This window comes from Mugil cephalus, chromosome 19, assembly GCF_022458985.1.
Source record: "Mugil cephalus isolate CIBA_MC_2020 chromosome 19, CIBA_Mcephalus_1.1, whole genome shotgun sequence".
In the NCBI taxonomy this organism is placed as follows: domain Eukaryota; kingdom Metazoa; phylum Chordata; class Actinopteri; order Mugiliformes; family Mugilidae; genus Mugil; species Mugil cephalus.
Window position 1 is genome coordinate 18,177,387 of NC_061788.1, and position 119,792 is coordinate 18,297,178.

The following is a 119,792-nucleotide window of genomic DNA, read 5'->3' on the forward strand; positions in this document are numbered from 1 at the left end:
GGGCCGTGTTATTATATTATTTCAGGTATTTCAACTGTGCACCTAGAAGGTGACTCTACAAATACACAAGTCCTGGGTTTCGTGTGCATCCGGTGCTTTGTTTTTGTTCTCTCTGTCTCTCTGCCACTCTCATTAGACTCACCTGGGCAGGAAACTGGCACTGAACCTGACCCAGCTGCAACCAATCTCAATCAACTCACTTTAAAAGGCTGGCCGTGGCTTGCCTCCGGTGCCAGATAATTCTCCATGTTTCCGTCTGTACCAGCACTTGAGTGTCGCCTTGCGTGTCTGTGATTTTTCCCGTTCAAGCAACACACTAATCTGGCCCCACCTCTTGTCAGTATTGATATGTCATTATTCAATTTATTCAGGTTTCTTCCTCCTCTGTTAAACTTAAATATATAATATATAATAAACTGTCACTGCTTTTACTGTCACTGTCATTAAGAATATTATTAAACCCCTCCTGTGTTATTTCCATCCACTCTATATACTGTTATTTTCTGGTCACTTATTGGAGATCCATTAGAAATCACTAGGAGCTCACTGATCACTAGGACTGCGTATAAAAAGTAAAGTTAAATACTGTATACTGACTGTGAGAGGTACATTTCACTTTGAGCTGCTCATTCTTCATTTTCTGTCAGGTTTGAGAACGGCAAACGTGTCTCACATCCTCTGTACCTGAAAGGGGGGGGGGCAGGGGATAAAAAAAAATCCCATGCATAGACAGAAAGAGCCAAGTCAGCACCTCCTGAAGTGGGTGACAGCAAGATAAGCCTGGGGCTTTGCCTTCAATGCCATTAGCAAAAACATGTACACTCATTCATGGACTAATGATATGCTTTGGGATGCATCTCTGCGTGTGCTTCTTCCAGACAGATGTGATAAAAAAAAAATATGAAATGCATTTAACATTTTTATCGAAATGAATAGTTTGTTGTCAACATAGGTGTCATGACTATCAGTAAAAGCCTGCATCTCGGATCACATGTGCTAACGCTGTCATCAGTCCTTTCACGGGTAGAGAAAGGGACTCTGGAGGGCAATTCAAAGACATCAATCTATTTACAACAGACTGGGGCGGGGTTGGAGCTGAGCTCTGAATCCCCCTGAGGGAAGCGTACAATAATCTTGTAGAGTGATTTCACTGCATCCCCCACCAACTGCACAACTGGTCGTATGCAAATGAAACAAGGATGACATAAATGTTTCCGAATTCGAAAGTGTTCCTCTTAGAAAAACAATTTTACAGTTTCCCAACAACACACTGTCCGATAGCTTGCAATTATAAGCTGCCGGAGAATGCGGGAGCTGTTTTAGCCTGGTCCTGTCCGAGCCCATGCATTTAATTTTAATGCATCTATCTGTGCATTAAAAGGGCATAATGATGCAAGGAAAGGACGGATAAAATAAAATGGGAACTTTCACAGACTTTGTGATTAAATGTTTATGCAGATTTGTTACTGGAAATATCAAAAGTTAAAGTGGGTGCACAGCAGCAATACAATAAAGGGGGTTTAAATATCAAATGCACTATATAGCCTGGGGTTGGAAAGGAAAAAAGGGAACAAAACAAAAACAACATATTTTCTCCTATACTCTAAAAGCAGGAATTAGGAGTCCTTGCTTTTCTATTCTTTTTGATCTAGACTGCAGTCACTGTAGTTTGTCAAGCCCAGCACTGTTTATAGATACAAAAACAAGTGGCTTTTCACCACTGAAAAATTGATGAAGCACATGTCAGCCACGCAGGTGTTTAAAGGAAGCAAGCAATTGGTTATGATAGAAAAGTTGCATTAATACGGCCAAATAAACAGAACTGCTGGCAACACTAGGCGTATGGTCACTGCATGTTAATGTGAACAATCCAGCAATCCAATGCCTTTGCGCTTTTGCGTGTTTTTGTAAAAATAAATTAAAGTGTATGAACGGGGGCGAACTTTGAAGAACGAGGCACATTATGGTGCGTTACTGTTATTTTGATCAAACGCTCCCAAACAAACCGTCTGTGTACCCACAGCCTGTGATTTGCTGTCATTGGAGTCTATTATTACAAACTCTAAGCAATTCTAAATAAGGAGACGCTTCACTGTGTCAAGTTACTTGATGGCCCATTAGCAGCGAACTACATTCTTTGAAAGTCATTAGTCTAAATGTTTTTCTTTCTTTTTCTCAGCTTTTATACTCCACCAAGTTTCCAATCTGTTTCTGGCCTCAAACCTGTAATGATCTTTTCTTTAATATGGGTTAGGGTTAGGAATCATGTTGTGATGGCCACTTTACTGCATATGTATATGTTAAGTTTTGCTGGGTGACTTCTTTTATAATGATAAATTGAAAATGATTACCTATATTATGTAGGTAGATCTATCTACCTGCACTAGTGTTGCCAAATATACAGTAATTATCATACTTACACAATAGTTTCAGGGCCTATGGGGTATAAAAGGGCAAATACACAATAATTATTACTTAGTCATGTGAGTTTCAGTTGGGCACCACTCACAGCTTAAATTAGAACCTAATATCCACACTACTTATTTAGAAGGGAAGAGGCCACTTAGATGTATCATTATTGGTACACTGGTATTGGGGCTGATCGAGGTATTTATTTAGATATTTACGTATTTTAGGTATTTAGATATGCCATAAACCAATACTCAGTGTCAAAACTATCTCCTTCTTTTTAGTGGCGGTTGGCTAGGGTCAAAGCTGCCAAAAATCAAATAAGAAGAAAAAGAGGAATTCACCACCTACAAAACAGTCACAAAACAGAATCCATGGACAACACAGAGGCAAAGCCTGCACCAAAACAAAAACAACAACAAAGAGTGAATTTAAAAGGAAGAGAAATGTTTTCTTGATACAGCGTCAATGCGAGTAGGGATCTCCAAGGGAAGGGAATTTATTATATTCAGTATTAAAAGGTCGGCATCAGATAAGGTCAAATAATCTTGGTCGGGACATCTCTGCTCGGATCAGTGGTGATCTTCAGTGAAACTCAAACTAGTCTTGTTGCCGTTGTTGCTTTAGCTAGGTTGGATATGGATAAAATGTGCACAGCTGAGTCGCTTCCGCAGAATCAACAGGTGGCAAACACTGAGCTCCCGCTGACGCCAATAATCTGTGGGCTTCCTCATAACTTGATTCTACAGAGAAATTGTAGCACAGTCCACAGTAAATGAAGCGCGGGCACACAGTTCGGCACACGGGTAGCTGACACACACACACTATGGCACTACAATCTGCAAACTGACTGCATCTATGCTTACATCTTTTATCAGATTTATTTTCTATCAAATGTGATGCTATTTGCCATTATGCTGTTCCACTGCCGCTGAATTATGAAAAAGAAGTTTTATTTTCTTAAAGGCAAAAAGTCTGACACAGCAGTGTAACATAGGACTCAAAAAGATGAAATGTCTCATTCAGATTTTGCAAACACGTTTGTTGTACCATGGGGGGTGAGGTATATAAAATATATAATTTATTCAGAAAGAAGAGAAAACAGAAACAAAATCCATCATACATACTGTATTTTGACAAAAGAGTCCCGACTGCCCGGGACTGCTATCCGTTCATAGCCTTCTTCACTCGATGGTTCAGATGGGAACCTTCCCTCTTCTTTTCGACGCTGATGTTAAGAAACTCCTAGCAGCAGCTATAGTTCAAGCCTTGTCTATTTTGCTGTGAGCAAATCTGACACCCTGATAATATAATACACACAAATATAAATGTTATACCTGCTGTTCTCCTTGATCCCCCTAACATTGGGTCAAGTTCCTGAAGTGAACGTGCATGTACAAGAACACACACTAAAAATGTTTTTTCGTTATACATTAATGAGTTTAGTCTTGGAGCAGAATCACTTGCAGACTCACAAGGAGAGCTGCACAACTGGTGTGAACAACACGGCCAACGTGGTGCTTATGCCTCCTGTCTGAACACGCCATTGCACTCTATCTTCCCCTGATGAGCAACCAGTGCTCAGTCACCTGACACAGAATGGATGCAGGTAGGGCGTTAACACGGGAGGTAAGAGACAAGACCTATACACAAGAAACAAGAAACCTGCAGAAGGATCAGCATGTAACAAGGGGCATACCTAAAAAATTAATGACCATCAGTGGCTGTTTGTTTAGATTGAATGAGCTGGAATGTATGAAATGTTGGATTACAAAAACTAAATATTGATCACAGTAAACATTAGGGTTGTGTAATAGTGTTACTTTATTTATGATAATATAATGAGAAAGATTAAAAATGTATCACAAAGTCAAGATTTTTACTCCTTCTCACAACCACAGACTATTGAGTTCTTCGTAGAGACAGTGATGCTTCATTTTTAGACATTGTGGAAACAGTCTATATCTACGCTTACAATCCTTACATCTTTTTCCCGATTTAATTTCTATGAAATGTCTATATGAGATAAAATATGGACACAGCAGGAGATACAATAGATCTGCAAACAACAGCTGATCTTTTCATGAATACACTTGATGGAAAATAAACCCGCTGCCTACTTCACACAATACTACTGTATCAGTAGATACAGAATTATAGATTTTTTTTTTTTTTTTTTTGGTCAGGCAGTGTATAACCACTTGTAGAGGAGTCTACTTATCATGGCCAGGTCAGATCACCAGTCCATCACAGGAAATAAAAATAAAAAATCCACGGATGCACACAGCTGCAAACACACAGAAAGACTGAACCTAGAACATCCTAGCTGTTTTTCAAGTTTAAAGGAGAAATGAAACGCACATGTATTGGTCCTTGAACTGTGAACTATATCTGAAATAACACCTTTGCTATAGGCTACCATTAAAAAGTTGCTAAAATCAACGATTTAAGAAGTTTATTTTTCATCATGTGGCCTGCCTGCTAGGCTACGTCATGGGGTTGGTAGGGTCCTTCAGCTGCTGAAGAGAGGAAATCCATGTGCATAAATAATATTCATTGTACCGCAGCTGTAGTTTATTTAGAATTCCGATTTGCTGTTTTTTATAGACATGTTGTTCATGAATAATACCACTGAATCGACGTAGTTTGGACCAGTCCAAATGTTTACTGTGATCTGATTGTCATTCAATTAGTCATTCAGAAGAATTTCCTGGGTGGACATAGTGCGCTCTGCAGTAGTGAAATATTCTGCATGCTTCTCAAACAGAAGAGACAAGATGACTTGAACACGGTAATGTATGTAATGTTTGGAGACGTCGCACCACTTTGGAAAACGTTTAGTCACGGTAAGAAACGTGTTCGGCGGTTACCTCTGCTCTGACTCGGTAATGGACTGATGCGAGTTTTATGTGAATACTGACTCAAATGATTTCTCAGCAGTGTGGTCGCCCTCTGTAAAATGCTCACCCTGGCATCGGTGCTATCTTTCTCTTCAGTGCCGCCATACTCTCAGTTTCTGGGGCAGTTTATCAATCGGACTACTTTGCCCTCAGCTTTAATCTCGTAAAATTAATTTTTACATCCAGGAGCAACGCTGTAATGACCCTCCTTTGTCTCCTGAAGTCCAGTTGCTCCTTTGGATCCATCGTTCACAGTCTTATACTATGTCCATGTTTCACTATATTTAACATTAAATAACCTTCATATTTCACTGTGTGGTTTTCACTGAACGTATCTGTCACTATCTGACTGAAACCGTCTTTCTTCCGCCATCTTTTTTTCGCTATCTGTCTTTCTCTAGCTCTACCTCTTCTTTCTTTCACCATCAACCTCTATGGGAATCACCAAGCTAATCAACGCTGTGACGTCACAGGGTATAGTATGGCAAGATGGCGGCGCCCATGCTATTTGAACCCTCTTAGAAAACAAGAAAAAAACATTTTTAGCATTGGTATTTTTATTGATACTGTAACACAAATGACTTGGGCCATTATACTATTAGGGTGACGATATCAAAAAAAATAAATAAAAAAATGTTAAGTAGAATTCTTTTATTGAGACACACACTTATGATCAGAGGAGGCAGAGCCCTTACAAACAAATTCAGGTCAAAGTGTCTGGCGTAAGGGCACTCTAACAAGGACAGGTTGATGGTTGCGAGAATAAAACCTGTGACTTGCCAGGAAACAGCTCTCGCAGCCAATTGTTGTGGCTGCGCAGTAAATTAATTCTTAAGATAATGCTCTTCTTCCTGCTTGTTTCCAGCATAATTAACATTATTGACCCCTACAGTGGAGCTTATTTACATTCATCTTGCACTCACCCGTTTTGATGAACACGTTCCCAAAGCAGCGTGCGCTGTGGATGATGTAACCGCGCGATTGAGCAAAGAGATGTGATAAGTAAGAAAATTATAGCTGCCAGAACATGCTGAACGTCACTTGTCAGGAGTCAGATGGTACATCAAATTTCACTTCTCTGAGCCATCCTGACCAACCACTCTGCCTGTTGATATATATATACGCACAAGCACTATCAAATCGATGTGCCTTATGCAATAGTCACCAGGGAATCATGAAGTTCCCCAGCCTTGAGAGCAAAAAAATTCACTTATTCACTTACCACGAAAGGGTACAAAATATAATTTACTCTTGCTGTTGTGAGCTTCCTTCCATATTCAAGGTCTATTATTGGCGTCAAGAACAGCAGCAGATTATTGTTGTGTAACAGTGAGCGCACGATGTCTGCATATTTGTACTAGAACTGCTCAGTATGGAGAATTTAGAGTTAACATGTCAAGTGGAGTGCAATAATGCATTTAAATAACGTTCTCATAAAATAGGTTAAAAAAAATATTAATTTCATTGTTTCACCGCTAAGTTGTATCTATAGGTTCTTATTCTATGAAGCAGCAACATAAAAAAAAAAAAAAAGAAAAAAAAAACATTTTTGTTCTTCTGATTTTATAGGGCTCCCCCTAAAAGCATTTTCCAACTAAGACAAACCGGGATGTTTTATGGGTAATGCGAAGACTAATACACCTACTGTTATCTTCCGCTGAAAGCTTTGCTCGCTAAGATTTCCTTGGACTGCAATGTGCTTGGTCTGCATTTTTCTTGATTTAGGCCCAGCTTATCTTAGGCTTATAGAGATGTCAGCAAAACCCCCTTTTAATAGCACAAGGCTCTTAATTCATTACCAAATGTAAACTTTGCTGCAGAGAAGAGCAGGATGGGCTGGGGGTAAATTACAGGGTGTATTCTACTCAACTAATTACTCTGTAAATTCAAGCCCCCCTTGGGGGAAGGGGGACTTGAAGTTTTTTTTTTTGTCTGCATTTATTAAATCTATCCGCCTTCTACCTGAAGGGTGTCTTGCTGGGTGTGTTTTTCCTTCTCAAAAGAGAGACACATGCTTTAGTTTTCGCTTGCATCACAGTCTGTGTGCTTGACAAGAGTCAGAAAAGAAAAGGAGTTAGGATAATTACCAGCTTGCATCACCCTCCGCGTCTGCATTAAGATGTCCTGTCATAATCCAACCGCATAACACAGAACCGGAGTTGAGCATGAACGGCGTATCATACCAGTACTGTGTGTATGCGTCCAGACGAACTTCAGGTGTCAAAGGATGTTTTGTGATGACAGCTCTATGGCTTAATGATGCTGCCATGGTCGCTAAGGGGAAATGGCCAGTCTCCGATGATAATGATGATGATGATGTTGTGATTAAACCCTTCGATACAGAGCTGTCACCCTCTCAGACTGTAGACCAGAGCGAGGACGGAAATGCCGGTCATCTAACAGCAGACATTATAGAGCAGAGAAAAAGCCAGACTGAGCGCTGCTCCCGTCTGCAGCTCCCCATCTACATTTGTAGCTTGTCTGAAGGGATGGATTTCAAGGTCAACCAGTGACCCCCCCAAGTGCGTAATCTATCATGCTGCTACTAACACACACACACAATGTTGTGCTGTTGAGGGAAATACTGAAAGTTACAGTGTGACAGGTTAAAAGGAACTCCAAAGAAATTTTGCCTAATCAGACCAATATAGAAAAATGGGTCAAATGAGTGTACTTAAGTAACATCTTCAACCTACAATAGCACAAGAATGTATGAAATTAAGATTTCATATACACCCTGAAAATATTGACGCAATTGTGAGATCGAATGTGGCCTCCAAAGACTGCTGCTGTGGTAGAAAACATACTTGATTTCTGCTCATTGAGCTAAGGCGTCAGGACAAAGCAGTGACAGCCTTGACAATTATTAGCTACAGCTAGCTGAATATTGTGGCATGCCATAGCCAGAGTCTGGTAACCAGCAGTGAGCTTTTTTTATGCGGTGTGTTTTCACCTCTACTGAAAAAATATCACTGCACACAAGCAATCAGAGACGTTTCATTGTAAAAACAATTCAACTCCTCGTCTCAGTTGACATAAAAAAAATGACTGTGTTGCTGTTACTCATCTGGCCATCGCCACATAAAGTGGTAACTGTTTTGATTTCTCTAGTAGGTCTTTCCTGCAGCACAATCAGTTACTGAAGGAGCCCCTTCAGACCAGCTTTCTGAAATCACACATATAAAAATGTTAAACTGAGACAGCGAATGTGGAAAACATGACCATTAATTCAGAGTGACACTCTGAGTATAACATCTCATAGATATCCTCCTACACTAAAATCTTACCTTTAACACCAACCCTGGGCCAATTATCTGGACTTTTTGTACAAAAGATTAAATGCAATACAATAAGTTTAAGATGTACAAAATTACATTTAATTATTACTTTTGTCCTTGTAGGAACAAGTTTCCAAAAAAATGAAAAAAAATGATGGCGATGAATATTTGAGCCTCTTTAAAAGTGAAACCATGTTATCACTTTGCGCTTCTCGTTTGAAGATTAGGATGGAACAAGAACCCAACTGGAGCCTATTTTTAGTCTGCTTGTCATGGGTGGGATAGGGTTTCTGCTCTTTATTTCACCCTTAAAATCTAATCTATGTTAGAATGATAGACCTTACATGTAGGAATATAAAATAGGAGAATGTTGCGCAGGACATACACTCACCAGCCACTTTATTAGGTACACCTTGCTAGTAAAAGGTTGGACACCCTTTTGCCTTTAGAACTGCCTCAATCCTTCGTTGCATACTTTCAACAAGGTGTTGGAAACATTCCTGAGATTTTGGTCCATATTGACATGATATCATCCTGCAGTAGCTGCAGATTTGTCGGCTCCACATCTGTGATGCGAATCTCCCGTTCCACCACATCCCAAAGGTGCTCTATTGGATTGAGATCTGGTGACTGTGGAGGCCAGTGGAGTACAGTGAACTCATTGTCATGAACCCAGTTTGAGATGATATGAGCTTTGTGACATGGTGCATTATCCTGCTGGAAGTAGCCGTCAGAAGATGGTGCACTGTGGTCATAAAGGGATTGACATGGTCGGCAACAATACTCAGGTAGGCTGTGGCATTTAACCCATGCTCAGTTTGTACTTAGGGGCCCAAAGTGTATCATGAAAATATCCCCCACACCATTACACCACCACCATCAGCCCGAACCGTTGATACAAGGCAGGATGGATCCACGCTTTCATGTTGTTTATGCCAAATTCTGACCCTGCCATCTGAATGTTGCAGCTGAAATCTAGACTCATCAGACCAGACAATATTTTTCCAATCTTCTATTGTCCAATTTTGGTGAGCTTGTGTGAACTGTAGTCTCAGTTTCCTGTTCTTAGCTGACAGGAGTGAAACCCGGTTGTGGTCTTCTGCTGCTGTAGACCATCTTCTTCAAGGTTGGATGTGTTGTGCGTTCAGAGATGGTATTCTGCATTCCTTGCTTGTAACGAGGGGTTATTTGAGTTACTGTTGCCTTTCTATCATCTGGAACCAGTCTGTCCATTCCCCTCTGACCTCTCACATTAACAAAGCATTTTCATCCACACAACTGCTGCTCACTGGATATTTTCTCATTTTCGGACCATTCTCTGTAAACCCTGGAGATGGTTGTGTGTGAAAATCCCAGAAGATCATCTATTTGTGTTAACAAGCAATTGAACAGGTGTACCTAATACAGTGTTTAATGAGTGTATGGTCTGTGTATATGTAGATAAATATGTTATATACAATATTGAAGGTAAGTATAAGAGTATACACCGATCAGGCATAACATTATGAACACCTTCTGTGTACCCATTGTGTAGGTGTCCCTCGTGTATGTGTCCCTTGTGCCTCTAAAACAACTGTGATTCATCAGAGAATGGACATGGGCCTTTTGAGGATGTCTGTAACAGGTAACAGGTATCTGGTAACAGAATGTTGTTAGTGGGGGCCTTTGGGTCTTGTGAGTTGACAGGAGAGGCCTCTGTGGATCATCCCACAGATACTTGATCAGTTTAGGATCTACTGAATTTGGAGGCCAGGTCAACACCTTGTGCTGTTTTCCATGTTTTCTGAGTTGTTCTCCTTCTCCCTACATTAATGTACTGAAAGCAAAATTGTTTGAAATTTCCTGTTATTTAAACAAGCCGTCCATTATTATGGACTGAGGTGACAAACCAAACTCAGCTGAATATAGAGTTCATTCATGTGTGGGTTACTCTTTTCAAAAAGACCAAAAACTCGACAACCTAAATTTAACTATAGTAAAATGTCAATTTAGATTATATTTGAGATGTAATGAGTGGAAAATTGAACCGAAATACTGTTTGTGCTTAACACCCTCTCAGTTTTTCTTTATAAAATAAACTTTGTATAAGAAAGTGAGAACACAACTTCACCCACCACGCACACCACCCACCCTTTCTCTTATGTTTACTGTGAATTTAATGCACATTTACATGGAAGTTTACTAAATTTGACTTCAAATGCCCCAAATTCATTTTTTTATGCAAAATTATTTCTCATTGTGTTAGTTTATTAACCTACAATGGGTTTGACTATAGGTGGAATGCTCTCAATTGCCTTTCTTGTAGCGATATTTCACAATACATGCAATGACTGATAACAAACCAAACGCACATGGCTGACAAAACACAGTTCCATTTGGGGGGAAACGATGCGTGACATGGATCAGCATGATGCTGTTCTATTGCTGCTGAATTATGGGATTATTTAAAGGTAACACCTTTATCAGCAAATATTGATTCAAAGAAAAGCTACACAGTCACCTGACCCAGAATGGATGCAGGTAGGGTGGTAACACGGGAGGTAAGGGACAAGACCTATACACAAGAAACAAGAAACCTGCAGAAGGATCAGCATGTAACAAGGGGCATACCTAAAACATGAATGACCGTCTCATCAGATCTCATCAATAAGCTAGAAAATGTTGGAAATCAAAACCAAAACTTTGATCACAGTAAATATTAAGACTGTGTAATAGCATTCATTTTATTTATTTATGCTAATAATATGAAAAAGAAAAAAAAATTATCACTAAGTCAAGACTTTTACTCCTTTTCACACCCCCAGAGTATTTAGTCATTTTTTTCCCCACAACATTATGACCGTTTATTCTTTTGTTGTCTTCATCTCACAATCGTGTTCTGGTGAAACTCCTGGCATTGCTTCGTAAACATACGAACTGTAAAACATACAGTGTGTTTTACAGTTCAAATATTCTATTTACAAAATGAAAATATTAAGGAAATTCAAGGTTTTGGGAAAAAAGCAGGTGCTGACTGGTTGTCTGATGCACTTGGACAAAGCCTCAAACATCTAAATTGTCAGTAATTAAAAATGCTTTGATGGTCATTAAAACACCAAAATAAAATGAAAGAAATCAAGGAAAGGTGCAAAGGAAAAAAAACTACAACAAAAGTATATGGCCTCCACCTTCAGGTCAATGCGTGGCCTTTTCAAACTTACTGTTATATTTATCTGCTGTATATTAATTAGCTGATTCCAGACAGCTCTGTAATTATAATCTTGGACAATTTTCTATTCATCATCTGATATTCATAGATGAATATCAGAGGGAACTGTTGAACTCCATAAACAGGACAGACCAAGAGCTCTAAATGAACGCCAGTCCTCTAGATCCGTCTCCACTGTCTATCCGTCAACTTTGAGAAAGGAGGGTACAGATTAAGCCCAAGCCTTACTGTCCTCACTCTAATGTTAGTCACCATTTTTTTTGGTTCGTGCCCAGAATTCTCCTTAATCCTTTCTGAAATGAATCAAGGAGAAGGAGAGATGCAGTTAATGTGGGTGTACATACAAATTGACAATGGCCATGTAATATTTGTACGGAGATTTACCTAACCGTTCTACATGACATTAATGTAAACAAATCAGCCATAGTGATATGCAGTCCTTGATGATGGTGCTGACGGCTCCATTCTACTTTGCCAAGTTGTTCAGGCTTTGGGCCTCACAGCTCACCTGAGTTTTGGCAGTCCACACATCATCTGAGGACAACAGAGTTGAATTTGTTGAAAATAAAGTGGTTAAAGGGATTTTCTTTTCTCAGTATTGGTTGGAAATTCACTGGGAGTTCAAATGGCTGTGACCAGACTCACATTCAAATGAGACTTGAGTCTGACTACTTCAGGCTACGAGTACTGTGTTTCTCTGCAAGATTGTGATGCTAGCTCCAGACCAAGCCCCTGGAGTTGAGCCGGATACTTGGCTGAAACAGGTATCCGGTACGGATTGAGCAATTTGCCAAGTACGAGTGTTATACGAATAATACGAGTCAATACCTGTACTCAGATTGAATAAAAATCCTCATTGGTTATCTGACTGTGTCTGCGTTCTGTGATAGGTGCCACGCCCCTCCCCTATATAAATACACATGTGTTGCTGTGTCCCGCTCTGCCCACTCTGAAACACAACAGCTTTCTGTCTCTCAGGTTCGCAGTCTTTTCTGTTAACGTTTATAGTTTCTTCAGCTTCAGGTTTGGTTTTACTCCGGTAAAAATTTTTTCTTTTTCTTTTAACATTGTTGCAAAACTTGTTATGTAAATACTTTGTTTGCTATCGTGATTATATAACATATTGGTTAAAGCCCTGACCATTTCCAAAAAACCTGACCCACTTCCGGGTTAAATTCCACCCACTTCCGGTTTAGACCCCGCCCACTCCGAGTACAGATACAGATCATAAGTATGGTTAACAGATACAAATACAGATAATACTGTACTCACTCATCCCTACAAGCCCCACAACCACAACCACAAAACAGTAAACTTTGGCCCTGCCTCATTCTCTGTGCCATACTGATTAGGATTTGGTTTTATTTGTCATGTTCAGGATTAAGACGTGGTTAACAGCACAGAAACACAGAAACTATAGAATTTACAGAACCAAATTTACAAAGGTGACGAAGAGGAAGTGGCACTTATGTTGTACATTGTATTTTACCAGCAGACAGGGTGTATGTTCAGTGACCACAGAATAGTCTGAAGGAACATCAGACACCTCAGCTCACAACACAACAGTCTTTTGGTCTGTGCAGACAAGGCTCCTGTACTGCCTGCCAGACGATAACATGGAGAACAGTCTGCGCGTGGGGTGGCTGCGGTTTCTGATTATGCTGTGCGCCTTCTGTAGGCACCGAATTTGATAAATGTCCTGAATGGATGGGAGACTGTTTCTAGTAATGTGCTGTGCCATTTATACCACCCTCTGTAGTGCTTTATGGCAGATGCCGTACAAGCGGTGGTCTCCGGGTCTGAGCGATGAAGCCCATGCAGAAGTACGAAAAACTGCAGTCCACCGAGTGTCTGCTTGAAGCTGGTTCCAAAAGGGAGCAAATCCACATAGAAACCATGACAACTAAGGATGTCTCCCCTTTGAGTGCCTGGCCGTAGCCTGAGGAAACAGGTAGTGGAGAGTTGGGGGGCAGGTCTCAAGGTCCAACACAATCCTCCATGTCCCTATTTGGAATATCCAAGTGTGGGCAGAGTACAGTTCATCCAACCTGGAGACCGCGGGCTCCTCCCACTTCTGGCTGGAACTGGAATACTCCATAGTATATACAGGCAATGATCCGTACCTTGCTGTGATACAAATTGTCAGCAGGCTCTCGATGTTGCACCTGTAGAAATCTGTGAGGATGTTAGTGTTCATGCCAAACTTACTCAGTCTTTCCAGGAAATAAAGCCTCTGGTGGGCTGTCCTGACCATAGTGTTGGTGTGAAGTGACCAAGACAAGTCCTCTTGGATGTACACACTGAGGAATTTAAAACTGCTGCTGACGCTCTCAACATCAGCATCACCCATGTGGATACGTGTGTATCCACTTCCCTGTTGTCTCCTAGTCCACAACCATCTCTTTAGTGTTGCCGACATTCAAGAAGAGGTTGATGTCTTGGCTCCAGCTGGTCAGTGATTTTACCTCCTCTCTTCAGGCTGTCTCATGACTGTCTGTGATGAGGCCCAAGATAGTCGTATCATCAGCCGACTTGAAGATGGTGTTAAACTCCTGCACAGTCATGGGTAAACAGAGATAACAGGAGGAGGCTGATCACAAACCACTGTGGTGCTCCTGTGTTGAGGGTCAGCAAATAGCGAGGTGCAGTTTCCGATTTTCACCACCTGGGGCCTGCCAGTCAAATATCCAACCGCAGATGGAGGTTTCAAGGCTCAGATGACGAGCCCCGAGACCAATTAAGAGGAGATGATGGTGGTGAATGCTGAGCTGTAGCCGATATGTTTTTTTCCTCTCCACGTGGGTGAGAGCAGTTTGTGTTGCCAGGGCGATGGCATTGTCCCCGGACCTGTTGGGTAACCATGAAAAAAAAAAAAAAAAAAAAAAAAAAAGCCAAGCTGCAAACATTTTGGTAGTCTGTATTGCAAAATATTTTCAGCTGTAGAAGACAAGAAGACGACGAGACCTGGAGCAGGAGAACTGTGCTTCTTGGTACGACACTCTTAATTATCCGAAACACTGAAAAAAATCAAGATTTCTATTTTTTGCCATATTGCCCAGTATTTGAAAATAGAAGGCAAGCGTTAATATTTAGTTGGAGAAAAACATCAAATATGGGTCAAATAGGGGTTGAAAAGAAAATACTATATTCATTAAAGCAAATCAACCAGTTACATCATTTCAGTGCTCCTTTAATCTAATGCAGGAACCTGTTCTATTGTTCCGAGGACAGCTTTATTTTTACAGGCCATACTGTTCTATCTGCACTGGCGAATGTGGGTTATTTAAAATCAGATTCAGTGTGAAAATAAGGGATTGCTTGAGGTGATTTTTTGTGGGAAAAGGTTCAAATTGACATGGGAAAGACTACGGAGCAGAACGGGAGGAACGTGTGAGTGCGGTAGAGTGAAAATGGAGCTTATTTGTTGAAGCCTGTCAGTGTGGCAGCACGTATTCAAAGTCAGTCTTTGCAACTGTTACACCGGCATGAAACCAAAGTCTCCATCCTCTGTATAGGACGTGTTCTGTCATTGTCTCTTTGGAGTCAGCGTGATCTCAAACTGTAGATTTTTTCCGGTGGTACAGAGGTACAGGATACCTGATGTTGACTTACATTTCCAGTCTGCTTGTGAAATGTAAACAGATGCTTTCATTTGCACCAGTTTTATCATTACTAACACCTTTCATGGTGAGTCATACTGAATGCAGAGCATGTGGAAGGGAGAGGGGCGGGTGTGGGCTGGAGTAGAAGAATAAGGAGTTATCTGGCTGAAAGGAGCAGAGATGCCTTGTCTGGAGTAAATTACCAGCTGCTACGAGGGGAAGTTGCCTGTGCAGACGGCTTGTAATGTGAAATCACTCCAGCGGTTTGGTGCCTGCAGGGAGCCATGTAGGGAGAGGAGCAGGGCAGTGAGCGATGAGTGGCAAACAAACAGTTCACTGAGTGACATGCAGCGTACGCAGCACGGACAACCAGGGTTGGAGGTTAAAACAGCAAGAGCGCTGAACTCTCCAGGGTGGCAAGACAACCACGGCAAAGAGGGGTGTATGTGTGTGTGTGTATGCAGCTATCTTTCTGAGGACCAGCTTAAGTTTTACACCACCAGATTGAGGACATTTGTGCAAAGTGAGGACATTTTGGTCGGTCCTCACTTCTTTACGAGAGTTAAAACTCAGTTTTAGAGTAAAGGTTACAATAACGTTATGGTTAGGGTTAGGGTTACACATTTGAGTTTGTTCAGTTTAAGGTAAGGGGCTAGGGAATGCATTATGCCAATGAGTGTCCTCACAAAGACAGCCATCCAAACACGTGTGTGTGTGTGCATGTATGCATCAGATGCCTGTGCGTTATGAGGCAGTGTGTACTACAGAGCGAAAAGGGAGGAGCAGAGGCAACACAGAAAAGAAAACAGTTGAGGGTTTATTCTCTAATTACATTGACAGACCTTTTGATTAGGTGATACACATAATTTCTACTTTGTTAGACTACTCTGTGTTTACACAGATTCAGAGTAATTATAATTACACATAATTATACATGATCACGCACAAGAAATGTCTTGTCAAATAATGAACTAAAACTGTATTGCGTGTATATTCAATGTTTAATAATATCATTTTTTTCACATTAAAGAAACAGACTTGATTCTTTGAAGTAGTTCACAGTAACAGGCAAGTGAGCTGTTGCTAGGTAATTATTTACCGCTATAGTTGAACATGTTGACATACTGAGCCAGTTCTAGCCTTTTTGGTGCCCCAGGTGAGATTATGGTTTGGCTATTATTTTATTTTAGTTTAAACAGCAACTGCAGCAACACCCCCTGCAGCAAGTGGCGCCCCAGGTGACTGCCGATATGACGTATGCCAAGAGCATGCTAACATTTAGTAAATCTAAAGCTTGACTTATACTCCTGCAACTGATCTGGGCCAAAGCATTTATACCTCTGCAATTACGCACTAAAACAAAGTTTTACGAAGTTGTCTTTGTATTTTATCATATGTCTGATGCTGATGTTCACAACAACCTTGTCCTTTCATTATATGTTTAGAATATACACTGACTTACTCTGACATTAACCTCCTGAGACCCTGCGTCCTCATATGGGGACATTAAGTTTTAGGTTTTATTGCAGCTTATTCTGCTTCATTTAAACCCGATGGAAACTTTAATCTGCCATCCAGTGATAATAGAGGGTCAATAAACTAGTTGTTAAAAATTTGAAATTCTATGGTTAAAACTTATTTATTTATGTGTTTCTTGTTTCGATATGACATGCACATTTAACAAATTTCATCAATTACAACGAGCCACAACTTCGCTAATTAGCAAGTACTTGTTTGTGGACATTGGGATTTAATTGTTCACAATTCTGGTTTAGCTCAGTCATGTACAGGTATTAAAATATGGATATGGATTATATAATATATAAAACTGTTTTATATGTTTTACACATTGGTGAATATATAAATAATGAAATAATCCCAGTGTCCAAATATGAGTACATAGTTTTTTTTTTCCCCAAAAACTACTACTTCCTATGAAAAGATGATGTTTAGTTTTTATAGTTCTTACGTCTACGTGATCACAAATACCTTGGAAAAATTCAAAATTCATACCAGATAAAAGCTCAGGTCTCTGGAGGTTAACTAGCTAAACTGTTAGCCTTGTGGCTTTTTGACAGCAGCAATTGCGTAGCAACTATATTCTGGTGACTTATGGCTTACAGAAAATAACTTCCATGTTCAATTTGAATTCAATTTGAAAGCAGCAAAAGCACAGCTGATGCCACATGAAAACCTAAGGTGGCCCCACAAACAAAGTCACTAATTTTCTTGGCACCCTCAGTGTGTCTACAAAATTTCATACACTATTTGCTGACATCTTTCAGTCCGGACCAAAGCGGTGGACTAACTACCAGCGCTTGTTGTCATGTTGCTGGTTATATATGGTATAATATCCATAATTTTCAAATGTTGGATATCTCAATTTGAAACATAACCTTCTGCTAAAACCTTGAACATTTGTCTGACCCATTAAAACCAATGCTCCCTGGAAAGTGCTGCCTTAAAAAGCTTCTTTGCTTTTTCTGTTTTTCTGTTTTTCTGTTTGAAAGCCTCATTGTGTCAAGCAGATTAACGCTGACAGTAAATGAGCATCATGTGTTTAGATTTTTACAAATGCCTGCTAAACTGCCTGTATGTCTTTTGACATATATAATTCTGTTCTGAAACACTGAAGAGTGAAACCAACTCCACATCTGACAGTTAATTAATTAAGCTAAAAAGCAGAAAGTAGTTCACACACCTTTGTTGCAATTTACAGCTCATATGCCAGGAATGTTTGCTGAAAAAAGACTGTAAAAAATGTAATATTTACAATACAGTTTTCATCGTCGGTGATTGGAGCACCGTTTCTTTTGTTTGCTGCAATCTAATGAAGCTGTGATTTAGTGTTTGCCATTTCATTTCTGCGCAGCTCTTATTCATCATCTTAACTCATAATTTAAACTTGAACAGAAACATTTGTCACTGCAGTGTGTGTGTTAACAAGGTGATTAGACTGTTGAGAAATGATGAATGCATTCATTTGATTCATTCAAATTTACTGTGAGATTTTTTTTTTTTCTTTTCTTGAACAAAAGTTTCTTCTCACTATGAGCGTAGTATAGCTTGTTAAACCCTGGTGTTTTGTTCGGTAGATATACTGACAGGCATTTTTTCAATGAAGTAAAATAAAAAATAGATTTCAAACTCAAATTCATTCGTTTTCTGTAACCTCTTGTCCTCTGGAGGGTCGAGGGGTGTGGGGGGAGTTCTGGAGCCTAACCTAACTGTCATTGGCTGAGAGGCGGGGTACACCCTGGACAGCTCTCCAGTCTGTCACAGGGTTAATATAGAGATCTTTTACACTCACACCTATGGCCAATTTAACATAGCGAACATGAAGGTGGGAGTACCTGGATAGAGCCGAAATGTGGAACCTTCTTGCTATGAGGCAAGTATTAATACATTTTGCTCTGAACATATGTCCTCTTGTTCTTGTTTTATTTCTTTAAAAGATTCAAATATGAGCACAGGCAGACATTTCTGTTCTGGTATCTTTTGTGTGTGGGTGAATATGTGGCTACCTATATTTGGAGATGCTTTGTGAATTGCCCCAATGGAAACTTCACAGGGCCTGTTTCTGTAACCAGATACAGCAGGTTCAACAACCCTCTGTATCTGCTCTGGCTTTGCAGATGCAAAGAAGAATCTTGTGGTTGGTGCTTGGGCTTCATTGTCGCATTTGTCCGCACCTAAGAAGGTGCAGAAAGCTGCAGACATCACCATTCATTTTTAAGTAAAGTTCACTGAGTCTTATTTTTTGCCGTGGGTTCAGTTTATAAGAATGCAGTCATTCATTTTGAGCTGGTTCGATGCACCGTCCAAAGAAAATAGTATTTGAACTTCGTCCACTGTTCAGAGAGACGAGGAACGCTTGTGACATGTAACGGATTATGATTGTTTCTCTAGTGTGATGCAAAATGATGGAGAGAACGCTTTTATTTTTATCTTTATTATACAAATACTGAATTGCTTTACTGAAGGCACCTCAAGGCTCAGTCTTCCTTTCAGCATGGGCTCTAAGCCTTGACACTGAACTTAACTTTTTGGAAACAACATATTAAAGGGCCACTGAATTTCTTCTTTTTGGGACTACAGGATTATTGAAACAACAAAATCTGATATATCTTCATTTTTAGTCCAACAAAGAAATGGTTCAATGTAGCTCAATACAAAATACCACCAAGTTCCTAGGCTGAAGTGTCTCCACACATAATACTCTGGGAGTCATTCAAGGTGATTGGGCCAAGTGGGTCAGGGTTCCTCCTGAAGTCTATGACCATCTTCACTCTCTTGACAGTTTTCAGAAGAGAAGATTTAAAAAAAAAAAAACACAGCTGTGACGTAGAAAGATAAAAAAAAAAAAAGATGTTTTGGTAATTATGTGGACAATGTCACATCTACAGACATGGGTGTTGGACATGGTTATTGTTGCTATAACTGATTGTGCCTTAGTTAATGACCACAACGCTGTATGTGGTATCTCCCAGGGATCTGTTCTTGGGTTACTTGGTCTTGATGCAGAGGAAATAAACTGCCGCACATAAGCCTAATAGGTTTACAGTGGGGGAAATAAGTATTTGATCCCCTGCTGAATTTGTAAGTTTGCCCACTTCCATAGAAATGATCAGACTCTGGTTTTTATGGTTGTTTACTGGTTATGGGTATAGACAGAATATCAGTCGAAAATGCATAAAAAACACACAATCTAAAAGTTATAAATTGTTATGTATTTTATTAAGGGAAATAAGTATTTGATCCCCAAGCACAACACAAGCCAGTACTTTGTAGAGAAACCTTTGTTGGCAAGCACAGCGATGAGACGTTTCTTGTAGTTGGTCACCAGGTTTGCACACAGCGCAGGAGGGATTTTGGCCCATTCATCTTTACAGACAGTCTCTAAATCCTTCAAGTTTCTTGGCTGCCTCTTGGAAACTTGGAGCTTCAGCTCCCTCCACAGGTTTTCGATCGGGTTAAGGTCTGGAGACTGACTAGGCCACTCCATGACCTTAATATGCTTTTTCTTGAGCCACTCCTTTGTTGTCCTGGCAGTATGTTTTGGGTCATTGTCATGTTGGAAAACCCACCCACGAGGCATCTTCAGTGTTCTTGCTGAGGAAAGAAGGTTTTTGTCCAAGATGTTACAGTACATGGCTGCATTCATTGGCCCATAATGCGGTGAAGTTGCCCTGTACCCTTTGCTGAAAAACAGCCCCAAAACATGATGTTTCCACCTCCATGCTTAACCGTGGGTATGGTGTTCTTTGGGTCATACTCACGTTTTTTCATCCTCCAAACACGGCGGGTCGAGTTAATGCCAAACAGCTCAACTTTGGTTTCGTCAGACCACAGCACTTTCTCCCAAGCCTTCTCTGAGTCATTTAGATGTTCACTGGCAAACTTAAGGCGGGCCTGTACATGTGCCTTCTTGAGCAGGGGGACCTTGCGGGCACTGCAAGAGTTCAATCCATAACGGCGCAGTGTGTTGCCAACTGTTTTCTTGGTGACGGAGGTCCCAACTGCTTCCAGATCATTAACAAGCTCCTGCCGTGTTGTTTTAGGCTGCTCCCTCACCTTTCTCATCATCATCCTCACTCCATGAGGCGAGATTTTGCGGGGAGCTCCAGACCGAGGACAGTTGATGGTCCTTTTATGGGTCTTCCACTTGCGAATAATGGCACCAATAGTTGTCACCTTCTCACCAAGCCTTTTGCTGATGGTTTTGTAACCTATACCAGCCTTGTGCAGGTCTACAATCTTGTCCCTGACATCTTTTGACAGCTCTTTGGTCTTGCCCATGGTGCTGTAGAAGTTGGAATGTAAGAAACTGATTCTTAGAGCAGGTGTGCTTTATATACATGACGAGTTAAGATCAGGAGTATTGGTAATTAGTTGACTGAGCACAGCTGTGTGCCACATGCGCACCAGCCAATCTGTAGGAGCCTGAATTCTAAGTGAATTGTTGGGGATCAAATACTTATTTCCCTTAATAAAATACATAACAATTTATAACTTTTAGATTGTGTGTTTTTTATGCATTTTCGACTGATATTCTGTCTATACCCATAACCAGTAAACAACCATAAAAACCAGAGTCTGATCATTTCTATGGAAGTGGGCAAACTTACAAATTCAGCAGGGGATCAAATACTTATTTCCCCCACTGTATACTTGCTCAGTGTTTCCTCGTGTGTTTGTGACTGTCTATAATACGGGGACTGAAGAGCCCGCCATGCTCTGATGCCTCCCTTCATTCACTCCAAATTGAATTGTAGCTTCTCAGATCACATCAGAGAGATAAGGGGTGTTGTACAAATATACAGAAGTAAAACACTCAACAATGCCTTGACATGCATTGCTAGCTGATTTGCTTTTTTTTTTCAAGATTCAATATTCAAGAAACATTTATTGTCATTATATTTTTAAAGTTTTGCACACCTAAAACTATGTTTACAAATGATCATCCATCATTCATGTTGGTTGTTGCTGTTTTATTTCTTTATTTTTATTCTTATGTACCTTAGTTAGCTTATCTTATTTTATTTATCTTGTTAGACACAGCTATTAGTATCATATACTGTCTACTTGTGTCTATTTTAGAGCTGGTCAGTATCTATATATTATAGTTACTATGGGTAACAACCTGGAACCTGAGTGCTTAATTCGTTCCAGCTTATGCTTCTGTATGGTTGTGAATGACAAATAAATATTCTTGAATCCTTGATTATGTGTGTACATAACGGATTTAATTTGGAGATAACTCATTGCAGTGCAAATATAAAAACAGTAAAAAGCAATATGAATAAAATAAGAAATTATTCTGATGTTTCTCTACCTCTTCTGTGTCGGGAGAGGTACAAACTGTCCACGGCAGGGTGGGTGGGATCTGCAGTGATCCTCCTGGCCTGGTCAGCTTAGTCCAAATCTGGAAGAGGACCCCCCACAATCCTCTGTGCAGTTCTTAACACTCAAACTAAGTCCTTCCTATCCTGTGCTGTGCACTTTCCATACCACACTATCGCACCGAGGATGGATTCTATTGTGGTCCTGTAGAGGTTTGTGAGGAACTGACAGCTTTCCGCGGAAGAGGAGCCTCTGTGGCCTTTTTCGTCAGGTATGCAGTATCCACAGACCAGGTCAGGTCACCTGGATTCCCAGGAATTCAATGTGATTGACACGCTTGACTGCCTCCCCTTGTATGAGGAGAGCTCTGTCCTCCTGGACCTCCTGTAGTCCACAGTGACCTCCCTGGTCTTACTGGTGTTGTTTGATCACCACTCTGTTAGCTGCTGGATCTGCTGTCACAAGACAACACATGGTGTAAGCGAACGCATGTAACCATGGAAACAATACAGGATTTTATGCGTACAATACATATATGACTTTGTGCACCATTTAGTCAAAACCAAGCATGAGATTGTATCCAATATCGATGCCTTTAGCTCCAGACTCATTGCTGCAGAATGATATCAGCTTTTTAATGGACAACTAACAGGTTGGTAGTGGTTGAGGTTGCTAGGAGATCTAATAGAATGTTATAGAGTATCTGTGATGTTCTTCTTCTGTTTGCTACTTGCCAGAGATTTTTTTTTTAACTTAATTTCATAACTGCAAAGAAGTTATTTATCATTGCTTTTATTATGACATACAAACTAACTTTAAAAGAAAAGCAAAATACCTGAAGTATACCACTGATCAGGACCAAGCTAAAAAGCCACAATGTATTGGATTTTGAAAAGTCATTATTTGAAAACCAGATAGATTTATATGGACTTTTACTTTATATTGTTGTTTATTCATAGAAACAACAAAACTGAGAAGTACTCGCACCAACACCTTGACCAGTGGCCAATGTATGAGCCAGTGCAGAGCGGTGAGATTGACGTCCATCCTAAAGCTTGTGCTTGTAACATAATGAATGTTCTGACCCCTTCTGAAGGGATGTCTTTGTGTTGTGTGAGATTCCCTGTATCATATCCAGCTACTGTAACAGCTGCAGCAGGCCAGTTATTGCCAGCTCCGTGTTGAAACAGCCCAGTGGTGAAAGAGGTGCAGTTTATTGAAGCTTGCTTTGTTTTATCTTAATCGCAACTGACCACAAAAAGCCATCATTAAACTTTAAGCACCCAAGATGCTCTTGAAATGCTGCTAATAGTGTGTTGCAGCTTGGTGCTTCTGCACTGCCTGGCACAGTGTGGAGGTTATGACAAGCAACATCGACAGTCGTAAGGAGCCAGATATAGTAGTGTAATTTTAGCACCCTCATTACCTTGAACTAGGTTACTGGTCCTCTGCTGAAGGGGTGATATCGGAACCTCTCTCTGCTACCTTGAAAGAACTTTTCTCTTTCTGTGGGCGTCTGGTAAAAATGTGTATTTTTTACTTGGGTGATTCTTTTACAGCTTAAAATAGATTAAGAAATGAGGTATTGCGGCTGTTTTTCCGTGACTTGCTACGCCTACATTTTTCACACGCTCATACCTACAGGTCAGCTGTGAAAATCCCAGCGCAGCACATTGACGTTTAGATTTTCAAGTTGTACACACTCAAGCATCCCATAATTGGTGTCATTGGTGTCACTTTATTAGGGAAATCTTGCCAGCAAAAGGTAATTCTCCGTGACATACTTTTAACATGGTGTTGGAAATATTCCATATTGACATGATAGCATCACACAGTTGCTGCACATTTGATGCGAATCTCCCTTTCCACCACATTACAAAGATGCTTTATTGGATTGAGATCTGGTGACTGTCGAGGCCATTGGAGTAAAGTGAACCCATTGTCATGTTCAAGACACCAGTTTGAGGTGATATGAGTTTTGTGACATGGTGCATTATCCTGCTGGAAGTATCCATCAGAAGCCTGTGTGAACTGTAGTCTCAGTTTCCTTTTCTTAGCTGACAGGAGTGGCACCCAGTGCGGTCTTCTGCTGCTGTAGCCCATCTTCTTCAAGGTTCCATGTGTTGTGCATTCAGAGATGGTATTCTGCATTACTTGGTTGTAATGAATGGTTATTTGAGTTACTTTTGTCTTTCTATAATCTCCAACCAGTCTATCCATTCTCCTCTGACCTCTCACATCTACAAGGCATTTTCGTCCAGACAACTGCTGCTCACTGGATATTTTCTCTTTTTCAGTAGATCAGCAGTTTCTGAAATACTCAGACCTTTCTTCCCCATTCTGATGCTCGGTTTGAACTTCAGCAAGTTGTCTTGATAACCTCTACATGCCTACATGCATCGAATTGCTCCCATACGATTGGCTGATTGTTGTAGATTGCTGTAAAAACTAAAGGATGAACTGAGAGCCAAGGTACGGAACTTTGCATTTTTCAATAGAAGAGAAGTTTAATATAATAAATAATAAGTAAAACGCATTTATGCAATCAGAGACTGAGCTTCCTCTCAATCACATTCCAGTTGTGACTGTGATCGCTCAAGGACATTTTGAAAATAGCCTTGAAGAAGCCACATGCTCAATTTCATTAGTGGTCCCTGGTATAAGCCTGTAGCACTGCGCTGTATGAATTATCTGGCAGTGATGCCAAATGGCTTTTGTCCCTGTTTCAGTCGGCAGAGCACTGCCAGCTACAGTGTAGATAAGGACGGCCACAGAAAACTTTGACTAGTAGACATTTTTACTGACCGTCTCTGACTGTGACTAGTGAGTGGAAACATTCTTATCAAGTATTTTCTCCTTGGACTATTCGCCAGTTCAAAAAAAAGGTTTTGATACTAGATTTGGGATTTGATAGCAGGTGTTACTTTAGCTATAAAGTAATGTGGACACACATTTGGTGTCTTTTTTCTCTCGTTTCAAACAGAAGCTAAAAAGGAGCACTGTAAATGTTCAAAGCAGTGGAGAAACCCGGTCACCTAAGATAGACATGCTGAAACAGTGCAGGTGACGGACAGTCAGAAAAGACAGAATGGACACACTCAGGTGGCTGAAGAGACGAGCAACTGGAAACAGCAGAGGACAACAGTGGGCAAGGACAACACGCAGATGTGAATATTAGAGAAATGTAACACAAAAAGAAAATGATGAGAAAGAGCTGTTTGCGGTTCACAGTGACACCGCTGCCACAGATTAAACTCAACAGACCTCAGCACACCAAAACAACTGTGTTCACTTATTATCTAATTTGTTGTTTGGCCATCGCAGACAGCCCCGCTAACCCAGCTCCAATCAATTTAACTAATGGAATAATCTTTGTGTCTGAAATACTGAGCATTCATTGTGTAAAACTGCATATTGACAGCTGTATTTGGAGGTGAAAACAGACCTTTTACGTTGTTGTCATCGTAGCTCTAACTTCAGGCTGGGAGATATGCATCCAAAAACATTCTCCTAAAAATGCAGGACATTTTCATCCACAGACCAGCAGTTACGAAGTGTGAGGCAAGAAATGAGCTGTGTTTCTGTTCATTCCCGCTGGACATGTTGTTTGTTGTTCACTGGCACCGGTGCACTGCTATTTATCCGTCACATTTGGCAATAATTAGCTTCTCGTCTTAGAAAATGTCTGTCTGTGGAAAGTTCTGAAGTGTGCTGTAGTGCAAAGCAGCTAGCAACCAACAGATTCCATTTAATTGAGCTGCATAAATACCACAAAGTCAATCCAAATGTCAAGGACAATTTCTTCTGGTTTTTGTCTGAGGCGTTCCGAGCCATCTAGAAGACAGATCAACAGGTGTGATACGGAGTCCGTGTGGACATGTGATGTTTTGCAGCTGCTCTGAATGAAATGAACAGCTGCAGGCAGCGCCCATCACATCTGATTGAGGGTAAACTGTCACTGCCAAAAGAGATCATTGTAACACCGTCAGATAGAAACAGACATGATAATCAAAACCTGGGAATAATAATCATCCCATATAGCAATTATCTAAAGTAGAGCGGTATTTTTTTAGCCTTGAGAGACAGAAGTAAGAAAGCATTCCATTGTCCGCACAGATAAAAACATTCATCAGAGTCTGTCTTTTGTCTGTCTCGCTTAACTTGAAGAAAAGTTATATCTTAAGTGCACTTAAAGATTCTACTTCTTTAGCAAAACGTAGAAATGCCGGATCAGTTGATAGCATTGAAATATCTTTGGTAGTGCAAACTATTGTACACAGTTCAGCCATAACATTAAAACCATTGACCTAGACCAGACCATAATTATGCCCATGTCATTTTAGGTGCAGAAGATCAGAACCCATCCGGAAAGTGCAGCAGCATCTGCAGTTCATCTGTAGTAGCAACACGCCGCTGGATGCTGAATATATTAAGAGACATGCTAAGGGTCAACTACAGTCGTTTTGTTGGGCTGTCAGTGTAATCTAACTGATCTGGCTAATCTCACTGGCCACTTTATTAGATACACCTGTTCAACTGCTTGTTAACACAAATAGCTAATCAGCCAATCACATGGATGCAATTCAATTTATGTAGACATGCAGAGGTGATCAAGACAACTTGCTGAAGTTCAAACCAAGCATCAGAATGGGGAAGAAAGTGGATTTGGACTTTGAATGTGGTATGGTTGTTGGTGCCAGACGAGCTGGTATTTCAGAAACTGCTGATCTACTGGGTTTTCACATACAACCATCTCTAGGGTTTACAGAGAGCGGTCCAAAAAAAAAAGAAAATATCCAGTGAGCAGCAGTTGTCTGGACCAAAACGCCTTGTGGATGTGAGAGCTCAGAGGAAAATGGGCAGACAGTAACTAAAATAACCACTCATTACAACCAAGGAATGCAGAATACCATCTCTGAATGCACAACACGTCCAACCTTGAAGAAGATGGGCTACAGCAGCAGAAGACCACACCAGTCAGCTAAGAAAAGGAAACTGGTGCACCTTTGGGATGTGGTGGAACGGGAGATTTGCATCATAGATGTGGAGCCGACAAATCTGCAGCAACTGTGTGATGCTATCATGTGAATACGGTCCAAAATCTCTGAGGACTGTTTCCAACACCTTGTAGAAAGTATGCCATGAAGAATTAAGGCAGTTCAGAAGGCAGAAGGGGGTCCAACCTTTTACTAGTAAGGTGTACCTAATAAAGTAGTCGGTGAGTGTATTTGGTAATGCAAAGTAATATATATGAAATGAATCAGCATTGTATACAGAATTATAGCAGCATAGGGTGTCCAGGGTTTGGGGGTGAATTTGAAACATCTTATAAATTATGCCCATGATAATGTTGGCCTTCAACTGTTATAAAAGTCATGTTTCATGATGATCTCCACCTAGATCAAAAGGAAACAAAGAAAGAATGAGATTTTTTTTCTCTCCTAAGGTCAATTGTAGGTGAATCAAGCCAGATGTCCAAATGCGCGCTGCGTCGCCCCACTTATAATCAGTCCATCAAATGCTCCGATAAAGATTTTCTGATCGTTATGTGGATTATTACCTTCCCTCCAGCAGACTTTTTATATCAGACACTGCAGCCAGTCCCCCTTGTCCTTCTCTTCCTATAATTGAATAGACACATTTGCCAGGTTTACTGCATTAATTGCAGAGGATGTATGAAAATGCACACTCAACCCCACTGTCTACTCCCCACTGAGAGAAGATATTGTTAGAGCAATTCGTTTTCTTTTTTTGTTCCTTCAAAAATAAAAAAAAGGAGGAGAAAATGACATATTACATGTGAAGCATCTGTTTCAGAAACTTGTAATTGACCATTCATGAAATGGAAATTATAGGCTGAGCAACCCCTTTCACGATGCGTGATTCTTGAATTGTTTGATAGACTGTGAGAGCTTTTCTAGGACAACAAAGCAGTTGTTGTGAGGTACAACATTAAGTACAGTTACTCATCAGCGCAGCCTGGAGAGGTTTATTGTGGATCTGTGTACTGAATCAACAGTCAGCAAGAGTGGCAATGTTCCTCCACAAAGCCTTTTTAGGTTTCCAAGTCAAAAAGAGCTTTTCTGTTCCAGTACTGAATTAGACTGAATTAAAATTAAATTGTGCGTGGCTTGTTTGTTGTTTTGTTCAGTAAGGTACATTTAAATATAGCTGTGGAAAATGCTCACTGGAGAATTTGGTGCAGCTCCGTGTCAAATACATCCTGTCGTGATCACAATCCAAGTCAGAGAAAAAAAAGAAGAAGCATAATCGTTTATTTGGAAATTTTTAGTATGAAGAGGATACAGTTTCCTCTCAAGTATTTGTTTTTATAGTTTGGAAATATACTTTGATGTTTAGTTTCTAATAGATCCATTTCCCAGACACTGATTTTAGAAGTATTTCCTTCAATATCAGGAAAAGGGAACACAAATAAGTTTTGTATTCCCTTTTGGATCCCTGTGTAGAATTTGCCTCTGTGTTTTCTCTGTCCATAGCCTGACCGAACACCTGACATCGACTGTTTCCCCAAATTTCTCAAGGGGGGCAATTGTTGCACTGACAGCTAAGGTGACCTGTTCAGAGGGTAGATTAAGAGCAGGTTAACTAGGTATTGCCACATTGCGTGGAACAATCGGCTTCATCGTGTACAGTTCATTTTAGGGAGGGCTATTCAGGATAAAGAGCGAGACACTCTGGGGTGCAATGAATTAAACATTTATAATTCAACCATAATTCACTATTTAATTGACATGACTCACTTTCAAAGCAGTAAAATGTCCAGTTCCCCTCTCACTGATATCAGGCATGTTCCTGACTACTTCCTTCTCCGTGGAAAGCATGGTAAGTGCATTCAGATATTCCCGTCCCATTGCATTTCACAGAGAACCTTTTAAGGTTACATTGCACATTCCATGTTGCCAGGGTGGGGTGGGCAAACACTATGTGTTTGGGATTGCCTTGGCGTTTTTTCAAATAAAATCTTAATGCTAATTTGAAAGAAAACTTTAGTGTATTTCCTTCTCACAGGTGTGTGTGTGTGTGTGTGTGTGCGTGGACTGGTACTCTCCAGTATGCAGTATCACCACTTCTCAGATTTATCCTCTGGCAAGCAGTCTGCAGCCTCTCCTGTTGGTTCTTCATGGCACTTACTCTCACTGGCCACTTTATTAGGTACACCTGTTCAATTGCTTGTTAACACAAATAGCTAATCAGCCAATTGCATTGCTGCAATTCAATGCATTTACACATAGAGAGGTGGAGAGGAGAGGTAGAGGTGATCAAGACAACTTGTTGTAGTTTAAACCGAGCATCAGAATGGGGAAAGAAAGGGGATTTAAGTGACTTTGAACGTGGTATGGTTGTTAGACCAGCCCGTCTGGCACTGAGTGACTCAAATAACCACTCGTTACAACCTTACAACATTTTGGACCATTAGTACCAATGGAGCATGGTTTAAATGCCACAGCCTACCTGACTATTGTTGCTGACCATGTCCATCCCTTTATGACCACAGTGTGCCATCTTCTGACGGTTACTTCCAGCAGGATAATGCACCATGTCACTCATATCATCTCAAACTGGTTTCTTGAACATGACAATGAGTTCACTGTACTCCAATGGCCTCCACAGTCACCAGATCTCAATCCAATAGAGCACCTTTGGGATGTGGTGGAACGGCAGATTCATGTCTTTATTCAAAACGTAATTTACAAATATATCAGACTTAATATTTCAACACATCATGTAAAATAAGAGTAAATTTGAAAAAACTGCTTTAAATGTGTAGTGGTGAGATGTGAGGAGTTGTGGTTGCTGGCTGCTGCGGATTGTTACTGGATTATTGCTGTGCTTTGACTGATTTGACATCGTGCACATCCGTCAGAACAATGTGGTTAGTGTGCAGCAATACTGAAATCACCAGCAGTGGGACACATTCAGATATGTCTACAACAGTGACAAACACAATAATTAACGTGATATAAAAACATAAAAAATAAATCGTTTCTCCCACTGGTCCAACCAAACGGAGAAGCTGCATATGAGTTTAAAGAATCTGAAAAGGAGGATTCTTGGCCCCAAAAAAACAACAAAAAACAAAACAAAACAAAACAAAACAGAATCGCTTTTATTTTTTTTTTATTAAAATATGACAAAAATCAAGTACATATGGTGCATTGTAAGGATTTTAACTATGATTTATATTGGGTGAGTTTTGAGGGGGAAATGTAAGACAAAGAGACAGAGGAAAAAAATCAAATTACATCATGCAGTGAAGCTTATCCCACTGTGCATTAATTCACACAATAGTTAACAATGCTGCATCAACGACGCTGTAGACACTCAGACAATTGGGGAGTGCATGTCAGTAGACAGAATCATTTTACATGACGCACAAATGCATAAAACATAAAAAAGAAAAACACAAATCTGCATATACATCATAAAAATCAAACATTTACATACAAATCTTATAATTGGTCATTTGAATATGAACAACAATAGCTCCAAAAAAGAAACGGGATCAGTCTAAATGTCCTTCATCATATTTTCCATCTCGATAAGCTGTTTTGTGGAATTAGTCACTTTTGTAAACATCATTGCAGCTTTGTGTTTAAGAAGTTTCCCTCCACTAAAAATACCAACAAGAAAGCCAAGCAACTCTTTAACAAAGCAAACGGTACACAAATAGAAGCTCTATTTTAACCGTATAAATCTATATATTTAATTAAGCTTTTAATAATATAAATGCCTTCTTTTCCCTTTTAGTAAAAAAGTTAATCTCCTGTTTCAAACCTCTAAGGTCTTTCCTACAATTATTTAATTTAATGAACAGGAAGCCATTATACAGTACATCAGTCAAATGTAATGGTCGTGAGTCAGAAACCTGAAAAGTGCTTCGTAACGTCAACAGTCTGCCGTGAGAAATTGGGTTCAATTATCTTTTCTTTTTTTTTGGTAGGAGTGTATTCTCAAGGACACAGAAAAACGCCATTGTAATAAGGTCATCAATTCTGGATGAACGCGCTCTGTAATCAATGAGAGAATCAGAAACACTCGCTGCAAGGTTATTGCCCTCGGGATAACAAGAACACAGCTGTTTTTCAAAAAGTACATCTCTTGGGCAAACGCCTAATTAAAGTGGAACGGGGGTTAAGAAAGATTGTGCAGCACTATAAAACCAATACAACAGAATAAAAGTCACTCTCTCGCCTGATGCTATTATTCCGCATTCTGCTGGGAGGCATTCAGTGAGGTAATTAACTTCACTGACATGTTGTGAATTCTTGCTTCTCAGACTGCGCGCTGGATGTGCAGATAGACTGATTGAAAAAGTCCCATTTAGGTTTCTATCTTTAAATTATCCACGTTCGGTCATATTTCTATGGTAATATCCCTGATAATCGCACTAATTTTACACTTGGCAGGAGATAATAGCCGCGGCTTATCCTCAGCAACAAGCACTAATTGCCATCTTCATTATCTTTGTCACGCAAAATAAAATACCTGCTGCATAACGGCCTGCTCCAAAATGGAAAAACACAGAAATAATTATGGATGTCTGCAAGGTTAAATGGTATATGAATGTCGTGCAGCCTCTGGAGTCATATGGATTTCATGTAGTAGTTCCTGTAATGCAGAGAAATGAGTTGCCTTCAGTCTGGCCTGCAGATCATAAATTTAATTACTGTTGAATCTAGATGTGAATAGTTCTCAATAACAAGTTAAGTAATACATTCAACATATAAATAATAATATTACAGTTAAATTGTTGATTTTATCTGGGTGCAAAGCAAATGTACAACAATATCCCATATGATTCCACAACCTCTAATATGTGAGAAGGGGAAATCAAACCAATCAGCTTCGACTATTACACACCTATTATTTCTGCATAAACTGACCGACTTCTGGATAATGTGCGCGCCCAACCCTGTGGTGAACTCATGAAACTTGCATGAGTGTTACATTATGGCTCATTTAACAGATTTTCACCTGCACTTTACCTATGGATCCTACTTTCCTGTATCCAGTCTTCTCCAGCTCCGCCATGCCACCCTGCCCGCTTCAGTTCCCACTCACATTCTCTGCCTGTGGATATTCTCAACCATGGGAAGCACTCCACATCAAGATCTGTTCTTTTAATAAATGCCTGAATATCCTGACCACCAGCTTGTCGTGTCCTGCTTTGGGTTCAGTTCCTAGCCGTAAATAGTTTTTCCCCTGGGAGTGTAAAGAGAGCCTAACTGATCAAGTAAATGCCCTACTCCTAGTAAGATATGCCAAAAAAGAGAAGACATCTACAGCAAAGGTCCAATTTTGTCAGCTGCCTTTGTTGCTTGTAGCTTTTTCTTATTTGGATAAACCATGACCTGGATGACTTCTGGATCTTTACAGTATGAGATGTATCAGTGTTGCATTCAAGACTTGTTTTCTCTGCCCCTGCGTCAAGTTTAACATAATCAAAGTTAAATCCACTGTTTGTATGTGCTGGCATTTGTTGTTTACATTCTGTAATTTTATGTTAACAATGCCTGCTGTTCTCTCTACTCGGTTACTGTCAGTGCCTACTGCTGTCTTCACGTTAAATGCCTATTTGACATTTTTTGAATGCTGGTCAGTTTGAAATATTGTCAAGGAAGACTACTCCTAGGACAGGAAATCAGGTTTAGGTTGCTCACAGGAAAGGCAAATTACAAACTATTAGTAAAGCAGCACAGAATTAAAATGGTTAATGATCTGTACGTACTGTATATGGAAAGCGTGCTTTCACCCCGTTCACGCAAACACTTACACATCCTGTGTTGTAGTGCTGACAAAGTCACTGTCAGCATAATTTTTTGGACCTATAGCATCGAACCCCTCTTGATGTTACCATGGAAACTGCTACGATATGCTGTAATCAGCCAGGATTTTAAAGGCTCTAGTTTCTGAAACTTTGGACTTCATAGTTCATTTCTAGCATAGTTAAATTATGTTGATCTTTTTTCTAGTAGTAGTAGTAGCTGGACAATAAAATGCTTAATTTCTCATTTTATACCCATTTTCTAACCATTGCTAACCATTAAAAGCTTTGATAAGGAACACTGTCTTCTCACAGCTACAAGGTCCTGAGATTTTACCTGACTCTGAAGCACTGTATTTTTCAAAACACATTCTCTCAATTGGCTGTAGTTTTACACGTGAATAGTTATCTGTCTCTTTGTGTTAGCACTGTGACAGACCGTTGTCCTTACCATGGTGTACTTGCCTCTCACATAATGACAGCTGGTATAGGCTCCAGGTGCCCCTTGCAGTTACAGATAGAGCTGGAGACAGAATAGCGTTTATAGAAAGGATTTCCAACCTTGCTATATAGTTCTTTTCATGTAGCTGTTATCGATCTCTCGTTGTCAATACAAGGCTTACAAAGGATGTTATAGGATGAAATGAACTGGTGGGTGGACATATACCGCGAAGTGCACAGACGATTAATTCCAACTACACGTACTGAGCAACAAAACATAAAAATTAATAGGGACTATTTTGCGATGGGATCAGAACAGCAGCGTCAGTTTGTTGACGTTCCGACTCATCAGTATACTCAGCAAATACTCAGCCCACATCCATCTACAACTTCTGCACCCACGATGACCTCAGATACACTCTTGCACTGGTGTGAGGCCATCGCGTCGAGCAAATCTGCCCGCAGACAGAAAGGCATGTCGTTCCACCATTTCCAAGAGAGAAATACATCTGGATGAAATAAATAATCTGCAGTGGGAGAAGCTGTTTGTGAAAAACAGAACTTAATCAAAGTGTAATCATCAAACTGAAATTTGAGGTCACGGATTTGTTCCTCTGAAGCAAACAAAACCCGCATGAGTGCCCAGTCACGCAGGCAGGTGGCACAGCAAAAAGGTGTACAGGCACTGCTGGAGGAGAGGCCAAAGAATTTCACAAAATCATGAGGTTGTGATAATTCTGCAAGCATTAGAAAAGTAGGTATTGACGCATGCCCGAGCTGCACTTGCACGCGCTCATTACTGCTTTCGTTGTTTGCCCGCAGCCACAGACAAGAAATATGTGTTTGTCCCACCCCGTAATCTCTGATGTCAAAGCGATATAAGAGTCTGAATAAATGGAATTGCAGGGGATTAAAAAAGATGACATTACCTTCGATCGTTTTCTTGGGGGTGGGGGGAGGTTATGTGGCGCAGCGCTACTAATACCATTAATATAATTAGAATCTGGTTCATATGTAAGACAAGTGTTTTATTAGTCGGTGAAGTCGGCAGCCCACTCAGTGTGAAAGGGGCAGAATGGGATGGCGTCACAGATTGTTTCAATAGTTTCAAGATCATGTAAATGGAGTCCCTCTATTCCTGAATTTCCGTGACAAGTCATTCCAGGTAAAATGTCTACATTTTACTGTACCTACATGCTCTTGTTTTCTTCTCAGAGGTGTTGAGTTCGTATGGCGAAACTGAATAACATCAATCACAATGTTCCATTGAATGCATTCCTTACTGAAAATTTTCACTCTAAAGATCCTAAAACCCGTTCTCTTTTTATCGTGTGCAACGAAGCGCTACATAAAAACAGTGTACAGTTGTGTTTATATCATATCTGACTGGCAGGTAGGCTGTTTGGTCAAAAATTCCATAGGCCGTTGTGTTTTTACCATTCACATTTCGAATTATTTAAAGCTACTTTTTCAGGGGATTTATCAAACTGATCAATGTTTTAAGTCTTAAAAGCCCTCGGATCTGTTTTATAATCCCTCAGAAGGACGCTGGTTTAATAATCAGGTGCCTACTCTTCAGTTTTTTTCTTTTGTTGCAACACCTAGGAATGCTACATATTACTCAAAGTACAGATAAAATTGAGAAAAAAAATAAATAAATAAAAATACAAAAACTTCTTTATATTTTATATGTCTTCTTGCAGTATAAAGGGCCAGTACACGCCAAACCAGCATCAAAGAGTTGCTTGATCAGGTTCAGAAATACTGATAACACAGCCATAGTTCTGGCTCACAGCCTGATTCATTGCCTGTGGGCAGGAAAATAAGCCTCCACACCAGCAGGTGGCAGTAGTTTTCAAAAAGCAGTGACACACCAACAAAAAATTTTAAGAAAACTACTGGCAACAAAGGCCTACTATGACACATGGACTGTAAAAAGATCGAGGTGCAACAACTCCTCAGAAGTGAAGCCAAAGCAGGTAGAGCTCCCCCTGGTGTCTGGCTGTAGAATAGGTCATAAACTCTACCTCCTCCATGTTAGTGGATGGGTCTTGGGCCAAACTAAAACACTAAAAAAACACGTCAAATATTTATTTTTCAATGATTTCTGTCATTTTATTTAATTAATATAACTTTGATGCATGTTCAAGTTTCAGTTTTTTGGATAAGTTTCATTAATTTCAATTTTTCTGTAATCACATGGCTGTTTCATATTCCAGAGCACCCAGTCAGGAATACTTTTATTGTTGCCACGCTCTCAACAAAAACACTCCACTTGCTCGCTAATTACAGTGAGTTTGTGACTTTACTGGGGCGATGTGAGCACCACATGTTTATTCTTTTCAATTTGTATATGACATTTTCGCTCATAAGACCTCAATTGGTTTTCAAGCTTTGAAAGTCACTACCTGGCATTTGCAAATAATTCATCCACTGCTTAATGGGCGCAATAAAAGAGCGCTCCCTTTGAAGCTAATCCCCCTAAGTACACAAATAACTGAAAACGGTAGCAATATAACAATCAGCTTTATGAGCCTTCGCTGTTTGCCACATCTCTTTGAGAACATGTTTCTTTTCAGGTGTTTTATCCTGTTGCGCTGCCACTAGCAAGCGTCGTGTTTATCATTTTCTGAAGGAACATTTCATGGTCGAATCCTCTCCAGCTTTTCAAATTCAGGCCAGACAAAAATGATTTATATGAGTGTCATGTAAGTTAGATAAGCCCCATATTTGGAAAAGAAATATGTATTAGAAACGCAATATTTAAAGTCAACTTCAAAAACGTTGGGAAAATGCAGTGCTGAGTAGATATCCAGAGAGAAGCATGCGGGGTTTGATCATTTATGGACTTGTGGTACGATATACCGTATGTACACCTAGAAAATGAAAATGTTTTACAGAAGGGAAACATTGATTTCCAGTAAATGTAACCTCTACAGTATGAGTGAATTTCAATTATAGGATGGATACCCCACAATGCTTTGGTACATGGCAGAGTGCTGAGTTAATTATTTGCTTGACTAATGTGAGGGCCCTAAGCTAGGGGAGCAGCAAGCAAAACCAATTTTTCGTTTTCCTTTCCTCCATTGTTCATGGAAAAGAAAGTCATGAGCTTATTTCTCTCAGTGGGTTCGTGCCGATGGTGGAACGACTGTGCCTGGAATATAATCTGCAAGAGGAGGAATGGCTTCATGAAAATTAGGGCTCTTACACGTTACAAGTAACAATATGCTGTATATCACAACATGAGATATGAGTACTGTTGATTACATGACCAAATCAGTGTTTAACGTCATCTTCCGTTGCTATGCCTTAAAAGAAAACTATGTAACTTGAAGTGCTCAGTCACAACTGCAGGTAGAATAACCAACATTCTACTGGCATTCCTTCAAGGGCTTATACTGAGGTGAATATTAAAGGGCCAAATGAACCACTATCCATGCATTGCTTGCCACCGCTCGCTGCCTTGTTATTAAGGTGGCCGGCGAGCTAACGCTAGGGCAGCAAACATCAGCCCCTAATTGACTGTCCTTCTCCAGGTTCCGCCAGCATATTTCTCTCAATATCAGGCGTTTAGTGAGCAGTCTCATTTCTGTCTCCTCTCTGTCACGCTTTAGCTGGTCTGCTCTCTTTCTCTAAGTGGTCCTGAGTGAAGGGGCGCAGCACAGCTTGCAGGACGGCTTCCTACATTTTAGCGTCTGCGATTTTAAACCCCTCTAATGTCAGTCCCGTCAAGAAGGTTTTAACTGTTCAACAGAGCAAATGTGCAAGTTATAAGGCAACCTCTTACAAGTCATTGTCAGTAGAAGAAGTCTTTTTTATTATTATTATTTATTTATTTGCACACTGTTTACTCTAATTTGAGTTGAATGAGTATGGATTGTGGAATTGCAACGGCAAATGGCCGCTGTCTCTCTTTCTCTCTCTCTGGACCTCTATTGATTAAACATTACTCCTTAGCCCAATATGTGAATGCGTGCGTTGTGTAGTAGCTATTCTGCTGGGTTCATATTTAAAAGAGTCAATGTCTCACTACCCATACACCTAACTGCAGGTTGCTGGTTGCAGGTACACTGAGCACAGGCTGATGTCAGATATCCATACTTAGGTGCTTTCCAGCTACCTGAACTCTACATAGTATCAGCCCGACCTGAAATTCATAGCTTTCCATTTTAATTACTGACCAGATGTTGGTTGAACCCTTTTAGATTCTGAATCCCAGTTACAGTAATCCACAACTGATATAAAAACAGCATAAAGCACTGAATGTGTTAATGAATCTGTTGATCATGGCCTGGATATTTGCTTTTTTAAAAAAAAATAAATAAATACAAATATGACTCAAAAAAGCACTCAAAAAAAATTGCAAAGTCAATTTATGCAGCAGGATTTTGTCAGATGGCATCTGCCATAACAACACAATTCGATTCAAGATGTTGAATTGTGACTGAGCTCTTGGGGGATGTGCTGACTTTCCATTCAACGCGGAAGGATTTCAGCTAGTGACATTTATCAGCGCTTCTGTTATCTTCAAAGTGTCAATGTAAATGACTGTGTGAGTGTGAAGCCAGTGTTGCAGGGAGACAAAAAGCAGTCACCACTTCACCGCTCAGCGAGCAGTGATCCTTGGAAAGCTAAGTTTTCTGTATGGCCATAACAATCTCAACAAGTTGACACAACCCACTTCAGTCACTGAACACAATGAAGTCAGAGCTAGGAGACTGCACGAACTGAAAACTAAATAGATGTGTGGGTTCCCATTTTGTAATGGCAGACAAAGCGTATAACTATTTGTGCTAGTAAATTACACTTTTAGGACAAATGGAACATTAAAGTAAACCAGTTCTTTTGCTGCAGAATAATCTTTTATATTCTATCAATCTTTATTCAATCTCAGTCTCTTTATCCTTATTTACTCATCTATCATAGGCATCTTTTTTTTTTTTTTTTTGCTGAACCCAAAGGTGATTGATGGTATGTAAAAGTGTAATCATCCACTGCATTAACCAGTCTCTCGATGATGACTGAAACTGTTTTTGTTCCCTGTGTAGTCACTGACTCATCCTGAGATGAAGAATGCATATCAGACTACACAAGACAACGTGGTGAATCCATCAGCACAGTGAAATGCTTTGATATCGACAGATTGGCAGACTGGTAAAAGAAAAATGCCAAAAAAACATGATAGAGCAAAATTTGCAGCATTGCATTGGAGCGATAGTGATTTTCTGTCTCCATTACTGTTACTCAGACTGTGACGTGTTGAGACCAAACAGAATACCCTCCTCTGGAAAGTGTTCTGTACTTATGCGTCTTTCTTTCTTTCTTTTTTTTTTGAAAAGGGTAAAAAAATCAATCACACAATGGCTCACTTTCTGCCACATGCACGTTACGCTGCGAGTCAATAAGTGAAAGGACACACCAGGTGAGATGAGCCGTAGGCTGGCAGTGTCAGAACAGGACGGTGTCTGGTTCTGGCCCAACGGAGCAGCTGTTTTGATGCCCCAGGAGAGAAGACACTGGAGTGCAATTTTTCAGTGCCTTAGTGGAGCGCTGCATGCTGGGAGCAGGCTTCAGCAGATTCAGTGGTGGAAGCAGGCCTGTGGGTAAAAAGCAGAATGTAAAATTACAGTATGTGTGAATTTCCTCTTCTTTTTTTCCCCCTAGAAGATCATATTCCTTTACATGTCTGCACCCTATACGAGTTAAAATTAGAAAATTACCTTGTTTTCACTATTGTATAGTTCCAGCAATTACATACTGCAATCTACTACATGTCCCACAGTGCAATTATAAACCCTAGACTGTATGAATATGGACATGGAACTGCTCCTCAAAAGTGAAGCCAAAGCAAGAAGAGCTCCCCCTGGTGACAGGCTGCAGTATAGGTCGTAAGATCCACCCCTCCATGTTAGTGGATGGGACTTGGGCCGAACTGAAACACTAAAATATATGTCATATATTGACATATGTATGGCATTTTTTTTTTTCAATGATGATTTCTGTCATTTTAAATAATTAATATAAAGTTAATATAATATTGATGCATGTTCAAGTGCAGATTTTTTGGAAAGGTTTCAGTTTAGTTAGTTGTTCGCCGTTATAGAGGCAGGATGTAACATAATGCTGACTATCGGTTGCCATGCCAACCACTCTGTAATGCGGTTCCGTTGGACTTTGAGAGGTTGTAAAAAATGAATAAATAAAACAAATACAGTGTATAATCCTTGTAACTGGTGGGAGTAGAATAGTGTGCAGTATTAACTGAATGAAAATGCAAGTGAGTCTGGTGAGCGATCACTTGACTCTTAGACCATACTACGCAGACTCTGGCTCCGCTGAACCAAGCCTGAGTTGAAACTCAAGTGAATTCAAAATAAATTTGCATCTATTTCCCATTTTCCACAACTTTTTCTTTGGCACAGGGACGCTTCCAGGAACTTAAACATATTTTGACCTGAGCAACTAACTGCATTTTTCCTCTTAAACCATAATTGCGTGCAACTAAATAAGTCTCTGCTCCAGAGAGTGAACCTTCTGATTTCTCACAAAGTATGAGGACAGAATCTGTCATCATTATCCAGCACAAACCTTGCTCCTCTTATAACAAGTGCGCAGCTTAAATCATACAAGTAAACAAGAGCTGGGGACAACTAATATCTTCACAACATCTAATGATCATTCCTTATTAGACCTCCTGGCGTTAAAACAAAGCAATGCTGTCAGCTTCACAACCTGTCTGAAAACTGAGGCGGATGTAATCTAAAGAGTTAATTAGTGGAACAAAAGCTTGCTATTTCTACCACTGTAATTAGTAGAACAAGGAGCGCCCAGCTGACTGTGTTTACATCCACACTATATTTCCAGTTCCAGATAAATTAAACATATAAACTATACATAGTTTATGAAGAGTAATATTCCACAAACAGTCTCTCTTCCTCTCTTAGTCTAGTATAGTCTAATGCAGGGGTACTCTACACAATGAAAATAAAGTTGAATCTAGTCTAGCCTAGCCAAATTTAATCATGTGTAGTCTAATATTATCTAGTCTAAAACCAGACTAATACCATCATATGCTACATTAACAAAATCTGATAAAATATTTAGTTTTATATAGTATTATTGTACAGTAGTGAAACAGTATCATGCACTTATTCAGGAACATGTCGTCTAGGAACATGACACACTGTACTGTTTAAATGAACTGCAGGCATCATTTGGATGAAGAGTGAAAACTCCAAAACAGCCATTTTTCCTCTAACATTGTCTCTTTTCTCCATATAGGCCAAAACATAAACCACATTATGAATTAAATGTACTCACCATCATGGTCTCCAGGCTGTGAGCACAAATCAGCAGCATCCCACTCATAATTCTCATCTACGGAGGCCTTTCTGCTAGAGAGATCACAAAACATCGCTTACTACCAAACATAAACACAGTTGGGAGGTTTAATGTTCGATTGCTCACTCAGTAATGTCTACAAATGGCCAAGCATACCCAATAAACTATGCATGCGGTGAGGTACATTTTGCTTCTTTTTCTACAGCATGAATTTTGTTCTGCACAGTTTTTACTACTGATCTTGGTAGAGGCCCTTTGGCTAATATTTCTTCTGGCAATCTACCAAGACACTTTACGTGATTAAAGTTCTGTTCATTTAAACGGTGACTAAAAGAATAAAACTGGCTCAGTTTGAGCAAATGTGTTGCTTTATGCAGTGTATCAGTGTGTCTCGAGCAATCGAAATGGATTCATTTCTTTTCATACTGATAGAACGTTGCTCACTCCGTATTACAGAACTACAATTGGACACCCATGAACTTAAATAGAGTTTGCACATTAATATATTATATTGACAGTGCAAGATCTCTTACACTGCAAGTGCCAGCTTCCACATTTTATTCTCTAAAAGATAATTTCCCTCATCCTTCAAGTCTTAATACCTTTGGCTTGGTTTTATTTGGTAGTGGTGCTTGTCCTCTGTACTGTGCTGGGTGTCCTCTACAGTTTCAGGTGAGCTGCCCAGGGTTGGGGAAAGGTGACACAAGGAAAGGCGCCTGCCAGTGGGTTCCATGCTGCCTCGGCCACTGCTGGCATAACTGCTGTAGCTCCCCGACTCTGGCTCCTCCTCGTAGCCTTCTGCCTCCACTTCCACGACCTCTTGATCATTGTTGTTGGGCAGCAGACATGTGGACGCTTCCTCCAAGTAACCTCCTGTCTCTTTCATGACCTCTTGGTAGGCGACAGGCCATTTGGCAGTATCGCGTAAGAGGGATGCCTCTCTTCTTGGCTTGTAGTGGCGAGGCACATCAGGATTTGGTAAGTGCCTCTCTGAGCAGCTCCTTGGAGATACAGTGTCCACAGGAGGAGGTGGACAGGAGACAGCAGAAGATTTAGAACTTTTTCTGGGAAGGGAGTTCTGAGGTTTCCAGAACAGAGAGTCAGGGTGACGGGGTGATGAAACAGAGCAGTCCTCTCGGCTGAGAGAGTCTACCCATGCATCAGGAGTCAGGAACTTAGTCTCTGTCCGTCTCCTCAAGTCTAGACTCTGACTTCGTTGTTTAGGATCTAAGGTTCTGGAGCCTTGGCTTGCTGCTCTCCACAGTCCCGGTACTGAATGTTGTGGAGAATCCAGGACCCTTATGCCATCATCCACAGAAGCAAGGCTACGGCAGTTGAGCCTTGTGGTCCTTCTCATGTCTTCAAGTCGACCTCCCCGTGTCAGCGAGTGCCCTTGTTGCAGATGAGAGGCGATCCTGTGGTGCAGCATGGGTTTAGCAGGCCTCAGTACACACACGTCAAGCTCTGGCTCATCTACACTCATCTCAACACACAGGCCTCCATCAGTGGGCTCGGGGAGCGCTACCTCCACCTTTGATGAGTCTGGCGCTGCATCAAGAGCCGAATTAGATCTTTCACTATATTTATTGCTATGGAACGATGGCACTGAAAGGCTGCCATGACTAAGATTGTTCTGTCTCCGTGCTTCAGAGCATGAATCATTCGTTTGCATTTCTAAGACTGTGGATTGTGGTGAATTATCATAGCCCTCTGGTGCTGCCTCTACTCTTTCATGTCTCTGGTGCTTTGAGGAGAGATGTGGGAGAGTTAATCTGTCTTTGGAAAAACTGCCTGCCTCCTCAGATAGGAAGAAGGTCTGTTTGGTGAACAATGGAGGAGTGCAACGGCTGCCGGACTTAAAACAAGAGGGAGTCGAAGGTGAAGGCACACTGAGAGAGGTCCTGGATGGCATCAGAGAGGGATGAGGATGGGCCTCCCAGTAAACAGAAGATGATGAGAAGGGGCTCGGCGAGAGACCACACCTCTCTTTGCTGCCTGGGGGGTATCTGTGAGGCAGGGTGCTGCTCTTGTATTTCCACACAAGCTCATCACAGCCATCCTCTGTGCTCTCAAAGTCCGGCTGGTCCCTCTGTATTTCTCTCATGGAGTTTCTTTCTAGCGTGTACCTCTGGAGCTCCCTCTCCAGTTCCTCCCGTTCCTGAGCCAGTTTCAGGCAGCGACTCAGGTTCCCTCTTTCCCGCTCGTGTTCCATCTGGAGCACCAGCGTGCTCGCGGTGGTAGACGGCTGACCGAGGCTAGATCGGATATGTGGGAGCACTGGAAATGTGGGAGTCCGTCCTCTGTCGGGATGGGGAATGGTGGCCAAGCTACTGTTTGAGTAAACGCTTCTGATTTCTGGGAAGGCATCGTAGCTTTCCTTGTGACCCACAACGTGCAGGGGCAGGTGCTGGGTCATGCTGCAGGTTTCACTTTTGAAATCAGTCTCAGGTTTGCAAGGTGGGAGATCAACAGAGAGTACAAATGGCAGCTCTTTCCTATATTCTCTCTCAGAGTGCAGTGACACAGACCTCCGGACTCTGGAAGGTTGGTCATACCTTACGTTTGTCTTGCTGCTAACACTCAGCGTTTCATTGTCATAGGAAGGCAGCATGAATCTGCCATCTGGCCCTCTTGATATCATCTCAATTGCGGGGGAAATGAGAGAAGAGGTTGTCTTAGTGAGGCGGCCTCTGCTGTAGTTGGTTGTGAGATGTTTCTGCCGATGGTGGTCCTCTGTGCTAAAGGAGGAATCATGTGTCTGCGAGGAGGAGGAGGTGGTGTTCGACGAGGATGTGGGATAGAAGGAGCTGGCTGGAAGTAGGCTTTTCTTCAGCACACTGTCTGGACTGCCGGTGCCTGAAGTCTTTCTGTGAGAGGGAGAGAGAAAGAGGGAGGGCGATAGAAGAAAATTGTAAGAAAAAATGGAGGTGTAAATAGAGACTGAGAGAATAAGATTGAGAGTGAAAGAGGGGGCGGCAGAGATGTAGACAGAAAAAGACCAAAACAGCAGCAGCAGCAGCAGCAACAGCAGCTGTAGACAAAGATGAGGAAGAAAAATAAGCCAGGAAATAGAAAAGTGCTGATACTTCCAACATATTTAAAGGAAAGCAGAGGGGAAGGTCAATAGGAGGTATTATAATGAAATGATGAAGGGGTACTTACATTGATGGGGAGCATTTATAGATGGCAGTAGAGGGCTCTGAAAGGAAAGGAGAGGGGCAAGATGGTATCTGACTCATTAGGATACAACTACGCTGACCAAGACGTAAAAACATAATCAACCCTAATAAGAGCCCATTAAAGGGCCCAAGGCACCCGGGCTTGTCCAAAAAGTTAATTACACTTACATTTATCAACCACTAATGAGAAATTACCCTAATTAGCGAGTAATGTAAATGACATCAATAACTTTTACAACTGAATGGATGAGCAGGAGACAAGAGGAGCGCCAAATCCATGCAGTGGGGTATGATTTATATAATGGATTGGAAGTGCCTTCAATATTTTATTGAATAAATGATGGTATTCATGATGCAGTTCATCAAAGTGAGTGTCTGCTGAGTCTCTGAAGTGAGGGGCATTTTACCATCCTTCTTCTTTCTGCGGCGCTGGTTCCTCTTGTGGCTGATGGCACAGGCGGTCCCAAGCAGCAAGACCAGTGCCAAGCACATGAAGCCAACCCCACCCAGAATGCCGGCCAGTAATGGCTCTGGGACGAACTCCAGCAGAAGGGACGTGGCTGGGTAGATCTCCATTCCTGTGACATCATTTCAAAAGTGATTTATACCAGTGAATAAAAATAGGGGCATTTACGAGGAAGGAAGGACTAAAATAAGAGGGCAGCACAAATTGGAGAACACTAACAAGAAAAGTACTCTAATGCTGGGCTCAGGATGCAGGAGTTTAAAATTAAAACCCAATTTCAGGCTGCATCACTTAATTAAGGCAAATTTTCACAGGTTTGGTTTTTCTCTAATCTCAAACTTGAAAATACTACGATTTGAAAATAACACTACAGGTTATCTTTTTGATTAACAGGTCACATGGATGAACACTGAATGCATCATCTCACATGTTCTTACATGGAAATAAATGTAAATAAAATGGAGACTGCGGCACAACAACGTGCTTTAAAATCTAGTGATACACACGTCAGTTCAGCAGGTTGTAATAATGTATCAACCGCTTATTCAATAAGAAGAAGAACCAGAAGAAGCAGAATTTTTCAGTCTCAATACCAGGTACACAAGCTCAGGATTCAGACTTGACAAGTTTGACACTGAAGTATAGAATGTGCAGGATGGGAATCATTCATTCGAGGTTGTGGAATTGCAGTGTACTCGAATACGACTGCAAAATGCATCCCAAGACAGTGCAAAGACACATCAAGGCATTTGGGCTATGTTCATCATATGCATCATTTGAATTGTAACAGCACTTAGGCAGTTTAACAAGTCCACAGGAACACAAGTGCAGAATGTGTGTTGATAAACGCCCTTGGAGTAATTTAGCAAAACTTTGCAGTCAGATAAAAAGAAAAGGTGAAGACTTAATGTGGGAGATGAAAAACAGTTTGGAGAAATATGATCTATTCTTCAGCAAGAGACAGAGGTGACATTTTAACTGCCAGTTTTACTATCTGTCAACAGCAGTATGCTAACTAACGTTAGCCTGAAGCACTAAAATGTTTACTGTTGCATGACAACACCACCAGCTGCTCTGTGTCCTCGTAGGCTTGTTTCTCTTATTAACTATCAGGACTGGTATGAGTATCATGTCTGGTGTCAAATGATGTGTCTGATTTACTTGGTGTAAGGCCGGATTCGAAAAGCCTTAAATTAGCAGACAGTGTGGGCTGAGCCTCCGGGACAAGCGAGGTTTGGACTGGAATTCCCTTCTGATTGTCAGGAGGGTTGAGCTTGTGCAGATGTCTTGTAGTCTGAGCCAAGTTTGTGACAACACAGATAATTGTTCGCATTTTGATATGCTTTCATTTTACTTAGTAGCTATAGACCTGACCTAATCTTACAAATGAAAAACTATAGTCTTAAAGCATTTTACTCATTTCTGAAAGTGTATTTCCAGTTAGGTATAAAGTGTATTTCCAGTTAGATATAAATATATAATATAAAACAAACACTTACTGACCAGTTCCTTTGGTTCACTAGTGAATATGAATGAATTTTAATAACGGTCCTGCAGTAAAGTTATGGTGTAAAATGAGAAAGGATATATATATATATATATATATATATATATATTTATGTATATGTTACTGTGAAATATGTGCTTACCTTATTACAATAGTCAAAGCTTGCTCCTATTATTGTCTTCATTTTGCACTTTTTGCTATTTTCACCTTTTTTTTTGGTTTATGTACTACACTCACCAGCCACTTTATTAGGTACACCTTGCTAGTAAAAGGTTTGCCTTCAGAACTGCCTTAATTCTTTGTGGCATACTTTCAACAAGGTGTTTCAAACATTTCTCAGAGATTTTGGTCCATATTAGCACCACCACCACCAGCCTGAATCGTCTTTACAAGGCAGAATGGATCCATGCTTTCATGTTGTTTACGCCAAATTCTGATCCTGCCATCCGAATGTCGCAGCTGAAATCGAGACTCATCAGACCAGGCAAAGTTTTTCCAATCTTCTTGGAAGATTGTCCAATTTTGGTGAGCCTGTGTGAACTGCAGTCTCAGTTTCCTGTTCTTAGCTGACAGGAGGTGCACCCTGGTGGTCTTCTGCTGCTGTAGCCCATCTTTTGAAGGTTCGACGTGTTGTGCATTCATGGATGGTATTCTGCATTTCTTGGTTGTAATGAGTGGTTATTTGAGTTACCAAACCAGTCTGCCCATTCTCTTCTGACCTCTCACATCAACAAAGTATTTTCTCTGTAAACCCTAGAGATGGTTGTGTGTGAAAATCCCAGTAGATCAGCAGTTTCTGAAATACTCAGACTATCCTGTCTGGCACCAACAACCATAACATGTTCAAAGTCACTTCACTTCATCCCCTTTCTTCCCCATTCTGATGCTCGGTTTGAACATCAGCAAGATCCCTGCATTGCATTGCAGCCATGCGATTGGCTGATTAGCTATTTGTGTTAACAAGCAATTGAACAGGTGTACCTAATGAAGTGGCAAGTGCGTGTATATGCAATGACAATAAAGATACCTTATCTAATCAAATCACATATTTGGCTATACTGAATGACCTACTGTACATGCATGTTTCATGCAGCTGCAAAAAAAAGCACCCGCTGCAAATTTTACAACATTGATATGGGGTTTGGTACAGCAGCTCTTGGATGGATCTAACCTCCAGTCTATTCTAAACCTGAATGCTTTGCATAATTTGCTCAATTACATGTTAAACTGAGTTTATCAGCAGAGAAATGTAAACCAATATAAAATACATGGTCAAAATACTGACAGCGCTTGGTTAACACCAGTGGGAGGTTCCTGTCTCTGTGTCTCTGTACTGTATCTAATGTAACATTCATGTCACACACACACATAAGAATAAGAAAAGTACAAAAACAATGGCGAAGTTTGAAGAAGTTATTAGTGGAGCTATTTCTGTCATTCAGGCTTCTAATGGACAGAGTTCCCCAGGGCCCTGCTCTAATTTTGGTCTAACTCTAGGGACAGGAGGATGGGAGAGAAGATGTATAGAAAGAGAAAAACAAGTTCGACAAGGAGCCCGAGAGAGGAAGATGGGTTGAAACAGAGGGTGGGATGTGAACGTGAAGGGAGCAAGGTTGCTCTCGAACACCTACCCATGGTGGAGACATTGACTGATGGACTGGGCTCGCTCAGCAAGTCCCCGCGTCGAGATAGCAGCCGCAGCTCGTACACACAGTCCTGAGGCCGGCATCCGCAGACACATAAACACACACACACAGCAGAGAGGACAGAGGATGAAACCACACTTTGTCAACACAGGACTGTGCTTGCAATGCTAATGAAGTTCATTTGAATTCATGTAGGCCTATACAGCACAGAAAAAGGCGGATGAAACGGACAGAAAGACAAGAAGGCAGCGCACACAGATTGGAAGGTGACGGAAAAGTGATGAGTGCATGTGGTGTGCATAATTGAGAGTCCACAGAAGTAAAACCATGACGGTATCACCCAGATAAGGAAAATCTTCAAGGCATTCAACAAGCAGCATGGACTGATTAATTTCAGAGGGAGCAGTGCGACGGCGTGTTACCTTGTGCAGACCCGGAACCACTATCTCGCTGCTGTTGGCACTGATGTTCACGTCCAGATTAAACCACTCCCCTGGCTCAGTGCGGGACTGGAGAACAAAGCCCGTGACAGGAGGGTGCTGGGAATCAGGAAGGGACCACTGCAGAACAACACCTGCTGCACCCAGATTAGCTAACAGCGACACGGGAGGCTTTGGTTTGTTTCTCTTCGGTGGAGGGTCTGATGCGGAGGGAAAAAGAAACAGCGTGGAGAAATTAAAACGCAGCGGAGGAAACTGCCACCATTACTGACGCTCAACCTAGAGAGAGTTGGCACAGCAAAGGTATGGTTGATGTTGTTTTTCTGCAATCCAAAAAACAAAACAAAACAAAAAACTTAAATATAAAGCTTGCAGTCATTTTTTTGGAATCCATTGATTCAAATAATATTTCAGTTAGTTTGTGTTCACAAGAATACCGATCAGTGTTGGCTCCTAGCACAAACCTTTAAACAAAATCTGTATTTTATTTTTGACTTCTTTATGTATCAAGCAGCAGACTGCACCTTCAAATATATTTTCATGTCCTCTCTCAGATGTCTACTCTGCACTACCGTTTTCTAGCAACAAATATCAACAACTCTGTTTGTGTGTGTTTTAAGGACCAGCAGTGCTTTGATATCAATGCACACACCCTGACCATGCTGACCTGCTGATACTGAGCGCTCATATTTACAGCCTAATGGAGATCAGGTAAAAAGGTACAACGACCTCTGTGACGTAATCATAGTCACAGTTTTCCTGAGGAGCGGTTCTGAAGCTCAGCATGCCGGTTCTGGGTCTTGGCACAGTCTGGCCTGTCCTAACTCAAGGGTGATTAAAAAATTGGGCAAGGAGATGGAGCGTGAGAGGAGCTGAGGGAGGCAGCCAGCCAGCCCCATCCACCTGTCACTCAAAGTGGCCACCCGCTAAATTATTCATAACTTCAAGTCTTGATATAATTTAAACAGGTGAGCTATGTAAAAATGAATCCCCAGCAAAGTTGTCATGAATAATGAAATAAGATGTAAACACCAAAACCTTTTCAAGCTTTAAGTGTAAGCATATTTTTTGGCCTTTGTCCACTCACGTCATTTCAACTTCTGGTCTTTTGGGATGTGAACAATAGATACAAGTACAAACATAAGTCACAAGTGATCCAAGAGAAAAAAAACAGTTGGAATCATGACTCTATATAGACCAGACCATCACAATGATCTAACAACCATTTCATTGTGGCTTTTGGTGGAGTTATTCACAAGAATAGCTGTAATTTGCGACAGCTGTGAGAGACAGCGATCATTTCAGCTGCTTGAAGAGAAGCGCGGCACAGTCTGGGCATGAAAAGCTAGCTGAGGTTTGTGCATCCTTTATTGTCAAAAAAAAAAGAAAAAAAAAAGAGTGCCTTAAATCTGCCTTAAACTGAGGGACGGCACTGACCCGAGGTGCGTGCGGTGGCGAATTCGCTGAAGGGACCTGTCCCCATTTTATTCTGAGACAGGATGCTGAACTGGTAGTCGGTGGCAGCAGACAGGCCTGTCACCTGCAGCCTGGTTCCAGAGGAGGGGGGCACGGGCACAGAGAACCACTCCTGATTCCCATCATTATCACTCGTCGAAATCTTTTTCACCCTGCAGAGGGAGAGAGAACGAGAGAAGTGAGAACAAAGGAGCAGCGGGGAATTCTGGGAGTCTGGTTTTATGAAACATGACAGAAAAGTAGGTTTCATTAATCATTCATACTCATCATCAGCTCCTTATTTTGTGGCAGAGACAGCACTGATGTAACCCTGCTATTGCGTACAGGACTTGCAACAATTATGGTGAATTTTCATGTTTGCACCAGAGCTGAGGTTTTACACATATGCTTTATACAGAGGAAATTACTGGACCCAACAACTAACAAAAAACATACTCAAAACTGGTGATTAAAGTGATTAAAGTCTGAAATCAAATAAGGCATTTTTGAGGATGGCTTGACTGAATGGAAGTGGTATGTTTCTTTATAAGAAAAAAATATTTGAGACAGTGCAGTGTATTGTTGCTGTTAGACTTAGTGCCTTCCTATCCACAAAGCAGGTCACAGTTAAAAAGTGAGCTGCAAGAACAGCAATTACGGGCAAAAGAGAAAAGATCTGTCGACGCGGGTGCCCTTGTTTTCCATAGCAACTGATTTTACAAGTATATGGAGATACTGTCTGCCCACAGAGCTTTCACAGCCGCCATCAACAACTGCGTGATCGTTAAAATTTCATTTGGTGGAATCGCTAGCAAGACATATCTGCTATCATTTTTGGCCTTCACAAGAACAAATGGAGATAGCGTTGGAAATGTCAAACATTCACATAATATCCTGTTAAGGTTCGCACCGTGCAGTAAACGGCAAAAGGAGCAGCAGCTGGGTGCCTATTTTGAACTGACTGGCTGATCTATTCTCATATGTTCACTGTAATTTTTATATATTTCCTTGCTGCAGCGATTACTCAGTTCTCTCTCAGGGATTAAAAAAGCTCATCTCATCTTTGTCTGATGTAATGCCCCCCCAGGTAATATTGCGATTAAGACTGTACGGGGTCAGTTCAGCATTCTCAGGCATCAAAACATAATAATCTAATCAACAAAGGAAGTAAAATGACGAAACCACTGCTGATGCTTCCACATGGGTGCATACATATCAGATCTAAGCAAATGCTTCGCGGGACTTGAGTGGTTCAAATTTTGTTGTTGAAGTAAGAGGCAAGAGGAAATCATGAATCATCAAGGTTTTGTGTTGTGGGCATTATAGCACAGTATTGTGATATTTTGTGTGGGACTCCAGGCAAAACATCCACTCCTACAATTTTTTTTGCCAAGGAAAGTTGGTCTGGAGTAGCTCCGTTGGGAGCTGATTATGCTCTGGCAAACATCTGAGAGTGGATATACGCCAGGCTACCGTGTTGCGTCCATTGTACCAATCGATGCCTGGATGGCAAATATCGATCTCACAAAATGAACTGGAATAATAAAAATGATTGGCTCTTTGACTTCTCTAGTTGGTGGGGTTGGACCATTGAGTTAAGCCAGACGGTCTGCTTGAGAGACGATTCTACAGCAAAGGATTTAAGCAAGATAAACTTCACAGAAAGAAAAGATCCCAATACCATAATATTGCAGAATTTTTAAAACTGCAGTAATGTTGTTGTGACTTAAGTACAGCGATAATATCATGTCTTGGGTCCTCTAGTGATTCCCAGCCATCGCTTTAATAGGAATTGTGACAGAAGTGACCTCTGCCTTTAGATCTACAGGAAACCAGTAAATAAGCTCATAATGTATGGTTAATTTATGGTTCTCAGTGCACATTTGATGACTTTGATACCAGAGCATGACTAAAGCATGTAAGAAAAAACAGTAGTCTTCCTGGAGTGATGATGAATGTCAATGCAGAACAAGTAAGAACAGCCTGTCAACAAAGGCTGTACCGTACATACTTTTACATGTAAATACATGTTAATACAGTCTTATACATATTTCCAGTCTCCCTTCTCCTTTTGCGCTGTTGATTCTGTTGATTTTGTTGGTGTGTTATGTTGATGTTTGTGTATGTTTGTGTACAAGCTGCTGGACACTTGAATTTCCCCCAGGGGATGAATAAAGTATTTTTCTATTCTATTCTAAGGCAAAGACATCGATATGATAGCAGAGTTGCAGAGCATGAATCCTACATTACGATAATGAAAGTACATTTGAGAGTTTAGTGGTGCAGAAATCACAGGCACGTTTCTCTAGAGATACTGAAAACGTAAAGGGTTTTGCTCAGTTGTACTCAAACATATTCTCCACAACTTTACATGCTTGAATGCTTGACCCCTTGACCATATGGCTTGGGTCTAATTGTATCCTTAGGGGGAAGGATTACCGCAAGTTGGTCCAAAGTTGTTGAGTGACTACTTTCATCGTGATGATATCCAGTATTTCTATACCGACGGGAGTGGTGCCTCCCAGGAACACAATGCTCTGAATCTCTGAATGGTTAATGAGTGTGAAAATGTATGTTCTGAATCATATGCCGTGGTTTTTGTAGATCTGAACTCAAGTGAAGTCCTATGGAAAAATTGTTTTAGAATCAATGCCAAAGTGCGTGCTGACCTCCTTCACACACTTAACGTTGCTTTGCTCTTTACTTTGAGTCCTATATTTTAAACAAAAAATGTAGGTTTTAATAAAAAAAGACATCATGTCTTACAGTTGTGGCATTCTTTGTTTTTCACCATTCACTTGCAGGCTTCAACCAAATAAAATACACTCATCTGTGACTTGCAAGCCAATAAAGAAAGTGCTGAATCACAAGAAACAGGTGTGTTCCGCTGTGTTTTGTCAGTAACCTCCTATTGTAGCTAGCATGGCCACTACATTATGAAGTTATGCTCTGCAGCAATGTTTTTTTTATTGTAGCTGCCAAGAAATGATAACAGATAAATGAATTCCTCATGCTGGAGATCAATAGAGTAATACGAGCGCTGTCGATGGCTGCCATGGTTACAGCCCGAGAAGGAAGTGGGAGGCTTTACACCCACCAAACTGAAAATGTCTGTGCTGATCCACCATCAAAGCCTGCCTCCCAGGATACGTTGGCCTGCCTCACCCCTGGAGAGACGGACAGAGAGGTAGCCGCATGGGGACTGGTTCCTGTAATGGAAGGAATGGAGAGGAGTTGATGGAAAACGGCCAGCACTTCAACCACCTGATACAGCAAAAGTTTAGAGGCCATCTCTAGATGTACCGCATATATTCATCGGAGGCGGAGCGGAGGCACAGACATCTGGCCTGCGTTGGGTTTGACAGAGTTTTACACGGGGAAAAGAACAACTATTTGGGAAGAAAAAGAACTAAAAATATGGACAGCTCATGTAATCGTCGTGCTTACCCATGACAAAGACTTGTGTTCTGGCCTTCAGAGAGGCTACCCGGTTAGAAATGCTGCACTCCCACAACCCCTGGTGCTCCTTGGTGAGAGGCTGCAGCAACAGAGAGCCGTTGGGCTCTATGGAGTAAGAAGTGCGGCGATCCACATTGACCTACCGAAAACACCAAGAACTTTTACATTAGGAACAAAACTGTCATCAGAAAAAATATGCAGCTCATACACGCATACAGTACTGACAGAGGAAAACAGCTGATGGTATCCATCTCATAAATGGGCACAAATAAAATATAATTCAGAAAATGCATTTTGTCTCTGTAGTTTGACTAGAAAGGGGCTTTACACTAAATTCGTGTTAATTCAACCTCATGCATAGTCACTTTGTTACTATCATCTAACTCGGAGGCATTCCAAATTGAGGAAGAGGGTGTGTTCACAGTAAAGAGGGAAGTTAGAGTGGCTCTTTCCAGCACTAATTCCCCATGGAGGAAAGACACGGCTGCACTGATCTCAGTGTGTTGAAAGGGGGTTCCGCCTCTGCCCACATTCGCCACGGTGTAGTTACTCCTTAGAGCTAGTGTGAAACGGCAGTTAGCCTGACATTTACTTCCGTAGCGTGACTTATTTCCAAGTAAAATGAAATATGGAAAATGAAATATGGGGATTCGATCAGATCTTTCATACTTGAATGGATAACCAATTAGTAGGTTGGTTTAGCAGCTACAGCGTAACATACTTTAGACCTGTGTAGGATTGTCCTCATCCATCCACAGCTCCTTCACCCACGTCCACACGCGAACAATGAGGTAGAAATGCAGAAATCAGACTTGGAATACACTGATTTGAAAACCTAAACTACATTTTTGTCGACTGTTATCAAAACATACACACCTCCTACATTATATTGCTCTGCCAGCTACTACTACCCACAAGCTGAGGTCAAGAGCGGTTCATCAAGTCAGCCCTGAAACATGTCTGATTGTATAAATGTGTGTATACATCCCTGTTGTACAAGATGAGTCATTATGAGTCAAATGGACGCAGGGACTAAATGTAGAAAATGACTTAACAAAAGCAAACCTGAGTAAAAATATCAAACAAACACTGGTGGCCTTGTGAATAAAACACGAATGATTACTTTTAAATGTTCTTTGTGGGTAATTTACCTTGGTCCAGGTCACTTTAATCGTTTGGTCTGCATTTCCTTGACACGGTATGAGTAGGGTTCTACCAGCCTCCTGCTTGTACTGCTTCTCTGGACTGGTGCTAAATGATGGGGGGTCCTGTGAATTTGCCAAAGCAATATAGCAGAATCAAGGAGGTTGCAGCAATGCCAACAATGGATTTTAAGACTGGATTACTGTCGCTTTAAAACAAGATTATCTTAATAACAAAAGGATTAGCCACCCAATTAACTCCCCAATAGTGCCACCATTGCAGTGAGTCTGAGTTGACTTCTATTAATGTCAGAAGGTTCGCATGTCAGAGTAAAAAGGTCAACAAAATGTCATTTCTGTTACGTTTTTAACTCGCTGTGACAGCTTCGGTAGTGGCTAATTAAAATAAACCCACATTAGCATAGATAGGCAGTTTAGCAGAACTACAGTGACAGATTCAGTGGCAGCCTCTGAGCTTTCAGGGCATGTCTGACCAACAATTTAGGGTGTGTTTAGGTTTAGGGTGCATGAAATGTAATCTGCCTTACGTTAAGGATTACAGAAGCTGTGTGTAATGAACCACATCTCTCTAAAAGAGTGTACACTAACCTGGAGAATTACATTGGTTGACTCAGATGGACCCATGGTGCCATAGCTGTTGTATGGAGTACATGTGTACACGCCTGCTGCGTCGTCATTTACTGTAGCCATGATTAGAGAGCCTTCTGGTTTCAAGGTCCATCCTGGATGCTGAGAAAAATGTACAATTCTCACATTGCTCTGAAAGCTAGAAAGCAAAATGGGCTAACATACAATATTCACAGTGCTAAAAAACTTATAAGTTTTTTAGAATTTTTTACATTTTTGCTTGAAATGGATTCAAACGATCAGCAGATCCTCACACAAGTCTGAAATATTACTAAGTCTTGCTTTCAGTGGTGGGTGACCCATTTGTGCGGCAGTAACTGTAAGTAAACATTTCTGGTAACTGCTCATCTGTCTTCTACAGTGGCTGGGAGGAATCTTAGCGCATTCCTCAGTACAGAACCACTTCTGAGATGTTCCTCACAGGAACTGCTTCATTCGCAACATTCCTTCTGTATTAAGGTCAGAACTTTGAGTTCACTGTTCCAAAATGAATGATTATTAATTCTTAATGTTGATCTTCTTTAACTATTCCTTTGTCCAACGACTTGTGTGCTCATGTTGTCTTGCTGCATGACCCAATTTCTCTTGAGATTCAGTCCACAGACAGATGTCCTGAAATTTTCTTTCAGAATTTGCTGGTATAATTCAGAATTCATTATTCCATCAGTGGTTACAATGACTGTCACTGGGACAATCAGTGACAGTCATTGTAATCACTGATTGATGGACGTCAGCTTGATGTTTAGCAAGCTGCAGGAGTTCAGAAATGTTCCTTTTGGAGAGCAGATGCTTTATCAATGCCACGCTGCCAGGCACACCATGGTTTTTCAGTGCTTTCCTGAATATAGGCTTGCTTAAAAGGCTAAGAGACAGGTAATCTGTAATCATACGAGCGCTGCTGTGTCTGAAGGATTTCCAGAAATTATATTTTGATATCTGCCTGCCACAACTCTGCAGTACTTAAATCCCTACTGGGCAGATTGAACTTCACCGAACTTCTTTAAAAAACTGCATAGTTTGCTATTGTCACATGTTTAGTATGATTGTATCAGTACCTGGAAAAAAAAAATTCCCACTAGGTGCACCCATCTGGGTGACACATCTTAAGCTTTCAAAATCAGTTTTAGAAGCATTTGCATTAAAAGTAATAACATCTTTGAGTCACTGTTTTCCATTTAGCCACAACAGAAGGCTTGTGGTGCACTTTGACAACAGTAAATGTTCACACTCAGTTTAATGAAGTCCAAACTGCTATTATCCTTTCCAGAGTATGAGTATGAGAGCTTGTGACATCCATGCGGTGGAATTGGGATAATTGGCAGAATAACAGCCTGACTCCAGCATCTGTGTCAAGCACTACAGGAATCTATCACATTTCCTGCGGTGCGTATCATCCGCAGACATGTCCATCGCTCAGACCAAAGTGCCGGGAAGGGGGGGGCGGGGGGGGGGGGGTGTCAACCCAGCATGTGAAGGTACCGGAAAAAGTGGGTGGACCTTTTGCACGCTAAACAAAAGGAATTACTGGCCACCCCACACTTTCCTTGAAAGAAGAAGAAACATTTTCCATTCTGAAACAACAGAACAAAGGTTAAAAAATGCTGGGATGTCCCACTCCTTCTCCTTCATCTATAAAGGCTCCTTCACTCATCCATCCAGTGAGGTGATCAGTAGATTGAAGTGAAAGTGGAAAAAAAGAAAAAAATGGAGAGAGCAAGGGGCAGTAAGAAACTCCTCCGGGATTGCTTCCAAAGCTTTTAAGATTGAACACATTACCCCTATCCATTAAAATGTATGTGATTGAATGGCCTTGCACCTGAAAGCAAGGAGGATTTTCCATCACTGAACTGTATATATATATACACACACACACACAGTGTTGGAAAGGATAGGGAGGAAGTGATAGCAAGGACTGTGCTGTTCTGTAAGCAAGCTGACCGTTAAAAAAAAGAAAAAGCTTTCACATGATGGGCTGCTGACGGCTGTCACACATGTCTCTGCTAAAAGAAAATGAATGGGTTGAGCCACTGCTACCCAGTGAGGTGTAGAGCATCAGGAATCAATAAATAGGCCTACACATTTGACTCACACAGTGAAGGTTGGGCTGTATTAAAGGGGATAATTCGCCACCTGGGAATCATCATTATTTTTATTACCAAGGAAAGATCAAGTGGTTCTCCATCTTTTGCCCAATCCACACGGAGAAGCGGAGGCTGAGCTGCTGCCGGGCAGGAGATCACGCCATCCATACCGGTGGGAAGGTATGTTTCCTGGGGCATCTGGAGGGCTTGGGCTGGGTCTGAGCACAGTTGGGGAGCAGACATTGTTTAGCTTATTGATTCTTTACAGTGGGAATCACATACCTACCAGAGCAGATAGTAGGTATGTGATTCATGATTCATGATTCATGATAATGAAAACTTCTGAATCATTTTGAGAACTGACTGCTTGAATGTTTTTTAAATATGTGTATTGTACTTGTATTATAACTTACCAATATATGTTCAGGAACATTAATAAAAGAATAATCTACAATACGTGTATTTCCTTAAAAAGTCATCAAATTCAAAACACACAATTTTCTGTTATAAACACAGATATATCTGTATTTCCTTTAGCCTTATATGCAGGACTACATTGCCTGTACTGTATTCGGTAGACAAGCATATTAATATCTCTAAGAATATAAATAGTGGAAGAAATAAGAAAATGTTTCAAGGAAGCCAATGATTTAGATTTAAACATCACTTGTAGAAACTGCGCAGATTAGTTTCTATTATGTTTCTATTATGTTTCCATGACTACTGCTGAAACCAGTGTATTACTAATATATATTTCTGGGTGCATAAGCTTCCAAAGCTCGTTTCATCTCTAAAGTCTACACTTCTATACAATCTAGTCCTGTCATTGGCATTTGGAGTTAGGTAAAGATTTGGAAGAACCTTATTATGAATTGTCTTCAGTTATTTCATTAAATAAAGATGTTTTGTATTTTCTGTGCACCGTGATTGATTAAAGGCACAGGCGTTTTCCCTGAGCAATGCCCTTAAAGTCACATTTAGCACACTATGTTCCAAACTAATTTCGGTTGTGACACCAATTAAGGTAGCTCAGCTTAAAGAACCTAGCAGCTGGAAGTCATGTTTATTTAACCAACCTCCAGAGGTTTAACCTCGCTACAGTCACAAAGATCCATTCAAGTAACCCTGCTACCACACCCATCTCTGGTCAGACTTTTAGAAAGACCAGTGAAGCACTGATTTTTAGCCTAGTATTAAGTTCTAAGAACACAGCTATATTATCAGTGGTATTATCCACTACAAGTTTTGATAACTTCAATAGTTTAACCCATTGTTTTAGGCCTGAAGACATTCAAAATAAATGTTCATCTTATTTTTTTATTTATTTTTTTTAATATATACTATGATACTATACTATGAAGAGTCGCAACTCAAGACAACACACAGAAACGTACGCAGCACTGTGAGGTTGGCAGAGGCGGTTGGTGGAGTCAGCAGGCCGTTGGTTGGCACACATGTATAATTTCCAGAATCCTCTGGGATGACATGGGAGATGAGCAGAGTCCCATCCACCACGATCTTCACTCGTGACTTCAGAGACCTTGAGCAAAACACATGGGATTTCTTCAATATACCGTACAAAGGACAAATAAGCTATAATAAAACAGTAGCAGTTCTGCTCTGCCATTCCAGTCGAGTCAAACAGAGCATCAACTGTGTAGGTGTTTTTTCTTGTCAGGTATTCACTACAGGGTACAGAATGAGGTTAAAGATATTTCACTTCATTTGAGATGGCGTGGGAAGATGTGTGCCCACTCATTTTATACAATCTTACATTGACAGATAAAACATGAGGACTCTACCAGACTACTCACAAATCCATTATATTATGCATGTAAATCATACATCTGGGTTAATTACCTTGTAGGTCAGATGGCTCATACTTCACTGTAAAGTACCTAGATATATCTTGTCACTACACTTCTCTATTTGAATCAATGTCAGTGTAAATCCTTCTCTTATTATAACCTTCACTTATCAATATGTTTTATATCTACCTTGAATCAAACAACTAATTAGAAAAGGGGCTTACTGCCATGATCACAATACTTTATCACAAACTGTGCAGCTGTACAGAGCTTTTTAGTCTCTTTTACCTCGGTGATGAGCTTTTATTGCATATTTACTGTATCATTCAGCCCTAGCAGCTGCAGACAGCATTAAACATTAAAAGGGCCCGACGTCCATAGGTGACCGCGGTGATGGCCAGAAACTTTAAATAGCAATAATAAAAAAAAAAAACTCTTACACAACATTCAGCCAAGCGAAGAAGACTCTTCAGGAGGCTGACACATCAGTATCGAATCTACTGTAAACTACTTCACAAGAGCAAATACAGAGGGTCGCCACAAGGTGCAAGCTATCCATAAATCCTAAAGAGATGATGTCAGATGCCAACAAGGGCAATTAGACTTATCTTTCTTGAACATGTCAGCAGATTTAGATTTTAAAAGGAACACTGCATCAGGAAATGACAAGGGCAACAATCCTAAAGTCTAGGCCCTAGTTAGGTGGGCATCACCCACAGATGTTTTAATAATAATAATACAAAAAAAAAAACAAGTCCAAATGGCACTGGTTTCAGCTTGGTTTTTGGACAGACTAGTTGAAGATCAGCTTGGACCTCAAGCAAGATTATGAAGATGGCGCAAATCTTAGACAGTACTGAGTCTGGGAACTGTGTATAAAAACGGTTGTATTTCCTACGCCTTTCTTAAAGCTAGCGTGGTCAGAATAAGAGGTCTAGCAGCAAATATGGAAAAGAAACTTTTTATTAAAAGTGTACACTCGTCAGTTCTTCACTTTTGCAATGATTGTTTTGTTTTCATAATAAAGCGTGACACGCTATAAGATCCTCCACATCGGCAAATATTACATGTGGGGTTCCTCAGAGCTCAGGTTTAGGACCACTTCTCTTCAATCTCTCACCCAGAAATTTTTTTCAAAGACAAAACCTCTTCTTCCATTGCTATGCCGATGACACACAGATCTATCTCACCCTCAGCTCTCAAAGTCAGACTGATATCACCCGGATAAAAAAATGTTTTGAAGAAATTAAAGACTGGTTGGCTCAAAACTTCAGATAAATGAGGAGGAGACAGAAGTTTTGGCCCCCCACATCATACTACTGCTACCGCCCAGAACCTCGACCACCTCTCCTCCTATATCACACCATATGCGAAGAACCTCTGTGTTTTATTTGACAACAACTTAAGTTTAAACAGGCAGGCAAATTCTGTTGTGAGGTCCAGTTTCTTTCAACTTAGAACCATCTCAAAAAGGCACTTCCTATCATCCGACCTAGAAACAGCTATTCATGCATTCATATCATCCAGGCTGGACTACTGCAACGCCCTCTGCTCAGGTATTACCCAGAACACCATCTCCCGTCTCCAGCTAGTTGAAAAAACTGCCGCCCGGCTACTAACAAGGTCAAAGAAGCGAGACCTCATCACTCCCATTCTTGCATCATTACACTGGCTCCCCGTTCATTTTAGGATACACTTCAAAATTCTTGTTTATAAATCCCTCCATGGTCTCGCCCCTTCATATATCTCTGAGCTTCTCACCCCTTACATCATCACCAGAGCCCTCAGATGCTCAGACTGTGGTATGTTGGCTGTGCCACGTTCGGGGAAAAAGAAGGTGGGTGACCAGGCCTTTTCTGTTGCAGCCCCTCGGCTCTGGAACAGCCTGCAAGAAGCTATTAGGAATTTTGACTCTGTTGAGGCTTTTAAGAAGCACCTTAAGACCCATCTTTATTCCCTGGCTTTCAATGGCATTTAATCTGTTTTTATTTCCTGAACTGGTCACCTTGGGTGTTAATAGCTTTTCATTTGTTGACGCAGTAATGTTGATCTGTAATTTCCATGTATGTATGACATGTTGAATGTGAAGCACTTTGGTGCAAATGCTCTTTGCTTTTAATGTGCTATTTAAATGGAATAATCTTAAACTATAAGCTGTCCTACTTCCACTCTAACCATAACGCTATGGAACTGAACATATCAGCCTAAGAAACGACAAAGAAACCTGAGAGAAAAGGGAAAAGGGACAAAATAAGAAGACTGTTGGCATTCTCAAAGATCACCTCACTATTTTTAAAAAAGCAATTACAAAGGAGCTCATTTCTCAAAATTAGCAATAATCAGCATAATCCTCGTGCGCTCTACTCAGCTGTTAACAGCATTATACATCGGCTCCCAAAAGCCTATCTGAATCTTTTTTTCGCCATCAAAATCAGGTTGAGTATTAACAAGCAGTAATAAATGTGCGAGAGAGACACTTGAGAGGAAACGTAATGCAAATTAAGCCCCACACTTGCTTAGCTGACCCTGTCCCAGCGACCATTTTTTAAGAGAGTGTTCGATTGTCTGGTGGATGATACGCTGGCAATCACGAGCCATTCCCCACTCACTCGGATGTTCTCCCTGGCACTGAACACAGCTTTTGTGAAGCCTCTCCTACAGAAAAGCTCATTCGGTGCTTCACAGTGTCGGGCCAATTTTCTTTTTCTTTTTTCTTTCAAAGTGACACGACTAAAGCTTTTACAGCACTGAATTTCTCTTCTTTCATCCTGTATTTTCATGTATGCATTTTGCATTTCATGTGTTTGTGTGGATGTAATGTCTTTGGGTGCCCACTTGAAAAATGTGTCACAGTCACAGCCACAGCCACAGCCACACATACATACAGTGGCAAGTTGACAACAGGCTCAAAATAAACATAATCATTCATTTGGATTTGAGTTCAGGTCCAGCGGTTAAATGCAGTATTCACTGACTAATACCCATATCTATCTCTTTTTCTGCTACGTATTCCTTTGTGTTCGCCAGCTAGGCACTCATTTCTGCTGGTAAGAGGACTGGCGAGAATATAAAGACATGTTCGCTGTAATAGTAGTTGAGTAATTTACTGGAATTTCCCAGGGTCAGATTTAAGATTCAAAATTCATTCAAGATTTATTTGCCATGTCACTTGTACACTAGTGAAAACAAATGCATTCTGTTATAACAATCTTTTCGTTGGTCGTCGTTTGTAGTGCTATTCAAATGTACTGTGTTGTACCCATGCATGATTCTATTCTTGGGACAACTCCAGAGCATCACAAATTACATCCTCCAGTTGAATCAGCACCTTTCTGTTGCCGTTTCACAACACAAACGAAACATTATAGCAGTCATGAATGCTATATTACAATTAATTAGTTTCTATTTGCATGCCTAACGTTCTGGCAGATTTTCAATTAATGTCATATAAAATAATATGTACCATGACACTGTATTGTTCCAAACTTGTGCTCACCATGAATCAGCCTTCACATGTTACCGCCGGGAAAAGAAATCTTACCATAGCTATTTATATTTGGCATTTCAACACTTATGCATGAACTTGGATGTTGCCCTATTTCCTGAAGTAAAAACTCAAGAGAAACTGGGCTCCGTCTTAAAACCCCTGGCACAAAATGTCAAGCTCCAAGCAAGTTAACATTTTTTTTTTAACTTTGCCTATTTGAAATTCACATCTGAAGAATGAAAAAAATCCACCTTTTATCATCTGTGGCATATACACTTTGCTCATTTTCTTTCTGACAGATACCTGAGGAATAAAGCAGTCTTTCATCACTGGCTTGATTACAGCAAAGATCTAGCCTAATTCTGGTCTATAAAGGAACCTTTTCATATACGTTCTTTGACGTGGCTCTAAGACCAGCACTGACCGGTGGAAAAAAAACACTTAGTTTTTATGTTAACATGTTTGTGCCTGTTTAAATGTTTTATTTGTATTGACAATACAGTATAATGCCCTGCCATCAGGAAGACGTCGATCGAACTTCTTTCTGCTGCTTAACAACAAGCCCTAATTACTGTTCTTGAGGGCAATTTTGTGCCATGGCTCTGGTGTTTTCCCTGTACTATTCTCTCTCTCCTTCCCTCATATATCTTGTCTTTGTTTTGCCTCTGTACTCGTGCGACTCTCTGGGTGTGGCAATCAAATCGGCTCCGGCTCTGCAAGCAGCCTGCTTACCTGAAATCTTTCCATCCATCGACCACTGCTCTATGATCATTTCTTTCTAGCCTGGCCCGTCATCCACTCCGCGGTAGTTGGTTGTGGCTACCTGTACGGTAAGTTACTGATCTCGGCAGGCTACAAATTTTCAAAATCCACGCTGGACTTTTTGTAACCTGTTCCTTTCTTTGTTCCATGAGTGCTACCAGTGCGGCCCAGCTCAACACCACTCCACCGACTCAGGCAGTCAAACCAGCCTGGCTCCTGCAACAACCAACCATCATCTACAATCAGCCTCTCCTTTACCTGTCACTTTTTCTTTTATTTTTTTTCAGAACCTTTGGGCCTGTGTCCTGCCTTTGTGACATTTTTAACTTGCACGTCTATCCTTCTTTATACCCCAGTGCTAAATGTTGCACTCTCTACTCCACTGCTTTTATTTGACAGCTTTTACGTGCACACTAGCACTCCGCTAATATCCAGACTAATAGCCCGATAAGAATAAAAAATGCCTCGTGTGTCTCAATCAGAGCACACTGACGCACAGGGAACATATCCTCTCCCCTTTCTATCCCCCCTTCTCCTTCTCCCATGATGCATTATTTATTTGCTTCTTCTGTATGACATGTCATTCATTCTGCCTCTCTCTATCTTCACTTCCCCTCGCCTTTTTACTCTCCAGTCTGGAAGGGCCTTTCTCGATCTACGAGCTACGTGTTTCTCGTCAGTGGCCGTGGCCCCACCAGCCTGCCCAGTCTTCATTTCTTCATTTCGCAAAAGAGTCGACTAAGAGCTGTAAGCCTGGTATTGAATCAGAAGAGCTGATTCCCACCGAGCGAGAGCCTGCACACCACTGTTTTTTCCCCCCCTTTTGCTCATTCATCGCTGCCTACGTGAGGACGGGGGCAGAACTTTGTTTTGGTGGGCACATGTGAGAATCATACCACTATGGGAGAGCAGAGAGAGGGACAGATGCTGTGGCTGAGTTACAAATTAACGCCATCTTTCAAAACACCAATAGGCTGTTTAGGCTTCTGCGTCAAATTCATGTCTACGGCAACAGCCTAGACCACACGTGAACCCTCATTTAAGGTTCTGTGGGACACAGATGCAGTAACCTACGCATGTAGCCTATGGTGGCGTGTGTCATTTATACTTGTGCCCCCGTCAGTCTGGCTCGCTCTGTAGAATTCCAAGCCTTTCCTCCATGTGTTCCATCTTTATTGGTCCAAAGCTCTTGTGGTCTGCGTCACTGCGCCACATAGCTGGATATTTGGGGAGGTGCAGCGTTAGGGTCAGCGCATGCTCTGCACTGTCGCCGTAGCTACGCTGTCAGAAGCCTAAACTGCCTATTAGACAGCAGACAGCTGTGAACAGGGCAGATACAGGGCAGATACTCACGGAGGAAAGACATTGCATCAGCCTGTCAAAGCTGAGACATAAGAGTTTTCTCAATGCCAGCGTGCACTAAGGCAGGGCAACGTTTTTCAGGTCAAGGACCCCCTAAAATGATGGAGGGATTAGTAGGGACCCCCTACCTACTACATGTGTTCTACATTAAACTCGGCCTAGTGCTTTTTATAAATATACATTATTATTATGATTTTGCATTCAGTACTAAGCTATCCAAATAATACCCAGGTTCAAATATTTTTTATTTTATTTCAAATGTGAAATAATAAACATGTGAATATAATAATTAACAGATTGAGGTTTTAAATTTTAAATATAGCAAAATGTAGGGGCAATAAATGAACAGGCTCTCGGCCAACTGCGGGGGAACCTTACAGAGTCAGCGTGTAATATGCAGTCTCGTGATTGGCTCAGTAGCTATAGGGGCGGAGCCTAGGGTGTAGAGGAGGCTCAGATTGACAGGTAGGTCGGCGCTCCATTTGAAACAGAGTCTAATTGAGACAGGCCCTGTATCGCTGAACGAGTCAAGTGCTGACTGAAAGGTAACGTCTTCTGCCTCCATTTGTCCCTTTACTAAAATATGTTGGATTCATGTTAATGTGTATTTCAAGAAATTGAAATTTAAGGGGGAAAATAAAGATATATATATATATATATATATATATATATATATATATATATATATATATATATATATATATATATATATATCATAAATTGTCAACCAAACACTTTGCAACACTCTCTGCAGTAAAAGTAACTTTTGTAACAGAATAACTTCAGAAAATGAGACAGTTATTAAGCTGATTATAAAAAACATTGATTGATATTTAGAGCCTAACATTTCTCATTTGCTCAGAAAAGAGCCGAACTTCCCATCACTTCCTACCAGAATGCCAGAATTCTCCAACCTTACGATACTTGCTATATTCGTGGCAGCCAACTCACCTGTAATAGAACTACTGTCATCTCTAATAGTTTTATGCTCCTGTGCTCCTTTTTTTCTGAGAACAACGTCTTTATGATTACACTGCATAGCTACTTTCAGTGCTGACTCTGTTCACGCTTTTAACCAATCTCCCATATATCTTGCACCAACTAGTATCATGTACTCTTGTTTGTGTCATGTACTTGTCCTGCATGTGGATTTAAAGCTGCTTGCATGTATGAATTCATTTGCATGCTTCTGCTGCTCTCTTCTTCTCCTCTAATCGCTTGTGTCTGTCTCTCTGGCCTTGAGCGGGCCAGTCCTATCATCTGCTCAAGGTTTTTTCTCGTTAAAATTTGTATTTTTTTTTTCTTTGCCACTGTGGCCTTAGTGCTTCCTCTGGGGGGTTCTGTAAAGCGTTGTGAGACAGTCTGGGATACTTAAATATGGAGCTGAATTGTACATGATGTAACGTTGGAATGGCAAGTCAGAGTTAGTTCTTGTTGTTAACGAAAAGAGGTTTTCCAACTTTTTATCAGAAAGTCCGTAAACTGATAAATTATAAACCAAGTTTACGGACTAATCCAGCTTAACATATTTTATTGCTACTAATACTCTCCTTTAAATTACATAAACTCTGAACTTCAATAGTTTCTAACCATCCAAGGTGCAACAAACAGAATGCAGTCTTGGTTTCAGCAGCTATTGAGCTGCGAGGGTTTGGCAAAGGGGTAGGAGATCAGTGTATCAACAGCTCAGTAAGGTACTACTTAAAGGCATATATCAGATTTTTCCACTCACTTGGTTTCATTTCAGTGCATGTTCAAATAACCAAACATGTCACCACAAATCTAAAAGGAGAAGAGAAGTCCGGGAACAGATCTGTGTATCAGAACTTTTCTTCTTTACTCTCTCTTTATCTCTCTCATGACTCCTTATCTTCCGTCTCTTTATATAAAGCTCCACCTGCAGCAGCTACAAGATAATAATAACAGCTCCTAGCAGCGACGACTCACTATTAATAATTTAATAATGTCATATATAATATCAGTCAGATCAGTCAAAGGGACCAAAGTCCTTTTATATATGAATACTTCTTCCACAGCAGCTTCAGGCACAAGAGATCGAGGAGTCCTCCAGCAGATACCGTGAACTGGATGTCCACGTCACTGTGTGGGTCTGGGCAAACAAAAACTATTCATGCCATTATTTCTGAAGGTTTCTTGAAAGTGTCTGAAGCTTCACCATGGCACTGCACATGCTGTGACAAGGTAGCACAACATAAAGTCTTAAGGGATTTTTTTTTCCCTGTTGCCAACTGTTTTTATTTTACTCCAATCAAAAGTTACCACACTCAAAAAGAAATACAAGTATGGAGGTATGTCTAGCATGTAAAGAACCCAGCTTCATTGTGTGTTTCAAGTGACCTCAGCTGACTTTTTGTACCTGAGGAGCCAGGCCTTCGAGTGTACGTTGAATAATTCAAAGGTGTAAAAAATGTATGGGCTTTGATTCACATTACTGTAAATTTCATGGGTACATTTTGTGTTCTCGTGTGACCCTACAATTAATGCAGGGCAGGTTTTCTAAATGGGCTCTGGGTTGCCAACATTTGTCCAGACCACAGCAACGCCTACGCAAGAGCCGGAGAGAAGCAGGCACGGGGAGTTTATTTTTAAACTCACTCCACTGACTCTGTGTCATTTTTAGAGGAAACTTCAACATTTGTCATCAAATCACTCAGTGGACCGGCACATCAGTACATGTCAGACAGGCTTTTAAGAAACGTTGCTTCGAGATTTGTTTGGTCCACTGACACAGACTTTTATGTACCGCAGCTCTATTGGCTACAACAAGAGCTATAAGGACACACGCTTTGTAATTTTAGTCTCCATTCACGTGCCAGAAAACTTGAGGAGAGTATGGTTTTATTTTTAATAAAATACACACATAATTTTTGATTTTGCATTCAAATGGTTAGTAGGACTGTTTGTCCTTTGTTTATTTCACATTTCCAGTGTTGCTTCTCTTCATCTTGTAAAGCACAAGACGAAGAGGAGCAACACTGCCTCTTCTTTATGAAACACAAGGCAATCATCCATGAAAAGTGAAAAGTTAGATCAGAAGTAGCTGTAACAACCATTCTTAGGCTCCATTTAGAATATAAAAAAGACAAAGCTCAGGAAGGCAGAATTGTTCTCAACCTTCTCAAAAGCACTTTCTAAAACATCAAAGGCTGAAAACACAAGCTGGCGACAACTGCACTCACTCTATGTGATGGACGTTTTCTCCTGCTTTCAACCAAACATAGGTCATGTTTGGTGGGTCGGCCTCTGCCCGGCACTGCAGGACTGCATTCTGGGACACGTTGAGAGAGGTGCTTTTGGGAGGAACGACAATGACGGGCGGACCTAGAGAGAGGCAGACGACAAGAGGCGTGATATTAGTTCAGTTATTCCTTCACTTCTTGCTAAATAGGTTAATTGCTTAAGCTATACAAGGTCCAAAAACAGAAAATAAATCCCCATCAGTCTCCACCTGAATTGCATCATGACTAAGTGCAGAAAACTTACACCGATCAGCCACAAGATTAAAACCACCCAGAGGAGAAGTAAGAAACACTGGCCATCTTGTGTTCTGCTGGGAAACCTTTGGACCTGGAATTCATGTGGATGATTCTTAGACATGTACCACCCATCTGGACCAGACCAGACACCCCCAACCAATAGCAATGATACTTCTCGATGTTAGCAGCCATCCCCGGCGGATGCAGCACGAGCAGAACTCAAAAAAACATGAAGAACGGCACCTGGCCTCCAAATTCACTAGATCCCGAATTGATCAAGTATCTGTAGATCCACAGAAGCCTGTCCCCTCAACCCGTAGGACCCAAAGGCCCCCACTAACAACATCCTGTTACCAGACGCCACAGGACACCCTCACTATCTGATGAGTCACAATACTAGGAAGGTAGTGTTATGCCTGTTTGGTGTATAACAGTAATGTTTATACTGTAGTCACGCTTTCTAAGCTCTTGTGTATCAAAACTGAATAACTTGAGCATCCAGGGCATGAAATCCACCGTAAAGTTCCTTAAAGGAACTGTGTCAATATGGCAGACCATATAGAAGACATGAAAAATGCCATTTTATGTAAGTTTTCTTGCATACCTTTAGAAATTTTATCCACAGTTATCCACCCTATAAACACTTATCCTGTACAGGGTCACACCTACAGGCAGTTCAGAATCACGAGTTGATTTAGCATGCATGTGCTGCAGGAGGAAGCTGAAGCACCTGGAGACATCTCACAATCTCCTGTAAATATGATAACAATGCCAACCAGTGCAACTGTTCCCACCTTGTACTCTTCCAATAAGACTGTATACCCTCTAATACCAGCTGAGAAAATAATGTCACACAAGCACCAGTTTCATCAGTGTCATTTGCCTTTTTGGTTTGCCTCATCTTTACAGCATGTAACTTATTTGCCTTTCATTTCAATGTGGCTCATTACTATTTTACCAGAAAGAAAAGATGAAGATCAAGAGCTTGGTTAAGGGCTGTACAGAACAATGAGAATCTATTTTGAGAGACTAATATTGCCTCACATATGTTCTTCAATTATACTATTTATACAGGTACTTTCAGTATGAAATGCAGTTTGGTACTAGTCTTTAGGTATCTTCTCTGAGATGTAACAAAGAGAATGCAGGTTTGTTTCTTCCACGGAGCTGTGAGATCCTAGATAACTATCGGAGATCGATGCATCAGCAGCTCAGTAATGCATTACCAAGGACATCATCGTGACGAAAGAGCGGCACATTTGGGATATGAAAGTATGTTGTCAATTAGACTGAATTCATATCCTAGGAAGGGAAAGAGAGAACAGATAGAAGGGACAGATGGGGAAATACTGTGATACAAAATGTGTTTTTTTTCTGTAATAGATAAGAGATAAGGAGGCTGAAAAAAATGTTGATGGATTTGAATGAAAAGGACGAAAAAGAAAAAAACAGAGTGATGTCAAAACACAACAAATTCGTGTAAATTAGAATCCAACCACCATCTCTTATGTAATATTTGCAATAATTCTACTCTAAATGTGCTCACTCTGTACCATGTGACTGATAGCTGCCCCTCTCTGACTTTTGTCTAGTTCAACCTCTCTGGTGAACTGAATGGTCTGACGTTGCTGATGTCAGGACGTCAGTGAACAACTGCAACCTGTGAGTGGCTTTTCGGTGAGTTTGTCAGTGGGACAGATCACTCTGATTGGTTTGTGGATGAACCAGCGTGAGAAAGGTGACAAAAGTAAGCAAAAATAATAATAATAATTTTCATGATGACCACAGTGATTCAGGAGAAGCCAGCTCTGTGCAACAATGGCTCTTAATTTTTCAGGATTTTCATTATTCATTATTCAGTTCACTGTAACCTTTGTGGTGTGTTCAAGTGCGAGCTTTTTGGTCCGGGCACGGGCAACACGAGGTGACGTGACAGTCGGCTTTCCACTCCGCTAATTCTTTGATGTCATATTTGGTGTGTATGTAAAATGAAGTCTGTTAAGAGTCAAATTTGCTTTTCAAAGTTATGTTTTATCTGTGCTGTTTTATCAAATGCTGTAGTTTGTCTGTTTGTCAATGCTTGAATGTTGCTTATTGTATGTTTCTTGTATTTGGATGTTTGAATGAGGCTTTTTTTGGTGTGTGTCCATCGATGTTTCTATCTACGGTTGTGTTCATCCGTCCCTTTCTGTAGAGTGACCTTGGGTGACTTGAAAGGCACTTAAATAAAATGTATTCTTCTTCTTCTTGTTTATTAATGCAGCAACCAAGGCAAAAGTCAACAATAAATGTGTATAGCGTAGGCTGTAGTCAGTGTAGTGTAGGCTGGAGATAAGCAGTGTGTATGAGAATTGCACATGGCTGAAATAAATCCATCAGAACAAATGCTCCAATATTCCTGTGACACCCGGTTAAATATACAAAGGCAACTGCCTGAAAACTAATTTCATACAGCCAGGTGCAGAGTTGTGCTCTGATGCCACATTAACCTCCCGCCTTTCCCCACCTCATCACGACACGTGTACTATTTGCAAAGAGCTAATAAATGAAGCCCGACACACCACATGTCTCATGTATAAACAACCACATAATCTCTCCAGCAGTCATTACTCATCAGGTCTATAATCTTGACTGCACGATGGATGTTTTCATGAGTGACAGTTTAGCGGTTACCTAAGGCTTTTAGACTTCATCCAGATCAGCTATTAGTCCAACATAATCCATCTATGTGGCTACACTGCAGAAAAATGAAGCCAAAGCTCAGATAATGTGACTTAGACTTAGCAGTACTAGGGCGGCGTGTGCTCGCGGTGATTAGCGCTCAAAACGTGACGACAAACGCTGTGAATGTGAGAATCCAAAATTAAAAGAAACATCAACGAGATCTTCACGCCACGATGAGCTATTTCCTCCATGCACCAAGCCGCACATGAGTCCTGGCTCTCCAGGGGAATATCAGCAGTAGGAGTTGAAGTAGGAGTCAGAAATAAATTCCAGTGTGTATTGTGCAGTGGTGTGTCAGTGTAATCCACTGGCACACAGATGCCTATTACCATATTCTATGCGCATCTGTCCGTCAACTGGACTGTAAATTTGTAAACCTGAGAACTTTTAAAATCCATCAAGGGAAAAGTTGAGCACATTCAAGACTGCGATGTATTTTTGATCACAGGCGAAAAATAACATTCACATTTCTCATCCAGTTTTGGAAAAATAAATATAATATAAATGGAGATATTATTCATTTTACTCGAGCAACCTGCGATGTCCTGAGGCCTTAAAAAACTGAGCCAGACACAGAGCTTTATCCCGACAAAGCGAGGCTCCAAAATCCCAGATGATATCCTGTCTCGTATCACGATGCTGGAAATATTTAGAGAGTGACAGAATAAGAGTCAAATTCGGTTTGAGTTTCTGCTACGCCTCTGTCGTATGATGCAAGAGGGAGAAACAGAAATGCAAATTGCGGTGGCTTCAAGCTAGTCAGACACACAGACATCACAGAGACTGGAGGAATTGGTAGGCAGGCAGACCGACAGACACGGAGACAACAACAACTGACCTTTGATCTTGACTGTTGTCACGCCGGTCACGTTTCCCTCGGAGTTGGAGGCGTGGCAGGTGTACTGTCCTGCTGACTGCTTGCTCACTGCTCGCAGAGATAACACTCCTTCCTGATAAATACGAGCGGAGGACGATGTAAATAATATTACAGATGTAAACAGAAGATAGGAACGTATACACAGAGACAAGCAGACACGCACACACAAGTAAGGTAAACAACAGTAATTGTGGGAATTGGAAAACCTTGGGCACTTTCAAACTTTTCAAGTACGTCAATACTTTGTAGCGCATGCTGTCTGCATCAACAAGTTTCAGATATTTAGTGGAATCCATTTTTTCACTCTAACCCCACAGTGTTTACTCTGCCACCGGCTACCAAACAACCCCACAACAGAATATTTTCACTCAGCGCTTAACAGCCTGTCATGTTTTTTTTCTTCTTCTTCAAATGTACCTTCTCTGACTGTGGCCAAAACCTCACCCACTTAAATAGATGCCCCTTTGCAAAGTTCTCCAGACTTCACTGAGTTTTCTGCTGAGGTCACGTCTTGAGGCTGTTCATGTAGTGAAGCAAGAGCTCCACCATTCAGGTGTCAGCGACACTTCCCTGCAGCTGATTTGCAGTCACATGGGGTTTTGGTTTGTGTTTCTTTGCTAGTGGAACTTGATAAAGCACATTACTGCCTTCCAGCTGGCTGCCTACTGTTTACCAACTAGTCGAGTCGGCCTTTACAGCCCCGTACTGTCTGTCCGAACATAGGCAATATATAGATTGGAGTGAATAACATTGACCACTGTGTGACAAAACAATGTTCTGCTGGGAAACTTTTGGACTTGGCATTAGTGTGGATGTTTTAGACATGTACCACCCACCTAGACCAGACCAAGCACCCCCACCCCATAGCAATGACGTTCCTTGATAGCAGCAGCAGGAAGCAGCCTGACACAGGACATCCTATCATCCTATTTATCCCCTTGAGTGATTTTTTTTTTATTATTATTATTTTTTCAGTTATTGTTAAATAGTGTGTTTGGAGTCACAGTGACATTTGTTCCAATCGTGACTTCATTGAGATCCAGTCAACATTTTGACAAACGACGTTAATAAATGAATTGAATGCATTTGTGAGATGCTCCGTTCACAAGTTGAGTCACGGCAGACAATGTGCTTTGTGAGATCACAGTAACATTGACCTCTGACCTCTCTCTCTCTGACATGACCAAGATTTTTCCAGTTTTAAAATAAAAAACGTTCCTGGGGTATTGTGCTGCCAAGAATGGGTCACGTGGATGTATACACCTGAAAGCACAATGCCTGCGGCCGTGACCTCCATGAAGTACAGGATCATTTGAGTAAACGATTGATGATGTGTGTGTTCGCTGCAGTGGTTTTACTTCGTATTTTCACTTTGAACAGTAATTTACTCAGGGTTAGTTGTTGCATTCAGCAGCAACTTAATAGATTAACAGATGTAATAACTGAAGCGCTGGCACTTGATGGTGAATAGCAGATTTTAAAACCTTTTTTCTTTTAAATAATTAAATCAGGCTGGACGACAGTGCCGCTGTCATGAGACTGATGAGTAAATTTAAAAACTAGCTAAACTGTGCACAGCAGTACACAGCGTCACCCCACACATTTCAAAACATTTCAAAAAAGGGAATGTATCCCTAGTGTGGGAAAATAAAAAAGTGCTGTAACTACGGCAGGAAATTGTGTGTTCGGCTCGACTCAGTCATCCATCGTCGGTAGGTAATAACAACACTAAGTTTTCCATTTGTCACTTTTTACATAAAGAAGCAATAAATCGATACTTCACAATGAAAGTCTAAAATAAATGCAGGCTATAAGAGAATCCATTCTTATGGGGCCTTCTCCTAATTTCAGAACACTCAGTGATAGATGGATGCATAGACAGGCTGAGCAACAGTGTAGGACTAGTATACTTATATATAGTATAACTTACACATACCTGCTCAGTTATTCCTTGAATGGAACGGCCATCTTTTAACCAGACGATGGTTGGTGCTGGGCTGCCCACAGCGACGCAGGAAAGTGAAAGGTCACGTCCTACCAGAGCTTCTACAACAGGAGGCGGGGCTTCAGTAAATGTAGGTGGGGCTATGGATAAAAGAAAAAAAATTAATAAAACATATATAGGTAAAAATTGGACTGGACGACTGTATTCATCAAAACCACCGCATTAGAACTTGGACATTAGACATGTAGACAAATATAAAACAAGACAAACACCGACTCCTTAGCAGCAACAAGAATAAAAACACAAAAGAGGGAAACTGGAGTAGCAGACAATAGATGCTTTGTCTCTCTTGTCTCCCCCTCTTTTTAATCAGTTTATATACAGCATGACAGCAGGTCGGCCTTGTTTGTTAAACAGCTGCAGTCAGCGCGCAGAGCTTACTGACATCAAGATCCATTATTATTTCATACGGGCAAAGCAAAAGTGTCAGTTACAAATGCTGCCTTTTAGATGTGCTCACGCCAAAGTTTAGCAGCCACTTCTCATCTCACGTCTCATCAGAGAACAAGCATTTAATGTCTGCAACTGCCTCAGACGTAAACGACTGCGTCGCGCCGAGAATAAACTGTTTCATTAAATCCTTTTGTGCATTAATCGTTTGGTGACATACTTACACACCACAGACAGTGTCGTGTGTTGAGGAAAAGTGAAAACAATAGGTGGAAAGTACGGCTACACGGCACGCCAGGGCAGGCACACCCTCGCCCTCAAGTACACAGTCACGATCTATTACCATTCTCATCTCTAAGCTGACGCTCGCACAGACCAGTTCGGCGAAACTGTCTCGCCTCGCTTTGATCAGCAGGGCGCGGGCGCTTTGTTCTGTGCATCTGAGCATGGAATCACAGCAAAGGTGCTCCAAAAATACAGATAAACTTCAAAGTGCAAGAACTAATGGTGCATATTTCACATTCAGATTTATTATTTAAACCAATCAATAAGCAACAGTCACCGATTAATGGTCCCACCACCTGTGAGGAGACAGCCAAAAGTTACCCAGATCTCTTTGGTTCGCATCCTTTTTGAAACTTTGTTTAACATTTTCCAACGTTTTGGTTCAGGGAAGTGTTTTAGCATGTGTCAAGATGTGCCGAGCTAAGCGCGGCTCCGCGAAATAAATGAAACACGATACCCGATGTGTGGAAGACTCCGAGTTAAAAGTTCATATTTACACAGCGGCTTAATGAGGCTGGAAATCAACATCCGTTTGAATTCCTATCCTCTAAATAAATTAAATTTATTTATTTATTGCTCCCGGACGGAAGGAACAAACTGAAATATTGGACCAACACGTTCTGTTTCAGAGCTAATGCTAGACTTTAAATTGCTATATGAACAAAAACTATTTTTTCTTAAATCATTACCATTAGCCAGCCAGAACAAAAAACTAAGGACTAATAATAAGAGGATCATTTTCAAAATGAATGGAAATTAGAATATATTGTTTCTAGTGAACAGGTAAATTAGGGTTTTATTTAAGTTTTTACTGTAACTGACACATTTCTGGGCTGTGACCAACGACTACTACTACTGCTGCTACTGCAAACGCCTGGAGCAATATCTGTAATATCTCCCTGCTCTGAAACAGTTCTTGAGATATAAAATAATAGTTTTGGCAGTGTGGTAATTTGCCAGGGCCACTAAACCAGGCTTCATCCTCCTGTGTATAATCTGAGAAGAATATCCAATGAACCAGAGCAAACCGAAACAAAATCAAAGTTGCAAACGAGAGATGAAATACCAACATCCGGAAAGAACATAACAGAAACCAACATCAGTTTTCACTGAGCCCTGCACTCCAGGAGAGCACTCCAATCGAGCGGTGACAGAGACCAATGTAAAACTTTGGAAAATGCGTCGGGGAAAAAGAAAGTTGTAAAGAAGTATTTGACGAAAAGCAGATATTACAAAAAAAAAAGCATTCAAATCCTAATATCAGTCTTCCGAGGCGTTTTTTTTTTTTTTTTCCTTTCTCATTATTGCTGCTTTGAAATATGGAATGATAACATAAGGCTTGAAGGTGCAAGGCAAGAGTAGAGGGGATTGCTTTAGTAATATCTACTTCCAGGGTAGATAAAGTGGTATAAATGCTAGCCATATCCACAGAGGCAAAAAATGATCCCTTATTTACCCCCCACTCCCCCTTATTTAAACACAATCCCTCAGAAATAAGGGGTTGAATTTAATATGTGCTCAAAACAGCGTGAACCTAATATCACATCTTATATTAAACAGCATTGAATGTATAGTTATGTGTGGAAACTAAATCCAGTAGTTTTTACTGGCACATTCACTGACTGTTGTGGATAAGAGCATACATCCATCACGGTTCTCTGTAGCTATGGGTCTGGTTGCCACATGGGGCGGCAGCAGTCTTCTAGCATTTGAACTGCAGATTTGTCTTCCTCACCGGTTACAGAGAGCAGAGTCCAGGTGCCATTTCGTTGCTCGTCTGTGGCTTTGTCGAGTAGGAGGATCCGACACTCGTAATAGCCCTGGTCGTTCAGCTGCAGGTCCTCCAGCCTCAGGGCTGTGATTTTCACCAGGGACACACGCCCTGCAGAAACAGAGTGAGGGTGAAAAGGTTAGAGGGCGGCCTTGAGGTGGGGGCACAAACGGGGCCAACTGCACGGGATGCTGATTTCACTTGTCATCTGGCAGGTCGGGACAACGTGCCCGTCCGCAGAACGAGCAACGTCCTCAAACGCCGCCTGAAAACGACCACACGGACACACAAACAAACAAGGAGCGCACACTCGGAAATCTGATCTCCCGGTTGCCAGGTGACGGCTCCCTCGAGCCGGTGCAGCTCCCGACATCAACCCTTTATCTTTTCCACTCCGCAGCCCACATCATTCTATGTCCGTCTAGTTTTCACACTTTAACAGACACGCAATTGTCCCCTGGTTCATGACATCCCCTGTGTTACCCTGAAACTGTCAAGGAAAGCATTGCGACTGGGCTGCGCAGTCTCTGAAATGAATAATTAACAGAGAATCTGATTCCTGGTGACAGTGGCGGGGAGGGAGAGGCCGGACAGTCAAAAGGAACCAGGAAGTTGGAGTCAGGTATGTTGTCAGCGATAACACACACTATTTACTTTTCCAAGCTGCCAAAGGGGACTGAATCCGCATGGGAACAGAGAGGCGGGTGTTAAAGTAGAGCAAAACACACATTCAGCTTACACTCAGGGGATTATTTCACATTTAAAAATCCTACCCTTTGACCCCTGGCAGGTTTTTTTTTTTCCCTCCCCTCTTTCATGTTCACTGGCTCAGTGTGATATGGGTCACTATTTCACCGTAGAGGAAAGGTTGCGCTGAGGCAGGGATGTAGTGGGAACGTGACTGGGCGTCAGCAGATAAAACACAGGAGAGGGGTGGAGGGTAAGTGAGAGCGTGACGTAAAGCCACTGCTGCTATTTAAAAAATGCATGATTGCAAGGGATTTGAATGCAAGGTAAGTGAAGTGTGAGGCAGGAGGAGAAGAGGAGGAGGGGGTGACATTGTCCCCTTGTGTCTCAACACACAAATTCTTATCTCTGTGTGTTTGCGCAAAGTTCAAAAACAATGAATGTGAAATAGGCTTTAGCCAGTCAGCGTGTCAAGCCATCACGGCGGAGGCACAATGAAGACGGATAGACGGAGGACCCAAGCAATTGGTTCATTTGTTCTGATGGTGCACCCCTGAAAAATAAACATTTTATTTTCATTTTTGTCTGTTGGATGCTTTCGTGGCCCAACATGAGAAAAGCCCCACAGTCAGGTCACCAGTGTTTTGTGAAAAGCTTCCCTGGCGGAGGGGAGACTGCAGCGTGTTGACGTAAACGGTCACATTTGGGGGGGAAAAGCGGTGTCCACAAACTTCTGAGCCGATGCCGGTTTGTGTGCTTTAACTCAGCTTCACGGAGCTCAGCAATAGTTGTTTTGACGGCATCTAACACTTAGTCCTCGAGAATCTGCTGGAAATTGCCATCAAAACAATTTAAATGGAGGAAAAACAGTGCTTATGCGCTGCAACAGGAACTGTAAGTGATCCTGACAACAAACAGGAAAAACAGCCCTCACCAGCAACTATCACCCTTCCTTGTGTTCACCAACAACAACATTAAATTAGCTGAAACGCAGTATTGCTGCTATTTGACCAGTCCAAGATAAACAGTACTCTCCTACCAGCGCAACTCAACGCTGCTGCATACATACAATCAGACATGAAGCATTTATTATTTGGCAAACTGTGCTCAATAAATAAATGTATTATGTCTAATTGTTTGTGGGGTTTTTTTCCCGTTTATTTATTCACTCGATGGTCCCCAAAGGCTGTATCCCTTAAAACACTCACAGGTAGCAGAAGAGAAACACGAAACCGTCTAGTACCAAGAACAAACACAACTCTCCGCAAATGAAGGAATTAAGCCTGAAATGAAAAGCGTGCAGAGAGGATTATTAAGTGTGGAGATCATTATCCTTCTCAAGACAAAGGTTTTCAAAGGAAAAGATGAGACGCGGCCCTCCTTCAGCTAAGCAGCTAATTTAAAGGCATTGTAGTATTTGAGAGCAAGAGCCCCTTTGAAGAGAAATCCTTCGCAAAAATCACATCTTCGAAAAATTCTCCTCATTCTATGAGCACTGGAGCAATTTCACCACCTTCAATTTTATAGTGGTTTGTCAAGCACACTGTCATGGGATAATACTTGCACTTATACTTTTTTTTATACTTTTTTTCTTACTGTTTATATCAAGCAAGGTAGATATCAAATCAGATATCAAAGTTGTTGCTTTTACATGTACAATATATCCCCATCAAATGCAGTTCTGTGTTAATACTGTATATATCACAACTGCATATGGAGGTCATGGACAGCTCGATCACACCGTTATAGTTCTTATAGTTCAATTATAGTTCTTGTTAGATTCCGGACAAAGAGCTCAAAGTGCTTCTGCTCTAACAGGTATAAATGACTACATTCGCTGAAGTGCGCGCATGCAGTCTACTCGCACGGAGGCGACTTGTCCTTTAGTGGCATTTGAATCGCTGCAGTGAAAAAATAATTACATTATCTGCGTTCACCTCCCATACAAAGTTCCATTTAATGTAAGCGCTACGTTGGAGACAACCCAACAAATGTGCTGAGATTTTAAAACCGGATTTACATGGCGCAACACTTCGTCGAGAAGAGGATTGGAACGGGTACGTATGTGGTGATAAGCTACCGTGATAAAGCTACTGGACACTGAATTTCCCTTCGGGATAAATGAAGCATCTACAGTTACATCCACGTATATTTGGACACTGACACAAGTTTGGTTATATTAGCTGTATAACAAAACATGTTAAAGACACAGTTATATATTCCATATGGGCTTAAAGTAAAGACTCTCAGCTGCAATGTGAATGTATTTACATCCAAATTGGAGGAAGGGTTTATGAATTAAAGCTCTTTGATATGTAGCTGCCAAAGTAATTGGACAGTTGACTCAAAAGCTGTAAAATCCAGCAAAGTTTATTGGATAGTGGTTCACAGTACCATGGTAATGGTGCTATCTATCTATCTATCTATCTATCTATCTATCTATCTATCTATCTATCTATCTATCTATCTATCTATCTATCTATCTATCTATCTATCTATCTATCTATCTATCTATCTGTCAAGCAGGGTGATGCAGGGTGATGACAGTAAGTGGAGAAACTATCTTACTTTGCAGATGTTCTTTCTGTATTTACACTGTGATTACTTCATCCATCCATTGTCTGTAAATGTTTATCCAGAGTGTTGCTAGGGGCTGGAGCCTGTCCCATCTGGCACTGAGAGAGAGGTGGGTTCCAGCCTGGACAGATTGCCAGTCCAGAGCGAGGCTAACACAAAGACAATGCATGCTAATGTGCACGACTCCAACCAATTTCAGAATGTAGTAGAACCACACAGGCGTAGAAGGAACGCGCAAATTGTACACCAAAAGGTGTACCCCCCCTCGGGAGATCCTGACCCAAAATGCTTTCACAGAGAGGGGTCAGTTCTAACCGCTGCACCTCTGTGACTTCAGAGAGTTCAAATATGTGACAAAGCCCCAGCTCAGGTGTTTTGGTGATAAGCGTTCCGTATCTAATCTCTGACCAGTGCATGAGTAATTCAAACAAGAGTAATGGGTGTGGAGACAAATGTAACGCTGCAAGTCGGTCAAAATTGTGATTAAACTGGATGTCAACTAAACATTAGTTTTCGTGCAAAGACAGGAGACAAGTAAGTGGAACAATTGGTGGCCTTAAGACAGATGTATTTTACCTCACAATGGACCCTACTCAGCAATGCAACTGAGAACAATCAATGGATGTACTGTAGTCTGGTTTAACAGCGTTTGGTTCACGTTATTTCAGTGCTTGATTTTTGTATGATCCTGAAAAAAAAAAAAGCTTTTTCTAAAAACTAGTAAGTACAGGGCTTAGGTCTTTCATAAAACTCTCTTTGCTGAAAGGAATGCATGGAAGGTTGTACTGTGTTCTTTTTATTTTTCTCCATGGTATTCAGGTTGAAGGATGTTCCACAGATATTGATTTTCCGTCTCCCAACATTTTGGAAATTAAAATTTCAAATAATAATAATAATAATAAAAATCTCTCTTAGGCAACCATCCCAAAAGGGTTTAGTTTGACAGTGGCCGGTATGAAATATTATTTAAGTTCAATACCATTTTGTGTGACGCAGACGTTTATGTCCCAGAGAATACGATATTCACGGGCGACGAGCCCACAACGTCTCAAGGAGATGTCGTCAGCCCTTGGCAAGCTGTGCGAGAGGCATTCAGGTTTTGGTAAGAGAAGGAGGCAGATAAGGATTCCAGTCCTCGCTGCTTGTGGCTTTATTAAGCTCCACTGGGCCTTTGTTTGAAATTTGAATTGAAATGCCCTGTAGCCGTCAAGGGCTGAGGCCTGCTCGCTGCTGCAGTGAACACGAGTAATCCCGGCTATCGTGTGCATTTGTTTGTGCGAGAAAGGCAGCGTATTAGCCATTTGAGTCTTGTGTAATGTGTTAGTTTTGCACATTGAATTATTGTGATGGGATTAACACGCGATCAGCCCGGAAACGGTGCATTTATACAGCTGTATTTACTTTTTATAGAGTCAGCAGCTGTATGGGTGCTAAGGGACATTCTTTCCTGTTCACACAGCAGGCAGTAATCCTCTGATACATGTAAAGCCCGTTAGCTCTTATCACTCACGGGGGGGCAATCTGAGGAACATCTAACACATCTCACACCTTGTGAAGACGAAAAAAAAAACATGGTCAAAGACAAAGGATAATGATGGAAGAGGTGGCTCATTTAAGGGGGACGAATGGTGGAACAAATAAATGAGCCTCAGCAGCAGAGTGAATCACTTGGATAACTTCCACGAGAATCGCAACAACTGAACAACAGTTGGAGTCTGGGTCCCGAAGCCAAACCGCTGAGAACCTGAGAACATTCATGGCCTGAGGGGGTGAAATGCGCAGCAGTCATTCCGTCTCTAAAGCGTTAGTTTCTCATGCCGCACCTGTTACTCCCACACCAGCCAGTACCTGTGAGAAAGCCTGAGCCCGGCATCAGACGACACAAAGTCTTTTTCAAGCCTTTTGTATCTGCGGAGAACAGACGCTTTCTGTTTGTCACCGGAGAGGCATGTGATTAGCATACTTGTCCTTTTAAAGACTTTTTTTTCCTGAGCTGGATGCTTTACAGTTGAGTGAAGGGTACAACGTGTGCAAATCATAAGCCAGAGTGTAGGCAAATTTTAGGGCTTTGCCACCAGCACATTGCAATCCGTCATCTGACACTAACATCCAGTGTAATGAGATGTGACACCCGTGTACATTGGAGGGTCGTCTTCAGAGTCAGCGACAAAAGGCGGCCGCCTTTTTATTAGGCTGGCCCTGAATTAAAGCCTGCCCCACTCCCACTTACAATAACTCATCAGCCAGGGTTCATCCTGACTTTATTGCTATGTAAATGTCTGGATCGTATTTCCTGGAGAGGTTTGGGTGAGGGAGTGGCGTCCAGCTCAGTTGAGAGAGGCCTTGACTCAGCTGAAAACAAGCGCTGATCCTTTGGCAAACAAACACTTAAATGCACAGATTACTGTTCATTAGTGTATGTTAGGAATAACAATGAATCACATAGCAGAGATTCTGAAGGCTCGTGCAACTGAAGTGATTTGGGCCAGACCCTCGCCAACAATACACTGAGGCTGCTTTCAAGTATTGTATTCAAAACTTGGTGCATCTCTGAGTTCCGTTGTTTAAAATTACAGTTACATTTATTTGAAGGAGGGTGGTATGAGGTTTTTATGTAAAGTCACTGTATTGCCTACAGTAGATGCTGGTCAGCACACACCCAGTTTGGAGTAAAGGGTACCAGCAGAGAAGCCAAACAAGGAACATAGAAAAATATATTTAAGACGCCAGAAACAATCGTTTTAATTGTGGAATACAGTTAGAATACCGTCATCACTTTACTTTGATGTCAGATTACTTTTTTCCTCCTGATTTTAATTCACAGAGCACCACAGGAGCAGCTGGTCTAACGACGTTACTGTACGCATGTTTCAGCTTGGTTTAAAAAAGAAATTTCCAATTCGTGTTCACCTTGATTTGAGAGGTCCAATATCGATTCATATAATTCTCTAATTATCTCTGAATTGGAATCAAATATATTCAGGAAGTTGGCAGCTATACCCTCTGCTTCAGCCCCATACAGCAAAATCACAAACCTACACACAATAACACCGACTAACTAAATAACTGAGACAGTGGTAGACCAGAGACTCCTGTACTCTGAGAGCTAAAATGATGGAGTTTGCTGACCACCATCTGCTGCAAGGTATACGCTGACTATGGATCAGAAGTGTACCAGAATGCCAATTAAAAACTCGTCTTTGAAACACTAAAGACACAGTTGCTCTACTGCGTGATACCTTCATTAATATGAACATTGCCCCTGTACTTTACGTAGAATTAATTCCACATCCTGAAACTGCAAAATCCCAATTAATGTGCATTTATCTGCAGTTAAAAATGTTCCTCATAAACTACAGTGCCCAGCTGTTTTATGAAATGACTCAAATTAATGTAAAATGAGTTCTTCAGTAGGGGGCTGAGGCCCACAGACTAATCGCCGCTTTTAATCACGTCGTGGGTTTTGCTCAGGAAAAACAACAGCACATGCGTTATCGTTTAAGAATCACGAGGTGTCTGTGGGCTCACTGGTTACAGCCCCCTCTACATCCATATAGTGGAGTGTGCCCCTAGCATTCGTGTTACACGCTGCGTGGGAGGCTGCCCACTGCTCCAGATGTGCTCCCTGCGTGCACGAATAGATCGGTTATATGCGGAGAGAAAATCTCCCCGCTGTGGGATCAATGTTATTTAAACGGCCTTTACTGAATAGAGGCTTATATCAATGTCTTATAGGGGATACAGCTAATAAACAGCCCATTTGTTGCTAATCTATGTTTCTTCAGTCAGTTTCCCTAAGGTCAAGAATGGGATTTAAAGTGGAGATTTTTAGCCTACGTGAATTAGAAATTGAGCATTTACTAGATAAGTGTGGTAAGTGATGAAGATTACATTTTTTTTATGTGATTAAAACTGTTACGGCTATTTTTATATAAAAATGTGCAGTGTGTAACATCCCAATATTAATTCATGACAGGGAATTTATTCTTTCAAAAACAAAACAAAGGGGTTAGTGATCTAAAAGTGCTTGAACAACATGGATATTTATAATATAATATATATCCACACATATATCTATATATGTATGGATAGTTCATGTACATATTTATCTAATGCATCCAGTGTCCCTTTACACAAAAGACATTCCAAAGGTTTTGAGCACATTCCAACACAATTCGGACATGTCTCCGTTGGAAGAAACTCCACTAGAATTTAAAGGCAATTTGTGTGGGTTTAACAGCGTTTAGCAGCACAGGATGCGTTTGTAATGGCTGATGCAACGGTGAGTAAGAAGGGCCTGAAAAGTATTAAAGAGGAGTAGTGCCTGAGCGGTAATTATAAATTGAAATGTTGATTGTTATCTGCCCCCCTCTCCGTATGCTCGTCACAGAAAGTGTATGACGAGATTAATTACTTAGTGCTTAGTTAGCAGTCTGTTATCTCCCACCTGAGAGTTAAACTGTCCAAATTAATTTCCCCCCTTTGAAGTCTATCATCCAACCTCTTCTGGCAGTTTCTTTCTAAAGCGCACTTTAGTTAAAACCTCTACATGGCGCTCCAGCAGCAAAAAAAATTAAAAAAAATTCTGACAACCTGGACAAGACCAGAGGTTGAATTTCTTTTCAGACACGAAAAAAAAAAAAAAAAAAAAAAAAAAAAAACCTGCCCTGACAAAAGGTAGATCTGTGCCACCAAGACGTGCTGTCTTTTTGTCCAGGTTGGCTCCATTGTTTGTGACTTTAAAGGATAACAGAAGCCACACAAAGGTATTCTTGGTCCATTGAGGATCTTTTCCCCCACAGACTTCCTTTGTTCTCGGCGCTGTGGGCAGAGTGTGCACAATAGATGATGATGCAATGTGAGAGTTTCAGATCCTTTTGAAAATAGCTCCCACTAATGCAGGTCTGAAAGGCCAAAGAAGGCGTGGTACTGAATATACTCCAGCCAGTATCCGAAACCCAGATACTGGTTACATGCTTTCAGTGGAAGGAACTGGAGCTGAACAGCCATCAGTCTAATACTTTCAAACTGGACCTTGAATTCTTTTTTAATGATGCTTGGTAGTAAAAACATACCCTACCTATTTATTTACTTCTACTTGTTTTTATTAACCTCCTGAGCCTTACACACAGAGCACAGCACCAAAGAAATTTATTCCAAACATACCTGGAGGGAATTTTAACTTTGAGTTAATGCTAACATTAGCATTCATCCTCAGGGGAAAAAGAAAACCTCTGGGGGATTTGGGAATAGTTCTTCCAACAGACTGTGAGATTACACAGAAATATAGGCAAAACTGGAATATTAGCTGTGTAAAACAAAGCTCAGATTAAAACAAAATATGCAGGTGATTACACTAAATGCAGTGTACAACAGAAGCAAATGCATGATTACAGGTTTCATGTAGGTTACTGTGACGATAGACTCTCACCTTCGTATTGAGGATGCACACGAGGAACGTGGGATCCGAATTTAATCAAGACTGGAATGTCAAGTCCCTGTCGAACCCATTCAACCACATGTGAGGAAGCGGTGGACACCGCCGCTGGGTCCGACGGAGGAGCGCCACACTCCAGCTCCACCACGCCTCCAACCTTTCCGCGAACCTCTGAGCTCGCACCTTCAGCGGCCACTGTTGGGGGAATCAGTTCCGGTTAGCCTCCTTTCAGATAAAACGGGCGATTAATGCGGACAAAAATGAAACGATGGAGATACTTACAAATGTGGCAAACAACTGCCACCGCAGTGAAAGTCTGCAAATATGATCTCACAGACCCCATATCTGTCACTCATACAACCTGCAGCATGTTCAGCCTGTTGGCAAAAGAGATAGAATTGTCACAGTCACATCACTTCCTGCTCCACACAAGAGGACAGCCATCTGTGACAGATTTCCAAACTAAAAAGGCTACAGCAGAGCTGCCACTTCTGTCATCGTTTTACAGATGGGGGGAAGAGGAGCATTCAGATTTTTTTTATACAGCTTTCCAATAACTGGAATTCATCCCATATCATTACACAAATGGGCAGTGCAGCCTCCACAGCCAGAAGTCTCCCCGGCCTTATATCCTTTTCCGAAAGTAAATGTCATAAATGTCAAATAAATCTTTTTAGAGTCATGTGCGGAGCAGCATCTAAGTGTTTTATTTAGAGCACATCAATGAAGACGTTTGTCTGGAGTAGCCAGGAGACTCAGCACTCAAGGACGGAGATAAGCTGACTGAAGGGAGCGCTGGGTACAGTCAGACATCAAAGAACGCAAGTTAATGTCAAAATGTACCGAGAGTCCTTGGAAAAAAAAAAAAAAAAGAGACAAAAATGCCTGTTCAGATTTGAGCATGCAGGTAAAACAAAGGGAGGAAATTAACATTATGGGTCAGATTTTATTTTATTTTTTTATTTATTTATTTTTTGCTGCCAGTTTAAAATCGCAATCAACAAACAGCAAATTTGTTTGTCCAAGGTCCACACAAGACACAGCTGCCATCGCTTAAGGCTGTGATCCATCATGCTGACAGTTAGCTGCTTTCCAGAGTCAGGTCGTCACTGATCGTCTGTGACCCTAGCTCTTGCGACAGGTCCAGCCCCGTTGGCACGCTAAAACGGTGGATTAATGGGCAGTGGGACAAGACCAACAGAAAGAGCCCTCTGATTGGCTCTCCTGTTTAGCAAACCAGCGCAGGAGAGGAAAGGGACGAGACAGAAGTAAACAAACCCACAAAGTACAAACAGCACACAGAAGACACGTTTTTATTTCATCTGAACATTTCAGAAATCTCTTTCACAACGGCATGATCATCTAGAACAAACTGTAGACTGAGGGATCAGCAAGACTCAGGTTAGGCCAGCTCTGTAGAACATCACAATCTGTAATTCTTCCTGGTTCCTAAACCTCCCAGCTGAAAAACTTATTTCCTTTCATACAGGTGCAGAATGCTTGTGAGATGAGGATGTTTGCTATAGTCTCTGCAGTGTGTTTAAGAGCAAACATTTCGACTGAACGAGTTTCATTGAGGGTTTGTTGTGCCTGCGCCTTAAGTCAAATAACGACAGTTGAAGTAGTAAATTCCAATTACTGAGTGATTCTCAGTACAAAACTACTGATGAGCATTTAGTTAAAATACTAATTTGAGCTGATTTAAGCTAAAAGTACAATGAATTTAGTAAAAGCTAAAACTAAAATAACTTCACATAACAAACACTGCAAAGTAAACAGAAAAATTACGTGTAAATTTTAGGTATTCACAGATCAGGCATAACATTATGACCACCTTAGTAAGTTGCCTCTGTGGATCACGCTTGTTCCGGTGCATCCCACAGATGCGTTGTTCCTAAAGCATTTTTGTGTGTGTGTCAGGCTGCATCCTGCTAGGGATGGCTGCTTCCCATCAAGGGGTGTCATTCCTAAGGGGTGGGGGAGCCTGGTCTGGTCTAGGTAACATTCACGTGAATGTATGGTCCAAGAGCAGAACACTGAACTGTCACAGGATGGTCAATGTTATTCATGTCTTCTTCACGTGGTCATTATCTTGTGGCTGATCGGTGTAAATTTGACCTTTTTCTGGCACAATGCACATTAATCACTGTGAATGTGGCAATGTTAGCCAAATGTCCATCTTCTTGCTCCTCAATACACCAGATGCTGATTGGACTTAGTAGCATTTATTTGGTAAGTAACAGTTATGGTACTGGCCTTGCATTTATAAAGCGCTTCTCTCCCAATCGGTGCTCAAAGCTCTTAACAGTCACAATGACACATTAACCCTTTCATTCACACATTCATACACTTGGGCAAAGCACTGGTAGTGATTTGGGGTTAAATGTGTTGTTCAAGGCCATTAACCCTCTGGTTCAATCAGCACTACCTCACGGCCGCCTCAGTTGTTGTTAACATTAAATATATTTACTTTACTGGCTGTTTCTGAAACTTTCTCAACTGTTGCAGTTTGATTAATGGCTTGCTATTTGTATCATTTATTTCTAGTGCAAAATACTGACACAGACTAATGTCTGAGTGCTACCGAGTACAATTTCAACATTTCCACTGTATATCTATGTTTCAAAACTCGTTCAACCCGTTGAAAGTTCAAGGCATGCTTTAATAGTTGCGGATGATCTACTTCTTCCTCGCTATCTTGAGTGTGCTCTGCACTTCCTGAATAGAAGCAGCGAGCACGCGCTTGTCCCAGCAGCCGCACAGGACGCATCTGCAGTCCCTAACCATACGCCTTTTATGGGCTCTTTCATTTCATGGCTGGGGCAAAGTCTGAACTGGTGAAAAACAATTACTCAGGCTGTCAGCAGCTGCGACACTTGTTCCAACACACTCCAGTGCTTCGTCAAACAGCGTGGTAGGCATAAACAGATTTTCCACATATTCAAAGTCAGAAAATGAATAAATCTGCGGCACATCTGTTGGTCCAACGTCAGCTCCCCGATCTCCTGCCCTCAGCCACGTGGCTTTATCTAAAGAGAACAAAAGAGACTTCACTCTGAACTTATTACAATTTAGTTAGGCCTTGAGTGTTTGCTAAGACTACGCAGGAGTGCCAAGGTGAGCTTCACCATTATGATTCTGTTGCTTTTCTTCCACACACAGGAAGCAAGGATGAAAGAACAAGCGCAGACACACACACACACACACACAAATGAAGACTGCCTGTTGCCATGACTAAGTTTGCCCATTTGGCACATAATGAACAGATGCTCTGATTCTTCTTCTCGTTCTTTAACGACTGCCTCTTGTGAACTCATAAGAATGGGGACGGTGAGGAATGAATACCTCATAATGAAGTTCATTCATCATGATTAAAGACATCAGCGGACACTTCTACACTGCGTTCGGCATCCAACTACAGATAGCAACAGACGAATAAAAATGCTGTTTATACTTTTATTTGTTCCGACAAGGTTATTTTTCTGTCTGGTGAAATAGCAAGGCAATAAAGTGGATCAATGCAGGTGGCAAAAAAAAAAAAACAATCGGAGAAAGAGAAAGAGAGAGAGAAGGTGTGCACAGCAAGAAGAAAGACGCGAGTTTGAAAAATTCTTGTTACGCTGCAGGACATTTCCTGTCATTAAATCAGAAGCGAAAACCCAGGGAGCTGCCAAAGCGGCCTGCACAGGTGAAACTTTCAGCCATGGCAACACAATTGGTCCCCAGACGCTGGTATTCTCCCTTCCTCTGACAAAGGGGACCTACATAAACATCAACACGGTGACTGCACAGCACTAGAGAAAATGTTTAAAGCTGTGACAAATGAGCCAGTAGCTCACAAAAGAAAAGCGTTGTGTCTCACGCAGATTTATCAGCTGGCAGAAATAGAAATGTCAGTGACAGGCATGCTGTTGAAATTCTGTGTCGTTGCCGTTTTAATCTACAGGGAGAGAAATGGGGGCTGGCTGATTAATCATGACCGAGGCACCGTAACAGATTTGTCAGCGGCTCTGCCTCTTCATAACCCACCGCACTTAAAACTAAAAGATAAAGGGGCTGCTACACAAATGTTTTTGGATTAAATTTAGTTTCTACACAAAGGATTTTGCTTGAGTCACCATTTGTTTGGGCCCAGGCACAGAACGCGTGTAAGTATTGGGTTAGACAGTTAAAGTTGCTGTATCCTTCAGGGGATATGAAACACAGGTTATTATTCGCCCACTGCGTTGGGACAGTTTCAAGGCTGTTTGTGTTTGGCAGCAAGATAAACTGGACATTATACTCTGAGCAGAGCACGAGTAAAAATATGCCCAACAGAAAATTGTGTTTTTAACATTGACCTAACAAAAACATTGCTCCAACGTCACAACTAAGACTGAGCAGGTCTGAGACTGGCGTGCACTTCAATCGAACTTATAGATCCTTGCACTGTGGCATTATGAGCTGTCTCAGATTTAAGTTAATCTGACGTGCCAGATGGTTTGTTACACACCCATGTAGAAGGATTTTCCAAGACACCGTTTGGAAAGGACAGGCACTTTAGAAGAAAAAATACTTGGCAGGAGATTGCATTAATCATTCGTCTTTCGAGGGCTAACTTCAACTAATCAGATTTACGCAATATATGACCTAGTAGGAGTATGCCAGAGAGGAAACACGATAAGGTGCAACTTTGACAGCCAAGCAGCATTGGTGTACATAAGCTATATAAAAAGGAGTAACCATGGCAGTCATGACATGTAGCATTTTGTTACTCAGTCATGCACAAAAGAGATGGACAAACTGCTCTGCTAGCTAAGTTAACTTATGCTAGCCACCAAAGACAGAACAAACTAAATAATGATTGACGGTTGGTTGGTTGATTGGCTGACTGACTGACTGACTGGCAGACAGGTAGGTAGGTAGGTAGGTAGGTAGGTAGGTTGCTTGGTTGATAAGCCTCTCCTCCATACTTAAGGCTAGACTAGCAGCATTCAGTTAGCTATTTCGTATTATTACTGGTCGTAATTTTCTGCTGCATTTGCCTCTCTACTTGCTTTCTTTTCTTTGCTCAGAGATAACTTCTTTACATTTTGCATTGGCTGCCGTAATAACGTTATAACTATAATAAAAGAGTTGTGCACACAGCATGTAACAGGTGGATGCCCTTTAGGGAGGTCTTGAAAACTTAGATTGATTGAAGCCTGGCAAAAAGAATCCAGCTCCATTGCAAGGCAAGATTATAATACAACTGTGACAGTAAACACTTCAAAATTATTGTAGACACACGCTTCTACAATAGGCATCAGTCACCTACAATATGTTGTTTTGTTAAACAGGTTTTCCATTGTGTAACATGCAGTCAACCTGCACGGTGTTACATCTAAATGCTTTCACAACATGGTTGAGAGTACTCAGCAATGCTAGCAGATGATGGCTACTTGTGTACAATGAGCCTTTCAGGTGACTGCTAATAGCAGCAGGCTTGCAATGGCATGCTTATAACTATCTAATGTACTAAGATGCTAACATAAATTAGCCTAAATGCCACACTAACAATTTGTTTATGGTGAAAAGTTGGTTTGAAGTCACTCTGTTGGGAACTGATTACGCCCTGGCAAAGATCTCAGTGGGTCAATCAAACTGTTTGGTCAGACCTTACCTGGTGATGGACAGAAGAGTAACAGTGACATTGTCATATAAGTCATCTGAGCATTGTGGAGTTGAATTTGTTCCCAATAAAATGGCTCTGATTGGTGCTAGGAATGTCTAATTGCACACAGAGAGATTTTTCTCTCTGAACGAGTTGGCCTCAAAATGAAATCCAAATGATGTGTCACCAGGCTAATATTCTGAAAAGAACTGAGTCTGGCTATGTCAGGCTAAACATATATAGTACTTCACAAAGTTGAGACTGATGGGAGTGGCTTTGTGAGCATCTCAAAACAATACAGTTCATTTCAGTTCAGTGGTTGCTGACATATTTCACTCAAAGCCCAATACGTCACACAGAAAAGTTGAATACAAAACAAACTGACAATGTCAAGCTTCTTGACTTGGATCAGACTGGTGAAAGGCAGGATCTACCATGGACGACCTCCTACACTGACAACCTGGCATGTGACTTGAAAGACAGCGTAAAAAGTCACAGGGTTTTTATCTGTTTAAAATGTCATAGCCATAAGAAATATGACAATAAATAGTGACATCCAAGCCTCAGAGTATGATGTGTTTCAACGTTACGCCTTTGCACTAAAAGAGCTTGGTGTCAAACAGATAAAATACTATCCACACAGCTTCTTAAGGTAAATATAACCTGCGTTTCAGTATTCTGAAAGACTTGGACACGTCTGAACTTCACTTTTCAATAGCTGACAAACACATTTGAACTAGCTTCACAAGGACCTTGACCCTTACCCTATTGAAGGGCTGATAAACACAATCCGTATATTCCGACATGTTTGCTTCAAGAGCCGAGCCAGTCTCATCACGGAACACTTTGAGTCTTCTCTTGACATGAGAATTTTCTGTAGTTATTTTAGACCTGGCTTTTTGAGCCCTGTTACCTGACGTACTTTGAAATGTCATATCAGAGAGCGGTTTGCCAGTCACCTCTCACAGCTGAAAAACAGGTCTCGTTGGCATTCAACCTGCTCTCACCCGCCTCCATGGCTGTAATTGTTATTGTGATTAAGTTACTACTGACCTTATGCTCTTCACCACATGATGCTTTCATTATTTTGCCTGCCCCCCTGTAAGACGACATTTTCATTTTGTTGTGGCTTCCACGTGAGTTAGAAAAGTCAGTTTTTAAATTCAGACACACACTTTCCATCGTAATCGGAAGCCTCCATATAGCTTGGTTTGATGTGCACCTGAACACATCAAATAAACATCTTTTGTAGTTTTTTGTGCTGAACACTTAACATGTTGCTGTGTGAATTCGGTTGACAACGTCAGGGCCCTCACACTCGAGTCAAATAACGAGATGTATCATCCGTTTCTGTCTGTCTGCTGCGCCGCACTGCCAAACACACCTTTCCCCATAGCTTTTGCAACATGACTGGCTGCTGCCGAGCTATTTCAAAGCATAGCCGTTGTAAGAAAATGAGGAGATTTTGTGAGATAGCTTTTAATCTCAGGCCTTGGGGAGATTCATTGTGAGTCAAAAGACTAAACTCTGAATGAAAACCTGAATCAAGGGTGTTAAAGGTCTTTTTTTTTTTTATTATTCTGTCAAATCTAAAGATCAGATCGGATTCGTGACTCCGAGTCTGAGGGTGATGAGTTAAGTCCGAGTCATGTGACTCCAGGCCCCAAATTCACTGCAAAAACCGCTGAAACTAGAAAAAGTATCAGGGTGGTGTATGCTATCTCAACTAGTGTCCGTTGTAATCCGATATTAAAGGCCCCTTAAACCGGTTTTCTTAGCTTTTTGTTCATCAACAAATGAAGCCCTCCTACATGAGCACACTATCTTCTGCCAAAAGGTATATATTTCAGGCTCTTTCATTTTTTTCCAAGTGGGTGGGCTTAAGAAAACCGTGACATGGCATGCACCAATCAAACTTTAAGCAACATTTGAATTACAAAAAATACACACAGATGCCTTGTAACTGTCTGTCAGCTTTACAAAGAAATAATTCAGTCTTGAAACCAAATTTCAGTGACTTTTAAGAGACAACAAAAGCTTTCTTAAAAGTTTTGAACGTATATATTAACAGTTAAATAGTAATTTAATAATGAAATAAATATATAAATCCACTTGTTTTTGACTGGGATGATTCATCATAGTGATTATTGTGGTTCCTTTTATTTATTTATTTTTTTGTCAAAGTTACATTACCGCCATCATAAATCAGCACTACAACAGGCTTTTAAAGGAGATTATTAGTGTTTCGCAGGCAGTAATTTGCAACAACATCTCTATGCTTTCGCTTAAAGATGTGAAAGTGTTTACGTCCCCTGTAGAATCCAGGTGGCACCTAAAACACTAATTTAGTTTCCATTCAGTTCCCTCCGAGGGTGTGAACTATATGGAAAATGTTATATTACGGGAAACTGCACCCATCTGCGCCTCAGCAGACTCAATCAAACCAGTAATAGAATTTCAAATCATTAAATGAAGCTCATCCGGGAAAGTTAGGAGACAATTTCTCCTGTAATCGGTGCAGCGGAGATAGACTGTCTGTAAAAATTCAGAAAAGCACCAAAAAGGTGAGATTTTATATTGAGTCTCTGGCTCTATACATATCTCACAGCTGGTTTGGGAAACTCACGTTTCCACATTTTAAACGACTCATTTTTAAAGGTAATGGAAAGTGACTCGGCTCACGGCCTCTTCCTCTTTAAGCCACCTGAATGGAAGATTTCATTTTCAAACAATCATTTTATGGATTTCAATGGAACGCGTGAAGCTGTTATTTGCTTGCTTTGGACATGTCCCAGCTTCCCCGTAGTTCTGAAGTGTCCAAAGTCCCAAATGATCCGCCATAAAAGTCTGTTACACCCATTGAACCCACGGCCACTGCAGTTAAAACAGCACGCACAGACAGTATGAATAATAAAAGCAGACCTAGTTTGCATTGCTTGAGCTCGTCCAGAGAAGAGCCCGCTCCTGGGTTCAGTTTCACACTGCGCATGAACCAGCCCCCATAGAAACTTCATTACCGGCGTTTAAATGCATGACACAGTTCAGAGGATTGCGGCGTAATTTCGCACTCACACAGTTAAGAGTTCTGAGCGTTAATTTCTCATCCCTTCAAAGCCGCTGGAAGTCAGACACACTTCCAGAATCATTAACATCCTTCCCTGTTTCCGTCATATCTTACCTGTAGCTCGGTTAGTGTCAGCCGCTGGTATTTCCGATTAAAAACACATTTTCCTCCGCGCATTCCTTTTAGTCCGAAGTTGTGCGTCAGTTTGTGCAGGGTCAGACGAGGGCCTTGTTCCTTTGAGGAGCTGCGAACTACCTGAAATATGACCCACTTTTTTCTTTTTAAAGCCCACCGGCAACAGGTGTTCATTTCACGTACAGGTGACGGTGAGGCATCGACGCACTCTGCTGCTTCCCTGGATGAGTCCGTCCTCCTCCTCCCCCCCTCCTCCTCCTCTTTCTCCTCCTCCTCCTCCATCCATCCGCTCCTGTTTCCTTGTTGTGGTCAAAAGAGTCGGACCACTTCAAAATGAGCATGCACGCCGCAGCGTCTTTGGCGCTTAAGCAAATGGCCGCGTTTGTTTGCGCAGACAGAGGATGAAACGGCGTTTTTGGTTTTAGATTTTGAAGTTCTTAATCCCCCGATGGCACACCGGTAACCACAAGAGGGTGTCCTTTACCTGGTGACGGCGGCGGACGGGGACTTCCACCTGTTGTGTTAAATATTTATTACGATTTTTTTTTCACCGTAATTAAGTTTTCGCATTTTTTAAGCACATACATAGATGTCACCCTTCCACTAAGTGTTCATATTTCTATAGGAATAGAACACAAATGAATTTTTGGCATTTGGCACTGTGGTTTCGAGAACAATGACAAAAATCTTTATGATATAGAATGGAATTCTTCCTCTCAGAATAAATAAATAAATAAAATGTATATGTATTTTATTTAATTAATTCTCGCTTTCATTAAGATAAGGGAGAAGAAGAACAAGGAAGTTCAGGATCTATTTATTGTCTACCGGTTTTGTTTGTTTCTGTTGAGTTTTAGACATTTCTTCATATATATATTTATACATATATTTGTGGGCTTCATTTATCATGCCTATGGACTTGGTAATGTGTTAGGGATAAAAGGATGCTGCAACATTCGATGAAAAATGGAAATGATCACCCTGCGCAAGGCTGGACTAAAAGAAAATAATAATAATAATAATAATACAGCAGGCTAGTTCATGTTTCTGGTATGTTTCTCAATGCAGCAGCTCAGAATGTTACTCAGTTGTTTGTAAGGCCCCCGTGTGCTTGTGAGCATGCCTGACAACGTCGGGGTATGCTCCTAATGAGAGGACGGATGGCGAGGCCGAGGCGTTGTCATGCACCAGGAGGAACCCAGGACGCACGGCACCGACGCGCGCGGTCTGCCCGGGGATTTCACGCTGATGCCTAATGGCAGCCAGGGTGCTGCTGTCCAGCCTGTCGAGGTTTGTGTGTCCTTCCGTGGATATGCGCCTCCCCACACCCTCGCTGACCCACCACCAAACCGGTCACGTTGAACGATGTCACAGGCAGCATGGCCTTCCCCGTGGCCTCTCCAGACCCTATGGCATCTGCCACATGTGCTCAGGGTGCAGATGATTTTTTCCTTTCTTTGGGGGGGGGTGGGGGGGGGGGGGGGGGGGGGGGGGGGGTGTACACCCCTGTAGTGCACCTGTTAATTCCATCAACACCAAAGCAGCTGGAACTGATTAACAACTCCCTCTGCTACTTAACAGACCACATCAATATCCCAGATGTTTAACCAACTGGATACCGTACTCTGATTAAAAAGTGTTTTCTTTTTTTTGAGAACAGTATAGATATATACACTACCAGTCAAAGTTTAGACAAACTTTTTGCTGGTAGTGTATATACTTTGGGTTTGTCCCCTGTAAGTTCACCTGTTTACACACTGAGGCTTAACTGCTGTTTCCTGTATCTTCATGTGTTTCCCCTTCTCTTATGCTTTTGATCCTTTTGGTTTGAGGATTTTGTTTTTGGATTAGTTTGTTGGACTCTTTTTGGATTAGCCTGACTCGTCTGTGCAGTGGCTTTTGTTGCAAGTGTGTCTCATTAAACAGATTTGTATTACTTCATCCGGCCCATTCTCCTTGTTTGTGTCCTTGATTTGGTCCTTCCGCTGTTATCACCAACTCCAAACCTGTCTTCTTTGTGGGCTTATGTGCCACCAATCTGATTTTATGGTTTGATTCACAATTTATTTCCATAACCAACCATCGCAAACACACGCTATCCAACTCGGGCAGTAGCTCAAAAGGTAGAGCGGTCTACCGTGGTAGTTACCACCATCAGGGTGCGACTGTGTGAGCTAATGAATAATGTATCCAATGTAAAGTGTCTTTGAGTGTCTATGATAAAGTGCTATATGAAACTAATGCATTATTATTATTGTTAACTGTAACCAATCACCACACTGTTTTATTTATTTTTTCATCAAGCAAGTGCATGTAAAAATACATCCTCTTTAAATATTCAAAAGCAAAAGAATATACATGTAAAGATCTTTAAATGAGAACAAATACATTTCATTTTAAAATACACTGTACATCAACGATTAATCCGCTCCAAATACAATCCTTAAAGAGATATATAACCTCCCCATTTTTTTTTTTTTTACCATCTACAGTCAAGTTTATGATATAGATTTATTTAAGATAAAATCACTGTGCACATGGCGCAAAGATTCTCAGTCACAAACACTACAAGTAAGGCAACTGTAACAGCTGATCCATGAGGTGAATAACAGCAAACTGTTGCTGTGCTGTTGCAGGCACGAGGTTGCTGCCTTTGTTCATTAAGTGTTGGTTTCTCTATAAATAAAACTTCACGTAAAAAGTCCCAAAGGGATGTCAGGTTTCTCTTTTGAAGGTAATACAGCTCAGAGCTGGCAACAAGCACGATACAGTATAAAAACTCTCCTGCGCAATGCTCATTTAAACAAACACAAGCCTCTGCGGCAGAACGCTACATACATTCAGAAAGTAAACAGCAGGCGACATTTTCAGGATGCCCAGCGCGGCTAGAAGACTCTGTTCGTCTCAGTCGTCGAAATCTGGGATGTCGTCGTAGGAGTAACCCCGGTAACCCTTGGCGGCGTAGTAGGCGATTCTCAAATGGTAAAATCCAGGAAGGAACACAAGCACCCCTATGATGATGACTGGAATGGTGCGGTCTGGATGCTGGAAACGCAACAAAGAAGAAGAAGACTGATTTGTGAAACAAAAGCTGTGGTGGGTGGTTACAAGAGGACATTTACTAGCCACGAGCCTGGTTAAGCAATGATCTGCTTTACGTGCATCACCCCATTGTGCTCTCTATTATGCCCTTCAACTGTGTGATAAACATCATTTACTTGAATACTGTAGATCGAATAACGACATGCTCCGGGAAGTATCCCAGTGCTGTACATTATACACTAATGTACTCATCATGCTTCAACATACTTATCTCCACAGTGCCTGCCAGTGCAGCATAAACTCTCACTAAATGAGAAGGGTGTTCAGGAGGCGTGCAGATGTGATGACTTCATTCATCAGTCTGCGCTCTGGTTTCATGTCCCTCGTGGTGCGGCAAAGCACCAGGAGGCACAAGCAGCTCCCAGACTGAGGCGTTTGACATCACCACCAGATGGCAGTCTTGTGCACAGAGTCACCGCAGAGCGCTCACCATTTCTGCCACACAGCACATGTCTATCATCTTATTGGGGAATAAGGATTTAATAATTGTATTTGTCTGTGTATTGTAGGAGGAGGTTCCTCAGCTGTCAGTGAGACGGCTCTGTTGTCTGTTGTCATGAGAGTGGCCTTGCACTTACTGGGTCAAAAGGAGAAAACTAAGGTGTCACTATAAGATCTAGGCATATTCAATGCACCAGAAGTGGAAAAAAAGATCCTCCAGAAAAAGTAAAGCAGAAAAGATGACCTTGTGTTAAATTTTTCCCCCCAAGATCAACAATGAAGTATGAATTAACATTAATTTCCATTATTCTTATTCATTAGTTTGAACAGATTGACCCTTGCGAAAAGCTAAAACTGATTAATCTCAGAATTAGTTGCTACTTCTGAGGGGTTAAACAGTTTGCCCTTCTTTTTATTTTCAGCTCCAGCGATTGATTGCGTGAAAAATCACTGAAGTCCTTGGCATGGTTCCAGTTCACAAAAAAAAAAAAATGTTGTCTAACACGCAGAAACAAAAACTAACAAACCAGATTTCTTTCACACCAAACAGCACATGTCTGCTTTCAGTTCCTCCATTATCTATGACTTGAGCCTTGTGTAATCTCTTGGTATTAGATATGCTATTTTAACTTGTGTGGGCTAATTGGCACGTACAGCAGACGGCTCAAATACTCTGATGCTGCCTTCATGTCAGATCCGATTTTATGCAAGTATAATCTTTAGACTAGGGGGGGATAAACATTCACATGAACCTCCTACTGATAATTAAAAATATAATACATGCAGGCTTAGTTATCACCCACACGGTGTCATGAAGAAAGCATATTCAAAAATGAGGGTACCTTGAACCTGAGAAGTCCGAGCTACAGTGCTGCTAAAAAGTAGCTGCACGCCACAGAATTGTCTACATTTCTGCATAAAAACGACTCAAGTAGCCAAAGGGAACCCATCAAACAACTGAAACGGAAATGTTATGCTTTGGTATTTGTTTTTTCAGGCAAATGACCCAAACAGTGCAAAAGTAAGTGCACCTCAAGGATTACAAGTTAATTTGCTGAAGTGGAAGTGTATGATGACAAGAACAAACGAGCTTTCCGAGAACCTCAGAAAAAGAGTTGCTGATAACCATCGGGTTGGAAAAGGTTACATCTCTAGAAGTTTGGAATCCACCAATTCACAGTTCAAAAGATTGTAAACAAACAGAGGAGATTTAAGATAACCAGTACCCTCCGCCCTCCAGGAGTGTAAGACCGACAAAAAGCAAAAACCAAAAGCAAGACACATAATAGCCTGAGAGGCCACAAAGGAACCCAGGGGAACCCAGGAGAACTTCTAAGCAACTAAAGGCCTCTATTACATTGGTTGCTGTTTATGAATTTACCTGCAGGAGAACACTGATCAATCATGGTGTGATGGTAGAGTGGAAAGGAAAAAGACACTGCTCTCCAACAAGAACAGTTTGCCCATCTGCAGTTTGCTAAACATGATGTGGACAAGCCAGAAGTCTATTAGGAAAATGTTTTCTGGCCAGAAGAGAACAAAGTGCAATTGTTTGGTTTAAATGAGAGTCTCATGTTTGGAGATGAAACGATACTGCATTCCAGCATCAGAATCTCATCCCGACCGTGAAGGAAGAGGATGGTAATATTCTTGTTTGGTCTCGTTATGCTGCATCTGGGCCAGGACGGCTGGGCTTCATTGATGGACCGATGAATTTTTACCAGTGAGTTCTAAAAGAAAATGTCGGGAGATTTGTTCGTGAGCCGAATCTCACAGTTCATGTGAGGAAACCCGGCAACATCTCAGAACTGGAGTGGTTCTGTACGGAGGAGTGGGCTCAAGTTCCTCTAAGCTGCTGTGGGCAAGTTATCAGAAGTTACAGGAAATGCTTTGTTGCTGTTGTTGCTGCACAAGTGGGTCACACCAAATACTGAAAACAAGGGTTCACTTATTTTTGCACATCAAAGATATGTACAAAGGATACATTTCCTCGAATAAACAAATACAAAAGCATAATACTTCTGTTGCATTTGTTTGACTGGGTTCTCTATACTACTGTCAGGACTTTTGTTCAGTTCAATTTTTGAGTAATTTTTACACAGAAATGTAGAAAATGCCGAAGGGTGCAAAAAACATTAATGCAGCACTGTATAAAATATCTAAATCAATAGTTATATTAAAACACGCAAAGAAGCCCTGTGGCCAGGAAAAGCAAGAACTTAGCAGAAGGCTGGCAGCAGACAATAAAATGTCAAGAGCACTGTTCAATTACAGCTATTTAAAGACTTAATTATACGGTGGTTGTTATAATTGCTGCTTGAGTTGAATTTTGGATGTGTTGCCTCTTTAAATGAGTGTCATACGTACGCTAGGTTTACGCCGCAAAAACCTTATTAGCGCAAACTAACGTGCTGTCACAGCAACGAGCACCAAAAGCTGCTTGTCTTTCCAGTTCTCTGATCAGATACTGATTTAAAACTGAAAGCTGCTGATTCAATGTTAAGGTTATAGTTATGGCAACTTTTACCACGGATCATTCACTGGAACTCACATTACTCATAGAACAAGACTAAAATCATGTAACCAAGGTACTGTACTGGCACTGGTATCAAAATAAATTACCATACAACTTAAGACAAAGTAGCATCTGTATACTGGGATAATAAAAAGTTTTTATAGCGACCTTAATTTGCAAACACAATTAAAAAATTAAGGAATTATTTAGTTAAGTGTTCTTGGAGACTATTATACAATTTGATACTAATTTAATTATTAACCTACTTGTGGAGAATGTTCAAATCAATATTATTCCCATGTCTGTATAGTAACTATGAAGCTGTAGCATGTTAGCTTAGCTTAAATGTGGGTCTCGCTACTCAGCAGCCAACTTGGTTACTCTCACATGCAGTTATCTTGGCAAAACTAGGACCTCTATATATATACGAATGGAAAGGAATGTCTTAACTGCAATGTCAGTAGTTACCTGCACATAAAAACTCCATGTAGTGCATAGCATCTGACAAATCAGATGCAAATGTTTAGTGACTTTGCCTCAAAATAAAGTTAGATAGTGGTTTTCATCGGGTTGTGCTTCAACTTCATTTAAAGCTCAGTCTGCCATAACGTGATCAGTGGCTCTGACCATCCCACCAGCAAGAGCATGTGAACAAATGCAGTGCTAAGTAACGTTACGTATGCAGTAACACAAGAAAAACAAGATGCACACTTACTGTTCCATACAAAACTGTCATGAATCTCGACAGTCAGTGTAACATTACGACTGGCTTGATATGTTTCCCAGTTCAGCCATTATAAATATAGATATATAATTAGGGGAAAAATATTTGTAATACAGCCGTCACATACCGGGATAGATTTCTACCAAGAAATCTTTTTTTCCCCCTTATAACATCTCGTGTCTTGCTCTGTTCAGATTTTAAAAAGTCGAATTAGTATGGCACATAATGTGATCTTGCGTTTTTTTCATTTTAATTCACTTTAGTGTTTGAGATGACTAAATAGATACAACATGTTGATAAGTGCGTTTCAGTGATGCTAGCAGGCAGATTCCTTTACCACTAAACAGAGCCAGGCTCACTGCTCACTGCTCTGCAACTCCTGTTTGAAACCTTTAGGGTGAACAAACCAGTGGGTGGCCGCAGCTTCACATTTTGAGTACTTATATATATATACACATATATATATTTCAGTCTTCTCCTGTAACTACTGACAAGCAAGGAATCAAGTATGTTTCCCAAACTGGTACATAAAAGGATGTAAAGTCCAGATATGTTAGAGATCTTGGCCTCAAATTCAGAACACAACAAAACAAAACATCGATATAAAGCTCTTGTAGTTCACAGACAGGAGCGATATAAACTGAAATATATCCTCCGAACGTGGATTACACTCAGAACAGACAGGAGGCCGGCAGCTTAGACAACCACTGTCAGAAATGCATTTCAGGAGGCTTACATTCCTGAGGCAAGCCCAGCAGGATATTTATTGGCTCACTAAGAAACAAAACCGTATTGATGAAAAAAACAGCACGCTTAACTGTGGTGACACAACGAGAAATACAAAGTCTACAATCTGCTGTCCAGCTACCTCTTCGCTTCAGAGAAAATATGTTTTTATTTTTTTTTAACAGACCTCATGAGCTGACCAAACTCACCTCCACCATTATCGTTCCTGACAGAAGAAGGGCCCCAAAGATTATGAGTAAGGTTCCAGTGAGAAACAGGAATACTGCCAGTGCAATCGCCTTGTACGGGACCTTTGGTGGACTTTTCTTGAACTGCAAACAGATGAACACAGGGTATTTAGTTATCTAGACACCATCAATATGTCAAAAAATTATAGCATCAACTGTTGTTGCTTTCAGATTGTGCTGTCAAAATAGACACAAATAACAATATACAATTTCACTTGATATAAAAAGAAATTTAAAACTGGGTTAAAGAAACACAAGCCGACTGGATCTCATATCTGCTCTGGTACCGTGCAGTGCAAAACTTTTTTCCGAATTCATTTCTACCACCGGTGATAAGAGGGTGAAAGCATCCGCAAACAGATGGTGCGGTCCCCACAGAGTACTAATCTCAACATCATGGAGAGGAGGCTGGGATTACATGAAAAGAGAGAAGACACCGAGGCAGCATAAATCCACAAAAGAACCGTGGCAAGTTCTCAGAGACGCTTTGAACAAACCATCTGCCGAGTACCTCGAAAAACTGCGCTCAAGTGTAGCGAGCAGAGCCGATGCTGTTTCAAGATGCGAAGGGTGGTCCCGTTATCGCGGTCTGATTTAATTATATTCTGTTTACAGCGCGTTGTTTGAAGTGAATTGACAAGTAAATACTACTCGTGGCATTATTTTTTGAAAGAAATCCTCATTTTGATAATCACCGACACTTTTACTCAGCGCTGTATGATTACAGGAGGCTCTCCCAGGAAATAATTTCTTGCCGTGCATCTCAGATTCCCAGAATCACCAGCTCGTGATGATTCATAGAGGAGCATGACACGAGTCTCTCACCTGCAAGTCTATGTAACCGTCGTCATCGGCTGCCAGTCGTGAATATTTGACCTTGTTGGTAGATATTCCGGCAGTCAACATATTGCTTCTAGTTGCCTTCATTGTGGCACAGGAGCTGTTTAGGGAAGAGAGGTGCAGAGAGGTAAACAGCTTCACAGTTAGCCTTGATTTGTCATGCACTCTTTACCAATGTACAGTATATGGTGCTTTGCACTCAACCCCTCAAGCCCACGGCTTGACATTTCTGTGCTGGAAAACATTTCCAAATTTAGTCGGTAATAGCTGCAAAACTGTCAACCCTGGGCTCTATGGATAGAAAAATGTTCTTTTTTGAAGTACAGGCCTCCTTACACCTGTCATGATGTCACACTGAAATGTGAATGATTATATTCTGCCTAATGAAAACTGAATTAGACAGAGAGTTGCAACCCTATCATATCATCTGATTCAGTGGTACCTTAGCATGCACATTAATATTCCACTAATTATCAGAATAATAACCCATTACGAATACAAATGTCTCAAGTAATCATCTCAGTCAAATCAAATTTTGAGGGTGAAAACCTTTGCTAATCTGTTCAATAGGAAATATTAGCAACTAATAAGCACGTAAATACGAGATCCGGTCAAATCTCCCTGAATACATTATCCCTGGGCATGTTCTTGGATTAACATCAGAATCAGAGAGAACCTTGTCCCACAAATTTGGGAAATTACAGGAAAAAAAGAGATACAGAGTGACATGACGAGAGGGGAGGAGAAAAAGCAAACCACACACCATGCTCCTGTGGGAAGTACAGTGTGGGAACATAAAAAAAAACACCTCAGCAACACAAGCACATAATAAGTACACTTTACAACATGAAAACTCATGACTTGCATCGGGAGGAACGGAAACATTACAGTTGTTCAAAAAAGTGTTCGTCTTATCCATATACTAAGGTAAGGGCCTATCCTGTCTCAACCCTCAGATCTCTGGGCAAAAAGAGACAATTAGTTACAAATCATAAAAAAGAGCTAAGACTCAATGACTCACGAAGGCCATGTGGTTCCCTTGAGTTTAAAGTATCCAATATGCTTCTCGCCTAAGGAGTTTTTAAGTTTATTTCATTTATATAGCACCTTAAAAGCAAAGAGCATTTGCACCAAAGTGCTTCACATTCAACATGTCATAGAAAACATGTAAAATGCAGATCAACATCAATGTATCAACAAATGAAAAGTTATTAACACCCAGGGTGATCACATGAAAAAATAAAAACGGATCAAATACAACAGAAAGCCAAGGAATAAAGATGAGTGTTCGGGAGCTTCTTAAAGTCTTAACAGAGTCAGAGCTGCTAAATGTTTTGTTGAACTAAATTTCCAGCCCTAGGGTTGGGAAGAACTCTCTCTATAAAAATAAATTTAAGAGAGGCAGCAGATACGCCATCTAGTGAGGAGAGGCAGAATCTCAACCCACATCCCATCACTTGCTTTTTTTCTGTAATTATTTGAGCCCCTTGATAGATACTGATACGGTGTGAACTATTTGTATATGCCTTTGTGACCAGGTCTGGGTGACCCAATAACAGCTGCTGCCTATTTGGTTGATTGCAAACGCAGCTTATATAACCAGTTGAGCTGGTCTGTACAAACCTGATGAAGCTGTGAGGTGAAACACGCTGTCATGTCATAATGAAGTGAATATGTTTTCTTCTGCATCTGCTGTGTGCAGAACTGTAGTTTACTTATAACTTTTTTTTCTCCTCATTCATAAAACGCTAAAATTGGGGACATTTTCAGGGACAGCTACAGGTCATCCAAAACTGGGACTGTTCCCAGAAATCACGGACGTCTGGTCACCCTAAAAGAAAAAATCCAAACAACGCCTTTATTTTTGGCAAAAATCTTCCTGTTCTGCCACTTACTTTTTTGTAGCTTCCCATCTTCACTACACCTTGCAGTGACGCAGTAGCACCATGCATGTGTAGAAGCGCAATGTTCTGAACGCCGTGTGATCACATACAGCGGTATGCTGATATATTAAAAATTCGTATCATAATGAAAAAAATAAATAAATAAATGGCCTTCGGTATGAACTGGTATACCGCCCAGCCCTAATGACACTGATGTAAAAGGCCCATAAAAATCACAACAGGTTTTCTCATTGATGTTTAAGTGTCCACACTGGCCCAATCTTGCATCCAGTGACATTAAAATATGTCTTGCTCTGCTGCGGCCGACAAATTACTTTCGAACAATACATGTTGCCACGGAGCCTCGCTACGGATGAAAAGGCTATTAACGAGCAACAGCACATCTTTACAAAGACGGCCCATGTAATTAGACGAGAGGCTACTGTGCAAAACACACACATCCCCTCTTCTCATTTCCATTGCGTCACTTCTGCTTGAGCATGTAAACAGACTATTTCAGACGTCTGACTCAACTTTCCAGTTAGCATTCATTTAGAGCAAGGTCACTGAAAGGCTCTGTTTGAAGTGTTCATTAGTGAACAGAGATGTCTGCAAAGAGGTTTGGACAGCCTTTGATTTTTTCAATTTTCTACAAAACCTGCTCGGTACAGAAACCGAAGTGCTTTATTTGATTAAACGCGTGCCATTCTCTCTACTCCAGATTTCAAATGATGTCTCTGTTGACAGAAATGTATATCTATCTCCAGCTTGTGCTTTGTCTTTTACCAACTCAATACAAGCAAGTTAGTGTCAATAACAGCTATTTATTCATAAATTGCTACTACCACTGCTTCACTGAATGCAGCAAACACGCACAGAGAAAGACACCAAGAAAAATTCCATAATACCAATCTTCCCCAGAGGGACTTAGAGGAGTGTGACTTCACGTGTGATCTGATCTTCCTAGAGGCCTGAGTTGTGTTTGTGGAGAGGTTTTTGTATCAGTGCATCACTGCACTTGAACCCCCCCCCCGGGAAACTAAATACATGAATAAAAGTTGTTGTTCCTGCCTTCACGCAGTATGGAGAAACATGCTATTGCACAGCTCACACAAGCTCTAGGTTGTGGATACTGCGGATTTAGGACGGATGGAGGTAAGTGTTAATAGATCCATTCCACGCTGTTTCTCAGTTACCTGAAAACATGCAGCTCTGGATTACTGATAAACCTACACAGTGTTCACCTGGACTGGTTTCAGAGAGAGATAGAGAAGCTTTTGCACAGCAATGCTTGGCTAAAACTCAGAAGATTGTTTTAATGACTCACGGACCAATCGGCTGATTTATATGTGAAATTATTATCAAGTTATTAAATGTAACAGTTTTAAATGATCAAAATAAGGATTTGGGAATGCTACAGAAATACAAAATGGTTAAGGGATTTATTTGAAAATGCATCTTAGAAGAATAAAGGGAGCAATCATTTCTGAAATATAACTTAATTGCAAGAGAAAAGAAGAAGTATCTTTCTAAAGGGAGATGGGGTAGAATTGGAGTAGTAAATTCAGTATTAATATAATCCTGTTTTCCCTGTTTGCCTAAAAGCCCTTACTTCTCTATTATTCATTACGGCGAAGACTTGTGCATCATGCCCTTAAATTAAAGTTCATATTTCACAATCCTTTACTTATCGACACGATCTAAAAATCACTACAGAATGTGGCTTTTTATTGACGGCAACATTACACTGTATACAATTACGCACTGATGCTATCAAACAAGAAAGCTGGAAAAGTAAGTAGTTAAGTGAGGAGCTAAGTTTGTTTTTTCAGCGCAGTCACGTTACGCTACCTAATTAGCTGGAGCATTAGCATCACGTAAGCTATGCTAGCAAAAGCTAGCAACTGTAAACTGACACACGGGGATACATTTGTCTAAAACGTACCTTTCCTTCACGTATAATGGCCACCATAAATGTTGCTACGAGGCTTAGACTTCTCCTCAGCGGTGCCACATCTGCTCCAACTGTAACTTCCTTGTTTTCCGGTCAGAGCGCATGCGCACACAAATGCCGTTCTATTTCGGTTCCCTCATTTCAAAAACGGAGAAAAGTTTAGCAGACAATTTCATGCACACCACCAAAATAGCTTGTTTATGTTATTTTATTCACATCGGATTGTTATTGTTCGAATTATATATCACTGTAATTTCATGTTGTACCCAGTCAAAGAGCATTTCAGTACGTTTATTTTGTTTAGAAAATTAATATTTCACTGTACATGTACAGTTTTGAAGGGTAGCAGAGGAAACAGGTAAATAGTACAACTAATAGTATATGTGCTTGTGTGTGTGTGTTTGTGTGTGTGTATATGTATATATATATGTGTGTGTGTATATATATATATATATTTTTACTTCTAGCACTTTTTGAATTAGCTGGCCAAGTGCTTTACAAAAACTGCAGTTTTAGAAACAGACACATTAAACAAAGATAAGAAAAACAAAGATAATAAAACAATAAACCTTACAGAATACAATTAAAAACTCAATTAAAATCTCAATTAAAACCAGGAAAGGCTCTCAAATAAAAGTAAGTTTTAAGTAGATAATAAAAAGCAATCTCAGAGCCAGTTAACCTGGTTTCCTTGTGGCAGTTCATTCCACTGCTGTGGAGCCCTAACTGTAAACGTCTTGTCTCCTGAGAATAGACAATTAGACCTCCCCTCGAGGATCTCAAGGTACAACCTGAGTCAGTGTATGGCACTAAAAGGTGATACAACCAGTGACACAAAACTAATTAGGAGTCGGTGGAGAACTCCTAAACCTTGGTTTTTATTTTAAAGCCGGGCAGCTGAATTTTGTATCGTCTGAAGTCGCTAAATTGATTTATTGTTCAGACAAATAAAAAGACTGTTACAATTATCCAGATGCGACTTAAACTATTGACTTAAGTTCTAGGTCCAACAAGACACCAAAATTTTTCGCAACAGGAGTGATCTTGTTGCAGAGGTCTCAGTATCGTGGCATAAATGGAGTGAGATATGATGCTTGTAAAATTATGTGTCCAAGATGAAGCATATACAGAGATAAGAGGTCCTAAAACTGACCCTTTAGGTACACCTTACATTACATTACAGTTGATTTAAAATTATTCACAGAAATATAAAATCTCCTATCTGACAAGTATGAAGAGACCCCCAATTCTCACCACCGGAGGACTGTTGGTAAGAAAGTCCCTGATCCAGAGGCACATACAAACAGAAAGTCCCAGGTCATGAAGCTTCATTGTCAGCTTGTCGGGGATGACGGTTCTAAAGACTGAACTGAAGTCGACGAAAAGCATCCTGATGTACATGTTAGAATGCTCAAGGTGGGACAGGGCTGTATGTCGAGCTATGAAGACTGCATCCTCTGTTGATCAGCTCCCTCTGTAGCTGAACTGGTGATTGTCCAGATCAGCAGGGATGACGTCCTTGATGTGTTTTAGGACAATTCTCTCAAATCGTTTCATGATTACCGGGTCAGAGCAACCGGGGCAGTAATCACTGATGCAGGTGACAGCTGACTTTTTAGCTACTGGTACAATCATGGAGGACTTGAGGCAGACAGGAACTATTGCCAGCTGTAGAAATAGGTTGAAAATGTCCAGAAAAACTCCTGCCAGCTGGTCAGCACAAAGTTTCAGGGAGCACCCTGCCACTTTATCTTACAGCTTTACTGATATTAATCCTCTACAGGGTGGTGAAGCTGCAGGACAAGAGATGTTCCTTCATCTCTTGTCCTGGAGTCTGCGTTTTAGCCATGGGCTCACACCCAAGCAGGATTAAAAGGATTGGGGATGCAGACAGTAGACAGATAACAGTTAAAAGCACTATGAAGGACCCAATGGAATTCATAACTTTATATAAAGTTGTAGGTATCACCTTAAGAGGATTGGAGGTCACTCTCATGTATAACAGTAGTAATGAGGTAAAGTTTGTATGATTTGATGAATGTCTGTTTGATGAATAACAGACCTTCATACTGATTTCACTTTATCTGGAAAGTACAATCTGCATCACCTTCACCTGGGGAAGTATGATTTATCAGCACGTCTACTGTCTTAAATAAAACATGTGGATTATGTTGATTGGCTAAGATTAGAATGGCCAAATACTGTAATTCAATCTCTTGCCCTTAACCATTTTATTATATTGTGAAAGTGTGTCCTTCAACAAAACAAATTTCTTCCATCTGCACTCTGCTTACCTACGTTCCCCTTTTTCATTTTAAATGTAAATGGCACAGTTACATCACCAGATTTAAGTTATATTGTATTTCTTTGAAAAGGCCAACGTGCTTTACGTTTTTACAGATTACCTTGGCAACGTTCTTCTTTCCTTTTTTCTTTCTTTTTTTTTTACTGTTATTTAGGAGTGCCTTCATTCGACGAATGACAAAATATTCACACATCTCAACATTTTCAACAGAACAAAGATTTTTGGAAGCTGACTAGTATCCAAGTATACACATCTAGCACTCAAAATTTCAGCAATGCTGTCTTGAGAAAACACATCATTCTAGGAGATTCTCTGTGCTTTTTTATTCCTCCTATTTGCAGTTCGTGCCACAGTAAACTAATTTCCCATACCCCTCTATGTAATCATAACTTATTAGATGGCTCTGCAGCTGTTTGTTTAACAGCAAAGTAAATGTCACCAAACAGTCAGAGAAAAGGATTCTCCAGTTTCAGCTGAGTACAAAGTTAGGTTCCTATCATGACTGGCATGGACATAATTAGTGTTCAATCACATACATTCACCAGCCACTTTATTAGGTACAGGCTGGACCCCCTTTTTCTTTCACAATTGCCTTAATTATTCATGGCATACTTTCAACAAGGTGTTGGAAACATTCCTCAGAGATTTTGGTCCATATTGACATGATAGCATCACACAGTTGCTGCAGATTTGTCGGCTGCACACCTATGATGTCAAATCTACCGTTAAACCACATCCCAAAGGTGCTCTACTGGATTGAGATCTGGTGACTGTGGAGGCCACTTGAGTACAGTGAACTCATTGTCATGTTCAAGATGTTCGAGATGATATGAGCTTTGTGACATGTTGCATTATCCTGCTGGAAGTAGCCGTCAGAAGATGTTACACACACAACTGCCGCTCACGGGATATTTTCTTTTTTGGACCATTCTCTGTAAACCCTAGAGATGGTTGTGCATGAAAATCCCGGTAGATCAGCAGTTTCTGAAATACTCAGACCAACCCGTCTGGCACCAACAACCATATCATGTCCAAAGTCACTTAAATCCAGTTTCTTCAATATTCTGATGCTCAGTTTGAAATTCAGCAAGTTGTCTTGATCCCCTCTACATGCCTAAATGCACTGAATTGCAACCATTTGATTGACTGATTAGCTACTTGTGTTAACAAGCAGTTGAACAGGTGTACCTAATAAAGTGGCGAGTGAGCGTATATTATAGATGCGGTTATGTGAGCTTTGTAATGTAAAACCTCAAATTGGATGAAACCTTCATAACCTTTATTTATCCATATGTGAATGCATTAATTGTAATGTAACTGTAACTGTATAATTGTCACCACAGAGTCTGTTAGTTTGATGGGCACAGACATACAGACCTGAGAGACAGAAATAAACATTTATTGATCTGGTTTGATCAGGAAAAAAAATTAAAAAAAATAAAAGTGCAGTATGCTCCAGTCGAATCATATTTACTGATGACATATATCACTAATGATTGCTTTGCTGCCTAATTTGATCCCAAGATCAAATGCAGACTAACAATAGCGTCAGCTGTTTCTCTCCAGGCAGCATTTCTCCTATCAGTGGGGGTCCGAATCAGATAGCGCAGGATAAGAAGAGAGTTCACACTGCTTGGGATTTCCTGATACAATTACATATAATTTGCCTTTCAAAGACAAGCCATGAAGCTCCAGCATAGAATACAGAGAGCTTTAGGTACAGCATCTTATCCCCAGTGATTTGGTGTGTAGCCTGCTTATTTCAATATATGCTAATACTTACTTTAAATAGCGACAGTCTACACACATGCTGCTCTGAGGCTTTACCCAAGCACAGAGATACCACGGAGATGCAGATGACAGACATATGCAAATGGTACAAGTAGTTAACCTGCGAATATGAACCCATCTCCGGGGACCAGTAGTAGTAGTTGTTTTGGCTAGACTGGACCAGAATGGTGGACCAGCAGATGATTTATGGACGGATGGATAGATATATGTGTGTATACTCACAGTGACACCTTCTTCTAAAAGAATCCAATATTTCATAAGTCTACTTTATGAAAATGCATACTGTCATTCATAGCTCACTCCAACCATATTTTCAAATAGATTCAACCTCCTGCATTAGTCATTCCAAATGCCTCTGTAAAAATGAGCAACCCTTTCATTTTAGAAAGCTGGGTGAACACACGCTGGGAGTTAAAATATGATCTTAAAATATGTATTCACTTATTCCATATCAGTGGTACTTTTAGAAATTTGTGTGATTTTTTTGCTGCAACCTGATGTTACACATGTTCACTGTGTAATTGTTGTCCTTTGTAGCCTCAGTTTTCATTAAAATATGTGCATCAATTCAGAGAACAAATCAGAATACATTTGTCTTTATCTGAACAAGACAAGAAAAAGTTTTTTCATAATTAAAGGCAAGATACTAAAACAAAAAAAAAAAAAAAAAAAAAAAAATGGCTACCCCAGAACTACAGGTCTACTCCTTGGTTTGTCAAGTGAAAAGCAACTGGAAAAAGTTTTATATCCTTACCCACATAGAAGGCATTGCTAAAAGAATGAAATGCTACACTCTCCAGATATCAGCAAAATTCCTCTCTTTCTTTGTTAAATCAAAAGTTTCACCTGACAACCAAGGAATTTATTAGGAATATGTTTACTGGTTGGACAGTGTTCTAAAAATAATTTTAAATTCACAAACTTTAGTCTTTATTTAATAAGTCCATTTAATACAACAGATATGATCTAGTGAATAAAAGGCTCTACTAAAGTATGCAGGGAACATGCAATGAATCATCTGTCAGAGACCTTGTGGCACTTTAATAACACAAAAAGCTGTTTCAGGCTTCTGGTCATCAGAAAGTGCTGAAAAGTTGCCGCCTGAAAATAATACGTGAAGTGTTGCCAAGGTGAGTCTGCTACCATGGAAAATATTACAAGGCCGTCCAATTCTTTATATTCACAGTCTGTTAACTCCTGCTTCTGCTTCAACGTTCATGAAGAAAAACTCCTGGGATGCGCACAGTTGCTCACCCACTGAGGCACACAGAGCTGGCAGGACATCCTGTTCACATCGGCAATCCCATAATGTAGCTACTGCTCCTTTTTGTCTTTATGCCACATATGCAGTTTTTCCTTTTAAACGATCATGTCATTTGTGTTCATACTTTGGATTCTGTTTGATTCGTACAATTCAATTTTTCACTTTATACGAGGCTTTCAGTTGGCTGTGCACGAGCAGGTCTTGGTAGTCTCAACAAAACATAAAAATATTTAAGGCCTCCCCACTGATCTAAATGTCTTTAATACTGCTAGCTGACTGTAAACAAATCAGCAACTGTGTCTGTATTGAGGTTACATAATAGTGGTATAATTAAAGTTCACAGTGGTATAACCACCGTGACCTTTAATTAAACATGGAATGAATCAAATACTTTAAGTTTCCAAAAAGTACAGAAGTAAGCCTCAGAAATTCTGGGACAACGTTTTATGGACTGATGGAACAAAGATGAACCTTCACCAAAGTGGTGGAAAAGCTAACATTTTGAAATAGAGAGGATTTTCTCATCTGTGGAGCACAGTGGAGGTAGTGTCGTGGTTCGGGCTTGCATCACTTCATCTGGGACGGCCTCATTAATCTTCATTGATTATGTAACACATAATGGAAGCAGCAAAAAGGACCCAGACGTGTACAGACACATTTTGTCTGCCAGGAAAGATACAACCCAACTGACTGGGAGAGCCTTCATCATGCAGCAAGATAATGACACACTTCCTCAAGGGCAAGAAGTGGAAGGTTTTAGGCTGGTCAAGTGTGCAATGTGCAGGCTTAAACCCTATAGAGCATGCACTTTATCTGCTAAAACGGAGACTGAAGGGAGAAATACCCCAAAACAAACAACATTTGAAAGAGGCTGCGGTGAAAGCCTTTAAAATCTTCACAAAGGACGAATGCAAGAACATTTCCCTTTAGAGCAAAGAGAAGAACATTTCTCAAATTGAATATACACTGATTGGACACAACATTTTGACACGTGAAGTGAATAACATCGACCATCTTGTGACAAGTCAGTGTTCTGCTGAGGAACTTTTGGACCTGGAATTTGTGTGGATCTTAATTAAACATGTAGCATATAACTAAACCAGACCAGACACCCCCACCCCATAGCAATGGCACACAAAAAACTGCTTAGGAACAACTCAAAAAACTCAAGGCCTCCAAATTCACTAGATCCCAAACTGATCAAGTACCTGTAGGAAGATCCACAGAGGCCCCTCCCCTCAACCCATAGGACTTAAAGGCCCCCACTAGCTCATTCTCTTACCAGACACTGCAGGACACCCTCAGAAGGTCCATGTCCATTCTCTGATGAGTCACAACTGTTGGAGGCACAAAGGAGACCTACACAACATTAGGAAGGTGGTTATAATGGTATGCCTGATTGGTGTATACTCCTTATCCTTCTAGTGGAGCTAAAGTGGGTTTTTATGACATTTTTTCCTCCATTTTTTTTTTTAATTTTTATAAATAAGACGTTAATGGGAATCAAGGGAATATATAGTCAGTGAAAATGAATCGAGAAATAATCACAGTTGTCAAACTCAGGAACCTTAGGCCCTAAATCGTGATAAAAACTCATTGGAACTAAACTTCCAACAAGTCACAAAATGAATGCGTTTTCCCAGAGGAAAGAGGGTTACTTGATGGTGACATGCAGAAATTGAAAAAGATGGTAAGCAGTTTTCTTATTCAAATATATGTCGCAGTGTTTACAGCAGTCCGGACTTCATTCCTCTGCTTGGTCAAATCCTTGCCATTAATTGTACGCCTTGGGCAGTCTTTCTGTTTCATTTCCATTATGTTGTTCTTCCTTCAGCTGTTGATGTAGTCATCGTATTTCTATTTTTTTTTTCTCAACCCCAGAGGCTTTCTAAGTTAATGAAACAAAAGTGCTCATTTCAAATTCCATTTGCCCATCTCGAAATGCATCCCAGGATTAATTGGGCTCACTATATCTTTACCTCCAACAAGTCCCCTGGTATTGTAGGCATCCACCAGCATCTCTACAGAGCCTTACACAGCACAGGAAATCAAATTAGGATTGACATCACTTCTTTGAAACGCCTACCTTTCTGTGTCTACACACAGGGAAGGGAAACAGTGTGTCACTTGATGGATGTAAGTGCACTGCCAGTCTTTTTTCTTTTTTTTATGAACTGTGGTCTGAAAAGGCTTCCTTTCTCAGCTTTCACTGCTCAAGCCTCTGATGCATGTGTGCCAGCGTTTCAGGGCACTAAGCAGGCTGCTGGGAAAATTAAATGAAATGAAGGAGTGGAAGACCGCATATACTGTCCTGCGTATAATCATTTTTCAAAACTACATTAATTTAAATGCTGTTACCAGTTCCTGGAGATGTTAATTTCGGTCTCCACCAACTCCCTTTTGGATGCCAGCTGTTCTACTTTCATCTCACCTAATTTATAACTTTGTGTTTTTCTTGTTTGGATCCGGGAAGCTAAAGTACCGTCAGACCACTTTTATGTTTTGACTAAGACAGGCTCTTTGTAAGATAAGAAGTAAAAGTCTGTGATTGTATGTTGTCAGCTGTAGCCAAGACATTAACGTTTGCAGATAAAGCTCACAGACTCGTCCCGTGTGCAGTATGAAATCAGATCACACGGTGACGGTAAAATGCCAGTTATTGTCTGACTTGTTTATTAAAACAACAGCAGTCTGTTTTGTTGGCCCCAGAATTCTCTAACTGCTGTTTAAAGCGCATTTTGTTATTGCAAGCAGTAACTACAGGCGATTAGAAATCAGTGGGCACTGAAACCTTTGAGACTGCCACTTGGAATATTGCGAGCATTTAGAAACAACGGGAATAATTTTGGATTGCGGCGTCCCAGCAGACTTTTAGAATTAAAAACTGTTTGACATAATAAAGGTTGGAAATCACCAAGCTACTACAACATTTTGTTTAGCGTACAAAGCACAGGTCTTTAATACTAGACTGAGCTCCATGTTTAGGTTTAGGAAACAGCAGCATTTTGAAGACTGACAAAACATCACAATAACTAACACGGTGAGGTGAGCATAACATTTCTAAGAAAGCATTTGTTAATCCCTTAAAATGTTGTGAGGGTGAACATGCTTTAGATTCTTTAGATTTAGATTCTGTGTTTCCATAATGCTTTCAAAGGTAACCGTCGTCCAGTTGATTTCCAATTTCCTTTAAATTTCCGCAAACGGCCAGGTTGGGAGCAGCCATTATTGCTTAGCTAAGTGTATTAAAACTTTAAGGAGTTCTGTGAATAGTTATTGAATGCCATGTCTCTTCTCCTCATTAGAGAAATCATCCAGGATGGTGGTTTTCAGCCGGGCTCGCTCCCGCATTTAAGCAGTAAGCTGGATGAACAATTAGGTTCACTAATCTCATGAGGGCAAGCCTTTACCTCCCTATGAATAATTTAGCGTATAACCAGCTGAAGCTGATAACAACGAAGCATATTTCTCTCTGCCAAGCGCGGTCTGGAGCCGCTTGTGTTTGCATTCGCCTGGCAGGGAGAGGAGAGAGAGTTTTTTTTTTTTTTTTTTTTTCCCAAAATGCAATCAGTTTAATGTCTGAAGTCGGCGAAAGGCAGAGAACATCACTTATGAGAGGATGCCGTGAGCACCGCGGTGCAGTAATGGTTCTCTGAGAGGCCCGAGGCGAGGAACCCGACCTTTAAAGTTAAGCACTTCATTTATTTATCCAAGAATTTCTACTTCGAAAGGTAGCACAAGTTAAGCAATAAACCCCAGATAGAGGCTCAATATCACAGACAAGATCCTTCCCTGGGATAAATGAGACCAGAAAGTGATTTTATTTTATTTTTTTTAGATGACAGGGTAGCAAAGTCGTACCCTCACATAAGCACCAGTGTTAGTTTCCATTTCCAAGCAGAAAATCACAGGTTAGCAAGTCGACTCCCGTTAAACGACTCAAGAAGACGTGGAGTAGGACGCAGGAAAGTGGTTGAAGTCTAAAGTGCATTTTGAGTACTTGAGTCATCCTCGAAACTTTGTGAAAAGCCATCACGCTGTCTTTTGAGGGCAGCAGCACAAGGTTTTTCAACACAACACCTGATAGAACTCCATGGCCGATGCAGAAGAGGAGCTTAAGACAAACTTATTTTGCAAGTAAACAGCTTTAAGCTTGTCATTGTATACACCTCTTAGATGTTCGCGCAGGGAAACTTTACATGTTGAAGGATCGTGACCTGACACCAGGGATCCATTTTGTTTTATATATAGCGGCATGCAATTTTGTTGTTGGACAATATTTCCTAAATGGAGACATTTTTTTTTTGTCATTTTAGAACCTTTGTCAGGTTTTGTGCAGTCACGCAGCACATGCTTTGCAATTCAGTCACAACGTTTTCCCCAATACACCAGGATTTATGTTTTGGATCCTGACTTTAACAGGGTATTACCTGAGAGTTTTACACTGAGGTTAAACAAACAGTTGCAGTTGGCTTTACAAGAGAAAATAAAATGACAGAAAACATGGACTGTTCACAACAATATGCAGATTTGATTTCAGTTGATTACGTGAAGATTGAGTGTTGTTGAGCTGTACTGTGTTATATCGAGAGGTTATTCTTATCTGTGACATCTAGTGTTTTTTTTTAAGGATATATGATAAGGATTTACAATGATCTTTTTACTTGCTTGCAGTCGGTCAATGAAAGTTCATCTTGTCTTCTCTTCTCACGAGGCACTAAGACGCCTGTTTCTGGATGTACTCATTCAAAACCATATTTTCTGCTACCAGTTAGCAGAGATGTTAAAGCTGCAGTAGCTGAGCTATGGCCATAAGGAGAGGCTCCTGGGAAATACACCCAGCTCTCTAGCATCCAGCTGTTCTGCTTTCATCACACTTAATTACTAACTTTGTTTCTTTATTGTTTGGCTCGGGGAAGGTACAATACCATGAGGAATCATATATTTTATCCCCATCAGGAACAGCTTTCTGCTGTTGAACCGAACTCTACGTGTGCCGTGGGACTAAAACAATACATTAAAGCAGAAAGCCTCTCTTGCTTCAGGTTTTGACTTAGCGAAGCACAACGTAAAGCTTCAAATTTTAAAGGCCTCCTGAAATCTGAGGATTCTTTACAGAACCCAGAGCCTGAAATGATCAATAAAAGTTCATCTTGTCTTTTCTTAACTTAGGGCACTTAGATTGCTGTTGCTGGGAAAAACAAGCCTTGGATATTTGATTAAAAGCATTTTCAAAATGACACAGACTTATTTTCAGCAACCAGTTACCAGCGATGTTAAAGCTGCAGTATGAGTTATGGCCACTAGAGTATAACTCTGTTTCAGCCTCCACCAACTGAATACATCTGGCTCCCCATGCTGTTGTACTTTCATCATACATAATTTCTAACCGTCTCTCTGTTGTTTGGACCGGGGAAGGCAGAGTGCTGTGTGGAATCTTTATTTTTTCTGTTGTTAAACCAAAGTACATGTGCAATGATTTTGACGCGAAGTACAAACAAAAAGTTTGATTGACTTGAATCTGAAGAATGCTACGCAGGACCAAAAGCACCCAGAGCAATGTGTGATTTGGAAAGAACAGCTCCCTTTTAACAGGAAAAAGCAACCCAGATAATATGGGGGCACTCTCATCTGCTTAAGGCCAGCCAGGTAAAGACGCGTCAAAAACCAGACCAAACCAGACTTTAAAAACAGCATTATTATTATTTATTTGAAATTCTAAAGCAGGGGTCTTCAACGTTTTCCAGGCCAAGGACCCCCAAACTGATGGAGAGATTAAGTAGAGACCCCCTACAATCTATATGTGTTCAATTTTAAACTTGAGCTACGGCTTTTTATAAATATAAATTTATCGTCATGCGGGGAACCTGACAGAGTCAGTGTGTAATATGCGGCCTTGTGATTGGAGCGGTAGTGATAGGGGCGGGGCCCACAGGAGGCTTAGACTGACAGGTCTCAGTTAACGTGTCTGTCTGTGAAACAGTGGGTGTTGCGACCGCTCCTGTATTGCTATATGAGTGGAGTGCTGACCGAAGAATAACCTCGATTTAGCTAACCCTAACCTTCACTAAAATATGTTGGCTTTATGTTAATATGCATTTAAACAAATTTAAATTTGAAAAATATATAAAAATGTCTAATCAACCAAAGATTTTGCGACCTTCCTGCAGTACCTCCACGGCCCCCCTGTTGAAGACTTATGTTCTGAAGAATTGTTAATGGCTTTGTCCTGTTGATTCTTGTATAGGACAATGTGAGGTGTGTAATCAATGACCCCCTTTCTTTAAAACAGACAACAGACAAAGGATACAACTATGTATGTATACACGTTGTTTGTCTTTGCGCCCATTCTGGCTTCCTCAACATTTATGAATACCTACAAAGACATTTGGATACTGATTTTAAAAAATAACAAAAATAACTGCAAACCTAGTTTCATTCTTTTTTGTAAAAGAAGGGGCAAATACAGCATATTATCTACTACCCACTGCTCCACTCTCTGTACCCGTGGGACCTGTCAAGTATGATGGATCTTAATATGCTGCAGTTTCAGTTCACACTGCTAAAAGTCTGGATTAAAGTTTACTGACTGCGGCCAACACATACATTTGTTCATTTTCAAAATAACGTTATAGTGGAGGTGAGCTCAACACTTTGTGCTGCAGCTGCTAAAACAGGTTGTGTATTTGAACTGAAAAACATTTTAAGGCTTGAACTACTTGAGGTTTTAAAAAATATCTTCTGTGAGCGTAAGTGGTCTAAACAACAAAAGACTTTCAGCCCCTCAGAATGAGGAGAAGGATTTAAGGAGACCGGCTAAGGACAATGTAATAATAGTCTCAAATTATTACTGAAAGTTGCAACATACACCCACTGACCAGAAAGATCCATAGGCTGGATCGATACACCCAGCAGCAGAAGACTTATAAGACAACACTGTCAGCCGAAGATGAATTCACCCCAGCATTTGAGACAGAAGTGGGGATGAAAAAATCTCAGAGCGAACACGGCCGAGCGTGCTCTCCGTGGCATCTGAGACACCTGTGGTCAAGTTTCTGAGCCACTGGAGAAGCCATAAATAACTCAACCTGAAACAATAACCAGAGAGAAGAAATAGCCTATTTGTCATCCTTGAGATGTTATTGATCCACTGGGCCCCTCCCATCCCTGTTTTGGGTCTGCTTCAGTACCTCTCGTACAGCAAAAAGAAAAAGAAGCAATCACCACCACGACTGAGGCAGTGTCTACAATCCCTGGGGTGCCACACGTCCCTCACCACCTGTTCCAAAACACTGTTTCAGGTAGCTATCACCAAGGCAGGTGGGCACCTCAGGGATAGAAAAAAAATGAAGAACAGATGACATTATATAATCAATAAGTTAAAGGTCAACAGCTTAGGAACAAAATCTTTGGTTGATTAGACATTTTCTGTATTTGTACAATTTCCCCCCACAACTTTAAATTTCTGTAAATACACATTAACACGAATTCAACATATTTCAGCAAATGGATAAATTGAGGTTATCTTTCAGTCAGCAGCAGCAGCTGTCTCAACAGTGCACTATTTCACACAGGGCGCCGCACTACCTGGGACCCGTCAATCTAAGCTTCCTGTACACATGAGGCCCCATCCATATGGCTGCTGAGTCAGTCATGAGGACACATATTACACACTGCCTCAGGCTGTCAGGTCGCAACTGGCCGAGAGCCCATTCCTTCCCCAGGTGTGATCGAAGTAGCACGTTGCTATCTTAGCAGAAGAGAAGCTAACTGCATATAGGTATGTTTATGTCAGGTATGTTCAGGTTTACCACACTACTGTTGCACATGTTTGAAAAAAATTATATTTGAACCAGTGTATTATTTGAATAGCTTAATATTGAAAGCAAAATGATAATAATGTATATTTATAAATAGCACTAGGCCGAGTTTAATATAGAACAGGTAGGGGGTCCCTACATTATCTCTCCATCAGTTGGGGGGTCCTTGGCCTGAAAAATGTTGAAGACCCCTACACTAAGTATAAAGATTGTTATTGTGTCTCTTCTGTGTGTCTTCACTCTGAAGGTCATCCAGGTGGGTTGTAGTGAAACTCTAGGGAGACCGTTCTACTCATAGATGCAGTTTTCATCCAGAGTCTCTTGGATTGCGGAGTCTTAAATGTCAAAAATACTGGTAATGTAAGAAACCAATAGTTGCTTAAATGTTTTCTTCGCATTCTTTGAAACTTCTTGATGAGGAATTTTGGAAGGTCTGCACCCTCACTGCTGATCCAGGTCTCCTTCATTTGTAAATAATGTCTGTCACTGCGCAACAGTCCTGCAGTCCCTTTTAAACTAATGTCCTCCAGAATGTATTTTTATTCCCGCGTCGTGCTACTGGTGAGACCTTGCGGGCAGTCTAAAATGTCTCAAATTGTTTATTTTTCTGGCATGATTTGATTTAACAAGAGCGAAACCAGTTATCAGTGCAGTCTGGTTTAGTTCTTTTTTCTTTTTTTTTTAAGGTTGAGGGCTTAGGTTTTTCTCACTGCCCATTTCGTTTGCCTGTCTACAATAATCATCTGGTGAATGGTCTTGCTTTTGGTCAGAGCATTTTAGTCACAGACGTTTCTACCCACTTGCTCACACATTCACAAAGGGAGCAACTGAGGGTTCAAAGTCTC

The 119,792-nt window shown here is 40.9% G+C and overlaps 2 protein-coding genes across 3 annotated transcripts; both read right to left on the bottom strand.

Moving 5' to 3' along the window:
• Positions 1-30,362: 30,362 nt before the first annotated feature.
• Positions 30,363-93,543, bottom strand: igsf9a (immunoglobulin superfamily, member 9a). Of its 2 annotated transcripts, none has more exons than XM_047570419.1 (21): positions 93,314-93,543; positions 84,786-84,880; positions 84,498-84,698; positions 75,767-75,913; positions 73,288-73,436; positions 71,313-71,424; positions 67,454-67,595; positions 58,229-58,374; positions 56,910-57,052; positions 54,715-54,855; positions 54,115-54,231; positions 52,952-53,102; positions 52,602-52,713; positions 49,487-49,677; positions 48,032-48,249; positions 47,595-47,679; positions 44,398-44,568; positions 43,974-44,010; positions 41,414-43,678; positions 40,791-40,861; positions 30,363-39,067 (listed from the first exon to the last, which is right to left on the bottom strand). In XM_047570419.1, the coding sequence occupies exons 2-21, from the start codon at positions 84,844-84,846 to the stop codon at positions 38,919-38,921; spliced, it is 4,809 nt and encodes a 1,602-aa protein (XP_047426375.1). In that variant the 5' UTR covers positions 84,847-84,880; positions 93,314-93,543; the 3' UTR covers positions 30,363-38,918. The 2 variants fall into 2 exon arrangements, with proteins under 2 accessions (XP_047426375.1, XP_047426374.1); XM_047570418.1 differs by having other exon boundaries at positions 40,791-40,864.
• Positions 93,544-95,585: 2,042 nt separating this feature from the next.
• On the bottom strand, positions 95,586-105,859 carry LOC124997154 (transmembrane protein 230-like). The gene is made up of 4 exons (XM_047570765.1): positions 105,759-105,859; positions 101,916-102,030; positions 101,052-101,174; positions 95,586-96,379 (listed from the first exon to the last, which is right to left on the bottom strand). Exons 2-4 carry the CDS (start codon positions 102,015-102,017, stop codon positions 96,239-96,241), a joined length of 366 nt encoding a protein of 121 aa, XP_047426721.1. The 5' UTR covers positions 102,018-102,030; positions 105,759-105,859; the 3' UTR covers positions 95,586-96,238.
• Between the last annotated feature and the right edge of the window lie 13,933 nt (positions 105,860-119,792).

Bases quoted from the DNA above. Each gene is read 5' to 3' on its own strand.
- igsf9a (XM_047570418.1), bottom strand. From the start codon at position 84,846: ATGGGGTCTGTGAGATCATATTTGCAGACTTTCACTGCGGTGGCAGTT. The intron at 54,232-54,714 runs GTTAGTGTACAC...GCAAATTCACAG, and splicing joins CAACCAATGTAATTCTCCAG to GACCCCCCATCATTTAGCAC. The intron at 44,569-47,594 runs GTAGGTGTTCGA...ATGATGTCACAG, and splicing joins AGTCAATGTCTCCACCATGG to GAATGGAGATCTACCCAGCC.
- LOC124997154 (XM_047570765.1), bottom strand. From the start codon at position 102,017: ATGAAGGCAACTAGAAGCAATATGTTGACTGCCGGAATATCTACCAAC. The intron at 101,175-101,915 runs GTGAGAGACTCG...ATCTGTTTGCAG, and splicing joins ACGGTTACATAGACTTGCAG to TTCAAGAAAAGTCCACCAAA. The intron at 96,380-101,051 runs GTGAGTTTGGTC...TTGCGTTTCCAG, and splicing joins CAGGAACGATAATGGTGGAG to CATCCAGACCGCACCATTCC.